The sequence below is a fragment of the Hetaerina americana genome, unplaced genomic scaffold, assembly GCF_022747635.1.
Source record: "Hetaerina americana unplaced genomic scaffold, ioHetAmer1.1.p SCAF_4, whole genome shotgun sequence".
Taxonomy (NCBI): Eukaryota; Metazoa; Arthropoda; class Insecta; order Odonata; family Calopterygidae; genus Hetaerina; species Hetaerina americana.
In genome coordinates this window covers 699,269-843,447 of record NW_027286985.1, presented here as the reverse complement: position 1 = coordinate 843,447, position 144,179 = coordinate 699,269, and the positions used below count along the sequence as shown (strand labels likewise).

Below are 144,179 nucleotides of genomic sequence, written 5' to 3'. Positions count from 1 at the left end.
CAACGTTTGTACAGTTTCACTGTTAAAGAAAATAATTTTACCCACTGGAGACACTCGAATACTTGTTAATTTTTAAATACCATAAAAATTCCATTCATTCAAAGCGAAGGTTCATTTTTTGATGGGAGAGAGTTTGGTCCATGGGTCTTAAGGCGTGTGAAATTCATGGATTGAAACGGTAAAAAAGGCATCTCCTCCCACCGTGACACCATTCAGTCTCCAACGAAATTTAAATGACTATAAAAACGCACCCCTTGCATTTTTATATGGATGTTTTCTTAAAGGATTCGCCCTAGATTCAAACCCCCGACCTTCGGGGGAAGAAGCCAAACGTTCTACCACCCACTGCTCTAGCATGCCGCAATTAGGCATAAAACGTGACCACTTCATTCTGTTGGTATATCAAGTATGACTACCCTAGGTGTCGATGCCTCAGAAAAAAATCTAGAGTACCTACCCCAGGTGTCAACGGCCCTACACTAGATGTAGTTCTACCGTTGTGAATGGCCCTACCCTAGATGTCGTCATGGTTACTATTTCATAGGATTATTACCTTTGGCACCCGTACCGAGGTAGCGGAACCAAGTTTCCATGACCTGGGTACCAGCCCTCCCCTCCATAGCTCCTCTTAACCGACTCCAATCACCCCCTCCTCCCCTGCGCCCCCTCCCCACGCAGAACACCTCGGTTCGCCCCGACCCTGGACACACACACACACACACGCACACACACACGAAACACGCACGCTCACATCCCCCTCCCCCCAAACGCATGCGCGCGGGGACTCGCCCCCCTCTCCCTTTCCCTTCCTCCTCACACCCCTCCCATACAGCCCCTCCCCATCCCCTCCCCCTCCTGCTTCTCTTCCACCACCCCCAGAACCCTTTCCTCCTCCCACGAGCCTCTCCAAGTCGTCCGCGGACCCGTCCCCACCCCCTCCCGGCCACGCTATATAAACGCCCCGACACACCGTTCCGACCCACCACTGCGAAGAGAGGAGACGGGAAAGGAAGCAAGGAGCGGCTTAAGTACGGTCAAAGGGCGCCACGCACCCTATTGAGAGAGAGAGAGAGGGCCCGAGGCGCAACCAGCCCATCCACGCCTGCTCGACGGGGTCACCACTCACTCGCCCTTCTTCCGCGGGCGATCACTCGCCGGTGCCGCCGAAGGAAGAGAGAGAGAGGGGGAGAGAGGTACGGGGGTTTTTGATTGCTGGGAGAGGTTTTGAGCTCTCTTGAGGTCTCTCTTTTTTGATCGTTCGGGGTTTCCTTCCGGGAAAGAGAGAGAGAGAGAGAGACGGGGAAAGGGATTCTTTCCGAAACTTTCGTCCTCCTCGGGAAAGGGAGAGAAATAAACCACCGAAGAGAAGATGTTGGCGCTGACGAAGCAAGGAGCCGGGGGACTGTGGACCCTTGCGGTGGCCATCGCGACCACGGCAGTCTTGGTGACGGCACAACCACTCTCAAGGGTAAGGGAACAAAGTTCAGCGAAAGTTCTCCTCCTCCATCCCCGGAGCGACCCGCCCCTGCACTTGTTGATGGCGAAATACGTATGCGCTCCTTTTCATCTCTTGAATGTCACACAATTTCATAAATCCTATGCCTTTTTGAACTGGTGCACTCCCGATGATAGACAAAGTTAAAAATATTTATATTTGTATTCCAATCTTTCGTTAAAGAGTCCCTTAATGTCTTAATATTAAGGAATAAATACTTTATTCCGAAACATATTGCTATTTGTCTACTAACTTTTCTATTAACCATTATCTATATTAAAAAACATAAAATGATATTCACCTGTGGATCAATCAGGGAAAAGCAATAATTTTTCTGTAACTTCTCTTAAATGAATTTTACCGTAATGAGCTCAAATTATATTCAAAAGATTAAATGCTAGTAGAAAATGTGGTCAATTCTAAATTATTTTCTATTTGCCAAATGATAGTCGAGGACTAACCGCTAACGGCTAACGGCTTGGCCTTTCATCCACAATTAAGTGAAAGAGGCACTATATGGTTTTGGTGTCATAAAAAAACTTGATTTTATTGAGACGAATGAATTACCCTAGTAGATGCTCAATTCCAGGCTCGCATTTCACGGACGAGTTAAGCGTTCTAAAGTCAACTAAGATAACCAAAATACCCTCCACCTTAATTTGGAAGGAGAGCGTTAATTGAAAGTATTACTTGACAAAAAAACTATTTCTACCACGCCGGTGGAAATTTGGAGGAGGAAGTTTGGATTTTAGTCCCTACTGTTTTTTGCGCCCGTCATTTTCTTATTACTATTTTTCTTAGTGTCGTAGAATTCGTTAAAAATTCTGGCTTCCTTTTCCCTGACACATTTTTGCGGAAAATCTTACTCGTTTGTTAAACATTTACTTTTTAGCGTAGCAAATTCCTGTGCAATGTTACAATTCACAATGGTGCGGAATATTAATGCGGAAAGGAGTAGAGTTACGAAGCAAGAACTAACAAAGCAAATTTTAATGATACCACGAGAGCGTTTGCAGTATTAATTGAAAAAACTATTTTTACCGCGCTGACAAATGATTGATGAAATGCATTTAATGAAACTATCTAGCGAATATGTAAGTGTTATTTATATAGTTTATGAGAGTTACTTATAAATTACTACAAGAAAAAAAACGACTTCTCTTTAGGGCACAAGACGCGATGAATAATTTCAATCACTCCTCCATTATTGCAGATACTTTTACACTCGCTTAACGAGTAACGTAAGTAAGTAAAACAAAAGTAATACTAAAATAAGCCATATCACTCAGGAAATTATTTTAAAGAAGTCGAAATGACCACGGCCGGATGATCTATTGAAGCCGATTGCCAATATTCCCTTGTCATAAAGGGTCCACCATGAAGCGCAATAATTGGTGGTAACTGTCGTAGATCCCGTCCAGCAAAGCCCTCAAAGTTGAAAGAGAGGGCCAGAATGACGTGACTTGGGAACAAATTGATATCGAATAGTTAATAACAATAAATGTATCCATTAGCAAATGGTAACCCAAAATTTGGGCGTTGGTTGTCTACCAAAATCAATTCCAGAGAGTTTTAAATTCAAAATCAACCATTATTAACTGCTCGGAAGTACGTCCCACCATTCCTCCATTTGTCGAGGAATAGAGAAATAGTCTGATGCCTTCTTCCATCTCCTTCCCTCAATAGTAATTAATCAAATCTTAAGCTCCTTCGCACACTGTCTTAATATGCTCCGCTTCATATCTTCTTCGTAGGTTCTACATTGAGATAAGATCTTTGAAGCAATAATCTCAGTGCTCCAAGGCAACAGTCGAAATGTTTAGCAACGCGTTCCGTGTTTTATTTACTTTTTTTCTGAAAGATCTTGAATTAAAATCACAATTGACTTTTAAGCATGGCGTCTTCATATCTCTCCTTGAACTTTATTCTCTCCGTCGGACAATTCTATCGCCAAAGGCGATTCATCCCTTTTGTTCCCACAGAAGTTGGCCGCAGAGATTTACGGGCAATTTGCTTCCACAACTCAATTCCTTGATTTGGAAGGGAAATTTTATCCTGATGAATTTATTGCAGTTGCACCCCTGTAAATTTTAGAAAAAAATGCCACGGAAAAATGTAGAAGACAACGAAGGAATGAGTCAGAAACAGTCCTGATAAGCGGCACCCGAAAATGGAAAATGTGTACAATAAACTAGAGCAGTTTACGAAACAAACCGGAATATCTAATGCACAGGGTGTGACAACATAACTTCCTTTTTTGAAAGCTTTTTTCGTTTGAAAAAAAAGAAGACATGTAGCCGCACCCTGTATTCTCCCAATACAAGGTGCCAAATTATTTAAATATGCCGAATTCAAATGGGAGGCATTCTAAAAATATGTTACTCAATGGATTGAAATTTAAGTGAACGTAACAATACGCGTAGCGAATATCCCGGAATCTTATCCGATATTGCACAAAATATTATTAAATAGCTTTATGAAGGTGTTTAATTGCCCTTATATTACCTCTATTCCATCAAACCTTAATCATTTAGCACATACGCTCGAAGTCAATCAATAGATTTTACGCATTCCATATCACAGTGTAAGTCTTAAAAACTTAAAATGTCAAGACTGCTATGAAATACCAATCTCGGATTTTTTAAATAGTGAATAACCAATCATTAAACTCCGTTAATCCAACATGAATGATCGTATCCGAGACTCTATGTGACCACGTAATTAGCACAGCATTAGCGTTTCTACAATCGGAATAAAAAATTGGAAAAATATCGAAACTCAAGGGTATTTAAGAGAGAGTCTGCCCCACTGAGAATGCTATCCCCAAAATTGCGAGGGTGCATCTTGGAAACGTCCGATTTAGGCTCAAACCTCTATGAAACAACTGGAAGTTTGGAAAAGTTTTGGGAAATAAAAATAATGCCGTCCACTTTCATCGGCCAGAGAAGAAGTCAACAGAGTGAGAAGGCGAATTTTTCCACGGAGCAGAGAAAAATTGATCCTAATCTTGTAATTAACCGTCGAAGGGTTGGAAAAATTCTCGTCGTAAAGATCTTGGGGTTTCCGTGAGGAAGTAGGTGAAAGGACCTTTTTCTTTCACTGCCCCTGCGCGCTTCGAGCGACACGCCATTCGCGTCCGTGAACATGAAAGGAATCGATGCCGGGACCCCCTTCCCACGGCCCGTCAGCCCGGCAACCCGATAAGGCGCCGGGATCAGGGCTTCGGCGTTCGTGATCCTCGTCATTTCCAACCCCTAGTTGGCCGGTTGTGTGCTCACTCTTGTATTTATGCACACTTTTATATGTTTTCATGGATACATTCCTTTATTTTAAGTCGCAAAACAGAGTTCATCGGGTACTCGAGTCCAGACGTTAAATTATGAGTGTCACCGAAATATTCCCTAAATAAGACACTTCGGGAATATTTTTTATGCGTGTCACACCTCCTAACTGAAATCATTTCCATTCTTACGCCTATAACTTGTTTGGTTTTACTTGACATTATTCTTAAGTATGTTACAACGCCCACCGTGCTGACATAATTGGCCATAGGTTCTTGTTGAAACGGTTCGGTGGGAAACTTCGGAGGGACTTGGCATTGAGCGAGCAAAAATTATTACGTACGACAATTGGAAAGATTTTTAAAGTACGAAAAAACTAGTTATCTCTCGTGAGAAAATTGAGTTTCCATTAGCAGGTTGTGCGATACGCTTGTCCGTTTGCCTTTTGCAAAGCACTCCTTTCGACACGCAAGATTCACATCACATCAATGGGAAATTTCTCACCTCCCTTTTGAACTTGCGTTCTATGCCTGACCGAAGAAAATTGATCTCTACGCGGCGAAATATTTACGTATCAAACAAATGGATTAAAATATCTCCGATCGAATTTTGTGTGAGTTACATAAAAAAATAAAGTTTATCATGAAATCAACTTTTAAATTTCCCTTCCAGTACTTTTATTATTTTCACCTTATTCATTACCTCCATGCACAACTCCGACGAGCTTGTCTTGACAATCTCAGCACTAATCTTTTTCCGTTGGAAATAAAAGACCACCAAATGGAAGTAGAGACTCATTTCTGCTTCCGTGCGGAAATAGTTACAAAATTCATGCTTTGATTTGCAGTATTCCAGGGCATTTTGGGATTCATATTTTTTTCGATTTATTGTAGCGTTAAAAATGATTGAGGACACACTTTGCTTCCAAAAGGCACAGTTCCTACCAGTTCCATATTGAAGGTCGATCCGGTAAACTAATGAATAGGGGAACTTGCTGGCCATTTTAAGGAGGTGTTCACGCTTAAAAGGGTGGTTTCAGACCCATTAAAAATGAAGAGGACTTAAGTTTAGTTTAGGAATTTAGTTGATAAATAGTGTACTTATTTGAAATCTATGATAATCTCGTAGTTTCTCAATCTCGTATTTTGCCTTCATTAGCAAAAGTTTTATATTGACCCCATATCAACGACTGAATAACCCCTGGCCGACAGATTTGGAATCAATGATGGAAGAGACGCGATTGGGAAACTTGGAAGTATTGAGAGAATTCGTCGAGGAAAAAAGGAGGCAGTAATGTAACGAAACTATCCCGAATATCGGAAAATATTAATTGAGTATTCTGTTAGAGAGGAATAGATAGAATGATAGTCTATTTAATTGACCCTTTAGGTGTCAATAAAATATCTGGGTGGATACAAATATTAGTTTTTTTTTAAAGTAATGTAAAAGGAGGCTAATAGTTAACACTGCTTGCAGAATAATCCTCGTTTCTCACGCACCACGAATTGCTGGCCAAAATGATAACTCAAGGGGTCAAATTACCTGGATTGCTGAAAAATAAAAAAAAGCAGGATTAATTCTCTTTTAGCGCTCGATAAAACCATTCCTTTTAGTTTTCGATTGGAAATTTGCCCGATTTCGAAAGCAAATGCCGTACGCGAAAGGTCGGTTGCCCTCCTGAGCGGGGTATCAGGAAGGAAGAGATGGTCATCAGTTAAGCCCTCAGGGGTCATTAGCACGAAACGACCGATGATCAAGGGTATCAATAGGACGAATAGGCAAAATCTCCTCGTTAAGTCTCTGAAAAACAGATTTAATATCAAAAGGTCGAGGTTATTCATTTTGCTTTTGGGGTCAGTTTTTCTTCGTGGTTGGTTTAACACGCGATCCCACCTTCAAATAAGTTAGCATCCTCAAACTCCGTGGTGACATTGAGGATGATTAAAACCACCAGTCAATTTCCAAATGAGCAAAACGAACTTCTTCAAAATACAAGGAAATCGTTCCAGGTTGCATAATTAGCTCGTGTCAAGGAATCATGAGGCATCATGACGAAAGTACTCTCTTTTGGAAAAACATGAGAAAATATACGAGAAAACATAGGTGAATAACAGGCGATCACATGCAAACTTCGCACGTATTAGTATCATTAACTGGATGAAATCTCCAAAAAAAGCATTAGGTTCAAGTTTATAAGGCCACTTAGAACTGAAATTTAGAACTCGAAGACTCCAAATGTCTGAAACCAATCGACACAATTTATTCAACGCAATTTACACCGAAACTAAAATTTCAATTACTGATATTAACAGCAGATTGAGATTATCGTCCTTTCAAAAAGTTACGAATAGGATCGGACTTTTCCTCGTGAAAGGCATTTTCGCTTTTCCACTCGATTTCCTATTCAGCTAACAATTCGTGAGATTTAAAACAGTAAACCCTCTGGGAGCATCATCCATTCTTTAGGTTTCGCCTCAGAAGACATGGCTGCATTCGTTCAAAACGGTAGAAAACGGGATGTTCAACTCATTTATTCACCATTTCGCTTCATTTTCTCATGCTGCATTCCTATAATTGACACAGAACCTTAAGAATAAATCCAGATCAGGATTCGCAGAGCTTGCTAATCATCGCGGGACCATGTGATGCAGCTTCAATGCGCAGTATTATGAGAAAATTATTTTATGGTGATGGTTAAAAATGTTTTTTTTACCGCAATGACCTGAAATCCGTAATTACATCGAATGCATGCAAATTATATTTCATGCGATAGCAGCACTGTCAATGTCATGTCTGCTGACATGTGAGGGCACATCTCAATTTGTAACATGCACATTGATGGCGATCTCCCATTTTAGATCAAATATAAGGCAACTAAGTAAGCTTTTAATCCTGCCAACCTGTTCACCGCAGTCACAAAATTGGATTTCAATCAGGTGGTATCCTGCTCCAGCGTTTGAAATGTCTATACTAATAGGAAGAGGTCGCTGGACCCGCATGATTCTGAAAACTAAGCCCTGTTTCCCGCTGCAGTCTCATAATGAATCTCACGCAGCGCCGAGCATTAATTTTCTAATATTTCTTAAACGAAAGCGAATGAGCCACAAAAGTTTTTCAAAAATTTCATTTGTTTATTATTACAAATCTGGACGCTGGACGTAAATATTAGGCGTAAATTAAAAATTACGTGAGCAGCTGTAGTTTCTGCATTCAAAAGAGAGTATAATTATTGTGAGGGAAGGCTGCCTTGTGGCTATTACCGCGGACGCGGAAGTGTCGAAGGAGAAATCCGAATCCATTGACGTGGACAATGAAGCAGACAATGCATTGTAAGTTGAACGCCGACGATGTTATATCAATTTACATCCTAGAGCACTTAGCGGGTCAAGTTTAAATCCCATCCCTAACGAGATAAAAATGGTAGTATTTGCTAAAAAAAAGCATTCCTACGTCTTTTATATTCAGCTGGTGTTTGGAAAATTGATAGCGATAGCCTAGGAAAATTTTGTGTATCCTATGTGACAGGAATAGGGAGTTAGTGTATCCGCAGTTATGTTAGGAAAGCCATACTGCTAGAATGCCGAAGATTCTTATTATAATAAGTAAATTACCGGAACGTGTAAGTAATTACTACGCAGATTCTAAATAACTGCCCGGAATTGAAGAGTAGACATCCGTATATGAGATATTTTCAATTCTGCATGTGGAGAGGCCGGCAAGCCTATAGGATGATGATGTGATGGGAATCGAATTATTTTGAGTCTTTCCAAAAATGGTAGTGAAAAAATAAGGTGAGGGAAAAACGGAGATGAGGAATGAATGTGGTGGCATAGAAGTTAAAACAGTACAGTCGGAGGTATAAAAAATCGTTTGAAAGAAGACTGGTGAAAATTTGGGAAATGTATGCGCCTAGGACATATTTATCATGCAATTATTACTTCAAGTAACTGTCATTGGAGTATTATGACTACTCTATGCGTTAGTTTTAGCTATATGGTAAATTTCATCTCACTGTTGTTTAAAGTGCGTTTTTAGAAAGTCAATTGTTTGCACATGGAAATGAAAAATTCAGCGGCGTAATGGGACCGCTCGCTCAATTTCAATGCATACTGTGTGATCAACATTTCTTTGATTTTGTGGGATTGAGAGTAATCCTTCCATTTTGTAAAGTGTGTCCAAGTCAATTCAATTATTGTAGTCGGTTCAGAGAGTAAGAACCAAAAGTGACCGAGGCAGCCTCAGCGCGAATGGACGCGCTCCACTGAGAGACGGACACCAGTTGCGCGAGTTGAGAGACTATATAAAAAGGAGCATTTATTATGGAAATGAGGCAAAAGATTGTCCGGACTCTTGAGTAAGTGAGGAATCTAAGATGTAAGGCAATGGCCTCAATAAACTTTAATATCTAGAATAGCTTAGAGCTAAAGTGGGACGTGCCCGGGTACCCCATTAGGCCAGATAACAAGATCTGTATTCCATGACTGATTTTAAATAACAAACTGGATGTGGTGGTGAAGTAGGCCATCAAAACGCTGTAACCTGAATAGCCAACCTGTTAGGACCGTGAATTTTTCACTGGCAGCATACATTCGGCAAAAACTAAATAAGTTCATGTTTACTCAACGTTTTTCTTTAGGATCGAGGATGAGTGTATACATGGGGACTTAAACTCTTTAGCCAACCTATTTGTTCATGCCTCTAATCTCCCGAATATAGTTTATCAATCAGGTATGGATGGTTAGTATTAGTAATGGTTAGTTAGGATACCTTTAGCAACATGGCTGTACTCTTGACCTCGCTGAACTGAAGTATCTGTCTCTATTTGTTTAAAATGAACGAGAAGACCTACTCATCCGTCATGAAGTAGCAACCACCATATTTGAAGACATTTATTACCAAGAATATACTAGCCACAGAAAATATACTTGCTAATTGTTGGCCCTGGTGGTGGCGAGGTAACGCACTCGCCTGTTAATCCAGTGGTCGCGGGTTCGAGTCCCGCCTGGGTGGGTATTCCTCCACCTAGGGCATGGATGTTTGTGATTGTCTTTATTGCAATGGGCAAGGACTAGGTGGAAGAAGGGATTTGAACGTCTCAATCCCTCCTCAATTAAGTATTCAAATAGAAAAAAAATAAATAAGATGTTTTATGCGGAGTACTCTAGTATGCACAAAAATAATCTTTGGTTAATATTTCGCATCTCCCTACGGTATTAACATAAAGCATTCGCGGTTAACTCATATATCAACGAGAAATATTTAGGAATATGAATATTGTTAAATTTAGACAAAAGGGAAAAGAGTTATTTTAATGCACACACGTATTAAGAAAGATAAACTTCCACTGAGTGATGCCAAAGTATAAATTTGTAAATAGCTTAGAATCGTGTAGCAAAAGCGTACTTATGACCGATGTCTATCTTGAAAAAAAACAACATTTTTGAAATAAATAGTTTATAAAGAGGGATTAATAGTGAAGAAAGATAGAAGCCACACTAAATATATGGAGAGTATTCGGAAATCATCTCAGAATTCAAATGATTGAAGGTGTCTACAATTTACTATGCAAAACTGTTAGATTTCATGGGCCATCACAAACCGCCACGCATTTGTGATATGAAACGAGGCGTGAACCCGTGGTGGAGGTTTGATGGACCTTAATGAGAGATGCGAGTTATCAGAAAAAAACCCACATTTGTGACTTTCCAGATGGTATTGAAGAAATAATCCCTTGGTACTTCAGATGACAGTACCAAAATGAGAGAGAGAGAGAGAGAGAGAGAGAGAGAGACATTCTCACTCTTTGCTCAAGAGAAATGAGCGCCCAATGTTAAGAAACGAATGGAAATATCTTATTTACAAAAGCTAGTACCAATTCTCAAGGTCATTTGTTTGCCTAATGATGAACATGTCACACACCCTTGCGGAATACTGTGCAAGTGTAGATTCGTATTAACATTCAAGACCTTGAGTTTTGGCCCCATATTTATGCTTGCCTTACAATTTGTAAATGTACAATGTCGCATTTTTATCATTAAAAATTTTTACCGAAGCTAAAAATGGTACGATTATTTTCGCGCTAGTGTGGTTTATAACGTATTCTGCATGCATACAAAAAATTAGACAAAACGGCTTTTTTTTCTATTTTATATTAATTGTAAAACACTTAAAATATCTTTGACTAAACCATATTATTGTACCTTATACTTCTAAAATTAAAAAAAATGTATTTCCTTATAAACTACGAAAATTCTTAGTTTAATGAATTTTCCTGGGCACTTGGATTACGGGGCATTAAAAATAATATTCCATGGCCATAAAAAGGAGCCTCGGTGCTCTCTCAAATACTGGATTGTTCATCACGAATATAGCTTGTAGCTATATCCGAGAGAAATCCTACCAATACAGCTAGCTAATTATGCTGTATTATATTACCTATGACAATCCTTTTTTTTACATATTTACCAGGAAAAATATGCATGATCAAACTTGAGATAAATTACGAAGTGTCATACTTTTAAATATTTACGACAGTTTCTTTAGAGGTACTTTTGGCTTATTATTTAAAGGCACATTATTAATGCAAATCAAAAGGAGTGAATCAATCAAAAGTATATGCAGCACAAAATCTCGCTAAAGATAAAAGTCAATTCCGAAAGTCGTACCTGTTAAAAAAAATGTTGATGCTACGTGTTCGTTTGTGCCATCTTGTCCCAAGGTTGAGAGTGAACGCTGGGAATTTAAGAGTACGTATCAGGAAATGAATAATTCCAACTCAGACTGGATGGATGAAAAATGAGAGGCGGTTGAGGTCAACTCGAAGCACGTCATGGAGTGCTCTCCTATGGAGATAAAAAGTGCTCTCCTATGGGAGGGAAAAAGAGCACGCGAGCAAGCACAAGGAAACTAGCATTTTTCTCTCTCTCTCTCTCTCTCTCTCTCGTCTGTCATGTCGACTGGTATTATTCATTTTTTGCTCTTTGGGAGACAAAAAGGACTAAGACTGTCATTTCATCGAGATTGACGGCGCTCCCTCCTCCTCCCTATCGCTTCCAGCATCGGGGTGATTTCATTCACATCTCAAAAGCAGTGTTTATTCTGATAACATGGATTATCATATTATTATGAGGGGATGACTTGACATGATATTACTACTGATCGAATGTAATGAATGAAATTTGTATCATGCTAAAATATTATCAGGAAATCCTGAGATTGACTTCAGCCAATGTATTCAAAAAGTGAGGATGAAAACTAAAATATCACAAATGTAAACCTTCAAAAAACTATGACAATAAATTATATTTTAGTAACGTATCACGGGGAAAGGAACCCTAATTTCTGAATTTCGCACACCATTGGGCGTAGTATTAGAAGAGCTCTTCCCACTCCTGTCAAATCTTCTGGTTTATTACTTTGTCTTTACCTAGTATTATCTCCTGAGAGACATGTGCCAAACATCCGAGATGCACTATCAAGGAAGATTCCAAATAATTCTTTGTCAAATATCCAATAGGTCTTGAATTCAAGAGTGACATAAAGGTGACGCATTTAAACCAGCATTACACACGAGTGTCAATCTCTCCTTAATTCGATACTTCATTGAAACTAATAATATGAAGCAAGTAATAAATTATACTTAGCTAGTTAATATCTAAGCACTAATGATATTTAATCCTTTTATAAATTAATTTGCAATAAAATTAACTAAAAATTACCATTTAAAAAATTATATAAAAGTTGAGAAGCAAAATCTAGTTTCAAATGGAATAGGCATTGATGTTTTATCAGTGAGTTTCCCGTTTCATCATTCATTTAATTTTCTATTTTTATTTATTACGACTTCCATCGATGAAAATCTTTTCAAATCCAAATATTTGTATGTATGTGGGTATATATATATATATATATATATATATATATATATATATATATACATACATACATATATATACATATACACACTTACATTTGTGTGTACATATTTATGCATATGTACACACATGTATATTATATTTTTACATATGTTTATGTTGTTTCCAATTCATGGGGCTGAAGGTGGTGGCAGCACATCCACCGACAAATTTTTAAAAAATGCAGTGAGTGTTATGTTTATTTTTTGTGTAACTGATTACAGCACTGTATGTATTACTTCATGCACATATTTATAAGCCAACGAAGTAAAATCCGTCATATTGCTGCGCTTGGGACGTTCGATGATGAATATGTCCCCGAGATCTATGGTTACAGGTGAGAGGGTGAACCACGCGCTGCCCGAGTGACTATATGAAAGCTCAACTTCATTTCTCACCGAATATTGTTGACGGTTAATATTACTCCATGTGAGATTTCAAGCTTTTTACGGAGAAGGGATAAAAAAAGTCGCTCCCACGACGGTAAAAATCCCCGTTGATATCCAAATGTTAAGTCCCGGAGAAATGGTGGGGCAAGGAGGTAGAAAAAACTGGCTCGTACTCCTCCGCCTTCATTGTAGCTGACATTATTTTACTGAATAAAAAAGTTACTCTAAAGAAAAGAAAAAATTCTGATCTTTTCACATAGAATATTTATTCAAATTATTTAGTCACAGATATTTTTGACAGTGAAATCGTTTATCACGGAATTAATGATTTTTTAGGAGGAATTATGTTTTTCCACTTGATATAACCACTTGCAATTTAGAACACAAATTAATTTGATTAAGAAAGATGAGCCATATACTTAAGAACATAAATGTGATTATTCTCATTTTTAGGGGGTAATATATTTTCCGCCCGTTAGAACCATTTACGATTTAGTGCAAAATTTGATGACGACGGATTGGCAATATATTTTAGAATATAATTTTATTAGCTGACCCGGGAGTCTGATAAATTAAATTATAACTATTTGAAGCAAATCTGGGGTGAGTAATATTTCATCCAATGCTTTAAACGTCATCAATTTATTTTTCAATCCATTCTCTCTTCCAGAGAGTGGTTTGCTCGGAAAACAATCTACCAGCTTCATTATTGGAAAAATAAGAGAATTAATCAGTGGAAAAACCAACAGTCATGACTCAAACATGCGTCCCGCTTTTTTAAGTCTCCTAGGAATCTGTCATTGTGACGTCTCTTTGATTTCAGAAAGAATCAGGAACATCCATTCATATTGGGATGGGTCTCTCACCTCATTTCACATTCGGTGTGCATTAATTAACGTCTCCGGTGATGTGAGACATTGATTTCTTCGGTTATTTGATTGAACAAGACCGATGAACGGAAGGAAAAAAAGTCAGCGAAATTCTCTTCCATGAGTATAGACGTCGAATATTTTCCGGCATATTTGAATAGCTTCTTTCATTCCTCGTAAATGTGCCGCTCTGATAGAACGAGAAAGCAATCATGAAAGTGGTCCGTGTGAGGAGAAGGCACATGTTCAGCGACATGGTCTTTCTTCATTGAACTTCGCTCAATTTAATCGAAAGGGTTACGATTTGTGCATATGTGACCTCCTAGTGTTTTCAGCGTCAGGTGTCCAAACAGCTGCGTGAGCAAATGTAATTGAGTCTCACTGATTTGAAAGGGTTAATAAATATTCGAAGGTATTGATCGAAGATTTTCGTGTTACGGGGTTGTGATTGCAATGTGTTGAAATTTAAGAAAATTTCATTTTCATCTCTGAATAGTAAAATCTAAGCGGTCTGAGAATCATTTAACGCATTTTATTTTTACTTAAATTGCATAATAGGCACGGATATAAACCATGCATTTAGTATTGTTGATTTCTGAAGACGAGTCGTAATGTACTCTTCGAGGGATTATTTTATTGTCTTATGGAAATTATCTAGTCACTCCATGAGAATCTAGGTAGCAGTCAAGATTTCATACACGTGTGTACGAGACGATACCTGCCAATCATAACATGCAAATCCCTCGGTACATCGCTCGTAGAGAATTACCACTTCATTGCTGTGTCTAGTGAACTTGTCTCTCATATCACGTGTTTGTTTTATCCTTTTATAGACTGCCAGATATTGGTTAAGTGTGTCTTTCACCTATAGTTGCAATAAAAAAATACGCAGACGCCAGAATGGAATACGAAAATCTACTGGTAAAATATGAATAAATGCTATTTCCGTTAAAATTTAATGATACGTTTCCAGGCATCACACGATTCATTTTACATTATTTGGGGAAATCATTGATACTAAAAAAACCTTTCGATCTTCCATTTCATATACACGAGTATCTTTATCAATTCAATGAGTTACTAAAAATAATCTCATCAGACCAGTGCTCTTGGACATCCCTTGCTGGTGTTTCGAAAATCAAGTAATAAATTTTAATAAAACTGCATACCCATACGATTTTATTTACGAGTTGTGAGTAATCTTTCCTCATATTTTTAAAAATCTTCTTGGCAACTTAATTTTGAAATATATTAAGTATTAAAAAACGCCAAATCGAGAAGAAAATTTGAGCGCGTCTAAAAGGAAACATTGAATTTGTGTTTGAAAGATAGCACATCTCTTTTACGTCTTCTATTTCTGAATAATACTACCTTTCTAGGTAATTGAAAAAATATTGCCCATTATGTTTTAAATTCTGAAGCTGAATTTGAATTATGGTATGCAACTGAGGTCAACATAATTACGCCAGTCTCTAAGTCGCAATGGTACATCCCATGTGCACGTCATGTCTGCATTGGATTTGATATTATGCAACCAATATTTAAAAACATAATGGGAAAACAAAACCGTAATTAACGTTAAAATTTCAAATTAAATTGGATAAGCGTGGCCCAAAAACGCCCGTCCCTTAATTCGTCTGCATCTCAAAATTTAACCACTCTGCTTATAGGTGACCACTGTCCTGCCCCTTTAATCCCTTTTATCGAATTTATTAACTCATTTGAATAAATAATATGATATAAAACGGTCTGTTAGACGTCATTTTATTTTTACCATCTGCAAAAATTCAAACACAAGCACAAAGAAAAAGGAATTTACGTGCCAACAATCCTGACAAAAACTTCCAAACATACCATATGCTGTGATCTTATACCCTTTATCCCAACGAAATGCCTTTTGAGATTAATTTTCCTTAAATGCGAGCGTCTTTTCAAAATTATTCTCGTACAGTTGATGCTAATGGCGTATACATATGTTGAAGATTATGTTGTTGCGATAATCTAAATACCTTAAAGCTATTTACACTTTTTTTACTAATATCCAAAGTAGAATAAATATAATAATACAAAAATGTTTAAACTTTCGGCGTTGAAACGTGTGAACAGGATAGATTTCAAGTGTTATGCTCGCAATAGGAGTTCGTTAAAATGAGATGGCTACACCCGGTCGTCTATTGCAGGCCCGTTTATGAAGAATCATTACGGTTTGTTTTTTAACATTCAACGAAACGTGTATTTTCGTATTACATTATCAACGAACTTCATTACGATTTAACAGAGAGATTTTCTTAGAATGGGTCCCTCGTTAAAATAAAAGAAAGTTGTTAAAATTATTATCCACTTGAAATAAGAGCCTTTATGTGGCGTGGTGCAAGGAAAACTATATTTTGCGTCCGTGCTAGGCGAAGATTTATGAAAAAAGAATGGCCACGCTCAGTTACTGAAGCCTAAAAAATGCTCAAGGTGGCGCATTCGAAGGAATTTCACAAAAAATTTGGATTTAATTTACATTAAGACAAAAAATAATTTTCATTGTAAGCATCTTTTGTTTCCATTTACTTTTTTGTTTATGACAATATACGCATACCCAAAACATATTGAGTGAATTACGGGTAACTTATTCTCTCAATAAATATTTTAATTAGGAAATAGAAAAAATTCAAGGATCTAATTCAAGGAGAAGAAGAAGGAAACATGGCAGTCAAATGGAACGGAGCCAGCAGTTTCTATGCATGGATATTATAGAACTGTTTGACCCGCATTGTGACCTGAACTTGTTTCAAACAAAGATAGTATTTATAGTCATATAAGGACAGTTGGGGTAAGAGGTCAAGAATTAAATTTCAAGATCATCTAATTTATTCACCGAAATGTATACGAAAATAATCTCTCATGAAATATATATTAATAAATGTATAAAAATTTGCTCAAGTGAAATAAGGTCATGGAAAAATTACGAAGAGCAATGTTTATTCCTTCGAAAAAACTCAGCTGGGCCACCGTTTGAAGGCACTATCGTACCCAGGCAAACATTATCTGTGACCGATTTACTCGAATGCCCTCACTAGGAGAGTCACGCAACGGGGTGCAAAAGAGGAAATGGCTCCTGAATAAGCTGGCCAGTTTATAACATCGACAATGACCACTGCTTTACGATTCACTGTAATCGAGAAAGTGGCACACGAACTAATCCGCATTTAGATACCCAATCAAAGGTTTATACGCAATATTTTCAACTTTAGATTGTAAAAAGTAGAAATGCATGATTTTGCAAACTATTTTGTCTCATAAATGAGAAGTTTAAAATTTTCGCACTCCGAATTTTCGGGTCGTTGGCACGTGGGTCGCTGAGTATAATAGCGAAGTTCAGACTTTGGTTTGGGTCTTGGTTCAGACAACGATTAAAGAAAGTGTCGATCTCATCAGCATTAGAGAGAGAGAGAGAGAGAGCATGTTTAGATTTTTCGTACGATAGCTTTCTCGTTGACTCATGGCTAAACATTCAATTAGTTCTTTTGAAAAACGAATAAAATAGAGAATATGTATATACGATTGAAAGAAGTGACGTCTACACTAAAAATGTGAATAAATAGTGAGGTAGACAAACCTCTTACAGCACACAGCACTTACACAGAGTCACGCATGAAAAAACTAACTTACTTTTGGCGATATCTAACGATTAAGTTCGATATGTGACCCAAATTATGATTTATTTTTCATTTTAAAAGTTTTATATCAAATTAAATTGTGTCATAGTATCCATTTCCTTAATTACGAACGATTCCGCTTAATTCTTTCGCGGTAGTTTTAAATCATTTGGTTTTGTTTTACAGTGGGTTGTGCTTGAAAAATCTGGATACCTCTTGAGACGGAATAGTTTTTCAGTGATGGCCACAGGAAGCAGACTCTTTTGTTGGGGCACAACGAAAACGGGTCAGATGAGGGGCCGTATTTTTTCAAAATGTTTTTGAAATTAACTATAAAACTATTTTCAGTAAAGGACTCATGGATCAATAGCGTTCTTTAATGGCACTATAGTCATTGGTGCAAATTTCATTAATTGTAATATTGAATGTTTTATTTCGGGCGTGGCAAAACCACTCCTACCATGGATGGAGCTACTATTTTCCTTAGCACTTAGCCATTTGGAGTGGCCACTTTAGAAATAGCATTCACAACGTGAGGCTCTGGCGTGCACTTGGCATATGGATATAAATTTAATCTCGTGAAGGATTTTTTTAAATTTATTGCTGGGCTCAAAATACTCTCATCGAGAGGCATATTTTATACTCAAAATTTAACATAATATTTTTTTATTTCATTTGACTTTTAATGTGTTTCATATATTTATTTTTTAAACACGGATTAATTGGTAGATGCTGCAGGCATTGATGGATACTAGTTAATTCAAAATTTCTGCATTTCCATGGTACAATTGTTTTGCGATTTCCCCTGTGGAACGATGACATTAATTTTCTTTTCCGGCTTCAGATCACTTTGAAAGCCCCTCATTTATCTTCCTGGGAAAAATCATGAAAGCCGTATTAAATGGTCTAAGTTTCCAAACAACTAGAAACCCTTTAGACTCCCAGATGTAATTGAATTGGTATCGCACGAATATCATACACGAAGTTGAAGGAGTTTGAGGCAGTCTCCATATTCCCCTGAAAGTTGACTGAAAATGAGAATTTTAAGCGAAGAATAGAAACTGGAATAAAGATGCCACGGAAGTTACAATCGCCAAGTGGGAGGGACATTTTCACTCCATAATTTCAAAGGTAAGAACTATTACGATAAGACCTACGGAATGCGAAGTCACATTCATGTGGAATCGACTGTTTTCTGTGACGAAATTGGGAACTAGAAGAAGATTACTACGTAAATGCTTTATCCCAAGTAAATAACGTGTTCTCGGGTGCTGGTTTTGATTAATTTTAAATCTCAGAAATTCGTTTATAAATATGATGAAACTTTAAGCTATTGAGTGCATCTATCGGATTGCAGTTGGTTGCTCGATCCTTAGAAGAAATACGAGAAGTTAAGTGCGACAAAGTTTATGCGACGACTACGCTTTTGCAAGTAATTGGCAGCGGTGCTCAGGAGGGCGCAGAACAACTTGTGTGTGATTACCCGAATATTCTATTAAAGATTTTTCAGGGCCCGTGATTTGACGGATGGTTACCAATTGCCAAACAACAGACAGACTCTGCAATTACCCGGAGTAGTGTGCGGTTCGAATCTTCTATCATTGAGTGAAGGCGGTGAGCAAAGCGTCCGGTACAGAGACATCTCACGGCAGGGAAAGGAACAAATGGAAGGTGTCAGCACTGCAGCATGGAAGCCATACCATCACATGTCCACCCCGAGGAGCAATAGCTCATCAATTCTTCTTATTTCATTGGTTCAAATGACATTCGCGATGAAACCCTCTCCAGTAAAAGGAGTAAATATTCTGAAGAAAACCAGTCCCCCATCAGAATCCCAGGTTGAGGATAGAGAAAAATGCACCTCAATTAGTTTAGAATCGTTAATTTTAACGCTTGGTCAATCCGGGAACGTGGAAGTTTGGATAATTTAAAGGTAAATACATCAATTAAACATCTAAGGTTAAATGAAATGGCTCCAGGGATGAGATTTTTGGACTGGTAGCAAGAGGATTATTCACTCGGGCTCCATGAATGGGAATGCTTCAGTGGGCATAACACGAGAGGAAAGTGCTCCAATGAGAATGTAGAGCTTCCAATGATACAAAGGAAGTATCATCATGGTGAAGATAGCAACGAAACCCACAGATACCGTTGCGGTGCAAGTTTGCACACCGGCAATAAATAACTATGGTGACGAAGTTGAGAATGTGTATGGAAATATCACCAATGTAATTAAAAATATAAATGTGGAAAAAATATAATTGTTCTTGAAAACTGGAATTAAATGTGCAACTAAGAAGGTCAGAAAGTAAGGAGATTAGGAAGGAAAATGAAAGGTAATAAAAGCTATCGGAATTATTGATAACAGGCGCACATAAGGGCAGAATTGTTCTGGAATAAGATGAAGGGGCTTATGCAATGCTTGTCATAGTATGTAAATTTGTGGGATACCATTTTCATGAACATAGGGGACATATCAATGACATTTGGGATAGCAATAGAGGAATTCTTATTGAAGATGGAGAGAAAATGAAAGGAGGAAAAGACTATTTGGAGAGTCTTAATGACGGAAAATAAATGAATGAAATAATACTGAAAGAAGAAAATATTCTCGAGGATGATGAGAAGTGAGGCTTTATCCTCTGGTTTGAATTTGACACCTCAGTTAAGGACTTGAAGGCAAATAAGGCACCTGGAATCGACGAAATTCCGTCGGAAACAATAAAATATTCACGGGATAAGATATTAAAACATCTATACAGCCTAAATATGTGATACGTATATGAGAGGGGAACATACCACTGAAATTTACGATAGATGTAATTGACCCTATACCAACAGAGGAAACAGCCAAAGGAAGTGCGAAAGTCAGTAAATAAGTCTGGCCACCCATGCATCGAAAATTCCGCCATGATCAATCTATCGAAGAGAGGAGGAGATCAAGATGGTGCGGGGGCTAACTTACTGGCTTCCCACCCAGAGGGCGCAGGTTCAAATCCCGGCGGTGTTGAATATTTTTCAGTGGTATCTCGATCCCTACTTGAGGTGCTTCGTGGAGCGCACTTTGAGTGAGTACGCCGTCCGTCGGATGGGACGTTAAACTGCGGACCCCTTGGCGCCTTTCGTAAAGAGTAGGCTAATGCCGACGCCGGGTTTCTCTCCACCCTTCATCATTTCCCTATGGAACAAATGACCTCAGCTGTCGGTCGCCTCCCCTAAATTCTACTACTACTACTCGAAGAGAGGAAAAGAGAGCAAGGGAATGAGGAATAATCGGATTTTTACACGAATAGAAGCTATCCTTGATTTAAAATTAATCAAAGGAAAAGAATATTCGGAAAACTCAGAGGACGTGCATTGCATTCATTGATCTGGGGCAAGGTTTTAGCAAGGTGTATTCGAATAGGGTGTCCCGTGTCCGATTAGAAATTGGACTGAAATATATTGACAGAATATGTACCATGTAGAAGAAATTAAAGGAGGGAAAAAATAAGACCCGGCGTTGGATTACATTGAGGATGAAGGAGATAACTTCAGGCGTCACTTTGTGGAAACGATACATATTTGCAAAAAAACCAAGTGTTTCTTTTGCAAACATAGAGGATGGATGTGTTTGATGCAATTTGCGGGAGAGATATAGGTGAAGATAGCATGAAGAAGGCCTGATACTACGCGATATGGAGAAGAGAATGAAAAAGTAAAATCTCAGAATAAATATTATTAAACTAAGTTAATGGTCTACAGTCCAAGTAGGGAAGAAAATCTCAAACGAAGACTAAAAAATCGCTAAAATAATTGGAATTTTCCTTTTTAGGTAGCACGATCAATAGTGATTGGAGGCACAAGAGGGATATACGTAATAAGCAGACTAGGAATTGTGAAGAAGGCTTTTTATCAGAAAAAACGACTATTGATGACAAATAGTACTAGCATAGACAAAAGGAAGCTTAAAGTTAATTATGGCGTGTATTTTTTTGCGGATGTGAAACTAAGATGCAAGGAAAATGAGAGGGAATAAGAATGGAGTCGATAGGGTCGTGGTTCTATGGAAGAATGCTTAGAATTGAATAGAAAGTATGATAAATAAAGAAGTACCTCGAAGAGTGAGTGAAGAGGGAGGCCTAAGAAGGATATTCACGAGGGGAAGAGAAGAAATGATTGGTCGTACGCTGAGGCATGATAGCTTCATGAAAACCTTCATAATTCGAAAGAAACATAGATGGAGAAATGCTACGAACGAAACCTTGGATTGATAACCATAATGATGAAAACATTTATTTATCAAAAGAAAAATCACGATTCCCGGTAGAAATGGAGCTCATGAATACATTTTCACTTCAAATGAAATGATTTAAGCCAAAATGGCAATGGAAACTTTGTTGAAAATAACTCAATGCAAACACCTAAGAAATTTCCGGCAGGGATGCCCGTAATTCTGGATGGACACAAATCGATAAGAATGCGTTGATATACTACACCGCCACATGGATATACACTTAGTTGTAATTGAATGATAAACAATCGAGCTTTATGGACTTATCATTGGTACTATAACGACAGGAATTAAAGGCAACCATTGTAGTATGTATGTATACAAATCTTTCTCATTGGTAGTAAAGAGGGAAGTGTGGAATGAAATTACGCCGATGAGCGAGCGAGACGAGAGGCAATCAAATATACTACCAGTCGACAAACACCGGTTAAGTATTCACGTCATTCTGTGTCACCAACTGGTGAAGCTGGAAAAAGAAGACGTAAAAGCAACCCTCTCGTTTTATAACCTTGTCAACGGTACGGCGGCGTAGTAGCGAATCAAGCGCAAGGATATTCATTGGGCGTGAAGAGAATCCGCTTCCTCAAAAAAGGTGTTGCTGGACAGGTACGAGGCGGCGATGAATTACTGCCGTCCGAGCATTATTGCAGCGGACAATCATGAATCATAAAAATAAAATAAATGACAGTACATTGCCGTTATCAGATAAATTTCTTTCATGCTACTCGTGATTTAAAAAACGAACATAATTCATGACTTGATTTCAATTGATTTTTAAATTAAAATCCCATTTCAAATGCGTTTTATTTTTACAGGTATTATTAAACAAAAGTATTCTTTGGAAATTCGGTCCACGGGCTTTGCGCTATTCGAGATACTCCGCTGAAATTAAGGCCGTCCATGATTGATTTGTTTAAACAACAGTGAGCTTAAATTAAGTGTAAATCGAAGGTGCATTTAATGGCGATATTTTAAGCAAAGGAGACCATCGAGAATTTAGCTATTTAACAATGAAAAGTCGCACAGATGAGAAGAACAAAGGTCACAATTTATTTTTGAGGTAATTTCCTCCTCAGGGACGAGACTTAAATAGAACTTTATGCAATAAAATTGAAACGATGTTAACTGGGAACCTAAAAAATAAATTTGTTTTGACGAAATATGAAGTATTATTAGTTTTTCTTCATTTATTCGGTCTATTTGGCGATCACGGAAAAGAAACTTCTTTCCTCCTAGTATTATGATGGACCGAAGAACACCAGGTATGACAATGAGGTGGAAGGATGCCATGACCCGACTAATGGGCAAGGAATCGCCTCCAGATAAAGAAAAGGCCAGAAGAATCTGGGAGAGACAAAAATTAAGGCAAGAAAATGGGGTGGAGAATTTTGAAAATAAACAGTGGATCAAGAAAACTGGCACAAAGAACAAAATAAAGAATTAAATCTTGAAACTTTCGCTCCATTTTTCTTCACAGACAACCAGTATTAAGACGAAATTCCCGACAAACAAAATTAAATCATAAATTTTAATTCTTTGAAAATAGTCACAAGTTACATTGGAAATTTCACAAGAATCATTTTTGATTAGTGCTTTGGTCTAATTCTTATCCAATTGTAGTTATGGTTGGAAAATATAATGTCGGAAAGCAATCACTACTTTATTCGAGGTATTTTGGATTAGGCATTAACATAAGAAGCCTTTTCGAAAGCCAACGACTTCTCATCTCTTGTTTCATCATACACACTGCCCCCTTGTGATACACACTGCCCCCTTCGATATGAATTTGATGGTCATTATTTCATCAATCAAATGATCTTAATGACCTTTAACGAGTAACTCAGAAATAATTCCATTTTTTTGATCTTCCATAGACTTTTCTATACATTCAGCGCTGAAAAATGGTTTCGCTCATTTAATTTACTGCAGTTATCTGTGTTGCTTAATTTACATTGGAGATCCTCATGACAGGAAAGAATTCCGAGAGTTTTAAAATTGGAATGAAACTTTTAATTTTGATGGTAAGTATCTAATTTATGCAAGGAACTAAACTCTTTGCTTTTCCTTTCGCTAAGGGATTATCAATTACACATCATTTTAAGAGTTTCAAATAGAATTAATTTTGGTTTTTAATTTATTTACAAAATTTACAAGTTTGCACTGCACATCCTCAATGACATACTGGCTGTTTAGTAAAAAAGCGACATCTGCTCTACTAGTTTGAAAATCTCACATTTTCCACACAAAAATTCATTTTCTAGTCAAAAGAAGGTATCATGTCCTCCTTTTCCTTATAAATAATAAATTATAATAGTGATGCATTCCTTAAACCCCCTGTAAACAGACAAAGTTGACCAAGCACACCTTATTCATTTGGAGTAAGTTCAATTTTGGAAACGAGGACAAAAACACCAGGTATAAGCACTAATTATTGGTCGTTCAAATCCCAATTCTGATGACAACTTTTCTCAGTAAATGCATGTATAAGTTGATCCCTGTGGGGTAAGTATAATTTTTATGCGCAAAATGATGTGAGATAATTTTATAATGCTGACGATTTATTTTATCAAAGAAAAGATGCGTTGAATATGAAATCTCGTCAAAGATTTTTTTTCTTAAAGTTGACAGGCTTCATGAACAATTAAATAGGGCGTTTCAATTTTAGATGTTGGAGTACATATAATCATTAAAATTTATTCAACGGATAAAATGTTATTACCTCTCGTATCTCTTGCCTAAATTAGCAAAATATGAGCAAATTACGTATAATTCAATTCCGAGATTAAATGCGTCAGCCGGTTTTCAATGTCGCACGAGAATTTTCAAGCCAGAAAATACGAAATAAATTTAAAAAATATGATAGGGGCAATGATTTCGGCGGAGGACATGTTGAGCTAACGGAGGGAAGGCATCACGCAGAAAAGGAAATGAGTGAAAGGACAATGCAGAAATTCGTCGGTGAATGGAAAAGAGTGGCGTGGAAATCAATTCAGGCCAGCGATGAGGAGGCATGGGGTTGGACACGCGGCGATGTGTCAGCTTGTCGCTCGCTGTCTCCGCCCAAGAGACACAGCGAAAGAATAAGGGTGAAGCGATGCGAAAAATGGTGATTATCTGTTGGAATCAGACAACTGCTTCTCATCGCCATACTTTAATTACAAGATCTACGGCACTGAAACATGATAAATTAAATCCATTAGAGGATAACTAATAACCCTGCCTAGCCTCTGTTCATTAAAATTTTGGAATAATTAATTCACAAAATACAAAGTTCCATATCTAATTTATCGTGACTATAAACCGCTTGTTTTAAGATATTTCTGTTCGCAACCAATGGAATTGAACCTATGCAAAAATGCTTAACTTGGATGAACTATTGGGGAGCATAGTATCCCTGGGAATTAATTTCCGTGATGCTATAGTTTATTCCAGAAATGAAAACGTTATCGTTTCTTTTCAAAACTGTTTAATGATTTTATTAAAGTACAAGTGATACATTTTTCGACTTTCAACGATAGTGGACAGTATCATCTGAAGTAATGGCCAAGTAAATTATTGCTTAATGAATATTAATATCATTAAAAAGCTCGTGCATCGTTTGACTGAACATTTAAGTCGAGTTTGCTATCATTTGAATTAATGATAGCCATCGAGTAGTAAATTTGACCACCGAACGGCGGCTGTTCTCTTGCAACTTTATTACTGAGAACATTACGAAAGAAAATCATTCGACCGCGTAAATTGGCAGGCGGCTCTTTTGCTGAAATGGGGGTAATTCTCCGTTCGATGGTAGGGTGTTGTGCGATCCCCATAACTTAAGCAATCAGTTCAAATGAATCGATTCATTCCGGCGCATTACAGCTCATCACCGTCCTCCCTAAAAAATGTCACATTGATTCCCAAAATCCGTGGGCAACTCCGTATGCCCGAAATCGCCCGTTCAATTGAAGTCATATAGTATTCTGCAAAACATACAGGAAGAGAGAAAATTACGACTGAAATATGCATCATCGCCAGGATTCGTGAAGGAAATCCCGAGCGGGGGTAAGTTTTAATCAAATTCTTTGCATTAGCACTATAATAGGAATCACTTTGATTCGACCCTCTAATTAGTTCGTTGTCCTGGGATTTCTCCCACTCCGTTTCCCCATTCAGTTTTTGACCGCGCTTGTTTGGAGAAGGCAATTTCTTTTCCGCATCGCTATTGCCCACTGATCTCCCGGCAAAGCCCCAGGATCACCACGGGAGATAGGCCCACAAATTGCGAAATCAGGGTCGTCGCGATGAGGAGTGGAACACATCCGAAGGCATTAGGGTAGGTGATAGGCAAAGGCGGGGTAGGGAAGGACACTCCCACGCTTTCACTTCAAGACTCAACCGACGATGGGCAGCAGATGTGCAGACGAACGGTTTAAGACGGTCGGTCGCACATAACTTCACGCCGCCCCCTCGACCCACGCCACGCCCTCCGCCAGACTCAACTCTTCAATAAATTTCATTTGTTCCGTCAATTGCCGACTAAGCGAGTGCTGGAGTACGGAAGGAAATTAAATTACATTTTAATGTAATGTACTCTCTTACGCGCAATCAATCCAGGTAATTTGAGTGTGAGATCGCATATTCTCTTTATTCCATATATCCTGCGCTATACTTACATCAATTTTACTGAACCCCATTAATTATGCCAAATATAACCAATCCTTCTAGGTTACCAATGTCCATTTTTTGCCTTGACCAACGAAACAATCCTCATCCAGCTCCGTTTTCACGAATGCTTATAAAACTTGTATTTTTCAACTGCAAGGCGATAAAGAGTTGTTTCATGCATTGATTGAGCGTCAGTTAATATCTGAAAGTTTGAAAATATTTTCATGTCGAAGCTTCAATAAATAACCAATGAGTTATATTAAATATTATATTATCCCTTCGCTGTTTGGAGCGATGAAGGACCATGTTTCCTATTCACAGAATCCGGCCTGGTAGAGTAAATAAACCTCTGCTCATTTCGTTGAACCGCACCATTAAGCAAAGCCTCCACCTATCGCTCATCCGCCCATTTTTAGAGTGATGTCCAATGTGTGAGTGCGCGGGGTCAGTCCCATAAGCTCTCATCGTTCGTCCATTCACGTGGCGCCACTCGTTGGCGGAGGCGTGAAGTTAAAACTTCGCCTTGCTCACGTCTCGTCCCCATGGACACACAAATTCACGCGCGGATTTCGTCTCCGTCCACTCCCACCCCACCCCTTAACCCCGATGGGCCAACTGAACCCACCTCCCCGATCGCAAAACCAACTGAACCAAGCAAGACATTCGCCGACCCCTTGCCGCGTAATTATCGCTCCTCCACTGCACACCCTATAAAACGCTCTCTGGGTGTTGGGGGTGGAATTGGATGGGGGAGTGCGAGGCGGAGGGTGGAAACGAAAATAATGAAGAACGGAATGGGAGGCGGCACTCGTCGCTGCTTCGACTCTCTCGTTACGCGTCGTCACCGAAGATCCCATCCCGGGAACGAGTCAACTTGTGCTCCGTCTTCCTCCCTCCCAGCCAATCCCCTCCTTCCTCCCCGCCCCACCCCATCGCCTCGTCACCCTCCCTGGGCATACACCACGCATCACCCCCCCCCGCGCAAACAACCCACACGTCCCGGGATGACCCTTCGTTGCTGCCCTTCCAAAATTGACATCCACGGAACGACTGCAAACTTGACTACGACGCAGTAAGGGAACACCAATTTGTATCACACCAATTTAGTTTCTTTTACACATATATTTTTGCCGTAAACAATACCCATGGCAGTAGATGTAATTAGGATTCAAATACAGCAAAAAACAATGTGTAAAAGTGAGTTTTCAAGGAATAATTTCTGATAGTGGATAGTATAATTCTACTCATCAATAGGTGGAGTTGAACCAAAACCTCATTGCTATGTCTAGCGCCAATTTTATCTTTCTTCTCGACGAGATGAAATAATCTTTATGACCTTGGGCGAAGTTCCCCACCTTCCATTTAAAATAATACCGATTACCTACACGAGTTGTGACCGTGAAATTAGATATTCTTTTATTTTAAATTTTACATTAGGTAGTCTGTATTTTATTACGGTGTATCGTTAAGTTGGTGAAGTGGAATATACGACAAGGTCTTGGAGTATAAACCTACTTCTAATATTAGCGATTTATAAATAAAGATTTAATTGTAAAAAACCTATGATTTTATCTTGGAGAAAATATATATACACATTTAATTTTTGTCGTAAAAATCTGGTTAAATTTAGGTTAATACGAAATTTCTCTAGCCTTCTTTAAAGAGAATAAGAGTACTAAGATATCTTTGCGTAAATAACACGGATGACACTGGCTGGATAATAATTATCCCTACTGTTAATTTTAATTTTACTTCATTGTTTTATGCTAACTGCGCATGAACGTTGAATTTTCCTGATTCTTGAAATAGAGCAGCCAGTGGAATGAAACGCGGAAAGATGCTCTGAAATCGTGAACAAATGAATGGGAGCTAAGGGTGGAACGCGTAATAGAGTCATAAAACTTAGACTTGGCGAACTCTTTCTGGTCCAATTCACGCTTTACGACTCCCTCAGTGGCCACATGAACACCTCGAAATTTCCAGCGTTTATCATTCTTCCGTCCACTCAATCTACTCCATCCCAATCCATTCGGCACGTTGCGGACGATTCCGTTTTTCACATTTCACTTTGCCGTTTATAACCACTTGGCGATAAGTTTCGAGGATTTCGGGAGTTTTTGACTCGGCATTGTGTTTGTATAAATAACAAATATTGTATATGCGTTGAATATATATATATATATATATATATATATATATATATATATATATATATATATATTTGGTTCTCCAGTATAGTGATTGGTCAGCTGTCAATTTATTGCATTTGCCACCGGACACTCCAAACAATTCAGAGCCTACAGTTTGAGAGTTATGACAGGAAATATAGTGTCTATGTGCAATTCCACGCGCTCAATGTTCCTCGAAATGGGTTGGGAAAGGGTGGTCGGGAGCTTGAGCACCCTTCCCTCTCTTCTTCATCCATCTCAGAACACACTTACACTTTCCCTCTTCCGCTCCTCGCCTGGTACAAGAGGACTGCCACTCCCAATGCGTGGGCATCCACTGCGAATCCATCTTAGGGCCATGGCCAAAATGAAACCTGGGGGTTTAAAATTTTTCATCGCCAATGAAACCAACTATTACGCCAGAATCGAATGGATTGTAATGGCCAAGTGCCCGATAAACTCCCAGCATCCCTAAGCTTTCATCAGTATGTGCGAAATTTACAGCTGTTTAAGTGTCCGCACTATTCCGCCATCATTTCGTGACCCTCCGATCACTCGGTGCCTCCAGCAAATTCAAAAAGAGAGAAAGTGAACAAATGTCAGTTCCTAATTTCGACACATCTGGCGCTAATCATTCAAAAAAGTGCGCCCATTCCACATACCTGCATGATCAAAATGGATGCGCTGGGTGTAATTGGAATAGTTGGTAAATAAAAATGCCACTTCCCTGTCTGCTTTCAATCAGAGATGAAGAAATGAATTTATTTGCGATAGTAAATGCATTAACTAATTGACGTATATCCTGTAAGAAATAATTTCCTCACTAAACCACAACAAAAATTAAATATCAATCGCACAGGCCCCTCGCTGAAGTACCGCAATCGTGCAAATCCCTGTTATCCTTCAGCCACAACCCCTAATTAGTGTTACGGAATTTCAAGTAATGCTCAAATACGTCCACTAAAATACCATTGTCAGCTTCGAAACCAAATAATTTGGGAATTCCCATTTTTGAACGTAAAACAATATCCAAAATAAGAAACGGCTCGGTCACAATCAGTATTTCATATCTCAAAATTGGATATTTTAAATAATCCAGTCCTTCAACTTTCGAAATGTTATATTTCAACATACTTTGTTTCTTATTTAATGCATCAATTACCAGGAGATAAACCCTGGCAGGTTAATACGATTATAATTTCAGCATATTACGGGGCTACAAATTAAATTGAAATATTTATTATTTGTGTCATGTATTATTTTGAATTTTCTAATTTGGTAATAATTTTGGAAGAAAAGGAATTTTGTGAAAAATATAATTTTCAGTACAGAATATAGTGTCAGTGTTCAGTATAGTATATAGTGTCATCTTTCTTGATCTTATCGGAATCTGTAATAGCTTGGTAAACAAATAGGCACCGCTATTTTGCCTTCACCAAGATTTATTTCAAAATGTAGTCCCTAAAAGTTAAACAATTTCTTTTTATGCCGAGTGCTTTTCCCTATGTTTTTCCTCTGGACCTAATTTGATTTATTTTCGTTTTAACATTTAAATGAATACAATATTACATAATCCAACCTCACATTTCACCTGAGCGATAAGATGCACTTGTTGATACCAAGTAACTAATTAAGGCGATTGTAGAAGGAAGGCAGGCTACTACGAGGGTCATCCGGAAAGTAGTACCCGTTCGTGAAATAAAGACACAAAAGTAAATATTAACAAACATAAAAAATTTTATTTGAAAGAGGATACTTTAAACTACTTCTCAACATAATCTCCAAGCAAATTAAGGCATTTGTCATAACGTGTGACAAGTTTCTGTATTCCTGCTGCATAGTCCTTCGCCGCCAGCTCATTGAGATACGCGAGGGACCCATCTTGCACAAATTTTTGCATAATGCAGATGGTGTTTAACAATTTCATGAACAATTGTTCGAGAAACATTGGGAAAATGCTCACAGATGTCATCAATTGTGACGCGCCGATCGTTCCTCACGAATTCGTCAACTGAGCTCACCAGTTGGTCTGTAATGACAGACGGTCTCCCCGAACGCTCATCGTCGTGTGTGTTCCCCCTCCCCATGTTGAAGTTGCGACACCACCGCCGAACAGACGACTCGTCCATTACATTGTCTCCATACACCTCCTTTAATTGGCGATGAATATCACATGGGCGAACGTTTCTTGCATTGAGGAATTTAATCACTGCCCTCACTTCACAACTGGCGGCGTTCTCAATTTTTTTAAACATTGTAAACAATCACAGAAACAACACAGGCAATGCTAGCGTCACGCAACTTGGCTCAGAGAAGGCAGACAAGCCACTGAAGCTATCTGACCTCGTCCAGCGGCTACTCGCGTCGTCAGCACTTCATGCGGCACGAACGGGTACTACTTTCCGGATGACCCTCGTATGTTGGGTATACAAGCGATGATATTGAACTCATACGAGTATTATGGGAACCTTTAAATTTGGTGGCAATGTGCATTGAGGTGATACATATTTACAATTATTAAATTAAGCTTGCAGCTTTTTGCCTCAAAGTTGATATTTGAGGCTAATTGTGAATAAATCTGAGTGTCTATTTAACAATTCATATCATTACATGTCATTTTTATAATTAAAACAATTGATAAAAAGCATTTGCCAAAATATCATGATGTTTAATCAGCAAAAAAAACTCAAACTTCAATTAATAATTATTCCTGAAATGAACCGAATACAACCGTTTTATTAAACATGGATTTTAATTTTTCCACATTAAATATCCAATTCATTTTAATGCAACAATTTCAGAGCGTAAAAATCATTCGCCTTGACTGGGACTCGAACCCAGATCCCTCAATATCCGGTCGAGTGCTTTAGCCACTTAACCGGATATTGAGGGATTAACTTAGACCGGATATTGAGGGATCTGGGTTCGAGTCCCAGTCAAGGCGAATGATTTTTACGCTCTGAAATTGTTGCATTAAAATGCACATTAGCGGATGACTCCGTTAAAAGTTACTGTTGCGGCATCTCCCGCAGTTTCCTTGGAATCCAATTCATTATTCAATTACATACTTTCACCGCAATACTAACGTTGATAGCCGACCGTGAAATGATACGAAACGGTTAAAATATTCCCATAGTTCCAGGAAATGATTTTTATTTAAGAGCTTGAATTCCATTGATTTTGTTATCTTTGCTTAGTGTTTATTCCATGCATGGGGTCACTCTAAATCTTTTTTTATTGATCGACCTGTACGTGTTTTTTTCGAATAAACCACTTGATATTTTTTCTTACTATGCCATCATCAAATTCTCGAGCCCATTCATTCGCCCAGCTATTGCCTCGTTGCCGGCGGACGCCCGACAAGACCTTTTCCGTTGATGTGAGTTTGCTTTTGTTCCTCTCTCTCTCTCTTTCAATTCACACACACATCGCAGAAACCAGCATGTAGATGTGACGTGTCCTGATTGCTCCTAAATCAAACCAACAATGGCTTCCCGGTCCAGGGCCGGTGCCGTGTTGCGATACAAGTCCCCTACGCCAACAGTGAATCCCCTGCACGCTCACACTGGTTCCACACCACGTAATTTTAACAAGCGAGCCTTTCGGTGGAGGGCCAAGGAAAGGTTTTTCGTGTGTCGCCTTATTTTGCCCCTCTAGAGGATTTCTTTATCGGGTTTTATCTTCATCGACAACTCAAATCCGTGAGCATTGCTTTGAAACCGATCTAAATCCGCAATCAAGCCTCAAGTCGCAAGTCAATAGTTCAAGAATTTGAGATGGCAATCAATGGGGCAAAACGTTCAAACTCAAGGTTGAAACTCAAACGGGGTGACATTTTAAATGTATTCGAATCTTCTTGTAACGTTAGAACTTGATAATCTGAGAACTGAATTTGAACTGAGAGTAAAATAAATAACGACATATAGATTTTGTTATTCCTCAGCAATAGTAGCAATATATGATAGAAGTCTTTTTAACTTTCATTTACGGTTTCTGTTACCCATCGCTTGAATCAGATTATGGAGATAAATGCTTTGAGGCAAGGACCCAAAGGACATCCTGCTTCCACTCGACAAAACAGGTTTACAATTTCATGCAAGTTTAGTTACTGAGTACTCTCTACGGCAAGCCAAAAGCTCGTATAGTATGATTTAAATACATGTAGTATACATTTTATTCAAGTTCTGTAAGTACTTACATGAAGTAATGAATATGTTTCGCTTTCTGCACAAACCAGGACTTCTCCGCAGAGCTTTTCGTTTGCTCATTAGGGGTCCTTCAGCGGATTTTTGTCAGAATTGAAAACTGAAATATCTCACCTGTTGGTGATGAAAACAATTCTCCTCTCTCAAAGCCCAAGTATTATTGCTTACAATTATTGATCCATCTCACCCTTACTCTTTGGACTACCTACATGTAAAATGTATAAACCCACTCATATTGAAATATGCGGGCGTTCTAAGCAGAGTGATGAAACAAATTAAAGCGCAAAAAAGAAAGACAAGAATTCATACGTGTAGGCTATGGAAACATAAATAGTGTCCACCCGGCTATGCAATGAGGGAGAGCTATCCGGCGCTCTTCCCAACCCATAATCTTCCTTCATCAAACTTCATTTCCCAAACTCCTAAGATCTCCGTCCATCTATTTGCCTGAGTTTAAGCAGAGCATATCAAAATGCTCGGCTTAAACTCAGAAATGCACTTTCTTCTTAAACTATTTATGTCAGTCTACATATGAGGGCATTTTAATTCAAAAACGATCCTATTGAACACTTGTGAGTTGGTTTTTCGTTCCGTCAATTATCCCTTTCGGGCAGGGCAGAAGTGAGGGATGAGGGAGGGGTTCGACGGAGGGGGTGGGAATGCGAATGCAGGAGAGCACTTTGATGAGAAAATGGAGCGGGTTGGAAAACGAGTTGGAGGGCAGTATAAGTAGTATGCTTAAGGGAAAGACAGGAAGGAAACCTTCATAGGTTTACCCCTATTTTTACATGGTCCCCAGCGAGCCAACGCTAGGGTGCGTGACGGGGTGTCATTATACACAAGGCAAGGTAGGCAATATCCAAAATGAAGTATTCTTCCCATTTTTAGTAACAATAATTCAAATGATGTAGATTGCGATAGTTACAGGTGCATGAATTGCGGTCCTTAAGTGAGATATGCTTCTCTAAGCACACGAGAGGAAGTGTTGGCGACAAGTAAAACCCTAAAGAATCTGACACTGGTCAAACGTATAGTTGGCAAATGTAGCGATAAGGAAGTGAAGGAGACGAGCTATTTTTCTTTAGTAAGACCCAACATGGTGTAGGTGGCGATTACATTGCATCCATTTCAAAAAACCACACACAGAATTGAGCAATACTCAGAAAAGGCCAGTTCCTTGAACAAAAGAATATATCGCACATTTACTACAAGCGTCTTGCATTTGCTAGATGATCTGGTATGGGAACTCAGTGGGAGTTTGTTGGACAGAGTGAAGAGATGTGGAAAGTATTAGGAATTGAAGAAATGTTTAATGTTGTTAATCGTTAGACTAAGTCAAAAATGTGGCAATAATCTGTCGATGTCCATTCAAAACCTACCTTAAATAGTAGAATATCAAAATAATACTACATCAACCAAGTAATATTTTCGTGAATAATGAAAAAGTATAGATGAGATTTCATTGACAAATGTAAATTTTAGACAAGAGGGAGATGCAGCCACCAATTCATTCACTTCGAATTTCCAAGTCGCATGTTACGTAGTCACCGTCCCGCGACGACTTTGTTAGTGCGGCTTGCTAAACCGATGTATATTGCCCGTCGCATGGCAATTTAAACCTATTTCCCCCAAAAGTAACTCCGTGATGCAACGTTTTCTGTCTACATTTATTCCCTTTCTAAATTTTTGCATTTGTCTGCATATCCGTAATGGCTCAAACCTCTTTCCAAGTCTTACCAAAACTCTTATACTGCTGGAATCGAATATATGTTTTTTATTTATTAGATGATCAGTAATTATCACGAGGATGTTTTCATAAACAATTTTTTCTGAAAAATTTTCCTTACTAATTTTTATGAGGTTTTTATGTGGCGTACGATGAATAAAAAAGAAACACTCACGTGACTAGGTGGAAAGTTTGAACATTTTGTCAAACTGCTCCTGAAATAAATGATGCATGTAAAATTTCAGCACAATTGGGAAAGTTTTCGCTGACGCGAAAGTTCTTCCAAGTGTAACACATTACTCGCGGTCAGTGACGACGAGGTTCCTCACGGTCTACGCCAAACTAAGTTGGTTCAAATTGGCGACATTGCCAAATTAAAATCTCGCGGGTCGCAAAGGCCCCAGTCAGCGAAAAAATTCAGAAAAAAATTGAGCCAGACTCAATAATATTTATGGGCCTCATTAACTTCCTAATATACGAGGAGCTTCACAGACGGTTGGGAGGGGACTGATTCACAGCTGAAACACCCGCTCTGGAGAGCTGAAATAAATCAGGGCTCGTAAATTTTTCAGCGAATGCAGAACTCTAATTTAAAGGAATTGCATTTGAACAAATAATTTGAAATTTTGGGTACCTTACCAGATGAATTTATTTGTGGCAATTCGCTCAACTTTATTTCGAAGATTAGAATGAATATGGTTTTATTAAGGGGGTAGGATTTGCTGGAAGTTAGACAAAATTATTAAGGGTATACTGGCAATTTATGAAAAGCCGTATTGCCATAATTTCATGACCCAAAGAATGTTTGCAATGTTATAATAACATAGGGAAAATATTTTCTTACATTAACTCCGAACTATTAGGAATAATAAATTAAATTTTCATTGGTAACATTTATAAGCCAAATGAAGGTAATGACAAATAGTGAAATTCAGCGCTTTCTTAGACGACTGAAATGAGAGATATTTGCATCTCTAATCCCTATCCCTTTAAGCTAAGTATTTCCCTTAACTGAAAAATATCTCTGACATTCTAGTATTGGCCATTGGAATTATGTATCATTAGAGATTGGCATCTTCAAATATAAGCGTTCTTGTACTCGACTTCAAAATGACAAAATATATCTTCCAAGGGATAATTTGAAGAGAGGAATTCGATTTGTAGGACTTTTGAAGAGGAGCGTGCTCTATAAATGCGTCCAAAGAAACTGTAAATAGGAAAATATTAAGTTGTGTCCATCAAGTTGACTCTCACAAAACTTTTGTCGACGCCGTTACGATCGAATGATTTCCTTTATCCATTTCTACAAACTTTTTCAAAGCGTCATTATTTCTTAATGTCACCATACGAAGTCTTCAATTTTCGATGAGAGAGGAAAAATTGCACAAAAAACAGGCTCATCAGCACTTTCAAAGTATCTGGTGAAAGTTTGGGCGTCTTACAAAGTCTAAGTGCTCTCTTCCACGAAATAATTGTTTTTTCACTCCACTAGAGACGTGACCTTTGGGTCCGTCGTTCTTGCGGCTGCTGGGCAGCCTCCGGTCGGATACGCTCAGCTCACGGAACGAGGGCTCGATATTTCGCGTCAGAACACCTTGTGCCCCAGACACCACCTTTCATTTACCAAATGGGTCCATGGAAGCTCTGTCTTAGAATGAAATGTGAAGGTCTAATGATCAAAAAATAACTATCATTCGTCACGTGATTTAAAACGGTAGAACTATATCCATTAGAATTTGTAAAATTGTGCAAATTCTTGTGAATATGAATTACATGAAATATGAAATTTATAGCGGAGAGATAAAGAGAGATGTTTCTTTCTTGATATTTTTCTCAGAGAAAACAACGGTCAAATGGAATCAAACCGAATTATCCTTGCACCCAATCGTAATAAGGAAGATATGCCCGGATAGAGCTTGTTTTATATTTATTGATTTTTAAAATTTTGGCATATGGTTAGCGCTTCTCCTTTTCCCAAATAAAAAAGAGTGAACCAATTACCCTTTTTTAATCTCACCGATTATATTCAGGTTTATGGCTGATAATAATTTATCCTCACTAGAAGGGTTAGCAATAGTTTTACGTTTACATTTTCCATAATTGTAGAAAATGTGACCAAAAAATCTAGCAAACGCTCTGATCGCTGAACATATAATTATTACATAAGTGCATGAAACACAATCATTATTAGAAATGTTTTCTGTCAATTCAATGGACAAGAACTCGCATACTACGTTAAAAAGTTTGTTAACGGGACGAATAATATATGCAGCAGGTGTTAATTCATCACTATCAGATCAGTTAAGGGAGGTTTAGCATTTTTCAAATATAAACATTTTTATATATAATGTACATTAGTGCATGGATAATACTGAGAAATTTGACTAGAATCAAACTTCACAACGGCATTATGCTGTTATGAAGCACCTATCAGCACCAGCGGATCTTTCAGTCTTCATGCTTTCTCTTGCTCCGGAGAAAAATTGATTCTAACTTCCCCAGCGTTTTTTGGACATTGTTGTCTATTGCTATGACTTAACTTAGTCGATTACAAAGAGAAGACGGTTACTGGGGCGTTGATCAACGTCATTGATTAGCCTCCCATCCTGAGGTGACATCCCATCCTAGGGTGACCTCCCATCTAAGGGTGACCTCCCATCTAAGGGCATTTATGTAGGTGCATGGCGGTATGTATTCCATCCAAAATTAAAGCTGACCGTTGATTGTCCCGGAACCACACCCAGCAATTGGGTTTATAATCGACGGCCTCGTGATATTTTTTGCTGAGGCGATGCGCAGCCGCCTAAATTCACCACTTTATATGCTAAAAAAAATATATTTATCATCAAAGAGCATTATTTTTCCTAAAACCCTGCGTTGCGAACGCCATGTTAGTAGAACCATTATCTTCTCCTTGACGATGACAAATGGTCTTTTTTTAGCATGAGATCAGTAATAATGCACGGCTATTATCCTGCATATACTTCCACCGCAGTAATAACGGCATGGTTAATTTAAAAAAGCGCCTAAAAGAAGTCCACATTAACTGATTCATATATGCAGGTGAAATTTCTCGCCGTAGGATATATGACCGTGAGCAAGAGAAATCACTTGCGAAGGCATTTGCAACCTGCATGGACATGAGTAAACGTTAAACCATTTTCTTGAAAAAACTTTGGCATTATGGGTTTTCTTCACTTATCCCATAAAATCGAGATAATCCCAAAAAACCCATGTCCAGTGAACTTTCATGCAAGTTCAGTTTAGTATGCTAGTTATTACCGAATCAAAAATTTGGAGTCCATTTTTACCTGAAGGGAATTTTATTAGTTTTAAATTAGATCACATTTACGTCATAAAGCGTGGATCTTTAGGGCGGAAAATACCCCACTAAAATTAGAGAAAACTAAAATGAAGGTTCTTACTAAGAGTATCGTCGTAGAAACAATGAAAACCTTCCCTTTCCAATTTATATGAAACCATTTCACCCTAAAATATTGAACGCATCGCGGTAATGACGCGTCTGATCGAGAGTGTTCGGTAATGATCCGTTCATCAAAGCGATTGCTGCCCTCAACTTCCACTCACGTAAATGGGGTGAAAAAACTGGTTAAGGGGAAGCAGCTGAGCACAGCTCAGGAATCACCATTCGTGCTCTAACTAGCAATTGTTTCCGTTGTTAGGGATCCAAGCTTGATTTCGCCAAGAAAGGTCATCTCATACGAATCGCATTTCACGTGAAATGGTTACTAAGAGACCAAAAAAAATTTCATAAGCCAAAGTTAATTCACATTGTTTACTCTTGCTGAAAATTAAAATCAAACAATGATTGAGAAATTCTAAACTTTCACAGAAATAAAATTTTCTATTCACTATTACTGATTGACTTAAAATTGATAGTTTTAATGTAAGAATCTCGTGGGAAATATCCCTGAGCGAATTAATTGAAAGTACATACAAACATAAATGATACTTTATACTTTCATCTATACCTTCCTTTCTCTACTGAGAGTATTCATCCATAATTTCCTTAAACCAATGCACAAGAAGTACCGCGATCTGCAACTCATACTCCATACAGAAATAATGTGTATATACTGGAAGACTCTGCCAGTGATTCCCTAATTGTATGCGATCGAGATTATTTTTTCAAAAACACAAGGGCTAATGTACATGCTCTAATGCGCTGTTACCGATCTCTTCGCGTTATTATCATAGCTACGGTAACGAAGGCAACTTTATGGGCAACAGAAAATAAAATAAATTTCTCACCTGAATGTGAAATCGTCAGAGTGCTCGTCGTCAGATCGTCATGCTACCATGGTCCCGTTCTGACCATGATAGCATGGGATTATGACATCAGAGAGACATATGAGACATATAATAGAGGAGAGGAAGCACGTTCTTTGTCACTACTGTCGGTAAAAAGGAATGAGATTTATTTTTCGACCCTGATAGCACATCCATTATTCACATCCAAAACAGCTAATTCCCCGTTTCAACGAATTTCACGGCACTGAAAGGAAGGAATTAAAATCAGCTAATGACAACCTCTTAATATCAAGCTAAAGCGTCCTCCTCAAGGTCGCCCGACGTTAGAGGAACGTTAAGACTAGCTGCTTTGTGGGACAAGTGGCTTTTACTCGGCATTGCGACTAATTATCCCCATCCATTTACCTACCTCCACCATAATCTCCACCAGCCGTGTAGAGAGCATTAGTGCTCCCTACATCCCAGACTTGGGCGAGGGGATTCATCGCCTCCCCGTCGTCCCAAGGGGTGCGCGAGGGCGGATGAACCGCAATCCACCCCCGGCTCACCCCCATGCATCCTCCCCGTCATTTGTCCCGACTCTACTCCTCCCTCTAGCATTCCGCTTGCCTGCGAAATAAAACAGTCGCCATGGCCGGGTTTGAATTTACGTGAGGTGTACGACCCAAGGGGAAATGGGCGGAAATAAACTGATTGCATTCTTCCTGAACCCGACGAAAGATCTTCGAGAAGAGGGAACCGATCGGGAAAAAGTTTTGAAAATATTTTTGGCATAAGAGATCGAACATTGTTCATTCAAATACATACGACACAATTGCGAACTCCTCCTGAGTCTCCACCCCACCCAAACTTGAAATAAATTTCCTTTCGGTCATCAACAACCTTCGGCGAGGGTTAATCAAATTTACGAACTCGAGAATGGAAGAAATGGAAGAGAACGGCTTAGAGTCCACAACCCCCCTTCTTTCCCCAGCCCGCTGACAAGATGCGAAGGCAAAGGTGGTATCATTCTTCTAAACAAATTAAAGAAGTAAGAAAGGAAAGAATCACAAGGGTTATCATATAACTTTGATCTTTCTATTTTACACTCAATCGCTAATTTTCACGTGATCCCACCAAAAGCCGTTTTCTCAATATGTAACGATTAAAGTTGGCGATTTTTCGATCGTCCTAAGGTTAAGAAGAGAGACTTTCATGCACGCGGAATTAATCGATTTTACAGAGAAACTGTTTGTAAGAAACGAAAAACTGAAAGAGAAGGTATTCATTTTAAGCTAATGGTAAACAAATTCAACACTTCAGGGTTGTTTTCTTCATCATTATCCTGTGATTGAAATACTGCAGTCCTCTATTCCTCTTTATTTAATGTCAATTCCCGATTCCTTGACGCCTTCTCTATTTTACGTCCTTCATAATTTTCCCTATATACATGTCTTTTATTCTTCTCGTGGAATCTTTCCTTCCATTTTTTATTCTATTATTCTTCAAATCGATCCATTGTGACTCAATGATTGTCCAATCCATCTCTTTCTTCTTTGCCGTAGAGTTCTCCATACAGTCCTACCCTATTTGCCTCTTCTGTGTACTTCCTCGTTCCTTACTTTGTCTGTTCATTTAATCTCCAGCATTCTCCTCTAGATCCATGTTTCAAAGGCTTCTAATCTTCGCTGGTCCACTTTTCCAATGTTCTAAGTCTCGAAACGATAGAGCGCCATGCTCCACACGAAAGTCTTGACGAATTGCTTCCTTGTCTCAAGCCTTAGGTTCTTTGTTGTTCCTTAAGGAACTACGGATACAGCTTAATCGAACTGGTCGCCCTCAAAGTACATACCTTGGCTGACGACACACTTTTGCCTACGTTTCTTCCAGCTCTCGAATCCTGCCTGGTAAGCCGCCTTAGGGTACCTCTTAAGGTCCGCCGTACAATTAGTTTTAATGTCCGCAATGGAGTCGAATCGGCGCCATTTCAAGGTTGATTTTACCTTTGGAAACAAAAAGAAGTCTAATGTAGCTACGCCTGGAGAGTAGGGTGGCTCACGGAAGTTCCGGTTCTGGCGAAAAACTCGCGATCAGCACTCTGTCACGTTCAGCGCCGTGTGAGCCGGCGCGTTACCGTGGTGGAAACGCCATGCATTGTTTCTCCACATGTTCGGCCTCTTTTGGCTCAATGCGAACTTTAGCCTCTTCATAACCTTTAAGTAGAAATCTTTCTTTGACGATTTGGCCTTGAGGGACGTATTCGTAATGAATCAGCCCTTGCCAATCGGAGAAACACACCAGCATGACCTTCACATTGGACCGGGACATGCGAGCTTTCCTCGGTCGCGGAAAATGAGGACCTTTCCACTGAGAAGACTGGGCCTTTGTCTAAATATCATAACCGCAAACCCAGATTTCGTCACCGGTTACGATGGTTTTAAAAAACTCTGGGCCGGCATTGGCTCGATCCAGGAGCTCCTGACAAATTTCCACTCATCTTTGACTCTGCCGCGGAGCGAATTTTAGAAAATGTAATATAGAAGCATTGAATGGTTTGAAAAGGAAGAGTACAAACAGGCGGTGGATGAAATCATGGAGGATGGTAAAGAGCTAAGTACTATCGAAGAAAAATGGAAAAGCATTAAGAAAGGGTTATCGAAAGCCGCAAAAGACACTCTTGGAACCGTTAACGCTAAAAGGACTAGGAAGCCATGGATCACGGATGAGATGATTACAAAGATGGAGGAGCGGAGAAAGTGGAAGAATGCCAATACAGAGTTAGGCAAAATGAAGTACAAAGAATTAAATAGAAAATTGAGGCGGGCAACAAATAAAGCAAAACAAGCATGGTGGAAGACGCAATGCGAGGATATGGAAAGTTTGCTGAGGAAGAGAGAAATTGGTGCGCTGTACAGCAAAGTTAAATCCTTATCGGTAAGTAAGGAAGGAAGATCTATGCTAACAGTTAGAGATAAGGCGGGTAGGATAATAGTTGGCACAGGAAAGATCCAAGAGAAATGGAAAGAATATATAGAACTGTATAGTAAAGAAGTTAGACCAACAAAGTTAGACATACTATAGAAAAGGATTATGACGTAGAGGAAGATAGCTTAGGTCCAGGCATACTAGACGATGAGATAGAAAGGGCATTAAGGGAGATGAAAATAAATAAGGCCGTGGGGGCAGATAACATTCCTGCGGAACTACTGAAATGTATAGGAAAATGTGGGAGGAAGAGGCCATATGGGCTGATTCGCAGTATTTATGAGGAAGGCATCCGGAAGGCCCGAAGACTTAGTGAAATCAGTTTTGGTTCCTATTCCGAAAAAGATAAAGGTTACGTCATGTGAGGATTACAGGACAATAAGTTTCATATCCCACGCAGCTGAAGCTCAGGATCATAAACAAAAGGATAGTGAATAGGGCAAATGTTTTCTTAGGAGATCATTAGTTTGGGTTTAGGAAGGGGAGAGGTACGCGTGATTCCATTGCAGTAATGAGATTATTAATCGAGAGGAATATTGAATACAACCAGGAGGTATTTGCCTGTTTCATAGATTTTGATATACCGTTTGATAGAGTGAATTGGGAAAAACTAAAGAGTATATTAAAGAAAATAGAAATAGATTGGAGGGACAGGAGGCTAATCCGCAATCTGTACATGTCTCTGACTGCTCAGGTGAGGGTGGGAAACGGGGAGTCAGGATGGGCAGTGTTAGGAAGGGGTGTAAGGCAGGGTTGCCTATCATCACCGTTGCTGTTCAAACTATACGTAGAGGAAATGATTAAAGAGGCATTGGAAGAACTGGAGGGAGGAATGAAAGTGGGCGGGGAATTCGTAAAATCAGTTAGGTTTGCTGATGACCAAGCTTAAGTTTGTACATCAGCCAAGGGGCTGCAAGCATTGGTTAGTGCATTGGAAATTCAGTGCGACAGGTATGAGATGAGAGTTAATATTAATAAAACAAAGGTTATGCGATTTTCTAGAAAGAAAAAGGCTAAACTAAACATTAAAATAGGAGGGCAAAAACTAGAGCAGGTAGAACACTTTACGTATCTCGGAAGTGTTTTGGACCAACACGGTCAAATTAGGGGGGAAGGGGGGTCAAATTAGTAGGGACGTAAGGAGAAGAATTGCGCAAGGCAAAGAGGCTTTCACAAGGAGGAGGGAGTTGATGAGAGGGACGTTGAGTATGGGTATTAAGAAAAGACTGGTAAAGACTTTGGTATGGATCATGGTAGAAAGTATTGTTCACCGATGGATTCAGTTGTATGCCTTGCAGCGTCTCTCTCTCTCCCTTTCTGTCTTGTGCTGTGAATTTCATGTTAAATCCTCGATCCACTTTAGGTTGTAGGCCTTCTCAATTCTAGCTATTCTCAATTTTTTCTAGGAATGAGCATATGTTAATTTTCCCGAATTTACCTTATTTTTTTACTGTTCCTTGCGCTGCATTCAATTAAAGTAGGACAACACTTACAGTGAATAAAAAAGTATGACATAAATTCACGCATGGAAGTGCATTTCGAAAAAATTCAGTCTTTCAATTCAATAATACTCTGTAATATATATAATCTGCAATATAATTTCAACTCTGAATAGACAGCAGGAAAGAGAAGAAAGTAGGTATGAACATGAAGTGAAAATTAGAAAGATGTAAAATAAAACCGCCAGAGGTGAAATGCAATGTCAGAGTTCTGTGTAATTTCATCAAACAATTATAGAGTCCATTGTAGCCTGGCGTGAATAACACGAATTTTTGGGCAATCTTTTGTGAGAATTCATTCAATGCTTTTAACCATGCACCCGTAAATGAAAAACATTGCATATTTTCGGTGAATTTTTCAAGCAATATATATGATGTAAATAGTCAAATATTCGCCAGACAGAATGTTTCAAGAGTCGGAAACTGACGCATGAGATTGCTAAAACTAGGGGAGGAAAACAATAATGAACTTCGATGGAAACAGACCGATGTCCTTTTGGCAATCGGTCTAGCCCCCTCGGTGACTAGAAATAACATTTATAAGAATCCAAACTGATCTTAAAATTTCACATTTTCCTTTTAGCATAGGATCATCCATAGCTCACATTCCATTCGGATTATCAGAATTAGATACATTTTTGTGCAGTCAATCTAATAGGAAAATTATAAATTTGAGAAATATGCTTTTTTTGCCCTAATATATCACTTCACATGTCAGTGTATATTATACTCTATACACAAGAGCAACTAATTTCGGATGCTGCATTTATATTACGAAAAATTATAATTGATAATAGTTATCAATTATAATTACAATTAGTGTAGTATTTATGAAATTTGGCACCGTCTAGCACGCTATTGTAAAAAGTGAATTGCTATATTTTTTAATGAGGAATGAGTGTGAAATATAAAGCAATATTTATGATGAATTTATAATTAAATATTCACATAAAGAAGAAATGAGTGACCGTCGAACAAAAGTATTGCACAATTTTGCCGATGAGATACACTGAGCAGGGATGCAGATCGAAATAACTAAAACGCCTCCTTTCACAGCAAATAAGATATGAATAAAACAGAAAAATTTGTCGAACCCTATGAGATTTTTAATTAATGGAAACCAAAAAATTATTGAATTGATGAACAGGGTGCGTTTTAAAAGTAATGCGATTTTCCGCACCGCTCCTATTAGTTAGCATGAGATCAAACCACTTTAGTTGGGGGTGGGGGGGGGGGTAAGCTTGGCCACTCGACCGATCTCAGTGCTCTCCAAGCTGTGGAAGTGGCAGGATGACAGTTATTGTAAATCATTGCGCGCCGACCGTGACACGATCGACCAACCGAGTGGACATTTCCAGTGAACTTTTGTAACGTATTGAAAATGAACCTGATTATTTGGACAACGAACGTCATCACTGGCGATGAAACCTGGGTTATTGAATACGACCCCGAAACGAAACACCAAAGCTCTGAGTGGCACACCGACCAGGCCCCCAAGCCCAAACAGGCAAGAATGAGCAAATCAAAAGTGAAAACAATGCTCATTGTCTTTTTCGACAGTAAAGGAGTGGTCCATAAGGAGTTTGCTCCTCAAGGATAAACAGTTAACGCTGCTTACTACGTGGATGTGCTGGGAATACTCTGAAAAAGGGTCACCACGATGAGAAAAGACATACCCGTTACCTGGCAACTCCATCACGACAACGCGCCTTGCCACAACGCACTACGAGACCGCGAGTTCCTGGCCAAACACCAGGTGCCCCACCAACACCCTATAGTCCTGAAGTCATCCCAGCAGACTTCCTTTTTGTTCCCTCGGATTAAAGCAGCCCTGAAAGGAACCCGTTTTTCGTCCATAGAAGGGATCCAATCAGCCGCGAGGAAGACCTTGCGAGAGGTCCCCGAAGACGCCTTCCATTGCGCGTAACGGTCGTGGTAGAGTCGCACGAAAAACATTTGTAGAGGCCCAAGGACAGTGCTTTGAAGAATTTTAAGTGTTTATGCAAATCTGTTCAATAAATTACTTTTTTAAAATACTTCCATTACTTTTGGAACGCACCCTGAAACTATTTGTTCTTCCTCAACACTTCCCGAAGAATTATTCCCTCACTAACAAAGTAAGGGAATGGGTCCACTAGGCGATGGTGCAAAATCACCAGAGATAATCAATCGTTAATTATAAATTAAGCTACTACTTCCTAAGCTGGCATGTTCTGTACAGGCCTCTTAATTTCCTCATTCCTACCTACTTCACTGGGAGCCATTTAAGACACGTTTCACAATCCGTCCTCGCTTCCTCGATAGTTCTTCACGTATATCGTCTCTTTCACCCACTCTCCCAAAATATTTCATTATTATTCATTCAATGAGTTCATTTTATGCTCATTATTTTGCCAAGTACCAGTTTATCATCACTGCATATCTTCATCGTTCTTGTAGTGCTAACTTCTTGCTCATAATGGTGGAATATTTGAACTTCACGGTAAAAGTGTTGTGAGTTTTTCCCTTTAGTTCATACGGGTGGTATTTTCCACTATTTACCCCTTATTTTTCTATGAGAAACCTTTCTTCTTGTTACTTGCCTGTATTACTTGTACTTGCAGTAATAACTTGCTTCTCCTTTCGCCGATGAACTCGCTTCATCACGAGCAAGTATTACGCATTTTATTCAATAGACTTTGATTTACTTTTAAGAAAATTTTACCTTCTTTCGACTAAATTAGTTACTAAAACAAAATTAACAGTACATAGCGACAGTTTGCCTTAAATTCTAAAATACCGCAATTTAAAAAATTGTTATGTGTAAATCATTGTTTCCACTCCTTGCGCTACGCCCAATAGTGTATGCTTTGGCGTGCTTTTTTGCGCTTCATAATAATTATATGAAAAAATATTTTCAGTCTTATCATCCTAACGGGTGCAAACACGCGATAATAATCTTATAGATTGGAATGGTATTAAGTTTGAATTTTTATTTCAACAATTTTAATCTACCATAACACGCAATATGACTGACGTGGAAAGAGGCAGAAGGAAGTCCTGAAAACCGCATCATAATCTTGAATTCTTTCACTGACTCCATTGAGCTGAAAGGATAGAAATTCCTTACTTGTCACAAAATTGAAAGTGTTCATGATTCTGCCATCCTTATTACCTTCAAAATGTTTCAAGCGTTCTCCATACACATGGCAGCTATATTATAGGAAAGTATTATGAAGCAGTCAAAACTCTTTTATTAAATAAATACGACCATAGTAAAAATGGCATTTTTACACAGATGTTTTTTCACTTGATGCTATGCAATGTCATGTACGATGTATTTTTAGTTTGTATTACGTATTTTTCCCAACAAACACAGCATGAGGGAAATTAATTAAATACGTAAATCTATTCACTCAACTGATAAAGACATTTTTGCATCAATATTCTTTCAATTTTTTATCTTTTCACTCGTCATGCATTCCTGAAAAATTGTGCTCATATTTATGCCTCGCTTATTCGGTATTATCTCTTTTAGAAACATTTTTTCCGTTTAATGCATCTGAACTCCTTGTCCAATGTTAGCTCATCATCATGCGAGCTCCTTACTTCACCCTTCAAACATCACTCACAGACCGAACATCAAATCATCTCTCCATACTGTTCATTTCCCTTCTATCGCCTCCTCTGAAGACACATGGAGACCCAGTTGTTAGGGCAAATTTGCACGATAACTTTTTAATTCCTAAGAAAACCCCAATCTGTGCCATTTCCAGCGCCTTAAATCCCTCTAAGAAAACACATTCGCCATACGAAAACGGATGATTGAGAATGCGTTTGCTCACCGTAAGATATCTCGAAATGTGCCAGAACGGCTCCAAAACGGTTCAAAAACTATGGCTGATTTACGACGAGGAGTAAAATATTTTCAGTGAGGAAAACAAATTCAAAACTTAATTTACAGTTAGTTCATTGTTCTAAGCTTTTTTTAGCATTTGAATGACGGCGGTTATCAATTTTGTGAACTCGGGTGTAATGTTGTGGAAGGGGAGCATAGTCGATTCGTATCGAATAATAATGCACCATTGTTTATGAAGTATGTCTCAACCTAGGTGTCGCCGTTACTTCCTTATATTCAGTTACGTGATGTTGATAGGGGCAAATTTATATAGTTTCCCCTTCGATAGACAAGGAACAAATCAAGGTTTGACTACAATTGCGCAATAATACGAGGGTCATCCGGAAAGTAGTACCCGTTCGTGAAATAAAGACACAAAAGTAAATATTAACAAACATAAAAAATTTTATTTGAAAGAGGATACTTTAAACTACTTCTCAACATAATCTCCAAGCAAATTAAGGCATTTGTCATAACGTGTGACAAGTTTCTGTATTCCTGCTGCATAGTCCTTCGCCGCCAGCTCATTGAGATACGCGAGGGACCCATCTTGCACAAATTTTTGCATAATGCAGATGGTGTTTAACAATTTCATGAACAATTGTTCGAGAAACATTGGGAAAATGCTCACAGATGTCATCAATTGTGACGCGCCGATCGTTCCTCACGAATTCGTCTACTGAGCTCACCAGTTGGTCTGTAATGACAGACGGTCTCCCCGAACGCTCATCGTCGTGTGTGTTCCCCCTCCCCATGTTGAAGTTGCGACACCACCGCCGAACAGACGACTCGTCCATTACATTGTCTCCATACACCTCCTTTAATTGGCGATGAATATCACATGGGCGAACGTTTCTTGCATTGAGGAATTTAATCACTGCCCTCACTTCACAACTGGCGGCGTTCTCAATTTTTTTAAACATTGTAAACAATCACAGAAACAACACAGGCAATGCTAGCGTCACGCAACTTGGCTCAGAGAAGGCAGACAAGCCACTGAAGCTATCTGACCTCGTCCAGCGGCTACTCGCGTCGTCAGCACTTCATGCGGCACGAACGGGTACTACTTTCCGGATGACCCTCGTATATGCGCTAAGTATATTGCGTTACAAAATGAATTTCCACAAAGTAACGGCCTCAACCATTTCTCAAATGCATATTGCACTATATAGCTGTGCATTTTTTGCCAATATTAATTTGTTCCTTCCCTTCCCATTTACCCCACTCCTCTCTGAATAATACCAATCTTTCCCCATTGCTGTCAAAGAGGACATCTCATAAGTTTACAAAAATCAACATGATGTAACTTAATATGGCGAAGTAACATCAAAACCTAGGTTGAAACATATTTCATTAACAGTGGTAACGCGAAATATTATTTGCTATCGATCGACAGTGATTACATCGATCCGGGTTCATTTAATTCTGCTATTTATATAATTTATCAGATAAACATAAGAACCTGATTCACTCTTTTAGAAATTACAATTTGGAACATTTCACGTGTACATTTATTTGGATTCTACATGAGAGTAATAAGAATGTAATGAAAGGTTAAGTGGAAGGTAATAAATTAATTCCAATAAAAAGAGACAATGCTCTCGTCGGTGCCTGCGCTGATTTACTCTAAGCGCGAATTTTCGTCTCACTTCAATGAGAAAAATCATTCATTTTGCGCTAAAATCATGTTGATTTTCATCTCTGTGAAGAATCGCAAAGTGCTTGTGCGCTTCTATTTGGGATCGGCATATTTTGAAGCGGCCCAAAATTCTGATTTTCATCTGTCATTTTGGAAATAAGCAATCATAGCAGAAGAGTGCAAACCCAATAATGAAAATCCGATAGCCGAGAATTTTTTTTGCGAAAAAACAAGGAAAACAGGCTACTGAACGTGAGCATATGAAAGAGGGAAAATGTTGGGTGAGCGGATTGCTTCCACGAAAGCTCTCATTTCCCAAAGTGTTTTTCGATTGCAGATAGAATAACACCATCATTCGGACAACCTCTATCTCCAGTTGAATGTTATGAAACGATGGTATCGATCTATCGAAGTGAATAGTGGTAACTCTATAGAAATACGGAGATGTATAGCATAAAAATATTATAAAGCGTATCCGTGGGTTAAAAAGAAGACAATTAAAACAGTGGCGAAGACGGGGGAAAGTAATAAGCATTTTGGATAAAATAACGACATAATGTAGCGCTAAGGCAGGAAAATTGAAGATCAAAACTACTTATGTTGTTCATCATTTTACCACAAGTGCGTGTAATAGTATAGATGTAGTGAAACCCATCACTACACCATAGAACGTCATGCATATACTGCAGCAAGACACCCTAGGTAGTTAGTAAAGTAAAAGTTAGTCAAATTTAAGCAACGATATAAATATCTTGGTGTTTTTCCAGATGATAAATGATCAAACAAGTCTAAATGAAGAATAAACCTTACATTTAACAAAACCTAAAGGCAACATATGTTATTTTTCCAAACATTCCCCAAATAAATTCTTAAAAACATCTTCAACTTAAGGGAATAACAATACCTACTCCGTTTTGCCTTTTTTATCAGAGTCACATTTCTTTGGACTCAGTTTCAGCTTAAATTAGTCGTAATTTTATATGTAAGTGCCGCTCGGCAATACTTTCAGTTAATTTCAAAGAGAATCTTAACCAACATTCGAAAATGAAACGGCATATTAGAATCATGGGTTAACGTTAAGGAAGCTGTATCTTCAGAATTAATATGAGTTGATGGATGACATGTTAAATCAAAATGGTAGTACTTTGTATAAGCGTGGAAGACTGGAATTTAAAGAAAAAAATGCAAAAAAGTTGAGAAAAAGGTGAGGCATAGCGACTGCAAAGGTATGATTGCTCCCCACCAATTTTCACGTAGCTTTATCACGTGCTTATCAGTGGGATCTCGAGGGACAATTGGATGTTTTTCATGGTCTCCAGGGGTCAAATGTTTGCCATGCGTGGTCACAGGGATTTATTTTTAAGTTCAGCAAGATATCCGTAGCGCCACCGTCCGTCATTCAGCGAGATAGCATCAGTTTTGTTTATCGCTCAAGTCCGACATTCGGGAATAATTTAGACACTATGACTTCCAGTCGGGTAACGCAAACAATGAAACATTAGAGATGGGGCTTGAAGGATTTATGAAGGCATTTCAAATTAAGTTGTATTTTTTCTAGCCACAGTTAAGATCCGAGTTGTCTTTGAATTGTGCTACTCACGACCAATTGTGTAATCGCGTGTGAAAGAAATTAATCGGAAATTAAATGGGCAAAGATTAGGAAATAAGACCTCTCCATTTTTCCTTCCCTAAATATTATTTGCCCCGGAAAACGTTTTGGAAGGGCAATCAAAAACAATTCGTGATAGCTCATTATAACGAAATGGGTGTTTATACATGAAACGTAGGGAACGCAAAAAGTTTGGAACAAAGGCAAAATTACTCAATTTAATATCCGACATTTGCATATATTAAGTCATCGATGAAATAATGCGTTTTACAACTAGATAACCTTATAGGCATGAGCATTTTAATTCTTTGAATGAGTAGGCAAAATTTTTCTCAAAATATTTCCTCATTCCTGTGCAGACCTTCCTATATTGCAGTGCTTTTAAATTGCGATTGCGTGTCAAGGATGAAGAATTTATTTAATATTCGATTAATTAATTTCAAAGTATGAGATAGTTGAACAATTATTTGTAAATATTTGATAAAAGATACAGTTAAATGAAGAAATATTCAAATAGATTCAGATTTTTACATTTCAAATTAAAGTTTGTTCTCTTTTAAGCGCAGCTAAGAACCAGACTATAATCAAAGGAGGTAATTGTACTCTGGCGGAGAATTAGCAATTAAAATCCAATTTTCTCATAGTCTCAAATCCTAAACTTAGGCCGGACAAAGTTTTTACTGAGAGAATTACTTTTCGACTTCCATGAGTCAATACTCGTCCGTGGGAATGAAGCCCAATTATCAAACGTGACCGGTTCTAGAGAGGCATATTGATGTGATGTAAAACGCTGAAAGAAGTTGATACGCGCAAAATCGTGAGACCCTCCCTCAAATGAAAGGATTACCACGAGGCAAAGTGTAAAAGCTCTGATCCGACGCAGGCACCTTCGCTTGTTGGTGACTCGACCTCAAAGAACACGTCCATTCAATCATTACGCTTCATTCCTTCGAATGCAATCACGTCTAAAACAATGCCATGGACCGCTGGATTTTTCTCATACGGCCATAAAGAAGCACCAGCAAAAATTGGGAAGAGGCCTGGAAATCTCTGAAATTCTATTCTACTGTTTCAGGCTTCACTTCGTGGAAGTATTTCATATCCATATGACTAGATATGACTAGATTCCATATGATAAAGAACTTGGTACTTTTCCAAAGATTTGTATCATAAGGTACAACGCGTTTCACCGACTTGCGGCATCATCAGGTACAAATATACTTTATATATATATATATATATATATATATATATATATATATATATATATATATATAACCAGAGTGTAAGAATAGATACGCTCAGGGCAGAGTGGGGGGCGGGGAGGGGAAGGAGGGCCTGTGAGAGGGGAGTGGTAGGCGATCGGGTGCGTTGGCTTGAGCAATTCCAGGCTAGTTTCTCAGGAAGGAGTGGGACGGGAATAGTAGCTCGTGATAATGTGCCAAGTTGGGCAAACATGCGGCCCTCCACTCGGTGATCCACTGCCTCCTGCACATCCCCCTTTCCCCCAAAAACTTCAACATTGAACTCGTGACAATCACGAATATAGCTCCCAACAAAGGCTACAACCCTAAGCTAGATGATAAATTACTTCGGAAAAAAACAAAAATCAATGGCCATAAATAGTATTTCCTCCACACAGTCCGCGGTATCTAAATAATTTAGGTGGTGCTCGATCCCATTTCTGGGAGATCTTTCTTGTAGGATTTCCAACTGCCCACCCCACCTCACTCCAAGCAGCCTTTGGCTCTCAAATTCTATTTCATTTCATTCTTCAACCCAGAGAATGTGACTTCATCTTTACTCATGACTCAGAACATACTGCTTTTGGTCTGAGCTGCAGAAGGCCAAAAGCTTCAACTTTCTGAAATGTGCTTGTCCTTTTATATATAATCTGTGTATATATATATATATATATATATATATGTATATATATATTTATATAAACACACATGTAGATTACACGTAAAAGGACAAGCGCATTTCAGAAAATTTAAGGTTTCGGCCCTATTCATCTCAGACTGAAAGCAGTCTGACCTGAAGGTATGAATACATATATATATATATAATTTTTTGTTACATAATATACATATATATATATATATATATATATATATATATATATATATATATATATATATATATATATATATATATAAAATATCTTCGAAATGGAACGCTCTTCGGCGACACACAAATATATAAAAACACAGATGTAGATTTTTAGAATATAGAGACACAAAGAAAGGACACTCACAATTTGTTATTTTACGTTTCGACAGCACGGCTGTCGTCTTCAGAATGGCGTTCTCGGGGAAGAGCGGAGAGGATATGCGGGGGAGAGGTGGGGGAGGGAGAGGTAAAGGGACCAGTAGGAAATGAACAAGGGGGTGGGGGGGATATGTAGGCAGCCAATTGATGCATTCAGTGGGCTTGGTTCAGCCCGGGCTGTTTGAATGATTGAGCCACCCAGATATGCGCCATCTCGCGGGTTCTCACCTCTATTATACTCGCAGATTTTGTAAGGATTTCAATCACCGAAATAGAGAAGCAGTCGTCAAAAGATTGGTTGTGGGAAGCGGTGTGAGTAGGAATGGGATAATTAAGAAAGGTGGGAGATTTGGTGGAATATCGGTGGTTATTCATGCGGATGGAAAGTGCGGTCGTGCATTCGCCCACGTAGAAGGCAGGGCAGAAGTTACAGGAGAGGCGATATATAATATTTTTTGAGGTACAGGTGGCGAGTGGTTGGGAATTGGTACTGAGTGAGGGGGAGGGTCTTAAAAGATGACAGCATTTGCAGCGTGGGCGGTTGCATGGTGCGGATAGGGGCGGGGGAGAGACGGGGGTGCTTGAAGTTGGATTTGTGGACTTAAAGATGTCTCGCAGGTTCGACGGGCGTTTAAATGAAACAGAGGGACAGTGTGGGAACAAAAGTGATGTGGACTGAGTGTTATTGATAATTGGGAAGAGGTCACGGATTAGATGTTTAATTTTGTGTGTTCCGGGGAAGAAAGTGGTGATAAGATTAGGGCATTTTGGGCGGTTTGGTTTGGGGAGGGGAGTGTATTGTGTTGACGGTTTGAGGATTTTACTGTTTAGCAGTTTTTCAGGGTACCCACATTTTCTGAGGGATTCATGCAGCTGGTCCAAGTATTTCTGTTGGGAGGGGGTGTTATTGCAGAGACAGAAGCCACGGATAGAGAGTGAGAATGGGATGGAGCGCTTTGTGTGAGGAGGATGGCAGCTGTCGAAATGAAGATATTGTTGCTTATTGGTTGGTTTAATGTGGACTGAAGTGTGAAACGTATTGTTTTGGAGGTGAATATCGATATCTAGGAAGGTAATATTCGAGTCGGATATAGAAGAAGTGAATGATTCTTTTGACGACTGCTTCTCTGTTTCGGTGATTGAAATCCTTCCCAAATCTGCGAGTATAATAGAGGTGAGAACCCGCGAGATGGCGCATATCTGGGTGGCCCAATCATTCAAACCGCCCGGGCTGAACCAAGCCCACTGAATGCATCAATTGGCTGCCTACATATCCCCCCCACCCCCTTGTTCATTTCCTATTGGTCCCTTTACCTCTCCTTCCCCCACCTCTCCCCCGCACATCCTCTCCGCTCTTCCCCGAGAACGCCATTCTGAAGACGACAGCCGTGCTGTCGAAACGTAAAATAACAAATTGTGAGTGTCCTTTCTTTGTGTCTCTATATTCTAAAAATCTACATCTGTGTTTATATATATATATATATATATATATATGTGTGTATATATATATATATATGTATATATATATATACATACACAATACACATTCACTCGCCCCCGCCCTCGCATCCTCCCAAAATCTTCCAGTCAGACCTGAGAAAGTCCTAAGAGAAGGCCGAAAGCTCAAACTTTCTTAAATATGAATGTCCTTTCACGTATTATCTTTTTATATTTTTGCGCCCTATTGTGACGTCCAATTGTGTTAGGTATCTCTATCCCCACATTTTATTTCCATCAACTCGTCCAAAAAGCTTCCTTGGTCTTGTTCAAGGGAGTATGTCCTTTCAGCGCGTTCGCCAACTTCCTGGTCTACTATACTATCTGGTACACCAATACACAGGACCTGTATAATTTTTCTCAAGAAGCGCTTGTGACTACACGGTATCAATCTTCATACCTAGTGATATCCGATCTGAAGGGCATTCAAGGTGAACTCGCTTGGCCATTTTTTTCGGATTTCGGTGCACATCCTAACTCCTCCATGAGGTACACCTAGGCACATGCGGTAACGGCATTTAATATGGCGCAGTAACTCACTATAATATTTCATAAAAGTTTGACTGTGAATTATCCAGCACTAACTGTTCAATGACGTCAATCGCCGAGAATATTTTCGCATTGTCCCTTTTCATATTTACTCATGGGCATTTCAACGTCAATTCTGTACAAGTTCAGATTAATCACATGTTAGCAAAGACGTTAAATGAAGGTTTTTTTTATCAGCGGTAAATTTTTATAAATCGCACGCAATGATAGAAATCAAATTTTTAACAAACATGGGAACTGAATTCAAGCTTACTGAACACATTGGTCTCACACATTTTAAAGATTGCAGTACTTGAGGAAAAAACAAAATAAAAATATTTTCTGCGAATCGCTGTATACACTATCGAGATGGCATAGTATTGCAATTATGAATTTCTTGGTTTGGAGAAGGCCGATTATTTTGTGTAATACTCGCAATACAAGAAACGACTGAATTGTAAGCGAACATTTGAAATAATCGAATCGGTGTGATCGTTTTTTTAACTCCCTCTAACAACACCGCGATCGCATGGATCTCCCTGACAAATGAATGCCACAATGCGCTATTCTATACTAAACTGAACCTTTATGACGAGTCCATTGCTCAACCGCACTACTTTTTTTCATACAAAAAGTATGTTTCGAGAATCATGAGCTTTATCAATTTTGGTCAACATCCGAAACAACACCAGTGTTTAATTTTAAATCAAAAGGTCATGGAGTCAAAATCATCAATAATTCATAAAAACCGATTACAAAAATACGCGAAAGATTTATTTTGCAACCGAAACTAAAAACATCTTTTATGCATTGTGGAACACCTGTGCACTACATTCCGGACGATTTAGTGTTTCTTTCTGAAAATGATCTCAGAATGGGTATTAAAAAAGCACATCGATTAATCGGGCGGGTACTTTGTGCAGAGGAGGTCATAAAACTAAAACGAAGTCAATATTTTCATTTCATATTTCTCCGTGAATGGAAAATAAATGTTGGACACCAATTAATATCGCTGGAAAACTCATTTAAAAACCAAATATTTCAATTAATTTCCTGGTCCCCATCTCTCGGGTTAATTAATAAAATCAAATTACCAGTAATTTCCAGCAAAATTTATGGACAGGAAGGTTTACACAATATCAATAATTCTGCCTCAAACATCTCCCTGAGACTTAAGATTAACGTGTACCGTGGTTTAACTATTATTCTCAGGGGTAATAAAACGTTGTTTATGTACTTACTCACATACCTAGAGTCATTAAAAAAATTAATGGAAAGGGGAATGAAGAAGACGGAATAAATGGAGAGCTGATTAACTTTCTCTTATTAAATAACCCCGAGTAAAGTTATGTGCGCCGAATTTTCGATCATACCGTTGAGGCACTTTTTGGCAGCGATCAACTTACGTTAAAATCACTTTTTATTGGCACAATAAAGCTCTTGATTAATGCTTACGTTTTAACATCCAATTCCAAAGTCTCGTGCAAAGAAAATGGATTTATAAACCAGTAGTTTTATGTGTGTTTAATGTCCATTTTGCCGTGAACTTTGAATCTGGTCATGAACTTATGTAAACTGGAGCTTGGGCAATGAATATAAGCTTTGTTGTGGAGAAGCCCAGCGAATTGAAACCCAGGCATAGTAAAAATACAAAATTAAAGGATTCCAAAATATCAAGAGCATTGACTAAGCCAAAATATTCGGTACAATGAGGGAGGCTGAGATTTTTGCTTGACTCTTATTGTCTGCCTCTGCATTTTATAACTCTGTAATGGTTTCTTTCCTCGATCTCACAGTTTCATTAATTTATTAAATCCAATTTCAAATTCATGCCACTGAACTGCCATCTCTGTTCCGTGTTTGATTTCTTAATATCACATTTTTTTAAGGGACGGAATAGGCCTGGCTCCTTTTGCGTAGAGATACGATTGTTCCCTAGCTTTTCCCAGTGCACCACACCGCATTTGGGCAAAAAGGGGGGAATAGCCGGGGAGGGGAGGATCCCGGCCATTGAAGCCGCCGAAGATTAATGGTTGACGGTCAGCGCCCACGCCGGGTCAAACTGAATGGGAAATAAGAAGAGAGGGGAGGGGGGATTTTTATACCTCCACATCGTGCGGAGAACGTAAAGAATAATCAGGAGCGATGGCGTTCAAGAGACAAGATTGAAAGAATATCGGACATTAAAGCCGTACGCCCCCATTTGAGAGATTTTCCCTGTGAACTTTAAGTTCCATTTGAATAAGTTCGTGGTTTTCATGGACATGAACCCGAGTTGAAAACGAAGGATTCTGTGAAAATATGCCCATAAGGATGAAGCTGGCTTCAAATTCAAAAGCATAATGCCCGAAACCCAATTCCCGAAACACTCTACAAGAGGAATTTATTGATTTATACTCTCAAGTTCCCACTTGGAAGAGTGGTGGTTGCTATTGAGCACTGAACCCTCTCCGGAGTATTTCAAACAACATGTAAATTTAAAATCCTTTGAGCCATGATCCTTCATTTTCTGACTACTATTGTTTTTTCAAAATGGTTAGTTTTACATTCAATTGGGAAGAGTGCTCAGATTTCTTCACTCCGGAGGGATTCTTCAATCGGAAATATTTGGGATATCATGTGCTAGAAGTTATATCAACCTGCATCTCTTACCTTTGGATTAAGATCTCTCGACTAAATATTGGTTCATCTTTGTAAATCCACTAGCGAAAAAAAGAAATCTTGTTTATCAATTTAAATTCCTGAGCGATGATCTTTACTTTGATTCAAACCGTTCCATGTTAAAAGCCATTAGTAATTCGACAGGTGAATCGGTATCAGGATGTTTGGTTTCCGTAATGTAAATTCACCTCCCTTTTGTAAAACATTAGCCGACCCTTCATGGAAGAATTACTGCAGTTCGTGGTGGGTGGCCTTTTTTCCCCCAGGCAGCGGGGCGCACGTCTAACCGAATTGCTTTGCATCGAAATCCCAGGCTCACCCATTACGGCTTGCCGGAACACCACAACTTAATTGAAGAGGTGGATATAATTATGGAATTAATAGTTTTTGAAAATATACCGTCATGTCATTAATGTAAGCATTATCCCACGAGGTCCTCTCCGGCTCGAATGTAAATGTCACGTTGAAATTCTCCCTTCAACCGTTAATCCATTTGCTGTTTATGATTTCATGCGTTATATAACGCTTGGCAAGAGATTGGTTTGCTTCCCGATGAGAAATAAAAATGATTCTCCAGTAATCTCGGTATCCATTCACTGCTGCCCGCCATGCTTTTCCTCCTTTATTATTCATTTAATCTCTCGACCCCGAGCTTCCTTTATGCAAGGAAAAAGTTTCGCGTGATCAAAGAGGCGGCCGCATCTGGAGGAAGGTGGAAGCAGATGAATGGGGCGATGAAAGAAGACGTATTTAAGGGTTTTACGGTAGATACGAAGAAGGTTGGGAGGGGGGGATAGTAGGGGCGAGAGATATCTTTTTTTACCCAGAAAGCGATAAATTGAGGAGGAAAATGTTGAAAAAGAGCAGAGGGAAAGCGTCCGCCCTCTTTCGCCGTCCTGATGCTCCGAAAGCAATATGTTAGCGGCATCCTCCTTCCTGCCGCCCCTTCGACCTTCGCCCCACTCATTCGGGTTTTTCGCACCAGCATTATCAAAATGCTTTAAGAGCTAAGACGGAACGAATCTTTTAACCGCTCCCTTCAATCCATTGGAAATTCCAACTCTTAGCCGCGACCGGGAACTTTTCGTCCCACCGACGTCACACTAAGGGCGTATCATCTTTCATCTGGCGCTCCAAACTTCAAAAGACTGTAGCTTTCAAGTGTTGAAATCCGATAAGAAGGAGTTACTTGAGCGATAAGAGATCATTCGAGATTGGCAGGAGGTATTGTCCCTTTCAAAGCTCCCACCTGTGACAAGCAAACCCACAGTGATCAATGGCTTCCCCCACGGACGTGATTTACAGGCTAGCCTCCATCTTAAAATGAATTCTCCCCTTGATTAATTCACTGATTATTTAGAGTATTAGACCAATTCATAATCAAACTAACAATAAAGTAGTTAAAAAAACGTGAGCATTGAAAATCGATTGTAAAATGCGTGATGAAAGAAAATTTAAGGTGAGGTTAAACCCTATCTATCTAAATTCTATTTAAACCAGCGATGTAATATTTTAAACACTATAGTTATTTAAAAAATACTAGAGAAACTTCTCCCAAGTCAACTAAAACTCGCAGTATTAATGGGGCACGGCATTATAACACTTCCTTAGTTCAATAGTTTCAGCCTCAACTTTGTGGAAGTTCATTTTAATAAATGAAAAAGAAACACTTTGTTCCAATCCACCACTTTATTACAGGTACGACTAGTTTCGACGCTACGGCGTCATCCTCAGGTACAAAGTTGAAAGTCACAATCCCCTCTCTTAACCCACCTTCCAATCCCCCCCACTCACTAACGCTTGTCCTGGTGTTTCCTACCCTCTCCCACATTATTTCGTACCTACCCCCGTACTCCCCTCCCCGCCCCCTCTTCCCACAACTCCCCCACTCTTTCCAGAAGAGGGTATATATACAATGATTGTGACTTTCAACTTTGTACCTGAGGATGACGCCGTAGCGTCGAAACTAGTCGTACCTGTAATAAAGTGGTGGATTGGAACAAAGTGTTTCTTTTTCATTTATTATAACACTTCCTCCTAATTATTTAATCCTTTTCTTTTCATTAATTTTTAACAATAAAAAAACTGTCTCTCAAAACCCTCAAATGATCATCCATTTTAGCCACAGACAACGAACCTCTTATTCTCACACGCATCACCAATTCCAATAGAGAGATCTCTAACAGCATCACTATTATGTTACGCTACGCGTCACTATAATTGACTACTATGACCCTGCTCGAAAAATTGTCAGTCAAAGGAATATTATGCCCTTATTTTATAAAATCTGCATCAATCTGAACAGTAAAACCAGGAATCAATGCTTGAGAAACGTGTCTGTACGATAATATTTTCAATCGTACGGCTAAAAGTCAAATTCGGCGCGATGACACAAATACTTGTTCGATAGATCCCTCCGTGCCAAAGTGTTTCGATTCGTAGCAAATGAAGAAATGATATTGGGAGACATGCATGCTACGCAGATCCGTTCACCAAAATTTTCATATGCAAGTACCGGGAAAAATATATCGTATCAAATAATTAGTAAAAAAAACTAATAAGTTAATTAACCTAACTCAATGCACCAACGAAAAATTGTTTGAGTAAACACCTTTTGGATGAGTATATATGTTTATAATTCTTAAACTTAGATGAGATTCATCTTAAGGACCTTTTCTACTGGCTTACATAAACTCAAGTGAGGAAAAGTAATTATTTCGAAAACCTTTACTATTAAAAGGCTACTTCTTTTGAAATATGAATATTGATTTACGTGATTGAAACTGCATAATTTATTTGCCCGGGGGAGAAAGTTTCGCACCCGAGCTATGAATAAAGTATCATGTGGAATATGGTTTTTGGAATTTTTCTCAAAGTTGAAAAGTTTTATATTAAGCCAAAAACGTCCCAAAATTCTTTTAAATTATTTACTTTCCTTCTTTCAGACAGCCGTACTCTCAGGATTCGTGTCACATACAGTTCAGTAAAGGAACAAATAATGTCATATAATGTATTTTTAGAATTCTTATTAGAGACTCCTGTACATACATAAAATCAGCAAAGTGCTAAAAATAACAGCATCGCATTGGTGATTGATTAGTCCTCTCATTTCACACCGTGTTAACGTAAATATCTCACTGGAGGAGGAGGAAGTACCGTGGTCACGGGGTAACTGATTAGGGGGAAACTCTTTCTTTGATATTGAAAAACAATTGCCATTTTGGTTTCAATGTAGTACCATTAGGATTATAAGCGAGGATTACTGCAGTTTTAGTTAATTCTCTTTGGATAAATTTATAACGAGGCAATGGAACCTTTGAAGAGAGTCAAAAAGAGAAAGGTTGTCTTCGTGGGAAATTGAATGACGTGCGTTCCACATGCCGTTATGTCATTTAGCGCCCATATCAGCAGGCCAAAAAAGAGGAAAGAGAAAGGATAATCGGCAGATATTGCCACATACCACCACAGAATGCCTCTTGAAATGAAGTTCAATACAACACTGAATACTGATTGTGCATGCGAGTCTTATAAAAACCAATTTTAAATTAAAGCTCATTGGCGCAAAAACCGACATATTTCCAAAATTCCGAAAGAAAAATAATAAACATCGTCTAGTCCATTTCTGCAATCAGTTTTTCATGACTCTCTTTGATTAAACGCCTGGAAATTAGCTATTTCAATTACATCAATTACCAACGGTAAACAAAATTTCTGTCCCAAATGAAAATATATGATAAAACTATAATATTTGCAAACACTCTTAGCACTGTTTTAATCATTAAACGGTCAATGATTTCTTTTCATAAATATCATAAGATATTTTAATGGAATTTCTCAGAATTTTGAGAATTTACACAAGCATATTTTTTATTAAAGTACAGTTTTTAGTTCTATTTAGTTTGTCTATGAGTAAGATGAGCAATGTCATTTGGATGGCTTCTACTCCCAGATCTTCCAAAGTTCAATGCCCTGCGATGGTGCATTTCACCCAATCTAGGCGTTCCAATCAATTTAGCGAAGAATCGTGCTCATCTAATCACCTCATTCCTGTCAATTGATGGTTGAAAACTCCACGCTGTGTTTCGGCCCCATCGAAAAGAATTTGATTTTTGGTGGTGATATTGAGAATTTTCTACGGTTCAAGTCATAATTTTATCACAGTTTGCGTTTTTTGCCAACACGGAAAAACGTATCCGTAAAATAATATATAGAATCTGCGCAGAATGCAGAATGATCGATCGTTTTTAAACGTTAGATTTCAAAAGTACTGATAGGCCCAAAATAAGAGCTGACTCTAGAAAAACATATATAATTTTTTAACATTGATTAACCGCAAAAGTTACTCTTCAATTTTCGGTTGACCCGAAGATTGGTGTGATAGGCGAGATACCTCATGCTTAGTTCTACGACGTGTTTTGTTCACGCATTAGGGTCGGGAGCTGAGTTTCTTTCCCTGAAACTGAAATATTGAACACATTTGAAGCTGGAGATGCCCTCGGGTGCCACCCGATTTTAAACCAGAGCCCTCCGATCAGCAGCTAAACGTTCTACTCACTGGACCACACACGACATGATGTTGGCACATAGGCGATATTTCATTGCCTCCTTAAGGTAATCTTTCAAAGAAGAGTACAAGGTATTTTCCACACGCTTTTTATTCGATGCTACTAGTTTCAACACATACGTGTAGGCATCATCTTCAGGTACAAATATATCTGAAGTTTTACCTGAAGATGACGCCTATTTGGTGAAACTAGTAGTACCGGTGGAAAATACCTGCGTAGAATATACTGTATTTTTCTTTCATTCAAGATAAATTTCCACGTAGTCAAGCCTACCATCGACTGCAATCATTCCATGGAAATTTATTCATATTTGTCTCTAAATATCTCCAATATGTCACAAATACTAAACTTCAATATTATCAGAATCTAGTTTTATTTATTGTGTTTTCACACGCATTTAATAGCATATTAAAACAAAAAATTAAGAGCAAGGATCCCAAGTGACTGGAAATAATTCCTTGTTAACATTTGGCGATTGATTGTCCATCACAATCAGTTGGTTTAAATCCAACCCGCTCCTTCCTTCAATCTGAGTCTCTCAATGTTTCTCCGTGCGACTGATTCGTCTTCCTTGCAGGTAACTTGATCAACTAAGCACGCCAACGCCTTTAAATCATTTTACTAATTTGATCATCTAAGGCACGCCACGAAGCCCCCTCGCCTGTCACAGCAATCCATTATGCAGGGTTTCGCAAACTTCGCTCAATCTGCATCGGTTTAGAGTCGCAGTAATGAATACGGTTCCTCGTAGACATGAAAATCTCAAGGATATCCATTAGGATCCCTTTGTCCCGGCCGAATGTCTCGTCCCTAGGATGCTTCTTCTAAGGTCGTCATTATAAGAGATTCATCTTCTTCCATCTTCTCTATCGACCGTCAAACGGCAAATGTTGCGTCTTCTGATGATCTCAGAGATGGAATTTGAGGCTGACACCTCCTCGGTACGGTTCCCTATTTCAATTTTAATGAAATTGGAACTTTCGGAAACTTTTAATGAAATCGGCAAACTTTAAGATTCTTCCCGTCATTCTACGTTCTTGTGCAGCTTTGAAGATCCTTGGGTTTTTTGGGTATTCAATGACTGTCAAACGCTAAAACCAAAATTTGAGCTCATTTCAATAAAACCATTGCTATAAACACATTTTTAATGGCAGAATAATTTCTTGCGTCAAATAGGCGCCGTTAATGGATGCAAGTTGCACGGTCAATAGCGGTGGCCAATTTAATTATAGGTATTTTTTCTCACTTACACGCATTTTGGGACGATTTGGGAATTCAAAAATAAGAATTTGAAGAGGCGTGAATTATCATCGGGTATGTTGGGGTGGCATGTATGGAAATTGCTCGTGATTTCGGTGTCTTTCGTTTTGTCTTTGAACTACGCATATGAACATTTTAACACTAGGTGTGCACATCAAAAAACTTTAAACTATCAATAAAAAAACTCTATCTTCCTATTATTGAGTAACTAATGAAGATCACTGTGTTAAATAAGCGAAAATTCCGTTTCAATTAATTTAGTTTGTTCTTGCGGAATGTACTTCGACAAATTTAATGAATGACAAGAGCAATCGGAGAAAATAGCCCCGGAATATTAACCCAAGCCCGTCAAGCGTCGCATACAGCCACATTTAATATTAAAATGAGGCCCATAACTATTTTAATATTGACAACTTATATAGTATATGCTTGGTTAGAGACAAAACAGTAAAATTCGGTTCTAGCTGCTTTTGGTCATTGACGCACCATATTATCTGAGAGGAGGGAATAGAATACCAAAGGCAGCTTGTTGAACATAATCCCTTAACGTCAGCATGGAAAAATGCCTCCAAAATGTTGGTTTGAGGTTTAAAATGAACTGCAGAGGGAACTGAAAATTGAAAATAAGTAAACCCATTGATAACAATTCATTTTATCCTTCGGAATAATTTTATAGTATTCACATTACATGATATCAACAGTTTTTAACTTCGGTTTGATCGAGGACTGAAAATCTGTGACAGGTATTCCAATCTGATTGAAAAGGAAGTAAACTAACGTAAAATACTTGATCTATCAATATTTTGGGTACAGAATGAACATTTCGCGCCATCCAGGAAATCAAATTAAGTAGATATCATAAAAACAGAAACCCTTTAGTCATTAAGGACCATTCATAATATAATAAGTCAGTTGAGGAACATTTAAAAAAATGTAACAATGAACTTCAAGGTGAATGACCGTATCCACATATCCAAATAATAACTATGGCAATATCCACGTTTGAATTCCATGCTAATTAGAGGAGGAAGAGGAGATAATGAGAAACTCGCATCTTTCCTGGATACACTGAAACACACGCCATAGAAACTGTGACGCTGACATACGTTGATAATGTTTGCAAGTAATACCTCCCAGAGTTCACTACGTTGATCTACGAGTCCTTTTTGACGGAAACCCTTTTTTAAGTCCTCGCCCAGAGCACTCTCGCTAAATTATCTGCTTACCACGGTAACCAAAGAAGAGCTTCGATTATTATTTTCTGCAACGGTAAATATCTAAAGTATCGTAATCGGTCAAAGCTTAGCGGTCAACATTTTTCAACAACCTTACGAGGAACAAGAATTCTTGAGGATGGCGAAAAATATATCGGAGGTCATAGATTGGAAATTTCAAAATAGAATTGTGATGAAGGGGAGAAAAATGATTGCGAATAAATATTCCCGTCGATCACCTGAGAGCGTTCTACATACCTTTAGTCGAGCGAATTCTTGATCGATTTCCGTTCAAGCCCTCCCTCTTTATACATATATTTTTCCTCTTCTATTTCCTCCATAAACAATCAAAGGTCGAGAAAAAAATGCCCATTTGGAAGCGGTCAAAGGTTGTTCTTGTGCTTTCCGTCCTTGTTTCGGCCTCGTGCTCCGTCTAAAAAAATCCGAGCGCTTCCCCCCTCCCCCCCCGGCTTGATGAGCGGAAAGAGATGATGTAGGGGTAGAGGGCTCGCTCCAATCGCTCTCCTCTTTTTTTCTTCCCCTCGACTGGAAATGGGCGCAGGGCGGCGATGTGCAAGCGGAGGGGATGGGGCCGGCCGCGGGGGCAAGCGGGGCGAGGACCGGGGCGAACGGGGCGGAGGGGGGCAGCGAGCGGAGCGGCGGAGGGGCCATGCGGTTCCGAGAGCCCGGGCCGTTCCTGAGCCAGGAAGCGATGCTGAGGAACCTGGACGCCCTCGGTGAGTGCTCGCAACCCCTGTCCACCACCGCTTTTGCCCATCCCTTAGAATAAATAAGTTCCCTGAAAAAAAAAATTGATGGGTTTTCAACTTGCTGATTGAAGGCGCAAAAGCTCTAGTCCTTTGTGAATTTTTTGTATGGCCCACGTGTTTAAAAAATGCAAAATAATCACGAAGTATAAAAATTACAATTTTTTAAAATTAGAACTAATCCGTGATATCTGGGAAGAGAAAACAATATTATTCGATTTTAAAATGGTGAAAATTTACTTTGATTGATATGGCTTGCTTGATAATTTTCAATAAATTGCTGCAAATTGGCGTATTCCAAAGCCATTGATGCCTCTATGTTATGTCATGGGCTAACTGAATTAGACTTAAGCAACCCAAAACCTTTCCTTTCGTGATTTTAAACTAAGAATAAATGAAAATAATGTTAACGATCAATGGAGTAAGGGTTATTTGAAATGACATATAAAACAGCTATTACAAATTTTTTAAAAATTTAATTCATCCCTGATTTATGAAGAATAACTGAATTTTGAGTAAATCTTCAATAAATTGAAAACTATCATTTGAAGGTATTACATTTTGCAAAATAATGTCAGCGGACCAAATTTGATTAAAATGTTTTCATTTTATTACAAATGTGATTGAAAGTTTTACATTTCATGTTTCCAGCGAGTGTTTAAGCCATGTTTCCTATTCCTTTCCCCAAACCTGCATGAAAGGGTGAACTTCCCCAATCCCATCTCCCCCCATGCAATTATTACTTTTTGGGTTGTGAATGCTGTTGGGACATGGATTTGCTTTTTTGATGATACTCTATTCATACTATGGTGGTGGAACTATCTTGACCTTTTTTGCAGTGGAAATAATGAAGTAGATTGCAAAATGTTTGCACATATTATTGTTTCAGCAGAGGCAATATGCGTTTGCTTGACACGCTTGATGATAATTCAAAATGCTGTTTCCCAGGAATCTCTTTCCTTTATGAGAACATTGCTTGATTCAATGTGTGGTTTTTAAAGTGCATTAGCTCTCAAATCAATCGTGTAAATCCTTTGCTTGGCTAGTGGAAAGTCTGCGCTCGTGTGGTTTGACGGTGGCGGTTTTGCATCCACAACTCCGACGCATATTACTCCTAACAGTCCAAGAGTCGGTTCCAAGCCGAGTAAGCAGAAAAAGGTAATTAATTCATCAGAACAACTACGACAGATGTACATGGAATTAATCCTCTTCAGATTGAAAATAGTATCACGACGATAGGAATTACTCCTCAATTAGCAGGTGCCAAAAGGAAAAAAATCAAATATCCAAAATAGTCAAGTATTGACAGACGGTTCGAATTTTCATTTACCTATTTTTTTTAACCTCCGTATCTTCAAAAGGATGGTAAAAGACATGAATTTCCCGTGAAGAAATTACATGAATGTATGTTCGAATGTTATCAACATATTCCTCATCCATCAGAAATTCTTAAATGCCTTATCAATTAATGAAATCAAAGATCCAAACTAAAAAGAAAGAAAGCCTCGTACTTTTCCACAGATTTTCTGTGGAAAAATACGAGTCTAAAAGAGTAAAATCTACGAGAGTAAAATCTGTGGAAAAGTACGAGGCTTTCTTTCTTTTTAGTATGGATATTAAATACTTCCACGAAGTGAAGCCTGAAACAATAGAATATATTCAAAGATCCAACTTAAACTTATACTGATGCCCGTAAAATAACAAGACTGAGTCGACCTCAAAATAATTTATTTTTAAGGCATGTGATGATCTTTTTCCATTTAAAAATCCAATTTAGTTTTGATTGATTTCATTATAACTTGTTAACTGAAACAATATAACCGGATTGATAACCATAACACTGGTCGCATTAGGTTATTCAATTTTAAATGCGGCGGAAAATTAAGTCGCGGAGTGATACTTATTTTGATCAAAATTATTTTCCGATCATTAAAAAATTTCCATATAATATTATTAACTTTCTTATACTCGGAAAGCTCTTGATAGGTGCCCTTAACCGCAAAAACACATAAAAATGACTTATATGCTAAGTTAATTTATCTAGCTAAATTAATCGTGTACGAAGACATAAAAATTCTTTCCCCCGAGGCAGAAAATTGAAAGTGAATCCTTGCTCTCATTTCCTCGCGGCTATCATGAATTGCCATGATTTCCGATGCTAATATGTTTCCTCCGTGGGATAATTGCAATAACTCCTCCTCAAAATCTTCTACGCCGCATTCGGAAGCTAAGACTGTTTCCGTCTCCCCTTCTGGCTCTTCCACGCCACCTCATGAGTAATTATTGCCCTAGTTGGCATTAAAAAATTGAGAACAATAAATTATGACAACGTCATACTGCAAAAATAATATTTAATCAAATAATTAAAAGTCAAGCTCAATAATAGACTGGTTGAATACAATTAGTTTTTGTGAGAAATCCTACCGATTTAGAGTGAATATCACAGTATAATACTTAAAATATAAACCGAAATTGTTCCTGGCATGAGACGCATATGCTCTTCTTTTAGTTTTGATGACGAGGAAGTTAGGATTCGACCAACAGACCCTTGAAAAATCATCACATATTAAAATTAACTTTAAAAACTATAGATGATTTCGTCGACGTAACTCGGAAGTGTTGAATAATAAATTGGACAGCAACAAACAATATAGACACATATGAAAAGATCACTCACTCGTTATTTCTTGATCATTTCGACGGAATTCTGCTCCGTCTTCATCGGAAGATATAGAAGTAATGACCATAAATATAGAAGTGATGACCACCTTTTAAAACTATAGTAATTTTTCTCATAGGAGCTTAGGAATTGTGGATATTTATTTCATAAAGTTAAGGTTAAGTTCCATTTCCGAATCATATTGCGTATATTACGAGAGTTTTTTTCTATCTATCCATCATATATTTTACTCAGCGAACTTCCTCAAGCCTAAGTGTGAGGAAGGTTGAATATGTTGAACCATGAAAAAGAGATCGGTGTCATAAGACCTCAAAACGACCATTAACGACTAAGAAAGAGTAGCATAGGGTAGGATATAAAAATTATAAAGATAAAATTAATAACATTGCGTTATTCAATCTACATATAAACCTTATCGTTTTGCTCTCTTTCATATTTTTCCCAACCTCCCTGCCGAAAATTAACTCGAAACTTAGATTCACTTGAAAATACTAGTTGGATACCCAATTCCGAATAATTGTTCACAGCTCTGTGGCTCATTAGGTCGCATCATGTCTCGTTTGGGTGGTATGTTATTGCCCATATAAGGTGATGGAATAATGTACGCCAATTTACGGGTAGGTAAGCCCAAAAAACTGCCAGAGAGAATCCTGCCCTCAACGTTGAATGTTTTAGGAATTACACTCCTGAACTGAGAATGCGGTGAGAGTATTTAATGAAAACCTCGGTTACAAATTTAAAAAATGAAATTTTCAAAACAAGGAGCGATCGTCCGTCATTCTCTCTCCCGGCGACTCCCTGCTCGCACTCCTCCGCCTCTTTTAGGCCTCCCTCTGCTTTTTCTCTTTCCACCCTTTGAAGGAAGCCTCTTCTTCCGGCCGTTCCCTCTTCTCTGTTATTGTTTTCGAGAGAAGGGAAGGGAAGGCGTGAGATGGGTTAGCCTCGCTCGTGTTCTGTTCCAGAAGGGAAATAATAGTTGCGATCAAGAAAGGTTTCGCTGCGCTCGCCCCGAGGGATGATCATCCCCTCCTCACTTGCACGCGGGCTCGAAGGCCTTGATTCGATGCCGGAAATTGGGCGAGAAGGAGAAGATTGAAGGACATTGGGTGGGAGAAAGAGGGATAGGTGAGAGCAGAGAAAGAGGGGAGATAGTGGGATCCGTTGCTAGAAGATACACACGCCTTACGCGAACGACTCGGGAAATCACCCGAAAGAGGCAGGGGAGACAACAGGGTTTGTTGTGGGCTGGGGGGTAGGGAAGATCCTTTGTCATCTCCGGAGTCGCCTCTCTGCCGAGGAATAGGAAGTGTTTGCGGGTGCGAGGCGGAAAACGTGGGAGGGGAAAGAGTGCGGGGCGTGGACCCGAGGAGAGGGGGAAGGGCGGGTGACCTCGCAAAACTCTCACCGTCGCCGATACTAGTGGGGCGGGCACGGAGATCCGGAAAGGTAAGTGCTTCGAACCACTGGCGGAAGAGACGAACATTCCCTTATAAAATTTTCTTTCCGTGTGATCTACGCCGCGAAACTGCTTTTTGATGAAAGCATCTTCGTATCTCTTAACCCGTCAAATCAACTCCTCGTTATCACCATTTATACCATTAGGTATGCCTGGACTCTAAAATAGAATGAATATTTTCATAGCCCCAAGGGCTGCATACAATCTTGGATGTACTAATATATCATGATATCAAACAATTGGTATCCGCAAAACGAATGGAATTTGCAAAAATGACCATTTATGATATTTTTTAGAGATTTGTGGGGCACATGACGTCATGTACAGGAGAAATCTATAATAGAAGGACTACAGTTTCTCTCCTGGAATGTTATTCAAATTGTAATTTTCCAATTCGTATAAAAAACGAAGGAAAGTTATGGTTCATTGGGCAGATGACGAAATAAATATGTTATAATTTTCATTTAAAACATTGGTGAATATTTTTAAGAGACGAAATTATTGCTATTAGAATTCAACATAAATATGGAAAGGAACGAATAAATGAGGTTCGACTGGTGAAAGCGATAACGAATGATTTTTGATTAATGTACGACGGGGAGGATTGCCATGAATTCAATTAAAAGGAAAACAAGATGACAAGAGGAAGTAAATGATAACTACACTCTCGTGTACATATTTGGGTCATATTTGAGTAAACATAATGGATGGGTATTCAAAATGCCATAAAATCCCTTTAAGCATTCATTCATGGTTCATGGCGACTAAGAGATGAAATACACCACTCTGAAATATGAACTCATTCTTACCAGACTATCATTCGTATGGTTAAGTTCATTGATTTTTTTCTATATACTAATCATCCCTTCTTTCCCTTTCTGGGATCGTAAAAGTCAATTTGGATTAGTGGAAATCCCATTTTAGCATAACGGTGCAAAAATTGTTCTCCGAGAACTAGTGCTCCACTACCCTTGAGCTGGTCTTGTAAATGGTAGGGCCATAATGTATTCGGTCCGTCGCAATTTCCGGTATTATGATGGCATAAAAAGGCCTCAAAATATCATGCAAATGCAGCCCACAGAAGCAAGGCCAACGCCCACTTTGGTTATTGGATTTAAAGCAAGGCATCCACCGGGTGTTTTTCAGGGATAGGAAGATTGGAACAAAAACGCGCCCGATCGACCGATGAAAGCGGAGGGATGATGGTGGCGGAGGGTTGGAGCGAAGGGATTCGGAGCGGATTTTTAGCGGAACGGACCGCCACGGGTGGACGCGAAAACGGGGCAAGAGGAGTAGCGCTTCGATTTCGCAAAGTGGCATCCCGCTTTTCCGTAATTACTACGGAAAGAAGCAGAGTAAGATGGCACCAAAGAAGGATTCCCTTGATTGCTTGAAAACTTCCGCGTGCAGTTAATATTTATCCAATTTTCTTCTTCCGCCATTTCTTCCGAGAGATGGGGAGAAACGGAAAGAGAAAGCAGCGCAATCGAGTCATTTTAGATTGAACAAAAGAGGGGTCAAGCGGTGCATATGGGACGAAGGTAATTATATTTCCTCCACTTCATCACAAAGAAAAAGCAGTTCCACCTGGATGAGGCTGTTGAATTCTTAGAAAGTCATTGTGTGTGCTTGAATCCGCCCGCAGTCACTTAATTTTGGGAAAACATGGCAGTGTTAATTCCTTTTCACAAAACATTCTGCATCTGAATGCGTAGTCATGTTCCTTAAACACTCGGGGTTACATTTTGCTAGTTAAGAAAAACAAATAGTTTGTTAATTAGTTCGGAAATATAAGAATTAAAGTAGTTCGCAGGTGTGAAAAAGTTCTCGAGAATAAATGAGATAGTTAAGCTTCCCAGAGAAAATTACATTTCCTTTTAGATTAGGTTATGTGTCGTTTGGTAACATGATAACAATTAAAACGTGTCTCCGCCAGACACGAATCAATAGACGCCAACTTCGCCAGTGGAGTTCCAAAACTCACCATTAACTTCCTCAAAGTTACTTTTACACACAATTTCTCTCTATTCAGGAAGAATTAGACTTTATTAACTCAAAATTTGTGCCACAAAACCATTTGACATCTTTAGTAAATTTAATCTCTATTGAGAACTAAATATGAAATCTTTTCTATTATTTAGAGTTTAAAACTAGCTTATTACGGAAAATACAGGTCACTGTAGGTAACTAATCCATCTTTCACGTGTAACGAAGTGCTCAAATTTAAAGGAACAGGTGGCTTCCCACCCAGAGGGCGCGGGTTCAAATCCCGGCGGTGTTGAATATTTTTCAGAGGTATCTCGATCCCTACTTGAGGTGCTTTGTGGAGGGCACTTTGAGTGAGTACGCCGTCCGTCGGATGGGACGTTAAGCTGTGGACCCCTTGGCGCCTTTCGTAAAGAGTAGGCTAATGCCGACGCCGGGTTTCTCTCCACCCTTCATCCTTTTCTGTCCATCCCCTATGGCGCAAATGACCTCAGTTGTCGGTCGCCTCCCCTCAAAACTATTACTTACTTAAAGGAACATGGCATAAATAATCGTCTTCAGAGAACCGAAGGGCTCCCATCCATCTTCGACAAATTTTGCATATATCAGTCGCAAGTGCACATCCGGTATGAATAAGGCAGACAATCGTAGCCATATGAGCGATAATACATCTGCAAAATTAGAACTGACCTAAATGAAACAAATCCACAATAAGATGATGACAGCAGAAGTCTTGAAAAGTGTTCATAGCCGACAGGCAATTGCTGATTGGCAATTTTAAGTGCGGTAGACTGGCAAGACTAAATATCAGATGGCTTCTGAATGACTAACATCAATCTTTTGAATACCCTAAAACTATTGAAATGATGCGTGTCTAACAGGCACCAATTAATCAGGTAATCTTTCCGATCAAATAAATCCTCAAGTATTTACAGAAATAATTCCCAAATCGCCTTCTGAAATATAAGCCTTATGCCAATATGCCCTTTCCATTCCCGTCTTCATCCAATTATGGGTGAATTTGCACGAGGAATCTGCGTTCCCATGCTCTCAACCCTTACAACCTCCATCCTGCCATCTTATAATCTAGCTTTCACCCTCCATTCATTCCATTAGCTCCTCACTGTCGTCCGTCACTTTCTTCCCAATGCTCATTGGATTCCATATATTCAGTCGTAAGTCCCGTCGTGGGAACAAATATGATCCCTTTCTCTGAGTTAATTATTTTTTTTCAATTCCCGGGCGGCAGTTCTCGCCACCCAAGCTTTAAAAATAATTCCTTAGAATTCGTCTCTGAATTAATAATCTCCCTGTTCCGCGGAGGAGGCGTAGGAATGAGGGGCACCATTTGGGAAATTCGCAATTACGTTGACCGGTTGACGATTGGAGTGGCATTCATGGTGAATCGGACAGATACGCCAGCTATTAATCTCTAGAAGATTCATCTCGATATTTCATCGATATGACGCCCGCCCAGGAGATTATTTACGGTTTTTGCCTCAATTCGCGTCTAACGCAAAAGCCAAATGTCCCCCATAGATTTCAATACAACGGAACGAAGAGTAAGGACTGTAATCTCAACATCCAATTATTAAGAAAACAAGATCACGGAGTCCTACGGAGGTTATAAATAATTACCAATATTGAACATTTGAACAATCCTCCATCTCCATTATCGTCTAGAACTAGAGACTGGCTTGGTTTCGCGAGGATTGGAATGGCTTCGAATGTTGACGAATGGAGAGAAATTCTAAGCAACGTAATTCGTTTATTTTTACGCATAATAAGATTCTGGGGACTTCGTTACTATAATAGCGCACAAAACAAACATCACATGTAAATTGGTTTGGCACAACCAATGGAGACACATTCTTGATTAATTCAAATATTGAAACAACGCATGCACTTTCATCTGCGATATGAAGCGACGTCCTCAAGCTTAATTTTTGTCATCCGATTAAGCGAGAAAATTTATACAGATACAAAAGTCTTCAATTCAAGAAAAAAGCAAACAAGGCCTCATGTAGAAGTCCTGGAAGTATTAAATAAGGTTAAATGTACAACCTCTTAAGTTGAAAAAGTCTCCAAATACTAAAAATTCAGTGTTGCCACTCATATTCGTCTTCAATTAGTCATTATCAGTTTGTTTATATAATATATATATACGGAGCTGAATTTATTTATTTATATATATATATATATAGTATATATATATATATATATATATATATATATATATATATATATAGACGGAGCTAAATTCCGTCGAAATGATCAAGAAATAACTTTTTTATGTGTTCTTATATTTTTCTTTCTGTACAAGTTTGTTATTCAACACTACCGTGTCACTTGGACGAAATAAACTCTCTCTTTCTCTCTCTCTCTCTCTCTCTCTCTATATATATATATATATATATATATATATATACATATATATATATATATATATATATATATCCACTGCCACCGTTTCGCGAAAACACCAGCGCCGGTGAAAACATTATTACAGGAAAACTCCACTCAGGAATGTGAATAGCAAAAGAAATATGTCAGCGCTCTACGGTGTTTTAGGTAACTACAGATCTAACAGAGCGATGGCAGCACGAAGGGAGTTGACTTAACCTTATTATTATTGGTCAGCAAAAAACCCCAAGCATATAAGTTAACTTTAAAAATTATTACTAAGTGAACAATTGAAAAATATCGTTTGAATTTTTTTTGCTGTGAATCATGGGCGCTAACCACTAGAAGTACTGAAAAAAACATTTTACTCCCGTATAATGCAATATATGTATGTTTATCACACACACAAGTAATATGAGTATTAGAGAATAAAATGTTGAGATAATAGCGCTTTAAATGCATGTCTATGAAAATACCCACGAACAAACATTTAACGCATTGTATAATGAATATTATGATAACATTGGGTGCAGTTCACCAAGGATATTAATTGTTTTATCTTCAAAACTCCCTCTTTTCCAATGAATGCAGCAACTGTACCAGTTATGAGGTTTATAGAACCTCTTAAAAACTAATGCAGAAACTTCTTAACTCCACTTCTCTAATATCAATCCAATGAGAACAAATTAGTGTTTAAAAACTACGAGTACAAATGCCCTTTGGAGAAACTTTGTGAAATAGTTAGCTGGAAAACCGCAGGTACCATTGTTTTTTAATCATATAAATTTCAAACCGGTTTTACGGAGAAATAAACAAAAACAACTCATTCATCTGTTATGAGGACATTGTCAACCATCTTCATTTTCATCGCCTTCTTTTTTACTTACTTTCATGAGCCCAGCGTTTCATTCGGGAATATAATTCTCCCATGCATGTTGATGAGCCCATAATTATATTAATACAAGTATTTAAATCATATAATCATGCAAATGGAGAAGTTGTATGCCCTACTGGAACTTATCCTCACTTTAATGTATTCCTCCTTTTCACCGTGGGACGCTGATTCTTCGTTGAATTAATTACTGCTGATGTAATTTCAAACCCAAGTGTTTGTTTTCAACGATTTCGAATTCAAAAGAGCCGAATGTTATTTGTAGGGCCACGAATAATCGTTACCTGTTTCATCTCGCCATAACTCCAGGGAAATAAAAGCAAGTCGACATTAAATTTGGAATTATATCGCGATGAATCTCGTGGTGTGCCTGTGAATTAACTTGGCGTGAGTAATATCTAGAGAGCTTTCGGGCTCCTGAAATAGTAATTTGGTCAACAATCTGCAGACAGAACACTCGTTAGGGCATCGAAAAACTGCGCAGGTAAAAATAAACGGTATAAAACGACAACATTAACCGTTGAAGTAATTTCATCGCACTGGTGAGCACTGATCGAAATGTACAGAGACATACGTCAATTGTATATCAATGCCTTTCGAGCAACCAAATTTGGGCCTTGAACTTCAACAGAAATAGTCGGCGAAGGCCATTTCCTAATGCTGAAACATGTCACCAACACTCGATACATCATTAAATATGATGCGTATTTGCTTATTATCCCGCTAGATAATTATTATCAATGGTAATTGACAACAGAACAACAAGACATTAACTTCAAAAGAAACATTAACTTGAAATAAATCATCAATGCCTTAAAATATAAGGTTGATTAACTCTACTTTTGATCGTTTTCGCGAGGAGAAAAAAGTGTTACGTTACTTATCAATTACGCATATATAACATAATGCCTATTACATTATTTTTGATATGTGAGAAAAGGGAAGTGGTTAATCTGCGGTTACGACATACAGGTTGCAAATCAAACGGTATACGTATTATGTGTGTGCATCTTAATTATATGTATTACTAAATAACAATTCTACATCAATATTTGATAACGATACAGGACTTTTATCTATCAACAGTAACGGCAGTGAAATGAGGAAAAAGGAAGTCAATGGGAAGGGAAAGCCTTGCATGAAGTAATAATGTTGCGAAATGAAAGGATGACTTACGAGGATTCCAAAGTTATTGAGGAAGAAGGCGTTTGTAGAGGCTGAATTATTGTTTCAAACGAGCGCGCAGTTTCAGTAAGGATGGGGTGGGTTTTTTATCCAGATTATTTGTAACAGTACTATGCATTACGACACCTCAAGAAAATGAGAGTACGAATCTAATCTTAAAACTGTAAACTCGTTATGTTATGCCATTACTTACCCAACTCCTTCGTAATGCATATCTCATTACTGCAAATTGGTGTCAAATTTTCTAGAAATTAATATTAATATTTACTTTACAAATATAAGCTGGGCAAAGAAAGAAAAAGGTAAGGCAGTTTTAGATAGGGTGGGGTTAAAGAGGAATTTTTTATTTTTGAATTCAGAGAAATGAGCGTAAGAGATTGCTAAAAAAGTGAAAAAGAAGTTGAAATTGAAAGCGTATCCAGCTTAACATGAAAGGAACACTACCATGAGAATTTGATGAATGAGACAGTTTCGAGAAATAAACGTAAAATTTAAAGGAATTTTTCGGAAGAAAATAAAATGCGTAACAATGTCAAAAGTCATTCGAACCAAAGTTCTATCAGATTATTTGCCTAAAAAAATAGAAAATCAGGAGTAATTAATCGGAATGGTATTATATAACGAGTACGTTTTTCTAATTCAGTGGAAAAAAACAAGAAAAAGGCTTCATTAATGGAATCCACATAACGAGGAGATGAAAACGAAAAACTGACGAAGGCCAGCATATAACGACTCTAATTAGCGAAAGCTATCGTTAAACATCCAGCTGGCAATTATCAAATGAGACTAGAAATAGAAGAAGAAAAATCATTAAAGAGTGTTTCATCTTCCCTAAAATATTCTCTTGAAGTAAGGTGACACTCGTAAGCTATCTTCAGAGTTACAATTACATATATATTTCACGTAACCTTGAAAGTCTTTTTGTCGAGTAAGTTTCAAGCATTTAATTTTATTTCGATACTATACGTCATTCGATACCTCATAAACAAACCTGATTTGCTTCAATATTGCCATTCATTTGAGCCTATCTATTAAATCAAACAAGTCCGGTTTTCAAAACATTATTCATTGGTTCTCTGATCAAAGTGCGTCGGAATTGGACGGCTCTTATCAATCGCCTACTTGAAAACTTTCAGAATTCCCAAAATTATGCCTGATACACGTCATTTGATATTTCCATCTGTCAAATAATTAAAAATTATAAGAATTTCAGGTCGCTGGAATATAACATATTTATCATCCTTAATTTTGAAGGCCGTATGCGCAAGATATGTTAATGAAAAAGCTGGGAGAGATTTAATTTAATGGTACTCACAATATTGCCAAATAAGCCTAGCATTTAGGTAATGTTTAAGATGCTGTTTTGGGAGATGGCGAAATTCATCAATGACATTCTCGTCCAAAATCGATTTCTGTATGAAAATGTTATCGTGAAATGTAGCGCAACAAAATTGTGATTTCTCATTACCTCCCATTGCCACAAAACAGAATTTAATATTAGAAGTTAGTTTCATCTGTGCTTGTATTTTTCTCTATATTTTCCCTTAAATGTTCTGAAAAACCACATAGACAAAGATCGAAATTACAGACGCCGAGCCTTTTTGGCGAAAGTAATTAGGTTAGTAAACGGCTGCACGTTTCATGATGTCATTCTATCTGACATAGTTATAAAATTGTAAACGATGGCATAAACTCTTTAAGTTAACAATATAAAAGCTAATATAATCTATTGTTCTAAGTTTTTTCAAAAATTTGTCCTGATCCATGAATATGCTGGGCATATCCAGTCATTTCAAACTAACAAGACCTGACTTAGCGAAAGGAAATCTTAAATGCTACGAATAGGGTAGTTTTTGAGCCCTGAGCATCAAAGTATGATATCAAAATTCCCATAGGTCCAGAAAATTATTCTAAAGAATACTCCATCCTACAAACAACGCGAAAATAACAAATTTCTCCAATGACGGCCATCCACAGACTACTTCTTTTCCTTAGGTGTGAAAGATAGTCGTACCGAAATTACGAGCACGCGCCCGCCCTTATGTCCTCGCTCCCTCCTCCTATAAAGGGAATTCCTACATGCATCCACGCGGGAAGTATCAGTGCCCTCTCGGGACAAAAACACCAAGCAAGCACCTAATGTCTGTGGCCCAATTCTTGATTCCCTTTATGCTCCCTCTTCTCCTCCCTCTCCCCTCATCCCTCCCCCCTTCCCTCTATCCGGGAGGAAGGAAGGAAGTGCTAAAGCCCCAGTAATGCCTGCCCGTGTTCACTGTCCGCGATTTACCATTTACGGGAGAGAAATGGTCTTCCCGGTGGAGGAACCGAGCCAACGCTTCTTCTACTCTATCCGCACGAATGAATTTGCGCGAATGAGTTGCCATATTTACCTATCTTCCACTCCCTCGAGTCTAACTTTCAGATTGCCGGATTTAGGACACGGAAAGGCACGTCCTTTGAGGGATATATATATATATACCAGACAGCTTGGTGGTTAAGGCAGCGCTTAACCTTCATGTCACGGGCCGGAAGCCCAGTCACCCCGGGAGCACACGCCAGTCCTGCGCATTTTTCCTGCTTATCCCAAATAAGTTTTTCACCCTCCGCCGCCGTCTCCTCCGAATTTTTATGAGTGTCCCGCAGTGTGGAGTTAATTGTACAGCCAGCAAGCGCAAGCGACCGTGAATCATGGAGTTCAGTTTCCCTTCCGTGAGTCCTTTTTGCGTGACCTTCGTTCGAAAATACACGTTTCATTTGCTTTCTACGTCTGAGTTCCTCTCCCACTCATACTCCACGTGTAATCTCATTCCCACGAAGTACAAAGTGAGGACGATCTTTCCACGCGCTTTTTTCACCTTAAAGCTTTATCTCGCTCTTTGTCCCAAAGTTCCCAGTCTCCCTCGACACCAAATACCTTTTCCCATGCTTCAGCTTAATTAGTTCACCGCATTAACTTCCATTGACGCCGCTACTCTTTCAAATTCCCTTTCTTTTGACGCTTTTTAGGGCGGAATCTATTCCTTGTGTGAAATACCGAGTCGGAATCCGGATTAAAAAACACAATATTGTCTTCACTTAGGATAGAAGAGTGGGGACGTAGGAAAATAATTATTCGAAATGGAAGGAGGAAATATAAAAAGGATAGAAATTCATGGTCAGATAACAAAGTTTGCGTAATCCAAGTTTCCTCAAAGTGTAATATCGTAGTTACGGTCTACGCGTGGGTTCCTTGTAATAAAAATTCTCGATGTCTCAAGACTCGAGGAAAGGCATCGATTTAGAATCAATAGTGTTTGTGGAAAATTTTTTTGAGGACCAAGTTTGTTGCGAACACGTGGAATTGAAAGTGTCGGCGGACTTTCATCGAATACGAAATGGCTGAATGGTAAACGGCTGGGTGGGAAAGTATTTATAGGCTGTTACAGCAAAAAGCTGGCTTTCATAAATATTAAATTACTTTTTCCCAAAAACTTCCGCCGATTACGTTTATGCATTGATTTGCAAATAAAATTCGTATTTTCTCCTGAAATTCGACATTCTGTATATATATATATATATATATATATATATATATATATATATATATATATATATATATACATATACAATAATAAGCGTGTTGGTCTATAATATATATAGACCAACACGCTTTGGTCATATTTGCCTGTTTCGTAGATTTCGAAAAATCGTTTAACAGAGTGAATTGGGAAAAACCTATGAGTATATTGCAGAAATTAGGAATAGAATGGAGGGACATGAGGCTAATCCGCAACCTTTACATGCCTCAGACTACTCAGGTACGGGTGGGGAACGGGGAGTCCGGATCGGCAGTGTTAGGCAGAGGTGTAAGGCAGGGTTTCCCATTATCTGTTGCGTTGTTGTTCAGCCTGTTTGCAGAGGAAGTGATTAAAGAGGCATTGGAAGAACTGGAGGTAGGAATAAAAGTGGGTGGGGAAATCGTAAAATCAGTTAGATTCGCTGATGATCAAGCTTTAGTTCGTCAGTCAGACAAGGGATTGCAAGAATTGCTGAATTACTTGCAAATTAGTGCGACAGGTATGGGATGAGAATCAATATTAATAAAACAAAGGTTATGTGGTTTTTGAGAGAGATAAAGGCTGAGCTAAACATTTAAATAGGAGGGCAAAAGCTAGAGCAGGGGGAACAGTTTATGTATCTTCGAAGTGTTTTGGAACAAATGGTCAATATTGTAGGGACGTAAGGAGAAGAATTGCACTAGGGAAAGAGGCTTTCACAAGGAGTGAGTTGATGACAGGGATATTGAGTAAGGATATTAATAAAAGGCTCGTGAAAACTTTGATAATTTATTATATACGCTGCGGATGCGTGTGGTCATTGAAGAGGGAGAATGGACATAGATTGAAGGCTTTTGAAATGTGGGCGTGTAGAAGGTGAGGTGCACAGAGAGAAACCGCTGAGCCTAAATCCTTGTGTTCAGGATACAAATACATGCAAATTCATACATTTACATACGTTTTCGCCACATGCAGACATTAAATATAAAATAATGAAGAATGTGCTAGCTTCAATACATACTATATATATATATATATATATATATATATATATATATATATATATATCTAGTTTGTTACTTGATAACTTGTGTACTAATACTCATGCAGAGATGCCTATTTGAATACCTACTATACGCGACCTATTTGCCAAAAATCGAAAAATATGTTGCAAAATTTACCAATTCATGGATTCTAGTACTAGATGTTTTAACAATGTAAAACTGAAAAATATTTTTATTATAATCTATTCTTTAAAAAACTCAATTAATCTTATTTTCTACATGCTCAATCCCTCTGACGGAGAATTAGAAAGTTACCCTCCGCAATTAATTGAGGAGTGAGGCTTTCGGAGGAGATATTATTTTATCGCAAGCCACGAAACTTTCAAATAATTTGAATTGCCTATTGTGACGCATAAACTAGGATTCTTAGCTTCATCTTTTTCCTAGACCTGTAATCTAGACCTTGATAGTGAAAGACGATAGTTTATAATTCGAAGTAACTACTATCATTTTCCTCGTCTGCTACACATATGGTGTATCTAAAATAATGACAGGTAATCGAAAAGAACTTTGCACCAGATATTAATTAGAAAAGTATACAGATGAATTCAAAAATAATAGATCAAATAAATTCCAGCGGTTTGAATTGGAGGGAAACAATATAAGGGATTAGATAGGAGTACAAGGAGGCAACTCTTGCCACCAACTGAGTAATATATTAGAATGAAGATCCATATAAATGAAAAGAAGATAACACTAAATACGAATTAATTATCAATTTAGTTAAACTAAAATTAAAAATTGATTCATTGCGGTAATTAATTGAAGTAATTTATATCTAAAAAGTACAATCGGCCTAGAAATTACGCATAGATAAATAGATTGTGATAAAAGGGCCGAACGTTGTTCCCCGAAGTGTTGACTTTCAAACCTCGTCTTTTTCCTTTGTTCCTTTGATCTTCAGTTCATCCCGTCTTCATCATCATCAGTATTTTAATCCTAGGATTAGTTAACTGCATTCATCCATCCTTTTCTATTCAATGTAAATTCCCTCAATCCCTGATACCTTCTCTGTTTTACGTCCTTTTTAATTTGTCTTGAGTACATGTCTCTGGTCTTCCTCGTGGAAGCTTCTCTTCTATGTTATTCCCAATCAATCTATTGTGCCTCAATGTGTGCCCTATTCATCTATTTCTCCTTCGCCGTAAAGTTCTCCATATGGTCTTCTGCTCTTCCATATACTTCCTCGTTCCTCACTTTGCCTCTCCATTTAACCTTCATCATTCTCCTCCAGCACCATGTTTCTTAGGTTTCTTCTATTCTTCGCTGTTACACTTTTCCAATGTTCCAAGTCTCGGAACCATAGAGCGCCATGCTCCAATGCATCATTATTTCCACCATCCACATTTCCTTCACTAATCAACTAAACTACTAACAAAGTTCTTCCTGATGATCACCGCCATTGATCGCCAATAAATGATTGATTCCCAACAAGTACTTTCTTGCGTGGGTCGTGCGAGATTCGCCAATGCGGTTATAGTCGCGGCACATGAGTCGTGGACAGGGGAAAGGGGGATTTTCCGCAAGTGCGAAGAGGGGGAAATATTTACGTTCGACGACAGCTCAAACAATCACATGGAGGAACGGTAGAAAGAGAGAATCACCTCAAGGCAGTTGTCACGTGGTTTCCTGCATGAAATTCAACGCTGGAAATTAAACAAGAACACGGCCTTTGACGAGCGGCCGTATCTCAACCCAATCGCCCAAATTTCCGCTTTCGCAGTCGAGATTTTGTCTTCTCTTTGAGAGAGCATCGTTTGACGGTTAATATATATCGCGTCAAGTTGACAAGGCCCAGAGAAATGCTAAAAACACCGAATGTGATTTAAATAGATATTTCGCAAAATAATTAAAATGTTAAAATCGGAATTCGCATCTAAAATAAAACCTTATCCTGATGCATCAGCTTGAAGGCGATTCCTGTGAAGGGAGTAAATTCCAGCGAAAGGCTGTTACAAAAAGAATGGTGTGAAAAATCAAACCAAAAACATGTGGTATTTCGGAAAAATTTCGCAAATGAGAATTATCGCATCCACACACACACACCACGACTACGTCTTTTTCGTTGGTAGGATTTTATCGTGTGTACTTTCATTGTCATTGTTCCATTTTTTTTCGCTCCGCTTATGTTAAAAAATTGGGCTCATGGTTATTAAAACTTGTTGAACAGGTATTCATTTACATTCTCTCACATTCAACATGTTGTAGAGCTCTAAATTTGATTTTATGAAAACAAAATTAAATTCATTCTGAGCTTGAGCGTCGGTGAGTGGCAGAATGAAATGAAATGAAATCGGAAGACAGGAAAAATATAATTTTACATGACATTTTATGAAAGATTAACCATTTTGAAAGGCACGAAAAAGAGAAATATATCATATCTACTTTATGCAAGACTCACGAGTTATTTCTAATGTTTTGAATTCATCCATCAAATTATGACGTTATTATCAAGTTTAATCATTTTTTGTATTATTTTTAACGCAAATTCTGACCATTGAATAAGTCGAAAGGAAGCCTAGTTTACCATGTTGAAACATCATATTTTAAACATAAAATATTTTGATTGGTAATATATGAAATGAAGAATGAAATTCTTATTTGCAGCATCAAAATTAACATTTAAACCAGATGACCGAGCTAAGCTTTTTAATTCTTTCGCCAGCTCTTTCTTGACGTGCATCCGAACATAGTCTTTTCGGACTAAGTATCGCTGCTGAACACTTTTCTATATCAACAGCTGATTTAAACTCATTTACCTTTGAGTAATAGTTATCCATGGGCATGAGTATGCTTAAAATAAACGCGCATGACTTGAATTTTCTTTTAATCGGTCCAGAGTGACTCGCAGTCTGCGTGTTTTTGAGATTTTTTCCAGATAAAAGCTTTGAAATGATCGTGCAACGCATTCTATCTTCTCATTTTGAAAAACTTGCTTCTTTACCATTGAATGGTACAGATTTCGCTGGTAAAAAGGAGTGGAACTTTACTACGTTCTTCTGCGACCTTCCGCCGTGCTCTTCCCACGTCTTCTTCCTCCCGCATTATTCATTCCTCTTTCCGTCTCTCTACATCTTTCTTTCCATCTTTCTCTCTCTCTCCCTCCCTCCCCTCTCTCCCTTCGATCCCCGTCGGCCTCCAAACACCAAGCATTCGGGTCCCTACGACCCTCCCCTCCCCACGACTACCAGGATTCCCATTTTCTTAACAATCTCCGGGGGTTTCCATTATTATATCTCCCGTCACTCCCGGCGCACCCTTCGCCTTCCTGGACTTTCCCTCCCCAACCCCCACCCCCCACGTCCCCCCCGTCGACTCCTCCAGACACTACCGGAAAACTCTACTTATACACGGAGCCGATTGATCGCCGCTCCAAATAAAGAAAAGGTTCCTGCGGGTCATCAGAGCGGAGGACGGGTCGCCGAACAAAAACGGAAAGGGCTTTTTGCGGAGGAGGAGGCAAACCATATCTCAGGATGATTAAAACGGCGGATGGGAGCACGATGGAGGACCTAGAATGGAATAGTATAAGCCGACCAACATTAGACCTTGGTGAGCCAGTATAGTCAGTCCTCGACACCTTGGAGAATTTACTTCTAGGAGACTCTATGGGTCGGGGATGTCCGCGTCGCTTGATTGGGTAATTGTGTCCTCCATGAAATTATTCCCTTTCAAGACAATATTTTCCATTCGTGTAGTTTCAGATGGGCGGGAGATTTTCCTTTCGTGATTACATGCAGATGTATCGTTGCACGAAGTGAAGAAATATATAGTTGACGAAATCATGGACATGATTTCCTTGAAATACGTTTTCATTTACAAAGGTTATTTAACATTGGTTTTAATTTGTTATTGCACTGTCGTGACTGAGACTTAGGGTAAGAATTTGACGAAATACTCCAGGAGAATCGCTTGCGACAGAAGAATTATGCCATAACATTAAAGAGGCATTATCGAAGTCCATATATAGCTAGCCAAAATTCAACGACTGTTCCACTTGTTAATGTATGCATTCACATTTGGACATATTTACTGAAAAAAAATATTTTAACAAAACGAATGGAGTTGATTACGTAATGTGGAGCGTATGAATGTCTCCAATAACAAATATTACCTCTATTTCAGTTGAGCAATACTAACTTCAGAAAAATTGCGAAAAGATTTTTAAATAACCCAAAAAATTAATAGAAACCTTTTTCGTCTACATTGAGCTAAATATTTTTCCTTGCGTATTTTCTTCAAAAATAAGGGCCTTATTTCTGATTTTTAAGAAGGCTTGGATGTGATACCTTTTAAAAGAGTACAGACTACCTTCCGGAGACATCCGTAAGGTGCTTTTTAATTAAAGGGGAAGATGAAGAGAGTTCTCTTTGAAGATTTCAATCTAAAGATAAAAGTCATATACATAGAGCAAAGAATAATACCAAGTGAGGATACTATCGGTGCTCTTTCCATGTCTTGTCATTGACCGTTTCAGTCGGAAGAATGCCTAAATTTTTCATTTCCATTTTTTCATTCAGCTGTTCCTCGAATGCGGGTGAAATGAGTCCCAATTTGGTTCCTTACTCAGCAAGAATGGGGTTCCGTAACGAAGAGAAGGCTCGAATGCCTTTCGCATGCCTTCTATTCCCCATTCGGAAAAAAACGCTGATTTATTCATTTTTTGTATAAATGATCCTTTGAAGACTCCATTTAGTCTTATTCTTAGAGATTTGAACCGTCTAGGAAAACAAATTTGTCACTTGGAGTAGAAATCAGCTTTGCGCTCCTTCTTAAAATTAAAATTGTGATATTGACAAAGAGGTGCATTTACTGACGGTGACTGCAAGTGAGGATATCAAGCAGTTTTTTAACCTTCGCACACTATCATTCAAGATAACCATGCTAATAGGGCCATATTCTGAAAAAACTTACACTCCCTCAAAAAGTTACTTTCGCATTCTGACTCGATTTTTGAAACAACATTCATCTATAAACAGGTAGACTGGATAAACTAAGACGACTTATCTCGCTTTCTTCAATAACTCAGCAATCAAAAACCACTATTTTTAATGAGCTACAAATTATTTTCAAAGGTGAGAATATATTCTTGTTTTTATAGGTTATTTTTACTTGTATATTACAAAGTGGAAAATTAGACGAAAGAAAATTCTCTTTCATTTTTATTTTGATTCGAGTCATACCAACTAAATAGAGGAATATAAAATAACCTAAATAGCTGCACAGTTACAGAATTTTCAATACTTAACTTTAAATATCATGAAAATAGCCATTAATCTTCTCCGAATACATATAAATTAATATACTCGTACTCCTTGTAGTTCAATATTGATATTTAACCCTTCCAGATACTCAGTTACGACCAAAGTCTCCTCTGTCCAGTGCAAAGACATATCTACTGCCAATGATATGACTGACTGTCAAAGATCTATTTTGGCACGCAAAGACGGAGTAATATCAATCATGAAAGTTCATTTTCATGGAATTAGCCTTTTGTATTCACAATGCAATGCAGAAGAGTTCTCTCGTTGGTTTCACCTTAGATTGGCTTTCACTCCAACATTTGTTCCTTTTTACGGTTGGTGACCTAACACCCCCCACCACTCGCCCTTGCGGCAGCTTGCGGGGTATTATGTAGATGTAGATGCATGGAATTCAACGTAAATGATGGAAATCAGCAATGTAACCAAGATGTTAACGACATTGACGTTATTTACAAGAGTTTTGGGCAGTCTTTGGTATGAGAACAGAAAAAATAACAATCGCGAAATAAACCAATTATAAAATAATAAAAATTAAATATTTTAGGTTAAAAAAGAGTAGAAACTGCAGTATTCATTCATCGCAGATTGGAGCGCGTCAGTAGAAAAACTAGTACATTACGTCGCACTATAACTTATCAATTTTCATATTAAAATTATACAAACTTATTTGTTATATTTCAAACAAACTTATTGAAGTTTAAATGTAAAAGGAATTACAGCCGTAAACCTCTCTTTTCTTCGTATTCTTAAATGCCAGGAATCTAATAATAATTTAGCAATTTTTTAAAATGGAAAAATTTCACATAGAAGCATTTTTATTTTTTCGTGGCAGCCTTTTTTTAATAATATGAAGAAGCGAAAATACGAATGATTTCTTCAGGCTTTTCATCTTGCAAGTTTGTTCATTTAAAAGTTATCTGTAATTCAATAAAAGCTTGGGAATCATATAAACACGGACAAAAAGACCCACTCCTTTTCTAAGCATGGAATCTTTTACGGGTTAAGTATATTTTTTTCAAATTTGGCCGTTTGAATGTAAAATTGCAGTTGTGAGAACGTAATGTATTAGTGAGAACAGATTTCTTCTACAAGAGAAAAACTAGTGCAAACTAGTAGCTATTTATATATCACGACGTTACGCGCGTGATGCGCCACAAGTAATTAGGTTTAGTTGGAAAACAATAGTATTCGCAAAACTATTGCAAAAACTTTTTTATTTATATGAAACTTATGTATATTTAATTTTTTTTTATTTTTAACTTATATAAATTTACTCTTTATACATGCTTAAATTTTGAACATTAGATCACCGAATATCTAAGGCTATTCAAATAAAAATCCCAGGTTAGTTGTGAGCAGTGGAGTTAGGATCTTGAAAAATTAAAAGACTTAAAATTTCGGGATAGGCCCAGAATAATCACTGAAGTAGAATGGTTCTCTAACCGTATTTCATTTGACTTCATTCCAGGATTGATACTTTAGAAGTACTAGTCTTTTTAGCTTAGATTATTCAACGACTTCTTACCGTGAAATTTCAATCCTAAACTCCAGATATTATCAAGCACGACACCAATTTCCAGAAATTAACTCCAAATTGCAACTGGTCCTTTAAAGCAACGGCTTGCTATTTTGATATTTTTTTGTGCTTTAATTACCTCACGCGCCCATTTTTAAGCGAATTTCGAGCTTCAATCTCGATCGTATCGCTCATTTAAAATGGGAGCGAGACTCTTTCCTCGGGAATTGACTGCGTCTTAATTGCTGAGATTTAGTGCTTATCTAGAATCAATTTGCTCGAATCCTTTAGCGTGTTCACGAGTAATTCCTTGACGTTCCTCCAAGATGAAATATGCAATTTTAGCCCCACAAGCTGTGCCCATAGTAGCTCGTATTCTTTCTCCCTATATTGAGTACCTTAAGGTTAGATTCTATCTTTTGGCAAAGATAATCAATCTATGACGTCTTACTAAACTTCTAATTAATCCAGAAAAATTTGAAAAACAATTTTCTATGATCCCAATAAGTAAGATAACATAGTTTTAGTAAAAGTCTTTGATTTTATTTGGGCGAAGGACTTAGAAAACCTAATAGTTCTAACACTTGAAATAAAAAGAAATATTCCTCATTGAATGAACTACCGTTCCAGTTTATGGTTAAAAGTTAAAGGTGTATGTAAATATCGCCAAACTAACTTCTCCATCCATCCAAGTGTTCAAAAACTAATTATTTATTTTACTACCATCCCAATTTACTATAGTTATAATATCCTTATTCTTCTATGAAAATTCTCTGAATTTCATCCTACGGTCCATTTAATCCGTCGAATATTTTTATTGTAAATTAATCATCATTCCATCTCAGGATTTATTTATTTAAGAAGATTATTTATGTAAAATTCGTAAATCCCACGTCACATTCTCTACCGCACACGAATATCCAAAAGAACTCTTACAGAAACTCGGATGCGCTCGCCGTAACGATGCAAAAGCCCTCTTCGCCAAGCAAATTGCAATTAACAGAACAAACTACCTGCTTCATCCGACTAAATATTCATTGGGATTAAAAAAAGCAATAATCTTGGGAATATTTTTCAAATCTTTCTAATATTCACTAAGGAAAAACCTATTTTTCCTGCATGGGGATATATTAATTGTCTAGTTTTACCCACAGATGCACAAGTAGAGTCCAAATACTGAAAAAAAGAATAATCCCCCTGAATTCAAAGTAAACTAAATTAAATTTCCGTAGAAAAAATAGCACACGTGCGATGAAGCGCAGCATTTATGAAAGAGATTGAGAAATAGAGTCACGATCATAACGGATTACTTTTTCACTGAACTGTTTCGATTACCTACTTCAGGTTTCGTTTCCTGCACTTGTTAATATTTCAAATTGCACCTGAGCTTTGAACTTTATTTATGAGGTCAATTCAGCGTTTCATGAAAATAATATGCATATTAGAAAAACAAAATAGGGAAAAATTTGAAGACTTGGCTCAAAGTTCCAATATATCTTAGAATGGCAGTTTAAAGTCCTTATTGCGTGTCACAGCAAAACGGTAGACACACGTAAATTGATGGAAATGAGAAACAAAATATTTGGAAAAATGAAAAAAAATTTAAACTACCGTTGAAAACGTTAGAGCAATATTTTTTAAATTGCCAATCCCCCTGAATCAACTAAATTGGATTACATCTGTACTGTTAATTTTCATTTCTTAATGTTTTCAGCCGTGATGTTCCCCCCCGCTCTTAGCATTTTGACCTTCTCTCCCTGCTTCCGAATTCAACCATTGATTCGCCGAACAAGAAAGCGAAATTATAACCAAGGTCTTTATTGAGGTGAAGTCATCAAGCAGCGCTTTCCATTAAATCCAGGGTGTTGACCTAGTTTTGAATAATAACCACCTTGAACATGCTTTCATCTAATTATTCGTAATTATAATTTAAACGCACCGTAAACATTTGCTAATTAAAAGCAAACATTATTCGCAAACCTAAATTGGATAGAGCTATCAAGGAAAATCATTTCATAACTAATTAATCTGGGAAGATTTAAACAGAAAATTCTTTGCGTTCCTGAATCATAAAGGATTTCTCAATGGAGATTCCCTTCGCTTGTTTGTATTAGTTTCACATATGATCACCAATCTCATTGAAGGCTTATATGATAACCCAGGCTACAGCAATGCGTAATTCTTATTCACTGCGTGAGTCAAATCTTCATTATCACCCAGCATAAATACGCTTAAATTAATAAATACTAAATCATATTTTTGTAATTTTAAGAAATTCTTAAGTTTATTTATGCCGAGACTTAAATATTACATATATATTTTTATGTAAATTATTTAACAGCAAAAAAACTGAGATTTGTTCCACATTGTATTGGATCTGATTCATAATCAGACTTTCTCCGATTTAATCAATGAGTTCCGTTTTTTTTATATTGGTAGGTATGACAACGCTTTTAATATAAAATTCACAATACCGATTATTTAAAAGTACTCTTGGTTTTATATTGTTTAAAAGATAGGAAATTATTACATAACATTATTTCTAATAAACTTATGTAGCCAGAGCCAATAAAGGTTATTCTATCAGTTCATAGAAAATAATTCCTCTTCAGCGAGCTGTTTCGAGTTTTTGCAGTATTTATAAGTCGTACGTCCGTTCTATCTAGTATCCCTCTATACCATTTTTCATGTAATTGTTCTTCTATTTCATAGCAATATTAAAGTTAAAAACAATTTGAAGATAAATGTATGCCTGTATTTTTGTTTAGGGTGAGCCAGAATATAATTTACCGTTCATAACGTTTTTGCAAGGTTTACTGAACTTCGGTGCAGTTATCCTTTCCCCAACTTTCCGCTCCATGTACTTGCTAATCAAACTTTAACTGGCAAATAAACCTATTTGAGATAATTCTGACATTAATCCGATTAATTAGTTACGCCAATCACCCAGTGCCATCGATGTCAAGAGTTCCGTTCCGTTCATGCGGATTAGGCTGGCAACCAACCGAACATAATAGAATATTGATACATACTTCTGAATATTATAGTAGCTATTAACTATAAAATGCGTATTCTTGCGTAGTTGTCATTTTATATATAATATAATACACGTAACTAGTGAGAATTTTACGGAATGAAAACTGAAATCAGAAGGAAATGGAACTTTCTTGGATTAAAATAGAAAATAAAGATTGACGTGCATGCATGTGTGTATATATATATATATATATATATATATATATATATATATATATATATATATATATATATATATATATACATATATATACATATATATACATATATATACATATATATACATATATATATATATATAAATATATATACACATATATATATGTATATATATTTATTATTCATATATATGTAAACCATAAACACAGCAATCAACCCGAAGGTCGGTTTAGTAGGTGATGGTAGAGTTCACCCAGTACTAAGCCCTATACGGCCTGTGAAATTCACCCATAAGCAGGGTAGGGGGGCCAGTGCCTTTCCCTGTGCCGGTTATGGTCTCCCAGAAAGATCTGGTACCCGAAAAAATCACATAGCCTGGGTGGAGCTGTAGGTGCCAACAGTGCCTTGCCCGGGAATCGAACCCGGGACCCTCCGGTCAGTAGTCCAACGCTCTACCCACTGGACTACCACGACCCACATGTATAAATATAAATATAAATATATATATATATATATATATATATATATATATATATACACATTCATATATATGTGTGTGTGTGTGGATGTGTATATGGATCACAGTAGTCGAGGGGTAGGGTGTTGGACTGCTGACCTGAGGGCTTGGTTTCAATTCCCGGGAAAGTGTTGCCACCTGCAGCTCCACCCAAGCTTTGTGATTTTTCAGGTACCAGATATTCCTGGGAAACCATAACCGGCACAGGGAAGGGAACTGGCCCCCTACCCTGCTTATGGGTGAATTTCACTCGCCGCATAAGGCTTAGTACTGGGTGAACTCTACAAACACCTACCAAAGTGACCTTCGGGTTGATTACTGTGTTTTATGGTTTTTTTATAATTTGTGGAACGGGCAAAAATAGTAATAACTCTTACTCATTTTTGTTCTCTAAATTGTTTTGAGGAAAACTACATGGATAATGAATTATATCAGCCTAGACTATTAACTAGAAAATAAATAACCGAAGAACAAACAGACACCTCGGGTAAAACCTATCAAGTCGTTCTTGAGACCATTAAAACCTTCATCAAACTTGAAAAAAAGATAACTAAAATATACAGCTAAAAAAACTGAAAACCGACGGCAATTTCTTCCAAGCGGAAAAAGAGCGACCCTCATTTAGAGACCCTTATTATTAAGGCGAGGAGCACCTATCGGGGTTTTCACCACAAATATTATAAATTTAAAATACTTGCATGCTCTCTGAAATAAAATGTAGGACCCTACGTCATGGTAATCTATTTTTAAGCTTGGTTTTTCGAATTGTTTAAATAAATAAAATTCAGATGAACAAAGACAGAAAGCAAAGAAAAGGCAAATAAATGCCAATGCTGTTACTGCCCTTTGTTTATCCATCGCTTTCTATGCATAAGTATGAAGTTACTTCAATTTTTCTATTACGGAACTCATACCATGAATATTGGGTGTATCGTAAAATTATGAAATCTTATTCCTTCCTCATATTGCGGCGCATTTTGGAATACGCGGCGCAATAAGTTCAGAAATTTTCCTTTCACACGACGATGAAACTTTGGAAAATAAAGCTTAGATTAACCGTTAGAGAGTGAGCATTAAGTAAGCTGAAATGAACCAAAGACAAACTAAAAAATTTAGTATTCCGAACCAATTACCGATCAGACTGAATCCGAGTAATTCATAGAATGTGCGACCGGTCTGTGAATCGAATACCGCTAGGCTCAACAGGACGGTATTCCTAGTCTAAAAACGGTACGATATAATAGGTAATTTACATATTTATTCATTCATTTGATTTTTTTTAAACTTAGAATTAGATTACGTGGAGGATCTCTGGTGAATTGTTTCATAGAAATGACCCCTCATCAAAATTAGCAAATTGGCGCTCTTTCACTCATCCTTAAATAGAGGCAATTTACTAAGCTTATAAGTAATGCTTATTGCGTACCCTAAGGATACCGAATACTTTTTATCACCTAACCGTGTCTATCTATGTAAAACCATATACTATTAACATAACACTTTGGACGTACTCATATTGCGAATAGACAAACTATGGAGCTACACCTCATCAGTCAGCAGAAGTGGGAGAAAGTTATGGTGGCAAAATGAGATAAAATAGCCGAGAGTAAATAAGTTACGTCCTGGAGTATACGAAAAAATAAAATTATCTTTCAAGTGAATCTTTAACATTGAATCAGCTGTACCAAGCCGCAAGTTCAGTACGATTCGATGTGCTAAATAGAATGTTTAATGACTTTGGCAAAACTGTTAAGGGTCCAAGTTTACGCTGCTCAGCCTTTTTTGCACGAGCAAGAAGTAATTTTCATGATCTTTTTTCACACTTGGATTTCACATCATAAAACTGCTTCTCTTAAATTCTGAACGTTGTCGTTTATCGATCAATTTTTCTCCGTTTTATTTATTTTTATTTTTGCCGCGTGTTGTCATCGTCACGCACGGCCTACTGCTTTGGATTTTGTTCAAGGCTTGGCTGCGTTCGTTACGAGCTAAAATAAGAATGCGTGCGCATCAAGAGCTGCTTATCCTTTCTCAGCTGTGAAGCCAGTTTCTCTCTTCGAATTCTTCCAAAGGGAGTGAGAAAGAGGGAACGCTCAACCCGAGGAAAGAGCACAAATGATGGAAGATAAATGAGCTTCCGGGAAAAAATACGGATGTGAAATGTAAAATCATTAAGAGAGTTAATAAATGACCCTTTAGTGATTTTACTTAAAAACTCGACCTCGCCCATTCTTAATGGCCACTGAAATGCGAAAGTATGTTTATAATGCTTGCCCTTAACTGAAACAGTTTCTTAGATTCAAAGTTTGTAACTTCATCTAATTTGGCCAAACCTACGCAAAGGAAGATGTCTCAGAGAAGATTTCTTGCGTGAAAAAATGTAGTCAAGCATCTTCCAAGTTAGGTCAAAACTTTGTAAGAAGAATCTAAGATCCGAGTTTATCATTAAAAGTTTTTCAAAGGAAAATCCAGAATTTTGAAAACGATACAGCAAGTAATTGTGGAGATTCAAGCATAAAGGCAATGAAACAACTCGTATCATGAACGAAGGTAATGAAAAATAAATATAAATAATGATATCCAGGTATATTTTCCATAAACATCGAATAAATTTTAAGATAATTTCTATACATGGCCCTTTAATAAAGACTAACTTCATTGAAACCTTCATCCAATTAAACCTAATTAATCTTTCTGTATCAAACAGCAACTAGCTTGCAACACGAATCATTTCAATTTGAAGCGGCTTTTCCCGCGTATTCTTAATAGCAAACGACTTTATATTTGAATTATTAACGAATACACGTCATCAGTACTAATTTTTTTGGACACTCAATCAAGGTTTCATCCTTTTTGACCTTTTTTTACGAGTGTTTACCGAATAGGAAAATTTATAAAATTACATATACACTTGAACTTTCACTCTAACGTTAGCATTTTGAGCGCTAACTAATTTTCAGTTCAATCACAGAGATTATAAGGGAAATGACCAAAAACAGAAAGAATAACTTTTAAAAAACTGCTATTTTTTAGAAAAAATATCCCCGGCCAACGGATCATTGTACTTACTTTCATTCGAAGTATTTCTCATAAATTCTCAGTCTCAAAAACGTATTTTAATCATATTTCCAAGTTTTCCAGCGTTTTTTTGAACGTTCTTCCTTTTAAACGTTCTCCATCGCATAGTGGATGTATTCAGAAAGTTGAAGGAAGGAATCCGTAGGAAGTGTAGCTGATTGAACCAGACTTTTCGACGCAATTCGTGATGACGAATCAAGTCGTGATCGTGCATAATTATGTAATGATATCCTTTGAGACTCGTCCACGCAACATTAATTAAAACTTAATCCCAGACAAAAACAGAACTTGAGCACCGTCTGCGTGCCACCTAAACGAAAGGCTTTTCTTAATCGAGGCGGCACCTGAAGGGACCTTCCTTTAAATCAACCCACGGCGCACGGGAGCTCAAACTCGCTCGCCCAGAGGGATAATGGAGCGGACTTTGCCAAGTTTACGTATGAGTGGTGCGGTAAAGGACCTTAACGCGCGCTCGGAAAGGAGCGGTAGGGGGAGGAGTGTGTGATGGTTTCGGCAGAGAAAAAATAAGGAAAACTCCAACAATGGGGAGGGGGCGAAGGAAGCGGGAAGAAAAGAGAAGAGAAAAGGGCTGGGAGAAAAACAAGAGGTGGAAGCAGCGTATTTTGAAAGACGATGCAAGGGGAAAGGGAAGCTTCATCGGCCGGAAGAATTACTGAGAGATGATTATAAATACATTAAAAGATAAGGAATTGTCGTGCGAGCTAAATTGTTGCAGTAATTTCAGCTCTTGCCCCATTCTTATATCACAGTACTAATGAAATTACTCAAAACATAGAAAAGCATTCCTCCCACAACATGAGTGTATATTGCTGTCCACCTAGCCCAGGTGACCTTGTCACCGATTTCGTGATACCGACTCAAAATATGTTAACGCAGCGGCAAAATGTTATGGGCTGTTCGTCATTCAGAGTAAGAATGTAATCGTCCGGAATAGATAATCATTCGTAGTGTGGTGACATAATTAGATTGGAGCATCAAATATCTAATGTGTTTTGAGAAAATAATTCAGTTTTATCAAACTATTTCTCAAAAAAATAAATAAATCGCTATAAAAACTATCTCGGAAAAAAGTAAGCAAAAAGGGATTAAAGTTCTCCGGGAGTCTTATTTATTCATGAACGTTTATTGGAGAAGCGGATAAAATATATATAATTTACTACAATATACCATTAAAATGCTTTGATTTCATCTTAAACGTGATCTACACTCAAAAATATGCTATTTTAATAGCATAAAGTTCTATTTGAATACTAGAAAATAATGATAGCAAGCTTAGAGTAATTGCCATCCATTCCAAGATACGCCTTCTGACGCTCTGACGTGGGTGTTCGGGGAGTAAAAACGTCATTGGTTTGGACAGCAGGCAAAATGGAGCATGATAAGAAAAGAAAATATAAATACTCCAGAAAATCTACTTTTCCTCGATTGGATTTTCTCATTGTCGAGACCAATGCATTATTCTACGTCCCATGAGGAACCGCAATGCAGGCAGAAGACAAGGCAAATGCAAAATCGAATTCTCTCGGTTGAAAGGAGACTAAAATTACGGTCGTAAAATTCGGCTAATGGCCGTTTTCTCGCTTCGTTGCTTCCAGTCTGACTCCCTGACCTGATCTGCTCAGCTGATTCGAGGATCTTAGGAAGCATTCAGATTCAAAATACCTGAATAAGACGATGGAGAAACAAAAGGCGGTAGGGAGAAAAAATGAAATATTCTAGTTAATGAGAGTTATTATTTCAAGTAGTAAAACAACTGAAAAGTACAAATATTAAAAGCATTTATCCAGAAAATTTCATCACCTGCACGTATTCAATCCGAAGGAAAATTTTATTTTTAATTTTCACCGCATCACCATAGCCGAATCAAAAAATCAAGCATTTGAAAATAAACGTTTCCTAATTTCTGAACTTAACGAAATGTAATGTATTGTTGTAATACCGATGGGGGAATTCTACTGAAGAGCATTGAGGCCGATCTTTGATTATGACGCTTAATCATACAAAACTTATTGGACACAATAGTTTGCAATGGATAACAGCTTGAGTCCCAATACTGTATAGTCAATATACCCTGTAGCTACCAAGACTGAAATGGGCTAAACATTGGTCATCATAATAGAAACTGTGATTCCACTATACACACACACACACACATATATATATATATATATATATATATATATATATATATATATATATATATTTCTTTCGTAGACGTAACACGGAAGTGCCGAATAGTACAATACACAGTAACATACAATATAGAAACACAAAAAAAGAAGAACACTCACACATTATTTCTTGATATTTCGACGGAAACAATCCGTCTTCATCTGAAGATATAGAAGTAATGCTTACTTGCCATTACTTCTATATCTTCAGATGAAGACGGATTGTTTCCGTCGAAATATCAAGAAAATACGTGTGAGTGTTCTTCTTTTTTTGTGTTTCTATATTGTGTGTTACTGTGTATTGTACTATATATATATATATATATATATATATATATACTCAGCTTCTTTCGAGGCGGTGTGCCATAGAAAAAAGACATGCCCAATAGAGTGGTAAAATCGTGTAGTGGCATCAGCTTCCAGTAGGAGAATTTTATTGAGGTCAGGGAGTTTGATGATTTTGCAAAAGGTACATCAGGTGACAACCAATTGTCCTTGAATGACAAGTTTTGGGCAGTTCAAACATGAACCCCCACGTGTTCATAGCATAGCGAGGGGAAAAATGTGCACATGAATAAATTGGTGCCAACGTGTTTTACATTAACACTAAATTTATCACTTTTGGATGGTTTAATCTGACAAGTTAATTGGTTTAAAGAGTTAAAAATTCATTTGAAAAAGTAAAAATCTCTTTTGCAAAGGATTTAAATTTTAGTTCAAAATATTTTTTCTAGTTTCCTCTAAACCTGTGACCTCCCTTTTATTCTGAGCAACACGAAATGACTTCCGAAAGCACCCACCTATTGTGTTTAACTTTTGACAAATCCAGCGGATATTAATATGAATTAATCCTTAATTAAAACCGCAAGTTGTACTAGTTCGCAAAGTGCTGGCCATCGATACAAAATGCAACCTCATAGGTTCGTTTGAAATGCGACCTTAAAAATATTGTCTAGCGTAGTGCCGTCGAGTTCCACTAAACTATCGCATAGCATAAAGTACCTTCCGCCAGCCAAGGCTTCCTCAACTCCTTGGATCTCCTCGCTGCTCTCATCATGCCGTCTTAAACACTAATTTATGCCCTTCCTCTTCCGTAACTAAATTGAAATCTCCCTTTTTTCTTCGTTTTCAAAGTAAATACATTTTTTTGTAACTATCCATTCCAATTTTTACACCTTTTTCTGCAATCTTTGAATGTTCCGAAGCAAAAACTTTTCTAGATGTCACCACTATGAAAGGCACTCTCTTTACTCCTATGAATGGCACTAAGCTATCCAGGGAGCTCTTTCACGTAAAGCGATAAGATAAGCGCGTCATGTTTGAATAAATGATTGAAAATAAATGATTTAATTGATTAACGATTCTCAGTTTGAATTTTAATGACATAAAATTTGAATAAACAATAAAAGCTCGAATTACAACCACCATTGTTTCAGACAATACTATTTAGGCAATCTAGGTGTTCAACGGAGCGGATTTTTAAACCATAAATGGCTCGTATCACTTCGACACCATCAAAAGCGTATGCACTCCGATAGCGTACGATTGCTAACTATGATCTCGAAATTCTGTATGAATGAGAATATCAAGATAAATTTTCCTAATTTAAGCAAAAGTAGGAGCAGTGAATTCCGCTTTGCAGCAAATACGGATTAAACGACATACGAAAAGAATCTCTCCTAAAGGGAAAAACGCATAGACGCGAAAGGTCAAAGAAGGGAAAATTTTCTCTTCGGAAATGGAGTTAATGAGGAATTGGGATAATTATGGATAGAAAGGGTGAGGGGGAGAAAGTGAGAGACAGGACGGAATCGGGAGGGAAAAGGGGCGAATGGGGTGGAGTGATGAAGTGGATTGTGAACACACTCACATCGGGTGACTCGGGGGGGGGGCTCTCCCCCTTCCCCGTATCCTACGGACCCATTACTTCCGATTCGGCTCGGCAAAAAGAGAAACATCTTCCCTCTTCAAAATTTCTATATGTAAGCAGATTCAGATCCTTGATGAACACTTGTCAATATATTTGAAAATTAGAGAACAAATAGTTGCGAAGGAATGGTCGGAGATATCTTCAGTTTACGTTTCGGAATTCCGCTATTTATGTTATTTCGTACTGCATGATTACTTTTGCCTGTTCGCTGAATAGTATTTGAAATTAAAAATGACTCTTCTTAGACACACGGAGAAAACTCTTACAAAAGGGTTTTCGGAGGTTGCGTGAAGAAAAAAGTACTGATGTGACAGGTGTAAAAAAATTAATAAATTGTATTTCCTTAATAATCAGCTCGTGGCCTTTTAATATGACTTTTACAGTGTCGATTTTTTCCATAGCGTTAACTTGAGAATATAGAAATAGGATAATCCTTGGCGTATTTGACCCATAGCTTCGGCATTCATTGATATTACACATGCAGAACACTTGGCATTTTGAATCATAGCACGGAAAACAGTTATCGATGGGATATCTGTAGTATGTCTGCAGTATTATGTCAACTAAATCATTCGATACAACCGATTATATCTTTTCATGTTCACACTTCTTTATAAAATCAAGGACAAAGATACGGGAAGTATTTTGACCTTCGATGTCGACCTGTTTTTAAGAGTCCAATTGCTCTATAATTGAAATAATATTGCAATATAAGATAGCATTAAATATTCACGGAGTACCTAATAATTCAGTCGGAGTCATTATAAATAGTCCTGATGTGTACATTAGAGTTAACTTGGTGCCTGATACACAAGAAGGCATCAGGCTTGCCTGAGTGGAAGTTCATTTTGAAGGAAGGAATAACCTTAGGTTTTTTCTGCAAACTTTTTGTTTGTTACAACTATTTTAAACGCATCCTCAGGTACCTGAGGATGACACCTATTCGTTTAAAATAGATGTACCGAATAAAAAGTGCTTGGAAAGACTTCATTATTCTCCTGTCATTCGCCATTGTGGCTATTTTTAAAATAAAAGATTGTAATAAGAAATGCATCTAAGTCAGGAATTGTGTTTTTTTAGAAATACTTTTATAACACAAATTAATTGAATTTATACCCGTGCTAGACCAAATAAAATACGAAAATAACTGTATTTAATTTCAACCAAAACAATTACGGAGTGTTAGATTACATATTTCGAATTCAGTGACTTGAACCTCAATAAGTAAATATATTCCCTACAAAGTGAAGTTGGTACACTCTGGGGAAGGTTATTATAAACATATAATCAGTGCCTTCGTCAATAGAAAAAGCTTAAATCCTTTCTCAATGATTCACTTGCTCCTAAAGTAACAAAAATGATATGCGGCATATGATCGCTGTTTCCGTTTACCGCCATGTCACTTTTTTGAAACCAGGTGTTCAAATATCATTTCGATTCAAGGAGCTACTCGGTTAAGACAAAAGATGTGCAATCCAAACATACACTGAGTTATATTTTGTTAATATTTTTTAAAAACTGAACGGATTTCATGAAGTACTCAATAAATCATCCAGGCACCGACCAAGCTTCTGACAAAAGATTGATTTTAGGCGGAAAACACTAATTTGTCACTTAAGGAGCACTAACATGAGAAGATTATTTCGTGGCATGGATGCACGATAATTTTACATCAATCAACAAAAAACTGTTTTTTAAAACAGTCTAGAAAAAAGGAGAAAATTTGAAAACGTTGCCTTCATTTAGACTGAAATGTCAGCGTTTGTTCATTTGATTTTCCGGATGAGATGATATAAAAATGATTTTTTAGTGCACCGGTGTTAGCTAAAAAAGCACGCCATGCTTCTGCTGCCAAAACCAACACGAATGAAATGAAACAGAGCGGGGTGAATGGGGAAAAAACAACGGTGGAGTTGTTTGCTTTAACGTTTAACGTCCAAGGGAAATGTAACCAACCTTTCATTTACTCTCGAAGTTTTATTCTTTTTTTATTGCACAATGTCTCAAACTCCTTAGTTTTTTTGCCTTGGATTGCCTATCACCTCGAACCGCATGATTGTTCGACGGAAGAATTCGCTTAAATTAACAATGAAGCAATAACGTTGAACTTGAATTTTTATGTTAAACGGAGTTCGCCTGAATTAGTGTACATTTCACAATGGTAGTATCAGTATCATTCCTCTCATGTCACATCTTATTATTTCAATATCGAGCTACGCTAATTAAGGTATTTCCCGGTTTATTAGTTGCTCTCTAAATTGTAAAGTTATAATTTTCCAAACTATTAGGAATCGTTAACTTAAGTGATAAAGTCTCTAATTATTTAATTTAGAGATTACCACAATTTTTTACATTCCATCTAGTTAAACCACCCCGGAAATCACTATGATGAAAAATTATTAAATGTGAAATAACTGAGCTGAATGGAGTGAGTATAATGACTCGGAAATTCAGATAAATAGACAACTAAATTTGAAGTGAAAGAGCAATGGCTATAGTAATTGATAACTTTTGCAATTATTAAATGGCACCGATATATAATAAATGGTAATTTCTTCAGAATTCTCTCCTTCAAAGCAGCTAGTTGTCCCAGCATTTAGACGCCAGTCTTAAAACGCGCGCATGTCTCCAAACAGCAATTATACGAGTGGTAACTGAGGACCAGCAAATCACTACGTGAATATGGTCCAAGATATCTACTTGTTTTACCAAGACATACCGTAATGGCATTCGGTCAATGGTATATTTGCATTTCATAATTAAAGTAAAAATTCCTTGAGCAAGCTTTCATGAATAAATAAGTCCTTTATGACCCTGAATTTACCCCATAGAATTAAACTAGCAATCACTCACTCACATGTATGACCCAGCTTTCTTGATATTCCAACTAGCATGAAGGCAAGCCTAATAATTCGGTTAATTTATTTGACATGAGCAGTGAGTATTTGGGCAATATTACTCACGCCTTTTAATGACGCAGTTTCTAAATGTCACAACATGCTGACGCTCAACTCACCTCTTAGCTAACGAGCGGAGAGATAATGTATCAGTTACGCGTTTTTAAAGTAATTAATTGCATGAACAAAGATAATTTTCCACGCGGACTTAATTGTATAGCGCGTCCGGCTTTGCGTGTCAGACGAAAACAATGCCAAAAGTCACAAAATATAAGTGCGGCATGGTAATGCCTTCTTCCTTTGACCTAAAAGTCATTGCTCAAACGAATACTTATTATAATGTCTTGGTGAGTGGCCAAAGAGCATGGGAACCATTATTTGCGCACTTGATAGCCAAAACAAAGGAATCAGCGGAAATATTTCTTTGATTAAATCATTGCGCTGATAATTAAAGACTTGGAGAAACCTGCTGACAGCCTAAAAGCAGATTAACACAGCAAGAGGTATTAAGCACGTCTGGACAACGCCCCTTATGGTGCAATTGCTTTACATTTTTGAAAATATCCCGCCACTATCACTAATAACCTAGTGTTAAATTGCCAGTAATAGATAAAACAACATATTTCCTCAGAAGAGAATATTGGGACAAAAATAATGGTTGATGAAGTAGTCCCTGGACGAGCGACGGTGGATGCAGTGAATTACTATTGAGGTGGTTAATAGTCAAAGATTCCTAGTGAGAGTTAAGGTGAAATAAGCGTGAGATATTTGAAAATATGACTACTATTTCCTCAACTTCTCTAGACAAGTAATTAAAGAAAACGAACAAAGTCGGTAAAAACTTTAGCATTAAAGCACACGCAAGGATTTTCATTTTCCAATGGGATTCAAACAAGTATTCACCCAAATGTCCATCAAAAGAGATCACTTTTTCGCAATAGCGGTGGGTTGAGCTGGAAGCCATATTTCACTTTAGAAGTGAATTCTTCAAAAATCAAAGTGAATAATTAATTCTTAAATGGATTATTAAACAACGCTAATCTAATTATCAGAAAAGAAATCTATGAAATATTACTCGCATACCCTCCCGGGACTACAACCTTGACGTGGTGGAAGGGCTTGTGCGTTCCGATGACCCGGACCAGGAGGTTAGTAACGATGAAGGACGGGTGACTGGGGGGATGTGGCGTGTAGCTGGGCGCCGTGTTACAAAGTCGAAAAACACACTTCACGCGGAGGCACGTCTTGCCGCTCAAACTGGATGGAGCAAACTGGCGACCGGCTGCGTTTGTAAGGGCAGACCCCCCCTCATGTTACCTCACCGGTTTTACCATCGCTCGGTTTCGATGCATTACGTCATCTTCAGGTAACCTATGTTTCAGGTCAATCAGATCTCTCCTCATCGCTAATGATTCTTGCGCCTATGCAATTCCTTCTCCAATGCCTTTACATTATATTATTTCTCCAAGATACTGTCCAAATAAGGGAACTCTTCCACGCTCTTCCTTTCCTCTGAATCTTTAAGTTTAAGCATTCCTACTCCTTGGCTATCTCATCCCATCCGTTTTCTTTCAAATAATCTTCGTCCCTCACTTCGCTCTTTGATTCTGGAGGTACCTTAGGGATGGAATGCCAACAATGGGTGCACATTGGGAACGTTGCCTCGTTAGCGCGGAATATTAAATTTTCAATTAAAATTACACAAAAATTTTGAAATGCAATGACAATAGGAGTATGGATTGATAGCATGGGAAGGGTGGGATCGAGTCGGGAGTGGCGGTCATGGTGAACTGTCGAATCCCTAATGCAGCAAGCTGATTGGCCGGCGGAGACGCGGCAAAAGGGCGTGAGGGAAAGAATAAACTTGGGACTTGAGGAGGGAGGAAAAAAAAGGAGTATGAAAAGGAATCATGGGAAAGGAGGTGGAGGAAGGGAGGGAGGTCGTGAAGGGAGGGGAGAGGGAGTAAGGCCTGGAGCGAGTGAAAGAGAGTCCTGTGACCTCAGTGCCCACAACTCCTTTAGAGAGTGGCTGGAATGTTGACCGCCAGCCTATAAGGGGGGCGGCGGAGCGTGTTTGATCGGCCTTGGTCCTCCCTCCTTCCCCCGCCCCCCCTATTCATCCCCGCGACCTCGCCCGCAACGCCACGCCACCAACCGGCGTGCCTCTGGCCACGCACGCCCGCCCACACACGGCAACTCCCGCGTGTGACCACCCTCACATCTGCCCTCTCCTCTGACCCCGTCTCCCATCATCTTGCCTGTCCCCATTAGCAGCAGGGGGTTATTTGTGTCTATCTATAATCTCCACCGATGGAAACCGTATGCAATAGATAGCAAAGGATCACTTCTAAATAATCTATCGAGACGAAAGCCATGTTAAATGATACGCATTTCCTCGTGCCGGGAATCGAACCACTGAGAGAAGTAGACATGATGTATGGGATTTTTGAATTGGTCGACGGAATGGATGGTGACTCGAGGTTTAAAGGAAAGTTCTCTCATTTCGATCTTCTGGCCTCGTCGGAAACAAGAAGCCACGACATTACTTCTCTCCTATTTTCTTCAGTTCGGATGCTCCTACGCTTGGGCATGCCTTGATCTTTAGTATGATGAGGTCTAAGGGATAACCGAAATGTATCCTGATTTTAACAAAACATAAAAATATACAAATAAATATAAACAATCATTGAAAATTAGTCACCGTAGTCCAGGGATAGAGCATTGGACTGCTGGATCGAGGGCTAGGATTCGATTCCTGGGAAGGCTACTCTGGGAACCCAAGCTATGTGATTTTTAAGTATCAGGTCTTCCTGGGAAATCTTAACTGGCACAGGGATGTGTGAACACACACACACATATATATATATATGTATATATATATATATATATATATATATATATATATATATATATATATGACTCCCCGGACTACAACCTAGACGTGGTGGAAGGGCTTGTACGTTCCGATGACCCCTAGAGCTGTGCTGGCGGGAGTAATAATAATTGCTCCTGGCAGGGTCACCTATGCCAAATAGGTCGAAGGTTAGGAACCAGACGAAAGGTAGTCCACGAACCGTATGTTCCTCAGTGAGGCGATTGCAATGGCGCCTGGCCCGATTGAGGCGGCCAGTAAGTGATGGTGTCGCGTTAAAAACACTATTGAAGAAGGCAACGGGAAACCACCCCAATTAAGTTCCAAAGATTTAAATGATGGACAATACAGAGATTTTGAGTTCACGAAACTATGGGCCACGCCAAATCGGCCGTGTGTCGTGCCCGGCAGCGGGGGAGGCAAGGCTTCCGCGGTCGTCATCCCACGAAACCCTTGCAAGGGAAAACCAGCAGCAGCAGGACAGAAGACGCACGAGAAGAAGACCAAATTAGTTAGAATAGGAACGTGGAATGTAAGGACAATGATGAGGACAGGGCAATTGGAGAATGTTAAGCGAGAGATAGTAGAGAATTAAAGAAAGGCAAAGAAACTCACAAGGAGGAGGGAGTTGATGAGAGGGACGTTGAGCAAGGATATTAAGAAAAGACTCGTTAAAACTTTGATATGGAGCGTAGCTATGTACGGTGCGGAAACGTGGTCATTGAAACAGGAGGATAGACGTAGACTGGAGGCTTTTGAAATGTGGGTGTGGAGAAGAATGGAGAAGGTGCAATGGGCAGAGAAGAAAACAAATGAGGACGTACATGGTATCGTGGGCGAAGAGAGGGGTTTGTGGGGAGAAATTCTATGGAGGCAGGAAAAGTGGCTGAAGGGGGTATTGACCGGCAGTGGGATGTTGAAGACTGCGATTGAGGGGAGAATTTTAGACAAACGAAGAAAGGGAAGGAACAAGATAGGGATGTTGGACGGGATGAAGGGAGGAAGAAAGTACTCGGAGAGGAAGAGGGACTTGAAATAGAGTAGGATGCTGGATTTTTTGTTTTGTTAGGAGCCAGAAAATATTTTATACAGTAGCTGTGTCCATCCAGAAACCTACCTTAACCGGTAGATTACCTAATAATAATAATTATATATGTATGTATGTATATATATATATATTTATTTATTTCTTTATTTAATGGGCTGACAGAATATCACACAAATAGAAAAGAATAGACATTTAAAAGAACACTCACACGGTGAATTGTTCGAGCTTTCGGCCCTCTTAGAAGCCTTCTTCAAGTGAGACTTGTGAGTGAGACAAGAGAGTCTCACTTGAAGAAGGCCTCTGAGAGAGCCGAAAGCCCGAACAATTTACCATGTGAGTGTTCTTTTAAATGTTGCTATTCTTTTCTATTTGTGTCATATTGTGTCAACCCATTATTGCGCCGCTCGTGTGAGTTTTTCCGTATAATCGATATAGTGATGATTTCGTCGAAGTAACACGGAAGTGTTGAATAACAAAACTTGGACAGCCTTTCCTCTCCCCCAACCATGCCTCTCATCCCTCCTACGCCTCCCGTTCTCTCCTTGCCCTGGCCCCCTTCCCTTTCTCTCGCACCCTCACTTCTCCCTTCTAGTGGTCATTACTTCTATATCTTCCGATGAAGACGGAGCTGAATTCCGTCGAAATGATCAAGAAATAACGTGTGAGTGATCCTTATATATATATATATATATATATATATATATATATATATATATATATATGTATGTATATATATATATGTATATGTATGTATATATATATAAACCACAAACACAGTAATCAACCCGAAGGTCGGTTTAGTAGGTGATGGTAGAGATCATCCAGTACTAAACCCTATACGGCGTGTGAAATTCACACATCAGGGTAGGGGGGCCAGTTCCTTTCCCTGTGCCGGTTATGGTTTCCTAGGAAAATCTGGTACCCGGAAAATCACATAGCTTGTGTGGAGCTGCAGGTGCCCAGAGTGCCCGGGAACCCGGGAATCGAACCCGGGACCCTCCGGTCAGCAGTCCAACGCTCTACCCACTGGACTACCGCGACCCACTATATATATATATATATATATATATATATATATATATATATATATATATATATAATATTAACTTTTTCAGACATTTTTTCACTCTGACGCCGCCAGACTTAGTATTGAGGGAATTCTACCATCACCTACCAAACCGACCATCGGGTGGATTACTATGCTTATATATATTTAAAAGATAAAAAACAACGTCCTTTCCTGCCGGGACAAAAATCACCAGAAAGTTGTAAAAAGATAGTTAAAAATGAGAAAGATGAATTAATTTCTCAGGTATTTTCGTCGAAGCCTAACCAAAGTGTATATCACAGTAAAATTCAGATAAAAGAATTACATTAATCCAAATGAATTAAATTCATTAATATTAAATGACATGTTTACAAAGGAAATAAATTTAAATTTCTATCACTATAAAGATGTGTTTCCAAAGAGTCAGGTTGCCCAAATTTGTACATTCATTATCCATTACGTCACCAGCAGATCCCTTAACTTAATTTTCAGAAACTAATAGTCCTCTGTTTTGGCTTTTTCTTGAATTATTTTTAGATAAATGTATTGCACATGATATACATTTTTTCACACATTTTTCAATCTGATTATCAATGGCATATATTTGGATTTAGAAATTATAGTAAAATAATGTTGTTCACAACTCTCTTCTCCTGAGAATGTTTTTTGTCTGCAGTTATAATGCAAGCAAGCATTGCGCTAGACGTCGCAAAGTAAGATCATCATTACAAGTTAAGAGTAAAAGTACACTTTTCCACTTTCTGAAAGTAGGTCAAACTACATTAATGATTTCAAGGATTTATGTATTCCAGAATTCGGAACCTGAAGGCATAAAATAAAATAATAATAAAATGACCTTTGATGTCGCGTCAAAGAAGGTTCATCATTCTTTCGAGTGAAAGCATCACTTAGGCGAGGAGTTACGTTGGGAGTATGGCTTGTTTGCTTGCGAGGCGAGGCCCTCATTCCCAATGCTTACCCCGCTTTCCCAGCACCCTCCCTGCATTTGTTGTCAGCTGTCGACCGGCTGAGCTTCGCTTCGAGAACGGTGTTGGGACCCGCAGAACCAGATGCCGAGCCCCATCCAACCACCCCTTGCGAAACCCATATCCCCCCGTCGAATCTCCGATTGATTACCATGACGCTCGCACGGGCAGGTGAGGCGAGCCACTGGAAGGTCGGGCGGTGGCCCCACCCTAAGGCCTCCGACCAAGACGCCACCTGGTACGTCGTGGAATCCATACGAGGCAGAAACCTGGTGCGGGAGGTGGATCCGATCGGTGGAGGGAATTTACTGAGGCAGCTGGACCCTATCGGAGGCGGAAACCTGGTGCGAAAGGTGGATCCCATAAGGGGAGGTAACCTCTTGAGGCAGGTGGACCCCATTGGCGGCGGAAACCTGGTACGAGAGGTGGATCCAATAGGTGGTGGGAACTTACTGAGGCAGCTGGACCCCATCGGAGGCGGAAACCTGGTGCGAAAGGTGGATCCCATGAAGGGAGGTCACGTCTTGAGACAGGTGGACCCCATCGGGGGCGGGACAATCCCCAGGGAGGTGGATCCCATCGGTGGAGGGAACTTACTGAGGCAGCTGGACCCCATCGGGGGTGGAAACCTGGTACGAGAGGTGGATCCAATAGGTGGAGGGAACTTACTCAGGCAGCTGGACCCCATCGGGGGTGGAAACCTGGTACGAGAGGTGGATCCAATAGGCGGAGGGAACTTACTGAGGCAGCTGGACCCCATCGGGGGCGGAAACCTGGTACGAGAGGTGGATCCAATAGGTGGAGGGAACTTACTCAGGCAGCTGGACCCCATCGGGGGCGGAAACCTGGTACGAGAGGTGGATCCAATAGGTGGAGGGAACTTACTCAGGCAGCTGGACCCCATCGGGGGCGGAAACCTGGTACGAGAGGTGGATCCAATAGGCGGAGGGAACTTACTGAGGCAGCTGGACCCCATCGGGGGTGGAAACCTGGTACGAGAGGTGGATCCAATAGGTGGAGGGAACTTACTCAGGCAGCTGGACCCCATCGGGGGCGGAAACCTGGTACGAGAGGTGGATCCAATAGGTGGAGGGAACTTACTCAGGCAGGTGGACCCCATCGGGGGCGGAAACCTGGTACGAGAGGTGGATCCCATCGGTGGAGGGAACTTACTGAGGCAGCTGGACCCCATCGGGGGTGGAAACCTGGTACGAGAGGTGGATCCAATAGGTGGAGGGAACTTACTGAGGCAGCTGGACCCCATCGGGGGTGGAAACCTGGTACGAGAGGTGGATCCAATAGGTGGATGGAACTTACTGAGGCAGCTGGACCCCATCGAGGGTGGAAACCTGGTACGAGAGGTGGATCCAATAGGTGGAGGGAACTTACTCAGGCAGGTGGACCCCATCGGGGGCGGAACAATCCCCAGGAAGGTGGATCAGATGGGCAGGGGGAACTTGATCCGGAGTCTCGACTCCATTGGCGGGGGCAACCTCCTGAGGCAGCTGGATCCCATCGGCGGTGGCAATCTCATAAGGACCGTGAATCTGTTTGGCGAGGAGAGAGTCGGTTCGATCGGGAATCCCTCCAGGATCGTGGACCCCATCGGCGGCGGTCACCTGCTTAGGGAGGTGGACTCTTTGGGAGGAGGCAACCTGTTGCGAGGCGCTCGATCCGGGGGGCGTCGCAGGGACTGAGGGAGGAAGCGCGCGACCCCAGGGGGAGACGCGGAGGGCCTGCCGGGAGACGGACACGCTCGGTGCCTTTGCTGGGGAACATGGGACCAACTCTTCGGTTGATATTATCGTGTACTTCCATCAGGCATGCACACTAAGGGCAAACAAGCTCACGATTCTAAATCTTTGGGACGGACTGCTCAGGATTCGTCGCAATGCGGGAAATAGAATTATGAATTGAATGAAAAGCTTGTGAAAATGTATCATTATTTCGAGCATGATACACGTGCTCATCAGTATGAATTAATTACTGACACGTGTTTTTTAACAGTAATAAAAGTGTATCCATCCAGCCGAATTCCTTTTACTTTCGGAACATTGCTAACATTTTCCGTTTTACATAGATATAGTTCCAAATTTCATTCCAGAAATCTACTAGCATCAAAATCATTGCGTTTCCAACCGATACCGTGGAGAGGTGAGTTCGGCCAATTTAGAAATGTAGCATTATCTTACACGTACCCTGGGGTTAAACCTCCCTCGGCAAAATAAAAGAACATGAAAATGAATCTTATTTTTAAGCATTTGGGATATATGAGTCGGTATATTGCACTTATTACAAGGATATCAAGACTTTTTAGGAGTAATACTCATCAATTGTTTGTAGTGAGCTCATATCGTCCTCAAAATGTTTTTACAAATTATTCAAATTTTAAGTTAAATATGTAAATATATTCGATAGACATCTTATAAATACTAAATCTTTCTTATGTACGAATATTAGTCATTCTTCTTGAGGAAAAGGGTCCTCTTTAAGGGCTAAATTAGGAGGCAGGAGAGGTCATGCGAGAGATAGAATTTTCAAGGCAATAATCAGTAGATACTTTCATATTAACGGAAATAGTTTGATAATACCAGGGTAAAATAATGAAATCGGTTAGTTTAATCATTCTCATGTAAATCTTTTGATTAAAAATTACAAGAACTAAAGCACCGATGCTGGTGTTAATAGCCCCTTTTTCACTCCCGGGCGCTTTTTGCAGATCGTGTCGTGAGTAATCTGCAAGAAGTCATAGATATTGTAATCCAATAAAGTACATAAGACTTACAGGCATTACAATTCAGTATGTTTTTCAAAGAGGAGCGCTTGAATAAAGGTCATAGCGAACTCATAGCAAACTTATTCGTTATAAAAATAATCACTTAGACCCAATTAGAGTGAAAATAGGACTTCTGATAGAGAGAGGGAGACGGACACTCCGTAAATCAAGGAGGAAAAAATACTTAGGAAATATTTTAATTTCAATGCAGACATGTATGTTGCATGTTTCTACATGTTCAAGTCATGCAAACATATCCTTTAATGTCATAAATTTGCCGAAAGAAAAAACAGTATGTGAAAATATCTCGGCGTTAAATTTCAAGAGGAAAACGAACTAAGATATATAACGTTCCTGATATATCGTATATGATCTTGGACTTAGCGATCTATGTAACTCAGGCAAAGGCGACAGGGGCTGCAGACCTTCCATGGATAGGAAATCATGGCAGGTTAAGGAGATTACTCACGATATCAAAATTGTCTGCGGCTAGGAAGTAAGTTATTAATCACTTTCTGTCACGTGACGGTCCAGCCGAGTTATGGATTTAGGTTTTATGGTGCTCAGCATGAGAAATTCAACTGCGGTTCCTTCTCTGGCTAACTCAAGATTACGGAGGTAAGATCTTAGAGAAGTGAGCGTCATGCTGTAAGGGCTTTGGCGAGAGCAGTGAAGGTGGAGGGCGTAAAAGTTTTTATATCCCAAGGGAGCACGGAAGGATCCCGGAATGCTTTTGTCCCACGCAGGTCCAAGGTGGTGGGATGAAAGTCCCGCTTCCCCATGGGAGTTTTGAGTACCTTGTCTCCCTCAGGTGGCGCTCAGTGAGGTGAGTACGGCCAAAAGGTTTTTAGGCACGTTCGAGCAGTCACAAATCCTCATCCCCTGACTCCTTCCCTAGTTTTTCTACCACCGATTTTTTTACGGTCGAACATAAAACTGGAGAGAAGTCTCCCACGTGAAAACTCGCACTGTCCGCGTAGTTTGTGACAGAAGGTCTGCACAAGAAAGGAGAGGCAGTTCTACATATTCGCTCCACGAATTAAGCATGGAATCATATTAAGATTACTTTAATGCTTCCCTTAATATGAGTAAATTTATTGTTCTGATCGAATAAGAGTAAAAAAACTTTAAAATACGAAATTTCTCATGATTCTCCTTCCGTGATTAAAGTAGTCGTGAGTTTTAGACAACTGTTTTCACAATCATGAAAAGCAAAGTAACAATGAAATCTCCCCTAAGAAAGGGAGACAAACTTCAAGTACTGTCAGGGGATCTTAACACCTAAGCTCTTTATAAAAATTAGAAGGATATATTGTTTTCATGAGAAAAGCTATACTTTAGGATTTCTATGGAAACAAATGTTTTTTAAGTCCCATGAACGTATTTTGACCATTTATCGAATGATTGCTTACGTTCATCGGGATTTTTTGGGGCATGAGAAATCAAAAGTATTATGACCTCAGGCGAGCGAAGTGCCCATTAAGCATTTTTATTCAGGGCAAGCAGAAAAATTGATTAGATCCTCGGCAAAGTCCACCATCCGGAAGCGACCGTTTTGACCTATATGTTTATGTATAATATATATATATATATATATATATATATATATAATACATTATATTTGTATGTATTTATACATTATATTATATATGTATATAATATATATATATATATATATATATATACTATATATATAAACACAGTAATCAACCCGAAGGTCGGTTTAGCATGTGATGGTAGAGATCACCCAGTACTAAGCCCTATACGGCGTGTGAAATTCACACATCAGGGTAGGGGGGCCAGTTCCTTTCCCTGTGCCGGTATGCCCAGGAAGACCTGGTACCCGAAAAATCACTTTAGCTTGGGTGGAGCTGCAGGTGCCCAGAGTGCCTTGCCCGGGAATCGATCCCGGGACCCTCTGGTCAGCAGTCCAACGCTCTACCCACTAGACTACCGCGACCCATATATATATATATATATATATATATATATATATATATATATATATATAAACACATGTAGATTTTAAAGCCATAGAAACATAAAGAAAGGACAGTGACATATGTTGTTTTGACGTTTCGACGGCTCGGCCGTCGTGATTCTGAAGACAACGGCCGAGATCGTCGAAACGTCAAAACAACATACTACCTTGATCAAAAATTTCCCGGAATTTATTCAGAAAATTAAAAATACAAGTTTATTCATCTAAATCTATATTGTCCCCTTCAAAGTAATCCCCATCGACTGCAACACACTTATGCCAGCGCTTGATCCAATCCTCGAAACATTTTTTATATTCGGTTTTCGGTATGTCCATCAGTGCTTCCTGCGATTTTTCCATTACTTCCTCTCGGCTGCTAAAACGCGTTCCCCGTAATGGTTTTTTAACTCGATTGAACAGAAAGAAGTCACAGGGAGCCAAATCAGGTGAATTCGGAGGCTGTTGGATGGTATTTGTTGCATTTTTCGTCAAAAAATTACGAATAATGATAGCACTGTGCGACGGTGCGTTATCATGGTGCAAAATCCACGAGTTTTCTGCCCACATTTCTGGTCTCTTTCGGCGAAATACTTCACGCAAACGTCTCATAACGCCCAAATAATACTCTTTGTTTACTGTCTGGCCTTCTGGCAAAAATTCATGATGCACTACACCGTTGTAATCCATGAAAACCGTCAGCATTGCCTTCTTTTTTGACTGAAAACGACGTGGTTTTTTTGGTCTCGGCTCATTTGGTGAACGCCATTCACTTGCCTGATGTCTGGATTGCGTGTCGTACTCATAAACCCACGTCTCGTCTCCAGTAATGATCCTTTTGATGAATGTGGGATCGGATTCAGCCTCGCAAATCATGTCTTTTGCGACGTCAACACGGTCTCTTTTTTGCATGAAATTGAGGTCTTTTGGAACCAACTTTGCTGCTACACGACGGAAACCCAAATCATTAACCACAATGTCTTGGGCGGATCCATAGGCAATGTTCAAGTCCTCCGCTATTTCTCTGATGGTTAATTTGCGGTTATTGACCAACATTTCTATTACTTTATCAATTTTTTCACCGACTTTCGATGTCGATGGTCTGCCACTGCGTTCATCATCTTCGATTGACTCACGACCACTTCTGAACCGCTCGTGCCACGGGTAAACGACCGTTTTTTTTAGAGAATCGTTGCCGAAACACTTTTCCAACATTTCCAACGTCCGTGCGCCACTAAATCCGTTTTTTACGCAAAATTTAATACAAGTTCGTTGTTGCAAATTTAAATCCATTTCTGCAATTGTAAAAAATCGCCAACACACACAGAGATAGATGTACTCTTGGCTACGTAACTTTTGCAAATGTCAAGTTATGACACTAAGATTTAAAGGGAATGTCAACAACAGATGTACCAATTTAACAAAAAAAACAGAACTCAAATCGGAACGATGGGAGCGCCACACGGTGGTTATTCCGGGAACTTTTTGATCAAGGTAGTATGTGAGTGTCCTTCCTGTGTATTCCTATGGTTTAAAAAATCTACATTTGTGTTTTTATATATTTGTGCGTCGCCGAAGAGCGTTCCATTTCGAAGATATAAATATATATATATATATATATATATATATATATATATATATATATATATATATATATATATATATATATACATGTATATATATATGTATATGTTTATTTATTTATTGATATACACACATATATAGTATATATAATGGGCTGACACAATATAACACAAATAGAATAGAATAGCAACATTTAAAAGAACACTCACACGGTAAATTGTTCAAGCTTTCGGCCCTCTCAGAGGCCTTCTTCAAGTGAGACGGAAAATATGCTAGAGAGGGGAAAGGGGTATGGGCGTGGAGGGAAATTGTAGAGGGAATGCTGGGAGGGGAATTAAATATGGCGGTTAAGGGTGGGAATTTTGAAGGAACGGAAAGCCAATATGTAGGCGGATTCACGAGTTCTCACCTCTATGTTGGTGGCTAAATCAGTTAGGGATTCTAGGATGCTAAGAGCAAAACACTGGTCGAATAAAATGTTGTGGGAATCGGCGTGTGAAATATATATATATATATATATATATATATATATATATATATATATATATATATATATATATATATTTGTGTTTGAATGTGTATTTGATTTGACCAATTTGCCTCGTTTCCTTCTGGCTATGCTTGCCACGAAACGCCTGCTCCTATCCTTCATGACATCGTATGATTGTTTTTCTTACCATCCTTTCCTCTTCTCCCCTCGTCCATATCTCCTTTGGTGAGTGAAATAGCTCCTCGAGGTCATCTTCTGACCAAAGATTTCAGTATCAGTTACGTTTTACTTCTATTTCTTCCGATGAAGAAGGAGCTGAATTCCGTCGAAATTATCAAAAAGATAACCATTGAGTGAACATTTTCTGTTCTGATATTGTGTGTTTCTATATTTTTATATGTATATATATATATATATATATATATATATATATATATATATATATATATATATATATATATATAGTCCAAAGCACAGTAACACACAATATAGAAACACAAAAAAAGAAGAACACTCACAGGTTATTTTTTGATATTTCGACGGAAACACTCCGTCTTCATCTGAAGATATAGAAGTAATGACTGCTGGAATTGTAGAGGTGAGGGGTGCGAGAGAAAGGGAAGGGGGCCAGGGGAAGAGGAGAACGGGCGGCGGAGGAGGGGTGAGAGGAATGGTTGGGGAGAGGAAAGGGAGAGGAGAAGCTGGAGGGGAGCGGAGATAGGCAAGGAGGGAGAGGGAAGAGGTGGAATTGACACAAAGTCGGAAAAGAGAACAACCTGCTCACCGCGACTATTGCAACATACGAGACCCAGGTTTAAACCTACAAAGTATTGATCAAGACTTCGCAAGTCGAAACAAAGTCCACGTACACCCAAACTCATGCGGAATAGTGTTCACCCCGCAATATGCATTGCTTCCACAAAGTAACAATTTTAGGCCACTCCGATCAGTGAACGGCATCGAGGCCCGGATGCTGATAGGCCTTACAGATGTAAATGAATACCATTTCAAGAGTTTTTAATTCTATAGGATTATCGGATGTGGGAAGGGACGCTAGGACGGAAACATTGTAACACTGGTTGAAAGGGGTATTATGATGGGAAGCATGCAGAAGCACCAGACGAAAGGTGGTCCATGCAGCGTCTGCTCCTCTGTGAGGCGACTGCAATGGCGTCTGACCCCAGTGGGGCGCTCAGTAAGTGATGGTGTCACGTTAAAAACACTATTGAGGTAGGCCACGGGAAACCACATCAATTATCATTCCCAAGATTTACATGATGGGCGAAAGAGAGATTTTGAGTCCTGACAACCACGGGGTTCGGCCCAATCGGCCGTGTGTCGTGCCCGGCAGCGGGGGAGGCAAGGTTTCCTCGGTCGTCATCCCACGAAACCCTTGCAAGGGAAAACCAGCAGCAGCAGGGCAGAAGACGCAGGAGAAGAAGACCAAATTAGTCAGAATATGAACGTGGAATGTTACGACAATGATGAGGACAGGGAAATCGGAGAATGTTAAGCGAGAGATGGAAAGGGGAAATATAAATATTTTAGGTCTATGCGACGTGAGATGGAAGGATATCGGGGATTTCTGGAGTGATAATTATAGAATAATATACAGCGGCGGGGATGACAGCCAACGAGGGGTTGCCATAGTATTAAATAAAGAGGTAGGAAGAAGCTTAGTCAACATAGAGCAGGTAACGGATAGATTATTACTAGTAGAGATAAAAGCAGAACCGACGAACTTGGTTATTATTCAGGTATACATGCCACTGAGCAACCATAAGGAAGAAGAGGTCGATTGGATATACGATCAGTTAGAGGACGTAATCGCGTTTTTTCCTGCAGGGAAACATTTGATAGTGATGGGGGATTGGAATGCGACGGTAGGCGAAGGAAGAGATGGTGATGAGGTCGGGGACTACGGTTTAGGCACGAGGAATGACCGCGGGGAGAAAGTATTTGAGTTCTGCAAGAGACAGGGGATAGTCATCTACAACATTTGGTTTAGACACTGTAAAAGACGCAGGTGTACATGGAAAATGCCAGGTGACTTAGAAAGGTGTAAGCTACATTATATCCTGACTAGACACTGGTTTACGAACAGTGTGATATATTCGCACAGCTTCCTGGGAGCGGGTTCGAACCACATTTTAGTTGTTAAGAAATCTAGCGTCCGTTTCAAAAAGATAAGGCAGGGGCGGCGAGTTAGAAAATGGAATGTAGAAGCATTATATGGTTTGAAAAGGAAGGAATACAAACAGGTGGTAGAGGAAATCATGGAGGACGGTAAAGAGCTAAGTACTATCGAAGAAAAATGGGACTTGATCAAGAAAGGGTTGTCTAAAGCCGCAAAAGACACTATTGGAACCGTTAACGTTAAAAGGACTAGAAAACCATGGATGACGGATGAGAAGATTACAAATATGGATGAGCGGAGAAAATTGAAGAATGTGAATAAAGAATTAGGCAAAATGAAGTACAAAGAACTAAACAATAAATTGAAACGGGCAACAAAAAAAGCAAAAGAAACTTGGTGGAAGACGCAGTGCGAGGATATGGAAAGTCTGTAGAGGAAGCGTGAAATGGGTGCGCTGCATTGTAGGGTTAAATCTTTATCGGGAAGTAAGAAGGGATAGTCGATGATAGCAGTTAGAGATAAGGCGGGTAAGGAAATAGTCGACGCAGGAAAGATCCAAAAGAGATGGAAGGAATATATAGAATAACTGAATAGTAAAGAACTTAGACCAACAAAGTTAGGCATAGAAAAGGAACAAAACGTAGAGGAAGATAGCTTAGGTCCAGGCATAGGCGACGATGAGATAGAAAGGGCATTAAGGGGGATGAAGCTAAATAAGTCCGTGGGGGTGGATAACATTCCTGCGGAACTACTAAAATGTCTAGGAAAATTTGGGAGGAGGCTTTCACAAGGCGGAGGGAGTTGATGACAGGGACGTTGAGTAAGGATATTAAGAAATGACTCGTAAAAACTTTGATATGGAGCGTAGCTATGTACGTCGCGGAAACGTGGTCATTGAAGCAGGATGATAGACGTAGACTGGAGGCTTTTGAAATTTGGTTTGGAGAAGAATGGAGAAGGTGAAATGGACAGAGAAGAAAACAAATGAGGAAGTACTTGGTATGGTGGGCGAAGAGAGGGGTTTGTTGGGAGAAATCCTATGGAGGCAGGAAAAGTGGATGAAGGGGGTATTGGCCGGCAATGGGATGTTGAAGACTGTAATTGAGGGGAGAATGTTAGGCAAACGAGGAAAGGGAAGGAACAGGATATGGATGTTGGACGGGAAGAAGGGAGGCAGAAAGTACTCAGAGATGAAGAGGGACCTGATATAGAGTAGGATGCTGGATTTTGTGTTTTGTTAGGGGTCAAAAAATGTTTTATTTAGTAGCTTTGTCCATCCAAAAAACTACCTTAACCGGTAGATTACCTAATAAAATAAATAAATAAATAAATATATGTATACATTGTATGGAAAAACTCACACGAGCGTCACAATAATGGGCTGACACAATATAACACAAATAGGCTCTCACTTGAAGAAGGCCTCTGAGAGGGCCGAAAGCTCGAACAATTTATCGTGTGTGTGTCCTTTTAAATGTTGCTATTATACTCTATTTATGTTATATTGAGTCAGCCCATATATTTATATATATATATATATTGGATATATATATATATATATATATATATATATATATATATATATATATTGGATATATGTATATATATATATATATATGTATTTATTTATTTATATAATATATACACACACACATGCACACACAGACATATCGTCATAATTTAACTGGAACTAGATATGAACGTTTGAAATCAAAGGCACGAAATAGCATCCCATGAATTCCTTAATGAAGAACTCAATAGCTAATTAGAACGATATTCACGTCGATTCGAATCGTATTTACGATAACCATATTTGACTTAATTGGGTATGTAGTACTGCATGCATAAATTCTCCTGAACTGAATCGATCGGGAAGCACAATAGTAATTTCGCCCAGCGTGAAGTTTATGAATTTAAATGACTAATTATCACTTTATAAAGTTACTCAAAGTAAAATCGTCGCTTTAATATGAAACTGATAAATGTTGAGTGGATTTAAATACAATCAGCAGGCTCCCTGAAACTTGTTGGTCAATGGCAGGAGCCCTTCTGGGTACACCAAAGGCTTACTGCTTTCCTCTCCCCTCAGAAACAGTTGGTTCGCCTTTAACCCAATTAATGAAGGTGCCCCAAGTGCCGCGTACAGTTTAAACAGTCACACGACCCAAAAGACGCCTGTTTTACGGCACCTAAGTTCATTAATTTGTCTTCCACAGCACCTATTATGATGGGAGTGTCATCCATTAGTATTCCACCAAGCAATGCGTCTTAGATGCTCTCCACATTCCACGAATATATGAAGGGAAGAGCTCACACTTCAATCCAGACCAAGTTTTCTTCCACCACCTTCTCCTTGATATTTTCCCTCCTTTGATTAGCTAACAATATCTATTTCTGTCCTTTACTTTCTCAACTACCATCCCTCCTTCATTCATTTCATTTAATGCTAATCCTTGTCCCTAGATATCTTTCTTTCTCGCCTTCACCAGTGCCTCCTTATTTGACCCTCCGACATTCATTCTTGACCAGCTCATTCATCCCATCCTTCTGAAAACTCACTTCCGCAAATTGTGACAAAATAACGAACAGGAATGATTTTAAATGACAATGTTACAAAATGACACTCTGTGATATCCAGTTATGCATCAAAGATATAATTTAAGTAAAAAATTTTTTTATTCAATCATTCGAGAAGAACGCTTGCTTAAGGAAAAAAACTGCCTCCAATGTAAGCAATTGAGGCAATTCTCTCAAAGCCGTAAATAAAACTACTCTGCCATTGAATTAATGTAAGCTTTTTTTCTCTCTCCCTCTCATGCTTTGGCAAATATTTTTTTTTGCAAAATGATAAGGAGGTGGACATCTACTGAGAGACCTGGACCCATATGGTGATGATAGGATGCTGAGACAATCAAGAGGATTTGATTCTGTCGTTGGAACAACTTTTGGCGGATACAAGAGATTAGACCCACTGACGTGAGTATTCATACATTCTACATTCACATTTCACTCTGTATTTTCTTGTAATTTAATGTTCTGATGGGCAAGAGTGAGCATGACATCCGTTTTGAATTAACTCGTGCAATTATGAAAAATCGTTATGAACCATAAACACAGTAATCAACCCGAAGGTCGGTTTGGTAGGTGATGGTAGAGTTCACCCAGTACTAAGCCCTATACGGCGTGTGAAATTCACACATCAGGGTAGGGGGGCTAGTTCCTCTCCCTTTGCCGGTCATGGTTTCCCTGGAAGATCTTGTACCCGGAAAATCACACAGCTTGGGTGGAGCTAAGGGTGCCCAGAGAGGCGTATAAAGCATATTATTATTAAGCAACTTATAAAGAATAAGTATAAAAAATATTAAATACTATAAGCATTAAAACGATGAGCGCGGAAGTTTATAAAAAATAGGAAAATTAGGGCGAATAAATCAAAAGGGCCAGATGGTATTTCAATTGACTTGCTTATATTTGGTGGTAGTTTAGTTTCAAAAATTAAATAAATCATTTATTAAATGCTACCATTAACAATAACGCCCTGCCAAATGCTCGGAAGCAGGCATACGAGGATCCTCGTACAAAACACCAATGTTCAAAGGAGGAGATATGGCACTAGTTGATAATTATAGACTGGTAAGCTTGACGTCAGTTGTATGCAAGGTATTATAGAAGATAATTGCTGATTATCTCTGGAATTTGGGGGAGAGTGAGAATTGGTGGTACAGTCACCATCATGGTTTCAGAAAAAGGTACTCTCACGAAACTCAGGTATTAGGGTTCAGCCAAGAAATGCCCGACTCTATGGATGCTATATTAGTCACCCTGTCAAAAGTCTTCGACAAAGTTGACCACGATCACCTAATGCTTAAGATGGGCCAAATACCACTACACACTGATGGAAGCACAATCTCGTGGGTAAAAAATTTCATGAATGGTCGAAAACAAAGAGTCAAATTAAAAGTGAATTGTAAAAAACGAGGGTAACATGGAGAGTCGTCCAATCGGGGATCCCGCAAGGTAGCGTACTTGGCCCACTCTTGTTTTTGACTTTATTAATGATCTCCCGGAAAACATAAAATCTCAAATAAGACTTTTTGTGGACGACTGCATTATCTTCAGCAAAGGGGAAAATGACAGCGACCACGATACACTGCAAAGTGACGTTAGTAAAATGGTGGATTGGGTGACAAATAATAGGAGTGATATTAATGTTAGCAAATGCATATCCATCACTTTTAGTAACAAGGTAAATGGAAACAATAGGGACTAAAAATTCTCGGAAAATGTCATTGCTAGAAGTGATAGCTGTAAATACTTAAGTGCATATTTCACCTTAGATTTAGGGTGGAGGCTAAACGTGGAATACATTGTTAAGAAAGGTTTCAGTACTCTGCATTGGGTGATGAGAAATGTCAAAGGTTTCAGAAATAGAGCAACAAAGGAAAGGGCGTATAAGACCCTGGTAAGACTAATTTTAGAGTACTCACCACTAGTATGGGACCCATACCAAGAAGGACATATTACAAAACTGGAGTAGGTCCAAAGAGAGGCTGCCAGATATGAACTGGGGAAGCATAGGAGGATGGATAGTATGACTGAAATGTTGAAAACGCTGCGTTGGGAGTCTTTACGAAGCAGAAGAAAAATAAGCAGACTTTGTTGAATTTTCCGCCTTCTGCAGGGAGAGATATTTTGGGCAGAACTAAGGAAAGAGGCGGGAAAAACTCAAATTTTATATAGGGACAAATCATCACAAATTCAAGGTAAAATGCCGGGCACAAAGAACAGATTTTAAAAAATGCTCGTGTCTTAATGAAACAATTGTTGATTCGAACAGTTCACCAGCAAAACTATTCGAGCACTTTCTATACAGGGTAAATATTTTTGTGAAAATATGTACACAACTTAAATAATAGTTTGATTGATGCGTTGTGTAAATTGTATGAAACAGCTTAGTTTTGATTTTTTCTTGTTTATTGACAAACTGATGCAAAAGAGATGGAGCTTTTTTTTGTGCTGGAGATTGGTGTTTGGAAGTTTCCTTTTCGTGTATTTTTTTCTGAGTGATTTTATTCATTATCTTTTGTGATAATTATTGGATTTGAGATGTCATATTATTTTCCAATGAAAGTTTGATTGCAATACTTGGGACATGTGTGCCACCTGGCGTTGTTTATCTGCACATGTGCGTTTTAATAATAATAATAAAGTAGGCACAATAAAAATATGCCCTTCTGTTAATACTACAGCCCAGAACCTTAAAATACTCGTCCTATTGATAACCGGACATAAATCTCAATTCCCGTAATGCCTGTATAAAGAAAGGCCATTGCAGTCTCAATACGCCCAACCAATCTGAATAACACTCTGAGGCTACCAGTTACTGATATCACGTTAAGATGAAGTTTTACATTTAGAAAAGAGCAAACGCGTACCAAAATATTTATCAGACTTAAAGTGAGTCGACCCAATCATTGTGTCATATTCGTTACATAAATATACCGAGGCTCTTTAGTCTGTCGTCTATTTTATGATTGCATATAGTTCTGTGACCTGAATGCTTCGTTTGTAATCCATAAATATCAGAATTCCTGAATTAAAAATAATCTAAAATAAACGAGTCAATTATACTCGTATTCGCCATAAAACTCAATGCAAGTGAATCAGTTTTAAAATAATATAGCAAAATTAATATTTCATGCAGTCCTTTCATACTCACTAAGTGTACTTCCAATGCCTTCTCTTTCAATTGCACAAATGAGTTAGTATAGGAGCATACAGGCGACTACCTTGACTGATAATGAAATAGCGTCGAAATCAAGTGAAAGCGTGCTGTGGAATGTGTTTCAAGTCAAATGAGATGGTGCATGGATGAAAGGCGTTCCATTTTCAGCCGTGGAACTTCAGCCAAGACACGAATGAATTAAGAGAACAAAAAATGAAATGTTTGTATGGCGGAGAAATATTTTAAAATCATTCTTTCATGGATTCCGAACAGAATTAACAATGGTGAATTACATTAGCCTCAACGCAAAAATTAGAAACTGGACGTGATAACCCATAAAAAAAAGGGGAGGGAATTACTACCAAAACAATCTGTTTGAAGGACCGTCGAACGGCAGCTGCAAAAAAAAACTTTTTCCGAGTAGCGTTGCTTAATTTTCAGTATGTAATAATGGCCACATCAATATTCTAACTGTCAGAAAATGTCGCAAATCAAACGGAACCTCGACTGCATTTTAAATGCGTAGGCCAAAAATATAAGTCACGCGCAATGACGCTCATCCTTGTGCTGAGCAACGGGAGCTACTCGGGGTGTAACCTATTCGAAATAACGCCAAAACTATATTTTCATATTTTATCGTCCCGTAGGAGGGAGGAATGGCGCTCACATTGAAAAAGTTTCATTTAAGCACGATGCTACAAGAAATACTTCGAATGAAAGTTGTTTCTTAGACCTCGAATGAAATTTAACTCTCGAGGTTAAAGTAATACATCTCAATAAACCTTTTTGCACGAATTAATATGTAACTGAGAGGCATAATGGTTACGAAGAAGAGCCATCAGTCTCAAAACAAGCAAGACAATATGACATTGGGGTGTACAGGTCTTGCGATTGTAATTCGCTTATAGGCGATTCTCTCAATTTGTTTAGGTCCTTAATTTTTAATTCTATGAGCGCTTTCCCATGCCGGTATTTCCATAATTTACTCTACAGAAGTAAATCATATAAAACCGGCATGTTTCCACTTCCATTTCGATTACGCTCCGTCAGAGAGACAACAAATCCATTGTACGCGAGGAATTATGCACGGAGGGGAAAATATTTTTGGAGGGGATGTCAAACGGCAAATGACGTCAGAAAACATCATTCCGCGGAATATGAAGAGCCCCTTCATCAAGCATGAAAAGGTGGCCATACATGTGCATGGTTGGTAGGGCAACAGAAACATTGGTCAACACAAAGACCATCAAAATTTAAATTGTGCACATCGAGGTTATATCAACGCATGAGATGAACTTTTGCTAGGACCGGTTTGTCAATTTGCGCAAGTTATGTCTGCAAATTTAAAAAAAAAAAAATTCGCGGAAGTGTAAAAATCAAAACAGTTTTGTTTCAATCGAGGAAATGTCATTTTAACGTTTGCATTGATGCTCCCCTCGCTCGATATTCGAGTCGAAATAAAACTTAGGCGGTTCATTATTAACCTATAATACCAAAAAAGAACCACAGGAGAGGACACTCGGGAGAAGTTAGCCGGGTTATTCCTTCACGAGACGCCTCGCTTTGAACTGCCCCGTCCCCGTTTTGAGCGGACGAGAGAGAGACCTCTTCTTTCTTCAGAGAGTGAGCGCATTCATGCAGCAGAGTCGAGGAGCGTCTGTGGCGCCGGATTAAACTCGCGGAGGACGTCCCCTTCGGTCGTAAAAACCTCGGGAGGAGAGCAAACATTATCTATCCGGCGTAAAAACTCCCAGCGGAGCGACACTAACAGAGTAAACAGAATGGAACTGATCGAAAATGAACGTCTCTCGAGTCGAGGAAAGGGAAATTTAATCTTTCAATTGAAGCGAAATCGACACGTCCCCTCCCTCCCCCTGGTGAATAAAGACGGCAACTTGCCCCGCCCCCGGCCATCGTCTATTCTCTTATTTCACCGCAATAATTCAGTTTAACACAGTTATGTGCACAATTTATCAGTCCATAGAAGCACGTTCACTAGTTTTGCGGCATTTTCAGGGGTCTACGCTACGTGAAAACCCTGCTCTAAGTAAATCTTCCCGACATGCTCATCTATATAGAACGTACATAACTGAATAGCACATAATTATCTACCCATAAACATTAACCTGAAGTTTGGTCATTACTTATAATGAGAGGTGCTCATTAGTCTTGGGCAAAAACGAGCTCGAGGCCTTTGTCAAAACCGTTCTTATTCTATCAAGTTCATAGAGCGCGGAGATTCAAAGCTTTTCGGTGCTATGAGGTGCCTGTATATTAAAAAATAATTAGAACTAAACTTTTAGTTCACGTAGTTATTCAAGTGTATTTTATTGTCAATCGCAATTATTTCACTCAACAAACCAGCTCCAACGGAGCACCTCACCCGTCGTACCGCCTGTGGCGCACGGCCAATGGGCGGCGGCGCTTGGGTGCGGTAGGAGGACTTCGCGGCCCTTGGGGGGGAGAAAGGAAAAGGAGGGTGCCGAAGTCGAGGCGGAAGGGCACTGTTTTACTCCCTCCAGGCCGCTACAAAGGCGCTCTTCAACTGCCAAATTAAACGTATCAACTGCGCGAGAGATTTTGCACGTAGCGTCACAAGACGTGGGGGCACCATTAACTAACTTTTGATGATAAAACATCTGAAAACCGGCATTGAACACCAATGCTTTCGTCTCATCAAGGTAAATCAACAGTGCATTAACAACTTGGACGATCATGGAAGTATGTTTATTTTCTTCGTCAGTCCAAGCTTAAAGTAGGGTAATATAGCTGGAGGTGAGTAAATCTAAATCAGGAGTTATCACAATTTATAGGTGATATCCACACAACCTTCCCCGTTTATCGGACGGGCATTTTCCTCCCATTTTGCTTCAAAAGCGAATCCGGTATTTTCGTACTTAACAATTTTTCCAAGTAACCAATCGATAAATTCCAATGTGTTTTCCATTTCTCGATATTTGCAACAAGCCAAGAGTGAGTTAACAGTCAAGAGTGTTTCAAGACATTGAAGAACCGCTAACTGCAGTATGCCCACCAATTTTGACACCTAACAACTCAAGATCAATTTCAAAAACTACCCAACTCTTCATGGGCTATCAGTGGGCTTCCCTGCCTTAGTAAAATTAACAATCTAATACATCGAAACCGGGTCGTACAATTAAACTTAATCTTGTGGAAAATTGTTACTACCTTTTTTTATTATGCTCGAATTCCACCTCATAACACCCGAAACTATACAATTTGCTGAAACATATCCTTCAACTATGAGTGTAAACAAAACAAAATTGATGATAATTGCAATTTATTAATCACTATTCAAGGTAAGTAATTGTAATTAAATCAAAGCACAATCACTGACGATGTGAAATTTATTATTTTACATAAAATACCTAACTATTGATGCAATTCTGCTATCACAAGATGTTGTATAATATATTCGATGTTTCCTTTATCCATTATCGCTGAAGTAAAAAAGCAATGTATCTTTCAACCAAATTTTTTACTAGGCACGACTAGTTTCAACAGCATCATCCTCTGGTACTAGTTGTACCTATTAAAAAATTTGGTTGAAAGATATATCGTTTTTTACCTCAGCACAGTAATCAACCCGAAGGTCGGTTTAGTAGGTGATGGTAGATAGAGATCACCCAGTACTAAGCCCTATACGGCGTGTGAAAATTCACACTTCAGGGTAGGGGGGCCAGTTCCTTTCCCTGTGCCAGTTATGGTTTCCCAAGAAGACCTGGTACCCGAAAAATCACATTAGCTTGGGTGGAGCTGTAGGTGCCCAGATTGCCTTGCCCGGGAATCGAACCCGGGACCCTCCGGTCGACAGTCCAACGCTCTAACCACTGGACTACCGCGACCCTTTTTACCTCAGTGATGTCGAATAACGTTGATCCCTTCTTAACGATGATATCACTCAAATCTCCTTTGCCGTTCACTGTTTTTTAATACATCGAAACACGCGGATGATGGAATACGCATCGAAACCCGGCCGTGCTTTTAAACTAATCTACTGGAAAATTGTTACTATATTTTCTTTCTTTTTCTCGAATACCACCACATCACGCCCGAAACTACTCAATTTGCCTTGGTTTCAGGGTTTCAGGGTAATAAATTATTGAAGCAGATCTAGCGCGTAAGACATTAAAAACTCTAAAAAATCTGGGGTGAAACTTTTTGAATAAGACGTTCCCATGGATAAATACGGCACCTTAAAATCAGTACATTCGATAGTTCCTCGAAAATTACATCGCAAGCATACGGGTTGGTATTTGGAGCTGAAGGTATCTCGGCAGTTGAGGTCACATCGTCCCTTAAACTCAACCAGAAAAGAAAATTCTTTGGATGACGACACAGCCAGCTTGCCCATAGCAGGATTCCAAACCGCTGCCATTGGAGTTAGTGCCGTCTACGCACAACCAAGCCCACCAGCTTCAGGTGCTCACTTCGGCAAATATGTGCACATTGCCGTCCCGAGATATGACCGAACAATAGTGTGACTACGGAGTGCGTGGAGGGGGAATCTAAGGGGAGAAACGGGGGTCTTAACACACATAAATAAGCCGTTGGGCAATAAGGTAAGCTTACACAGGAAGGGAAGACATTAAATTTTGGCATCAAAAGCCTTAAAAATGCCATGTTTGTGGAATGCATTTCGTGTGCGTTTCCATCTTAAGGGCATGTGTAACCGATTTATAAACTTCTGGATGCAATTCAACCAATGCTACGCACAAAATCATACTTTTGAAGGTGAAATTAAAAGTTCCGCAACGATGCTTTGGTACCATCACTCGGACTTCTCAGTGAAAAGATTATTTAACGTTGGTCTGTAATTACATTTTTTTCTAAAATTCAGAGCGGATGAGTACGCATTTTGGATTCAATTTATCTTTCATATCACCACTCACACGTTTCCATGAGAACACAAAATAAAATCAGAGAAACATAAGCCTTTTACATGAGTGCGTGCGCTGCTGTGGGTGTAGTTTTCCATGTTGTTGTTTTTGCATAAGGTATTATTATCTTTTACGAGTGGTGACCTAACACCCCCCGCCACACGCCCTTGCGGCGGCTTGCGGGGTATTATGTAGATGTAGAAGCCAAGAACAGTGGCTGTTAGGACTCCTCCTCTCTCAGAACAAGGTGCGTTAGCAACAACTTGCAGTTCTCCACTCGTAATCCAGTCGTTTAAAACCACATCCATTGGCGCTTGAACACTCCCTGGCGAACGCTATTCCACTTGTCTTGAAGTATGAATGTACCCGTAGAGCACTCACCTCACGTCGATAATTCCCCCTCATATCCTTGGGTAAGCACACAATTACAGTCCAGGTACACCCGGGCGCCGAATACTTGGGATTCAAAGGCGCCTGCGCGACACGTCCTTCAATCGTGGGAGCCCGGAGCGATATGCAACGAGAAATGGACAGTTTTACATTTTGTCTCGCACTAAGCATGGGAAATCTCCAAAGCACCTTTATCCTCTGTAAATACTGCAATCACCTATATATCTCCAATCACTATCATTCAGCGGATTTGGGGGGGGGGCAAAAGATGTATTTATCCAGTGGTAGTAGTAGTAGTTTTTAGGGGAGGCGACCGACAGCTAAGGTCATTTGCGTCATAGGGGATGGACAGGAAAGGATGAAGGGTGGGGAGAAACCCGGCGTCGGCATTAGCCTACTCTTTACGAAAGGCGCCAAGGGGTTCGCAGCTTAACGTCCCATCCGACGGACGGCGTACTCACTCAAAGTGCCATCCACAAAGCACCTCAAGTAGGGATCGAGATACCTCTGAAAAATATTCAACACCCCCAGGATTTGAACCCGCGCCCTCAGGGTGGGAAGCCAGTGCGTTAGCCCCCGCATCATCTCGATCCCTTATCCAGTGGTATGTTTGAATCTTAATACATATTACTCCCCAAATGTCGTCCCCCTTTCTAATTGCGCTGCATTTCTAGATACGAGGTCGCATGGGCCGATATGGACGATATAACCCGGTGGAGGACCCGAGAGGAATTTACGCACCTTCTGAAATGGTATACGACGATTCCCCAACCCTCTTCCAATCCCGACTTGGCACCAGCAGACTATTCCTCATTCCCAAAAGTGAAATCCTCCTTCTAGGGACGTATAAATATTATCACCGACAGACACCAGTAGGGTAAACATAATTTTGTGATGGCGGTTTATCTTTGTCTGCAGCACAGAGGGTAAGAAACGTCCCGACTCGCGTCAAGGAGCGTCAGAAGTACGTCGCTCAAATATTCTCACTCTTTTTTAAACATTTATTAGACTCTCCCTACCATAGGATATACGAATATATTATTTAAGATACTCCAACAACATTTTTTTAGCGGGCGCAAAAGGAGAGAATGTAAATTAAAACAAATACGAATATGTCAGTAATATGATTTCTTGTTACCATATGCTCTTTGAATCACTTAACTGCACCCTACTATTTTTCACCGAGGTATATCACCCCAAGGCTAATTACCTTTGCACCTAATGGCCTCCTGATTGGGCTAAACCAGGATTAGTTTAATCTACCTGCGTATCAACCGTCTTTCTACTCCTTCTCTCTTCTAAAACAACCAACCCCGTGGGATTCCCACAGTATTTAAAGGGAAGCCGAGTCGACCATCACAGATGCATTACTCTCCAAACCTTTGTGGTCACTTCTATCGTAAATCAAAGGGACTGGTTTTCCCAGCGCGTGTCCTCGCCCCCGCGTTCAGTCCACCTCCTGCCTCCCTCCACCTCTCTGCGCAGTCAATCCCCTTCATCGACACTAAGGGCCCCTCCACCCCCCGAAGCAAAGACCTTACATCCCAATCCTTGATTAATCACATTTTAGAACACATGTTCCAATTAGGAGCCAAGTGGTGCATAATTACCGTTATATCATTCACAGAATTCGTGCCATCAAAGCTACGTCAAATTAGGATGTCCTTCTTTTCAGGAATAAATCATTGACTACAATTGTACTCTATTCATATACCAAAATTTGAACATTCTTTTGGAATAAAAGGAGGCAACGAGTGAAAAAACACTGTCGCCACAATGACACCAGTCAGTGCGTGGCGTCGACATTTCTCCATGGTTGCACTCGTTCTTCCGGTGAAACGTTAATGTATCATGGATTCCCGCCCTCAAGAGCTCCCTCATTGGACAAATTCAAAATTTTCCCATCCCCATTTTTTCAACATTGATTTATCGTAGATGTCCTTGCATATTTGATAAAAGCAACCAAGCTAATACAATTTTACATGTAAAACAAGGAAGCTGTTGAGTGTGTGGATTTATATATATATATATATATATATATATATATATATATATATATATATATATATATATATATATATATAATACACAGTAAAAGGCAATATAGAAACACAAAAACAGAAGAACACTCACACGTTATTTCTTGATATTTCGACGGAAACAATCCGCCTTCATCTGAAGATATAGAAGTAATGACTGCTGGAATTGTTGAGGTGAGGGGTGCGAGAGAAAGGGAAGGGGGCCAGGGGAAGGGGAGGACGGGAGGCGAAGGAGGGGTGAGAGGAATGGTTGGGGAGAGGAAAGGGAGAGGAAGGGGGTAGAATTGAAACAAAAACGGAAAATAGAACAACATGCTCACCGCAACTATTGCAATATACGAGACCCAGGTTTCAACCTACAAAGTATTGTTCAAGACCTGAGAACAACTTTAGCTGCATGGGATATCAAACTTATTGTCCTGTAGTCCTCACATGATGTAGCCTTTACCTTTTTCGGAATAGGAACTAAAACTGATCCCACAAAGTCTTCCGGTCAGATTCCTTCCTCATATATACTACGAGTCAGCCCATATAGCCTCTTCCTCCCACATTTGCCTAAATATTTCAATAGTTCTGCGGAAATGTTATCCACCCCCACGGCCTTATATATTTTCATCTCCCTCAATGCCCTTTCTATCTCATCGTCTAGTATGCCTGGACCTAAGCTATCTTCCTCTACGTCATGTTCCTTTTCTATGTCTAACTTTGTCGGTCTAAGTTCTTTACGATACAGTTCTTCTATACTTATATTCCTTCCATCTCTCTTGGATCTTTCCTGAGTCAACTATTATCTTACCCGTCTTATCTCTAACTGTTATCATAGATCATCCTTTCTTACTTCCCGATAAAGATTTAACCTTGCTGTACAGCGCACCAATTTCATCCTTCTCCTCCAAACTTTCCATATCCTCGCACTGCGCCATGCTTCTTTTGCTTAATTTGTCGCCCGCCTAAAAAAATATATATATATATATATAATTGTGTGTGTATATCGTCGGACAATTCTCATCAGTGTATATATATATATATATATATATATATATATATATATATATATATATATATATATATATACACTGATGAGAATGGTCCGAATTGTCACTTAGTGGAAGCGATGCATATCGGAGAAGTGAATACTTTGTTCTTCCGCATGAGTTTTGGTGTGCGTGGCCTTTGTTTCGACTTGCAGGATCTTGATCACGACTTTGTAAGTTGAAACCTGGGTCTCGGATGTTGCAACAGTTGTGCCCTCTCACTCCTTCCCTATCTCCGCTCCCCTCTAGCCCCTCCTCTCCCTTTCCTCTCCCCCAACCATTCCTCTCGCCACTCCTCCGCCTCCCGTTCTCCCCTTCCCCTGGCCCCCTTCCCTTTCTCTCGCACCCCTCGCCTCTCCTATTCCAGCAGTCATTACATCTATCTCTTCCGATAAAGACGGAGTTGTATATCGTCGAAATGATCAAGAAATAACGTGTGAGTGATCTTTTTATGTGCTCTTATATTATTTTTTGCTGTCAAAGCTATATATATATATATATATATATATATATATATATATATATATATATATATATATATATATATATATATATATATATATATACATACATACATACTGTATATACACACACGTATACAGGTATATACATACATGTAAGCGGGTCGCGGTAGTCCAGGGGGGTAGAGGGTTGAACTGCTGACCGAGCGCTGGACGGGTTCGATTCCCGGACAAGGCTCTCTGAGTACCTACAGTTCCACCCTAGCTACGTGATTTTTCGGCTACCAGATATTCCTGGGGAACCATAACCGTCACAGGGAAAGGAACTGGCCTCCCTACCCTGATGTGTGAATTCACACGCCGTTTGGCGTAGAAGCCTATGTGTCTACATCCCCTTTACTGATTCAAACGTTAATTGATGCGTGAGGTGCCAAAAATATTATTTTTTTGTTGATGAATACCCCACCACACTTTTATGAACCTGAGTCAACCCTTCTCTCCTGTCTCAGGTTTCTAAATCCATAATTAAGAACATATATTTTTCAACAGTATTGCTACTTTGCGTGGGCTCTCACCACCCCTTTATTAACGTTTCGCCCGCGACCGAAAGTGAGTGGCAATCGCCAATTTTAAGCCCACTCTCCATTCGCACGGTCGGCAAAAGCCAACAGTTCTTGCTAATTTTAAGTCCCCCTCCTTGGAGACACTCACGAGAGAAAAACATTTCCAGTTCACGAAACACTCAATAATAGCACGAACGATCGTTCGGCGCGCCCAGAGTCCTGCTTAAATCGCGTCAAAGCTCTTTGCTGCCGTTCCAATTGCCGCATCAACGGACTTCCAAGCTGTCGCGACGCCACCCTGGAGCGAGATTGAAGCACCAAACAGCGCAGATAGTCTTGACAAGCACGGACGCCGAGGCGAATGGGATGCGTGCACCAATCGAGGCCCCGAAGCGAGGATGTAGACGCGGAACGGCAATTTGATTCACTGGCGCTTCAAAGCAAGCTTGAGGAGAGAACTGGAGCGCACCATTGGCGCTGCACAATTACAGCAGCCACGGGGATGTGGGTCACGGGAGGAAAGAAGACGATGCTACATTAACGAGGTCCCAGATCTATTGAACTATTTCACTAGCAACGTAGACGAAATGTGCCAAGACCCTCAACACATCGTACAAGTCATACATCAACAAAATAGGAGGGGGCGGCAGTCGATCCCTGCAACCCACGCAGTATTTATCTTCCTCATGACTCACGGTCAAATTATGAGCAGGAAAAAAATTACACATCTCAATTTTTCAATCTTCTAAATACTTTCCCCGCACATTTCCGAAGCCAAGGTCCAAACATCCTCTGCTACACATTCTGGCGATTTAATGTGATAAATGACTCGGTCGATAGGATTGATTGATTCCAAAACTAAGGTTTCGGACTGAGAATCAACTTTATGTGCCACCCCGTCACGTCTATAAACATTACATTGATTTAAAATCAGACATATCATGCCATTAACTTCATAGATGGTACACGTAACTTGCGCATTATTCGCTGCCACCTATTAAGTTCTCATTAGCCGACAGAGTCTATCACCTATTAACAACTCACTAATGAGAATATTTTCTGTCTCTCTTACAATAGGAACCAATTGTGATTACTTTCATGCTATTTTAATGCAGTACGATTGAAAAGTTATGCAAAAAGCTTACGCCTGTAAAAACCGAAAATCTAATTGAGAATTGGCTGTACCTCCCTAAGGTCATCAATTGCTTGTTTTTTCTCCACTTAATGCTTATGCAAAATACAGCTCATTGTAATGCCAGAGGGTTCATTTCAACTGTCGCTTGTGGAGAGAACGATGTTTTAGGAGAGACATCGCAGAGTACATCACTTGACATCTACTCCTTACTTCTACCATGAAAACCAGAATTTAATTATCGTCCACATATTTCGAGTTTATAGTCATAGTTTTTACTTTGTACCATAAATAGCATGCACTTGCATACTGCTAATATGACAGAGATGCATATGATTTAAACGAAAAATCTTGAATTCAGGGTAACAGGGAATTGCCCAACCCTGAATGATACCTCTATTTCATGTCCACCATGATAGAGGTTAAGTTTGAAAATGATTTTTCATTACATTAGGTATCCACAGAAGTGTAGAAAATAAGATACCAAGCAGCATTCATGACAATAATGTCAAATTATCCTTTTAATGCAATGATACAACTAGGATTTTAATCTTATCGAAGATCAATAAGATGCTAATAAATTGAATCATTTGATATTTGCACACTTTAAAAGGTGGACCTAGCTAGAAGCTAGTTTAACTTCTATGAAATAACAATCACAGCAAAATCAGCATCAATGTTGCCATTTTGTCATTTCTTAAGTAACGATTTACCTGTGTACAATGCTACGTCAACTCTAAAAACATTAGCATATGAGGAATCCTCATTTCATAGTCTCTTCTACTATTACCTCTGTGAACTGGATTCACAGAACAGAACTTTAACAAAGTCTCATGAAATAAATAAACAATCTTGTGAATGAGGGAATGCTATTACCTTGGTAAATGTAGATATGATACAAAGAAAATAGAATTGTAGTTACCTTGCCAGGAAAATTAAGAAGGTACACAACTAAAGATAGCTCCAAAATATATTATAGTTACATGAGAAACGACAAACATTAAATGAAATCTCGAAATTAATGAATGAATGAAATATATTATGAATTCAAATAATCTGAATTGGAGATCACAAATTAAATAATTTAATGAGTAAATAGGAGAAAAATTGGCTCAATCAGGATAGGAAGCCCAGCCTTTATCAATAACTTATCCAGTTTCGGAACTGGAAAACGGCAGTCATGAAGAAAGATTGTGAAAGCAAATAAATATTAATTAGGCGCAACTACTAGATGCAGATTAGAAAAATAAGCACATTCGCAAACACTTTACGACGACTCATTTCTGCACCATCCACACACAAGTATTCCAGTCAAACAAGTGGTAGCAGTGGCTTCTTATGAGAGGCGACCTACTGCTGAGGTCATTTGCGCGATTAGGGATTGATGGGAAAGGAGGAAGGGTGGGGAGAAACCTGGCGTTGGCATTGGCCTCCTCTTAATGAAAGGCGCCAAGAGGTCAAATAGTTTAACATCCCATCTGACGGACGGCATGCTTACTAAAAGTGCTCTCCACAAAGCACTGCAAGTAGGGATTGGTATACCACTGACTAATATCTGCCATCTCAAGGATTTGAACCTGGGTTTCGATGGCGGCCTCATTCAACCAACTATAATAACTGCAGTCAAATCTGAATTAGGTATAACTCTCGTTAGTAAGATTTTTGATTACCTATTAAAAGTGGATTTCTATCATCTTTTACTTTCCTTCCAGGAAAAATGGAAATATGCTCTCACTGTCCATTTCTTTTATTATCTAGTTACAAATTTGAAAGACAACAAAGAAATGATGATTGGCTTTATATTTGGTTACCACTTGCATTTCATTGTGTGTTCTTCTTTCTTCCACAGTGGTACTTCATTCGGGGGACAGAAACGGAACAATGGTCGCCTTTCAAATGCTATTACCGAGCTTCTAAAGAGGAACTTTGATGAAATAGATCGTTCCGGATTCGACAGTTTTGTCAAGAGGAACAATTTCGATGAGATCGATCGCTATGGCTTTGACGGTTTCGTCCGAAAAAGGAGGTCTGATGCCCACGAACCCTCCCAGTCCTCTTTGGTCTCCAGTGCAAACAATCCAAGGGATGCTGAGACTGTTCTTTCAGATAACGGACTCGACCAGCACTAGATCAAACAAGCAGATCATCCTGTTCCAATTTCACCATTTCCTCAGCCCCTCCAACCATCTTTCACGGGTGCTCCATTATTTTCCCACACAATTAGCTTTTCCCCTTTCACTCCTTTTCTACCTTAAACCTACTTTCTCAAATATCCAGTTGGCCTCATTAATTTTTTCCTTCACATTGCTTCTCATTTTCATTGAGATTACAGTCAACCCTTTCAATTCAAAGGCTTTGTTATCCTAATGAATCGAATTCCTTCTCGGGTTGTTAACTTGAATCACAATGTTAGTTAAGACTTCTTTTCGTGTCAAAATGACATTGTTTGGTTTTCATGATTAATTAATTGGTTGGAATTTTTCTTCCTGCATCTAAGAAGAAGCATGTAACAGTACTGTGTGAAAACCTTCAAAGAGCATCTCAAAATCTTAAAGTAGGATTGTTTCCTTTCATTTCTGGAAAAATAAAAAAAAAATGAACAGCATTAAGTTTCAAATTAAAGTTCTTTGTGTGCGGGGAAATTGTGGGCCAGACCTTTCCCTCGAGCAACCTGTTTGTTTTTTTTTTGTAGGAAGAGTACAAAAAATGTGGTTGTTTTGTAGAATGTACTCCCCTCCCATATCTTACATGTACCTAATAGTTATAGTGGATGTATGTCAGGCAATTCAAAACTTGTTTCATTGTCTGCTCCTAAGATATGTCACCCTTTGGCTCATTGTGAATCCATGTACATGTTCTGTAAATTTCTCTGATGATGTCATTATTTCTGGATTTTGATTGCCATTGTTTTCCAGGCTAAGGTTAATTTTTCCCATTATTTGAATCCCAGAATCTACATATGCATTTATGTAAGAAACATTCGCCAAACTTTTAGAATACATTTCAATTGTTTCATATTCCACAAACCTATGCTTAATGTTTTTCAAAAGTCCTTGTCATAATCATGGATATATATAAACCATCTTAGTTACTTATCATATGTAAGTTTCAACAGAAAACCTAACATTTTAAAATAAAATTAAAGAAATCTTTTGAAATGAATGAATATGGCTGCGTTCACAATGAATACTTCATATATCACCCAATATTAATGAGAAATTACTGAGCAGTAAATTTTGGTTAACTCAAACAAATTTTATTTATTTATTTGAAATTGGCTCTAGAATGAATACCATTATATCCTGGAGTTTTTCTTGCAGTGCGGGTGTCATGTATGATTAAGTGTGCCCAGATTACATATATGTAAGAAGGTACCTTACTCTAAAGATGGGTATGATCATCAATCTACATGAACATGGATACGTAATGACTCCAATATTAGTAAGTCCAATTATCAATCCTTAAGGAGTAGTACACTCCTTGGAGAAAAATTGTGGTAATTGATTCCTACCATGGAAGCAATAAAAATTCCTTACTTGATGTGAACATCTTTTTCAACTTCTCATAGAGTGATTACTACCACAAATATGGACAATGGGATAGGTAAGTGTCTGGCAATTAGTAAAAAACTGAATTTAATTATTTAGGGCAATTTTCACACAGCTGTATCCTTTTCATTTAACCTAAACTTAAGACTACAGACAACAAAATTGATGCATCTTTGGATTCACAATTGCCGGTAACTTTCTACTAATTGATTTTATATTTTCAAAATGAGTTAGATACAGATTGTATATAACTATTGTACAATCAATTAAGCTTAAACTGATACTGTAGATAACATAAATTTTAAAGGTCATTAATACCTAAATCTGTCCATATGAATAGCCTATTATTATTTTGATTGTCAATGGCATGCCATTAAGAAATAGTTGACTGGCACCCAAGGCCCTCTTGGTTAACAAATCTTACTAACAACAAAATGGAAATAATTTCTGTGTTTTGCAAGGTGGCAATGTACTCCTTTAGGGCACAGCTCAATAAAATGTTTCACTCAGCATGTAGCAAGTACCCATGTAGTGGCCCCAATTTATGCCTACAAGATTTTTCCATTTGGCTTCCTATTTTTGCAATTGCCATCCACTTCTTGTAACTTAAATATAGGTAAATTTGTTAAGGTTTCAGTCAGCCAAGTGGTTGCAAGCATAGCTGAGTGCATTGGGAATCCAGTGTGACATTAAAGGGATGAGAATAAATGTAAACCAAACTAAGTTTATGCAGTTTTCGAGAAAGCAAAAAGCTAAATTAAATATTAAAATAAGAATTTATAAATCAGAGCCAGTGAAAGTTAATAAGGAGATGAGAGAAAGAATTGTGTTAGGAAAAGAAGCAGTCATAAGGAGGAAATTGATGGGATGCTTAGCAAGGATGGTCAGAAGGGGCTCGTCAGAATGGCTTGTGGGCATGGTGATAGAGGAGAAGGGATTGCTTGGAGACATATAATGGGAGTTGGAAAGATGGATGCAAAGCATTTCGATTGGTAATGGGAGTATTGAAGAATGTGATAGAGGGGAGAATATTGGATAAGCAAGAATGAGGTAGGAATGAGATAAGGATGTTGGAAGGAATGAAGTAAGTTTTGATTCATTGATCACAAGTTGAAATATTAATGATTATGTATGAGGGCTGATCAATAAAGACAGCGGGTTTTATTCACACAATAAATTGCAAAAAAGATTTTTTGTTGTAATCCTAGCTTAATGTGTACAGCATGTGTGGGGTTAAGTTTCATTGATTTGACTCCTGTATTGTTGCAGTGGCAACCATTAAGAGTTGAAATGTTCACTTTGCCAATGGCAACAATGGAGTCAACTCATTATGACTGATATGATTGACATTTTGCTTTTACCTGGACGAATCGGCAGCCAAAGGCCATGTAGTAGTACTAAAGGAGGCTTATGATTCAACCCGACAGGACGAGAAAAAGGTTCAAAACGTTAGAAGGGAGAAGCTACAACAACTTTCAAAGGAAGGTGGATCCAGAGTTCCAGTATGTGTTTTGGAATTCATTCATTCACCAAATGGTGTTAAGGGGGCTATCGCAAATATTGAATATTTCATTGGGTGCCATACACAAGTTGATAACCGAAAAACTGCACATGAGACATGTTTGTGCGCAGTGGGTTCAGAGCAGGACATTTATAAATGCAGCTTTGTTCACAGTTTAAGTTGATGTTAGAGGAAGATTAGGTGGTTTTTCAAGGGCCATCACTGCAGATAAAATATGATTAGATGATTTTGATCCTGAGGGCAAACTAAATCTGTGTGGGATGATTTCTGAAGCCAACAACACAAAACATGCTACAAGATGGCCTCCACTGGAAAAAATATAAAGCGGGAGATGAAGATTGGAAACATAGATATTTAAGGGCAGAAGAAGATGAGATGGAAGGGTAGCTGGGACGACTGAATTAAGAGTTATTGAGTAATATGCAGTGGGAGGGAAGAAAGATGGTAAGATATTGTGATAATATTGAACAAAAAGATGAGAAGAAGTGCGGTTCGCAAAAAGCAGGTGAGTGATAGATTATTATTATTAGAAATGACAGCTGAAACAATGAACCTGGTCTATATCAGTACTACGTACAAATAGCAGCCTTGGAGAGGAACAAATATGATCCATTAGAGTAAATATTGAAGGTATTTATGAAAATAAACATGGAAATCGCCCAGGGATTCAGAAAGATATTAGTTAAGACTATGCATGTATATGGCTAGGTACAGATTTAGAAACAGCATTATTGATTCAGTTTCCTGGGGGCAGCTGCAGATTCATATCATAATTTAGTACTAATGAAGTGTACGATCAGGTTAAAGGGAATATAACAACTGAGGAAATGAGATATAAAACCATTTAAGGAAGTCAAAAAAGAGGAGTATTGGCAGGCTTTAGAGAATATCATGACTAAGGAAAGGGAGCAGGGTACAACATGAAAAATTGAAGGCACATCAGAAAAGGGATAGAAAAACTACAAATGAATCTATAGAAGTTAATTGGAAAAGTAAATTGAAAAATAAAATCATGAATGGCATACGAAATTAATAGTAAGACAGTCAACAGAAGGAAATAGATTCAATTCAATTTATTCATTCACCATAAGCATAGAATTATGCATGGCTTTGTCAATATATGTTTTACACTTCATAACAATAAAAGGCGTTATGCAAAATATCAAAACAATATGAAAAATATAAATACATACAATTTTCTTGGGATTAACACATTCCAATTATACATTTAAAATGGTATGCATTAGAAAATCATCTACACTATAGAATAATTTACATGAAAGTAGTTTTTTCACGGCACACTTGAATTTAAAGAAACTTTTGATATTTTTAATATAAGCAGGCAATTTATTGTACATAAGTACTCCCTGATGATCTATCCCTTTAATCGTTTTATTTACTCTGTGCTGATGAAATAAAAAACAGAGAGAGAGAGAAGGGTATTTGAAGAGTTGAATATAAAACTCAGGAGTGAAACAAATAGAGCAAAAAAAATATGGTAGAATACACATTGCTAGGATATGAAGAGTTTACAAAGGAAATGTTAAATGGATGTATAGAATAGGAAGATGAAAGAATTGTCAGGAAGGGGAGAAAATCCAGGCAAATACTAAAAGATAAGTCAAGAAAATTATTAATAAAACCAGGAAAGTTTCAAGAGAGATGGAGGGAACACATACATAGAAGGGCATGTGGCAAAGACAAGGCCAGCAAGCTTGAACATGGAAGGAGAATGTGACATTGATGTGGATAGCTTAAATCCAGACATACTTGATGGCAAGATAAAAAGGGTATTGAGAGAATTGAAATTTAATAAGGTCTTGGAGTAGATAAGATTCCTAAGGAACTACTTTAGGTCTAGGAAAATGTAACAGGAAGAGTTTCTACAACCAATTCAAAGTAGTAATGGGAGGAGTTTGGTCTGAAGATTTCGTCAGATCAGTGCTAGTTCCCTCGGCAAAAAAAGGAAAGGCAGTCATATGTAAGTTCTATGGAATAAGGAATTCGATTTTGCACAAGCTCTGAAGCATTACTCAGAGTTACCAATAGGAGGATGGAAATCAGGGCAAAGAATCACTTGGGAGATGATCAGTGTGGGTTCAGCAAGGAGAGAGGCACACATGACGCAATTGCAGTAATGATGTTATTAACAGAGAGGACGATAGAATACAATCAGGATGCAGTTGTGTTCCGAAAATTTCAAGAAGGCATTCGATTGAGTGAAATGAGAAGAATTCATGAATGGACTGCAGAAAATACAAATAGACTGAAAGAATAAGAGACTTATCTACAACCCTTACATGTATTAGACTGCCAGAGTATGAGTGGTGGATGGAATCAGGCATTATGGGGTGTTAGGAAGAGGGGTGAAACAGGAGAGACCATGGCCACCTAAAGCTTTTCAACGTTCATATATGTAAAGGAAATGGTAAAAGAGGCATGGGAAGAACAGGGGATAGGAATAAGATTTTATTGATTGGTGAACAACCCATAAAATCACATTTGCAGATGATAAAGCCTTTCTTTGCCAATCATCTAGTTTTTTTGCATACTTGCTTACATAATACCCTGCAAGCCACCACTATGGGGTGTGGCAGGGGGTGATTACACTTCAACTACTTTTGACCCAAAATAGTTTTCCTGAACCTCTCTGATATACAACCACAATGCTTTCAGATTCTTTCTCAAATTTTCCGCTAATCATTTTCTTATGAATACACTTAATGCATTCCGAACTTCCTTCTAGGCATTTGATCTAAATATCTTACAATCATTTTATTAACATAGTACCCCGCAAACTATTACCAGGGCTTGTGACAAGGAGCGACCAGGCAACAGGCTACCCCTGACACAAGAAGCCCCTCCTCACAATGACACTCTGAACCCCCTTCCTTCATGGCATCCTAAATCCATCTGTCATAACTCTGGCTTAGTGTATTCAAAATTCAGTTCAATAGGTATGCAATAGGAAAAGTAAGAGAAAAGCTAAGTTAAGCATTAAAATAAAATTTCATAAACTTGAGCAAGTTCAATCCTTTTCTGGGTTACACATGCATTCCCTTCAAATTTGGACCAGAGAGAGAATATTTCAGACTGGCCGTGCACTGCATTTAGTTATCCCCAGGCTTGATGCAACCCATTTCCCTTATTTCAACAGTTCTCATTACAAAATAAATGCAGTACTTTTGGATGCTAATGAATGTCAAACAAAATAATAATAATTGACAAGAAAGTTTATTCCAGAAAATGATCTCTGGCTAAGAAATCTACTTTATCTCTCCCAAAATTGGTTCTTGAATCAGGCCACCAGACATTTCAATTTTGCATGGAAAATTTCAAATTTTCTGGACTGCAATTAGCCTAAGTATTGAATAATGACAAAATACTTTCCTTGATTCTAATAAATGTTTCAAAAAATTGTAGGTCCATCACATCAGGTAGAATTCGTTATTGCTAAAAATGTGCATTCTATTCTTTCTATTAAAGCTGGGGTTACCACAACCAAGAATGGTACTTAGAAAAGAAATGACATAATAATAATAATAATATTTATTCATCAAAGAGCAGCACTTGCCACTGAAGGTGTCGTCAAAAGGAAATCATGTAAATACATATATTCATTACCGTGGTGAAGAGATACACTAACATATTGTAATTTCACTCTTGAGAAGTCCAGTTCAAACTATTCACCTAAAGAATACAAGGGGTTTCAAATCAACCAATCCTCTATTACATTTTTAAACCTATTATAGCTAATTAGTCTTGCAGTAAGGGGAATTATGTTAAAGTATATTAAGGCAACATTATCTGACTGGTTGAAGGTTTTGGACAATCTGCATTGGGTAACGTCAAACATATTTCTTGACCCTGTATTAGAGCTGTGTACAGGTATATTGCCTCTTAATACATAGTTATTTACATTATCTTCCATATGAAGTAAGTACTGGTAAATGTTTATGTTAAAGACCATCATAACTTTTAGCCTAACAAATAGAGGACAACAGTGATCACGATGGCCAGAGCTGGTTATAATCCTAACTGCTTTCTTTTCTAACATAAGCAGAGCTGTTGTGTCACTTTCATGTCCCCAAAGCCTTTGGTCATACCTTGAGGGCCTTTAGAAAAAGGAAAAATAAGCATCTCAAATGTTCCTCAGGAACACAGCTTTAAGGTCACATGACTTTTCTCGGAAAGATTAGTCAATGAAAAACCCTAGGAGCTTTGAGCACTTCTAAGGTCACTTATTGCAGTGTTTTTTTTCACAGTTTAATACAGTTTATTAGCTGAGAACCAGTTAAGAGCTTGTAGTTACATGCCTTCCAGTTCTTCATGTGCTTTTTCTGGATTTTTACATTTATTTATAAAAGTAGTGTAATTACAATACAGGATACAATCAGCAGGATGTTACTTGGTAAGTCATTGTTCATCAGCAGAAATAACAGCAGGTCAAATAGAGATCCCTGGGGCACACCATATTTTACTTGCAAAAATTTTGACTCACAACCTTTTATTTGCCGACCCCGGTGGCGGTGGGGTAACGTCCTCGTCTGCTATTCCAAGGGTCGCGGGTTCGATTCCCGCCTGGGTGAGTTTTCCTCCACCTAGGGCTTGGGGGTTCGTGAATGTGACCATTGTTATCGTTGTTAATAGTTCGATGTAAAGGCCAAAATGTGCTGTTTTCGGACTTATACTGAATAAATAAATAAATAAAATAAATAAAAAATAAATTTCTACCATTTGTTTAAGGCTTTTTAAATATGAGGTCATGAATTTTAATTCTGGACCTGGATGCCAGATCAGTACAGTTTTTGAATGAGGATTTGGTGGTCTACACAATCAAATACTGAGGAGAGGTCAAACAATGAGAGAGATAAGTACAGCCTATCATCAAAAGCACACAGTATTAGTTTGAAGATGCATTCAACATATTGCTCCGTAGACTTTCCAGGTCTAAAGCCAAAAAGTGAGCAGCTGAGTAAGTTCTTTCTTCCTAGATGTTTAAGGGTATGGGGACTACCAATAGTCTCAATGACTTTGCCAATCACAGGAATAATGGAGATGGGGTGGTAATCTTTTGGATGCTTTTCATCACCCTGCTAATAAATTGGTATTACTTGGTAATGACTTAAATTGGTAATTACTATTTTGATCACAGACCACAGTGGGAAGGAAATTTGATGAACAATGGCCATAAAAATATCATAAGAGAGACCATAGACATCTCCACTGTTTGATCTCTTAAATTAAGCAACCAATTTCACTATTTTGGACAGAGCGACCCACTTCCAGCAAAAAGTTTCAGTTGGAGAAGGAGATCTATTGAGGCAATCTTTGAAATCCAGATTGGAATTAGAGATTTTACAAAGAATATTCTCCTAGAAACTTGTGAAGAAGTTATTAAATTCAGAGGAATATATTGTGGTATCTTTTGATACATTAGTTGAAGGACCTATTTTCCCTATGATTGACCAGGCAGCTTTACATTCATTTTGGGAGCTGTCATTAAATGCTCAATTGGCATTGCATTTAGCCAGTGTTAGCTTTTTATGATATTCCCTTCTGAGCTCATAATACATTTTAAGGTTAGAATCAGTTGAATTTCTTTAAACATCATGATAAGTTCTGCACCAGATTTTCTCGTAACTGTACAAATTCACACGTAAACCATTGTTTTGTCCAATAATTGGCTTAAGTTTTATCAATTTTAGTGGGAAGGATTGATTGAATATTGAAATCAATGTTTTAAAGAACAAGGTAAAGTTCTGTAGGCCATTATCTGAAGTGAGTAAGGACACCCTATCTATTTCCACAAGAAGTTGTTTAAAATTTTTCAAATGGCTTGGAGTGATTGGCCAGGTAGCTTTTATACACTTCACAACTGAGCACGAAGAGAAGGAACATCCAAAACACTAAAGGTGATGGCACCGTGATCAGAGATCTAGGATTAATGAACACTTACAGAATATTCTTGGACATTATAACTAGTAATAATATTATCTAAGTATGCAGAGTTTCTGGTCAGTTATGAGTTGGCACATGGCAGATTAAAGACCCTGAGTAAAATATCGAGATGAGTACTGTACCTTCAAACACAGGTCATCATTTCAACTTTAAGTCTGTCCCTATGATAGTATAATCATTATACTTTGGAAAAAACATCAAGACCTCCTCTAGTTGATAAAAGGAAATACTAAAATCGCCTTTCAGTGTGCGATAAATGGAGACAGTGAAGTTTAAAAACTTAAAGAAAACAGCAACGATTTCAAAGGACAAGTTAAAACAGATAAATGCAACATATTGAGTCTTACACTTAAATATTTTAGGAAAATATGCATACGCCAACATTTTTGAGTGTTTCGAGATAGTACATATAGCCAAGTTTATTCTTGAAGGTGATAAAAGTCCACTTCAACCTCATGAAACCAGCACTCCATTAGACAGAGGATATTGCATTTCCTATGATTTATCAAGCATTCAATTTGAGACAATTTGTTTCTATGGCACATTAAGCACTACAGGAAATCAATAGACTTTTTGTGGAAGTTATGATTTAAAGGTGATAATCATTAATGCTTTGACTTCTGAGCACTTGTTTGCTGTCGAGTAATTGGTTTACTGCATATGCAGGAGGCAGAGGAGATAGCAGAACAAACTGAGAGGGACCACTTTCGAAACTTGAGATGGCTTCGGTAAGGTTTGGCAGACTACTTGCGAGAAATCCTAGGGATGAGATTCTTCTACAGGGGTCTGCCGGGACACCATCCACAAATATGGAAGCAAGTGCTATCACTCAAGATGGCACCGCTTGGGGAACTGTCCTCCTTACACACATGAATATTGGGTGCAGACACTTTCGGGGGGAAAGAATTTCCTAACCATCAAGCATCTCAACAAGCCAGATTGCACTATTAAACAGTT

At 38.6% G+C, this 144,179-nt stretch overlaps 1 protein-coding gene across 1 annotated transcript; it reads left to right on the top strand.

Annotated features, from left to right (window-relative positions):
- The first annotated feature begins 65,131 nt into the window (after positions 1 to 65,131).
- Positions 65,132 to 135,731, top strand: LOC139691903 (orcokinin peptides type A-like). The gene is made up of 3 exons (XM_071589839.1): positions 65,132 to 65,206; positions 118,799 to 118,922; positions 134,041 to 135,731. The coding sequence occupies exons 1-3, from the start codon at positions 65,140 to 65,142 to the stop codon at positions 134,318 to 134,320; spliced, it is 471 nt and encodes a 156-aa protein (XP_071445940.1). The 5' UTR covers positions 65,132 to 65,139; the 3' UTR covers positions 134,321 to 135,731.
- The last annotated feature ends 8,448 nt before the right edge of the window (positions 135,732 to 144,179 follow it).

Excerpts from the sequence above, each read along its gene's own strand:
- LOC139691903 (XM_071589839.1), top strand. The coding sequence starts at position 65,140 with ATGCGGTTCCGAGAGCCCGGGCCGTTCCTGAGCCAGGAAGCGATGCTG. Across the intron at positions 65,207-118,798 it reads GAGGAACCTGGACGCCCTCG|GAGGTGGACATCTACTGAGA; the intron begins GTGAGTGCTCGC and ends CAAAATGATAAG. Across the intron at positions 118,923-134,040 it reads AAGAGATTAGACCCACTGAC|TGGTACTTCATTCGGGGGAC; the intron begins GTGAGTATTCAT and ends TTTCTTCCACAG.